Source organism: Vigna unguiculata, chromosome 5 (genome assembly GCF_037176805.1).
Source record: "Vigna unguiculata cultivar grain cowpea cultivar isolate G323 ecotype 2 chromosome 5, ASM3717680v1, whole genome shotgun sequence".
In the NCBI taxonomy this organism is placed as follows: Eukaryota; Viridiplantae; Streptophyta; class Magnoliopsida; order Fabales; family Fabaceae; genus Vigna; species Vigna unguiculata.
In genome coordinates this window covers 52754076-52898254 of record NC_140796.1, presented here as the reverse complement: position 1 = coordinate 52898254, position 144179 = coordinate 52754076, and the positions used below count along the sequence as shown (strand labels likewise).

General features: G+C 27.2%; 12 protein-coding genes and 2 pseudogenes across 16 annotated transcripts in view; all 14 read left to right on the top strand.

The window, feature by feature from the left end:
• LOC114183633 (uncharacterized) overlaps positions 1–989 on the top strand; it is a 2091-nt gene extending 1102 nt beyond the window's left edge. Inside the window, exon 3 of the mRNA XM_028070715.2 lies at positions 99–989. Coding sequence (XP_027926516.1) covers positions 138–554 — 417 coding nt within the window. The 5' untranslated portion in view covers positions 99–137 and the 3' untranslated portion in view covers positions 555–989. The remainder of the gene's footprint in view (positions 1–98) is intronic.
• A 2112-nt stretch (positions 990–3101) lies between these two features.
• LOC114185651 (cyanogenic beta-glucosidase-like) lies at positions 3102–6560 on the top strand. The gene is made up of 13 exons (XM_028073512.2): positions 3102–3284; positions 3463–3532; positions 3937–3995; positions 4113–4188; positions 4293–4370; positions 4466–4553; positions 4851–5106; positions 5197–5312; positions 5449–5657; positions 5747–5778; positions 5871–5973; positions 6101–6209; positions 6289–6560. The coding sequence occupies exons 1-13, from the start codon at positions 3123–3125 to the stop codon at positions 6458–6460; spliced, it is 1530 nt and encodes a 509-aa protein (XP_027929313.1). The 5' UTR covers positions 3102–3122; the 3' UTR covers positions 6461–6560.
• Positions 6561–9464: 2904 nt separating this feature from the next.
• On the top strand, positions 9465–12944 carry LOC114184117 (cyanogenic beta-glucosidase-like). The gene is made up of 13 exons (XM_028071368.2): positions 9465–9656; positions 9818–9887; positions 10076–10134; positions 10230–10305; positions 10408–10485; positions 10582–10666; positions 10786–11041; positions 11148–11263; positions 11564–11772; positions 11862–11893; positions 12167–12269; positions 12393–12501; positions 12580–12944. Exons 1-13 carry the CDS (start codon positions 9495–9497, stop codon positions 12773–12775), a joined length of 1551 nt encoding a protein of 516 aa, XP_027927169.1. The 5' UTR covers positions 9465–9494; the 3' UTR covers positions 12776–12944.
• A 9187-nt stretch (positions 12945–22131) lies between these two features.
• LOC114183825 (cyanogenic beta-glucosidase-like) lies at positions 22132–26149 on the top strand. Its single transcript, XM_028070975.2, has 14 exons — positions 22132–22421; positions 22604–22734; positions 22900–22969; positions 23134–23192; positions 23308–23383; positions 23489–23575; positions 23675–23762; positions 23840–24092; positions 24560–24675; positions 24757–24977; positions 25275–25306; positions 25406–25508; positions 25637–25748; positions 25825–26149. Exons 1-14 carry the CDS (start codon positions 22151–22153, stop codon positions 25997–25999), a joined length of 1794 nt encoding a protein of 597 aa, XP_027926776.1. The 5' UTR covers positions 22132–22150; the 3' UTR covers positions 26000–26149.
• A 10057-nt stretch (positions 26150–36206) lies between these two features.
• LOC114183780 (cyanogenic beta-glucosidase-like) lies at positions 36207–40224 on the top strand. Its single transcript, XM_028070913.2, has 14 exons — positions 36207–36496; positions 36679–36809; positions 36975–37044; positions 37209–37267; positions 37383–37458; positions 37564–37650; positions 37750–37837; positions 37915–38167; positions 38635–38750; positions 38832–39052; positions 39350–39381; positions 39481–39583; positions 39712–39823; positions 39900–40224. Exons 1-14 carry the CDS (start codon positions 36226–36228, stop codon positions 40072–40074), a joined length of 1794 nt encoding a protein of 597 aa, XP_027926714.1. The 5' UTR covers positions 36207–36225; the 3' UTR covers positions 40075–40224.
• A 10059-nt stretch (positions 40225–50283) lies between these two features.
• Positions 50284–54303, top strand: LOC114183758 (cyanogenic beta-glucosidase-like). The gene is made up of 14 exons (XM_028070886.2): positions 50284–50573; positions 50756–50886; positions 51048–51117; positions 51282–51340; positions 51456–51531; positions 51637–51723; positions 51823–51910; positions 51988–52240; positions 52714–52829; positions 52911–53131; positions 53429–53460; positions 53560–53662; positions 53791–53902; positions 53979–54303. Exons 1-14 carry the CDS (start codon positions 50303–50305, stop codon positions 54151–54153), a joined length of 1794 nt encoding a protein of 597 aa, XP_027926687.1. The 5' UTR covers positions 50284–50302; the 3' UTR covers positions 54154–54303.
• Positions 54304–61059: 6756 nt separating this feature from the next.
• On the top strand, positions 61060–65049 carry LOC114184781 (beta-glucosidase 12-like). Its single transcript, XM_085673498.1, has 6 exons — positions 61060–61085; positions 61502–61764; positions 63850–63881; positions 64367–64469; positions 64563–64674; positions 64741–65049. Exons 1-6 carry the CDS (start codon positions 61060–61062, stop codon positions 64949–64951), a joined length of 747 nt encoding a protein of 248 aa, XP_085529624.1. The 3' UTR covers positions 64952–65049.
• A 9003-nt stretch (positions 65050–74052) lies between these two features.
• On the top strand, positions 74053–78062 carry LOC114184780 (cyanogenic beta-glucosidase-like; annotated as a pseudogene). Its single transcript, XR_014995428.1, has 14 exons — positions 74053–74300; positions 74527–74651; positions 74840–74909; positions 75252–75310; positions 75416–75491; positions 75600–75686; positions 75784–75871; positions 75954–76209; positions 76346–76461; positions 76843–77060; positions 77149–77168; positions 77264–77366; positions 77517–77628; positions 77699–78062. The product of XR_014995428.1 is annotated as a cyanogenic beta-glucosidase-like (transcript).
• A 6821-nt stretch (positions 78063–84883) lies between these two features.
• Positions 84884–88305, top strand: LOC114183659 (beta-glucosidase 24-like). Its single transcript, XM_028070748.2, has 14 exons — positions 84884–85250; positions 85365–85489; positions 85596–85665; positions 85775–85833; positions 85926–86001; positions 86111–86197; positions 86307–86394; positions 86486–86741; positions 86844–86962; positions 87175–87389; positions 87484–87515; positions 87607–87709; positions 87789–87894; positions 87965–88305. The coding sequence occupies exons 1-14, from the start codon at positions 84986–84988 to the stop codon at positions 88158–88160; spliced, it is 1797 nt and encodes a 598-aa protein (XP_027926549.1). The 5' UTR covers positions 84884–84985; the 3' UTR covers positions 88161–88305.
• Positions 88306–95333: 7028 nt separating this feature from the next.
• Positions 95334–100226, top strand: LOC114185737 (cyanogenic beta-glucosidase-like; annotated as a pseudogene). The gene is made up of 15 exons (XR_014995410.1): positions 95334–95611; positions 95691–95815; positions 95857–95859; positions 96045–96111; positions 96194–96252; positions 96352–96427; positions 96541–96627; positions 96721–96808; positions 97996–98251; positions 98368–98483; positions 98781–98995; positions 99408–99439; positions 99545–99647; positions 99757–99868; positions 99940–100226. The product of XR_014995410.1 is annotated as a cyanogenic beta-glucosidase-like (transcript).
• Positions 100227–103433: 3207 nt separating this feature from the next.
• LOC114183686 (cyanogenic beta-glucosidase-like) lies at positions 103434–107236 on the top strand. 2 transcript variants are annotated; one of them, XM_028070797.2, is made up of 14 exons: positions 103434–103724; positions 104013–104134; positions 104359–104428; positions 104747–104805; positions 104911–104986; positions 105094–105180; positions 105289–105376; positions 105474–105729; positions 105848–105963; positions 106053–106285; positions 106382–106413; positions 106501–106603; positions 106700–106811; positions 106895–107236. In XM_028070797.2, the coding sequence occupies exons 1-14, from the start codon at positions 103457–103459 to the stop codon at positions 107088–107090; spliced, it is 1818 nt and encodes a 605-aa protein (XP_027926598.1). In that variant the 5' UTR covers positions 103434–103456; the 3' UTR covers positions 107091–107236. The 2 variants fall into 2 exon arrangements, with proteins under 2 accessions (XP_027926598.1, XP_027926597.1); XM_028070796.2 differs by having other exon boundaries at positions 104010–104134.
• A 12250-nt stretch (positions 107237–119486) lies between these two features.
• Positions 119487–123272, top strand: LOC114185962 (beta-glucosidase 24-like). 2 transcript variants are annotated; one of them, XM_085674023.1, is made up of 14 exons: positions 119487–119796; positions 120086–120207; positions 120429–120498; positions 120814–120872; positions 120975–121050; positions 121157–121243; positions 121352–121439; positions 121540–121795; positions 121917–122032; positions 122114–122346; positions 122433–122464; positions 122556–122658; positions 122753–122864; positions 122947–123272. In XM_085674023.1, exons 1-14 carry the CDS (start codon positions 119529–119531, stop codon positions 123128–123130), a joined length of 1806 nt encoding a protein of 601 aa, XP_085530149.1. In that variant the 5' UTR covers positions 119487–119528; the 3' UTR covers positions 123131–123272. The 2 variants fall into 2 exon arrangements, with proteins under 2 accessions (XP_085530149.1, XP_027929754.1); XM_028073953.2 differs by having other exon boundaries at positions 119488–119796; positions 120083–120207.
• Positions 123273–127441: 4169 nt separating this feature from the next.
• On the top strand, positions 127442–131338 carry LOC114185963 (cyanogenic beta-glucosidase-like). Its single transcript, XM_085674024.1, has 14 exons — positions 127442–127712; positions 128003–128181; positions 128407–128476; positions 128790–128848; positions 128951–129026; positions 129134–129220; positions 129329–129416; positions 129518–129764; positions 129889–130004; positions 130134–130366; positions 130462–130493; positions 130592–130694; positions 130800–130911; positions 130994–131338. The coding sequence occupies exons 1-14, from the start codon at positions 127445–127447 to the stop codon at positions 131178–131180; spliced, it is 1857 nt and encodes a 618-aa protein (XP_085530150.1). The 5' UTR covers positions 127442–127444; the 3' UTR covers positions 131181–131338.
• A 5990-nt stretch (positions 131339–137328) lies between these two features.
• LOC114184779 (beta-glucosidase 24-like) lies at positions 137329–140358 on the top strand. Its single transcript, XM_085673884.1, has 13 exons — positions 137329–137555; positions 137652–137721; positions 137839–137897; positions 138009–138084; positions 138186–138263; positions 138353–138440; positions 138566–138821; positions 138952–139067; positions 139178–139389; positions 139485–139516; positions 139606–139708; positions 139857–139968; positions 140060–140358. Exons 1-13 carry the CDS (start codon positions 137394–137396, stop codon positions 140229–140231), a joined length of 1536 nt encoding a protein of 511 aa, XP_085530010.1. The 5' UTR covers positions 137329–137393; the 3' UTR covers positions 140232–140358.
• The last annotated feature ends 3821 nt before the right edge of the window (positions 140359–144179 follow it).

Genomic DNA, 144179 nt, shown 5'->3' with positions numbered 1-144179 from the left:
TTAAGTCATGGCTTTACCTCTATATCTGTTCCATTGAAGCCACTCCAACGTTTTCACATTTGAGCAGATTAAGAATCCCATGTGTGTTTTTCTTGCAGGTATCATCCTTGTTTGCATGAGCAGGTGTGTTTAAGAGCATGGGTAGAGGTAGAGGAAAGGGTAAAAAATTAACTGTTATCAATCACGAGGATCCTGCAAGTGGGGAAGATGAAAAAGTTCCCATGCAGAAGAGAAGAGGGAGGCCACAGAAACCGTTAAAGGATGATTTTGATGAAGAAGAAGTAGAGAAGATAGAAGATGACAGTGACAACAATGTGAAGAATGGAATCTCCAACAAAGAGATGAAAAGCCCCACGGCAACAGAAAATGGAAGGAAAAGGAAGAAAAGCTCACAGGTAAAAGAGAAACTGGAGTCAGTTGAGGAAGAAAATGGCATTGGCAATGGATCAAACACCACTGCTGCGTTGACAAAGTCCAATGGTTTTAGGCATAATGGAAGCAGACGCAAGAACACACCTCGTCGAGCTGCTGAAGCAGGTGTGCAATGCAAGTAACCGTAATCAAAGGAATTTGGATTCTTTGTTGGGTTTGTCTGTGTTGTTTCTCTGCTGTGTCTTCAAAATATCCAACATTGTTTATGTTTAATGCTCAGCAGAGAACAACACAAAAAAAATTCAGTAGAGAATCTGAATTCTGATCGAAGTTGTTGTGCAGTGACTTTCTTCCTTTTCATATTACCAATTACAATCAGATAGGAAGTGAGGCTCAGTAGTATCATTTATTTTATTTACTTGTTTTGTTTCTTTGCTCTCATTTTTAGTTTCCTTTTTCCTGGGTGAGTCTGATTTTGAGGGTTTAATTCACTGATACCCTGTCATTAATTCCTTCTTTTCTTTATTTCAATCATGAATTTGAGAGTTTACAATGCTACCTGTTGTCTTATAATGCTATAACACTTCCAATTCAAACCTTTTCTACTTTCACTTTCACTTTCGATTTCATTTTCTATACTCTCTTTCATCACAAGGTGAAAAAGGAAATCATACCTTTTGCTTCTAATTATAAGTATGGTGTTGAATTGCTGAGAACTACTCAAGTGCTTACCTTATTTTTCTGTGTTATTGTCACATGCCTGAAAGGTAAAAGGAAAATTCAAATGAAATTCACGAGTCTGAATTTCTGAACTTCTGAACTTAAACTCATTTTGTTGGAATGAACTGGAATTAACACTCTGTTTGTAGTTTCATTAAGTATATGTTGTTAGTATTAACAAAAGAAACTGGGTGCATGAAAAGTCATCATATACTGAAACTGTTTTACTGCTGTGGTAATTCTATAACAATGGTTGGAATAGAAAGATTTTTATAAAGTTGTGTTGTTGGCCAATAAAAAGTTATGAAGAATATGGATTTTTTGTTGGCCAATAAAAGTTATGAAGAATATGGATTCCTTCTTTTCAAATAGTCATATATGTTTTTTTTTTTTTTTTTAAATGCACCCTTAGGTGTATTCTCGTATGTGCTACTGCTAATTATCTTCAATTTTTTTTTTTTATCTTTTATTGGGCCAACCAAAATGAATGAATTCAATGGTGCAATATTTCGTTTGTTTTCTTTATAAGAGAAAAGTGTATATATATAATTAAATATATTATTTACAAGGAATAAATAAACCTTCTTTTTAAATAAAAAAATGGAATTCATGCTTTAACACGTGCAGCAACATAATTAATTTAAAGTTGAATATTTCTTCATTAACAAAGATGAACTTAATTCAAAATGTGGTGGATACATACTACTTAAAATCAAACTACATAATTCAAAGTTGTAAAAATTTATAAAAAAAATTTCAGAATTCAAAAATTGAAAATAAAAAGACTGAAATATCATATATTTTTTATTACACATTTTAGGGTGACATGAATGCTCAGGTCAACCCACTTCTAAGTTAATGGGTTTCACAAGATGGGAAGGATTCAACTATTGACAATAACATTTTATCTTAAATTAATAAAACTAATAAATTAAGTTTTAATAATTAATTATAATAGAAAATTCCCACTAATTTATGGCACTCTTTGTTATTATGTTTATAGTTTTATAATTTTAACCTTGAATTTGGTAGTCATAATGATAGTACGTGATTTATGCTTATTCAGCACCTTTTTTAGCAAGTTATTAACTTACAGGTTTATTACATTAAAAGTGCTTCCACATTTGTAATGTATTTTTTAAATTTACGTCCCATCAATTAATGATTTTTTTTCACATATATTTAATTCTAAAGTAGCTGTATTTTTTAATAACACTATAGTCTAATAAAAAAAACACAAACAAGTAGCAAATCGCATTTCTATCTTATATTAACAAAAAATAAACTAAATATATAGATTTTTTCATTAAAAGTGGCATCCTTATAGCTAGAAATTTTAAATTTTTTTAAAAACTAAATACCACTAAGACTATTTAAGTAAATTTTTTTTTATAGGTAAAAACAATACAGTTAAATGAAAAAATTAGATTGTTCCAATTCCTTTATAAAAATTGTCAAAAAAGAAGAAGAAAAGTTCTATTAAAAAATAACAGGTAAAAAAACAACAGAGACATGAAATTGGAAAAAAAATATACAATTTTTAGTAAACATATTAATTGAGCCTAAAAAAAAAAAAAATCCTCAAGACATATCTCTGGTTGACTTCTCTGAGAAGATACCTTATCTATCAAACTCTAAAAGGTGATAAACATATTTACAACAATTTATAATTTTAATTAGTTTCAAATTTTTAAAAATATACTATTTTTTTTTTGAATTTTTTTTGAATTAGTTTCAAAATTTTAAAAATATACTATAATAAAAAAAACACCATTATCAATATATTAAAGCCTAATAATAAATATTATCAATAATATAGTAGCTAAAATCATTCCAAACTGCACTAAAACCCTCACAGTATGTAGATTAAATTAGAAGTATTGACCAGTATAGTTTGAGTTATGAATGGCTGAGCTTCATTCTAAATTACTTAAAACTATATTTAGCTACAACTTTATGTTCTTCTTCTCTATAAAAGGAACATTTACACATCATAACTTTGTGCAGTAAGAAGAATCTAAGATTCAGCAATGGCATGCAAACACTTTATTCTCCTTCTCTTCTTGGCTCTTCCTCTCACATTACCATCAATTACTTTCGCTCTTCGTACATCTGTTGTCGATGTTTCTTCTCTCAATCGAACTAGTTTTCCGACAGGCTTCGTTTTCGGAACAGCATCAGCATCATACCAGGTAAAACATATTCAGATTTCATTTTTGTATTACATTCAAAATTGTTCTTATCACAAACCTTGAGATTTCAAACTAAACATGACATTATATATTTTGATGATATGTTTGTATAACAAGAACTTATAACCTTTGAGATTCGAACCTAAACTCACATGATTTTGTTATGTTCATGTTATAGTATGAAGGTGCGGCAAAAGAAGATGGAAGAGGACCAAGTATATGGGATGAATTCACCCACAAATATCCAGGTTTTTTTTTTTTTTTTTTTTGTGTTTCGATTTCTAACGTGATATAAAGTAGAAGAGTTTGCTCATGATGTTAGAAGTGAGTCCCTTTCAGAGTTGGTTAAAGTCTATCCTAGTGAATTTTTTTGGAGATTCTGTTCCACCCGTTAACGGATCATTTACTAATTTTTAGTCTCATGCACGAGAGGAATATAACTTAGCGTGAGGGGATGTGTTAGAAGTTCCACATCGACTAGAGATAAAACAATTTCATAATATTTAAGTAAAGTGTAAACATCACCTTACAAACTGATTTTATGGAGTTGAATTAGGCTTAAATCCGATTTCTAAGACTTGACTTAAGTTATTTACTGTCTCTATTTGTATTTCTAAGAGATAGAAGTAATATAAATGTGTAATACTTGCAGAGAAGATAAGAGATAGAAGTAATGGAGATGTGGCAGTTGACCAATATCATCGCTATAAGGTACAATATTCTAAATTCTTAATGATTACAACATCGAATTAATGAAAAAACCAATTATCTTCTTCATCAAAACAATTAGTTATATGTTTCGGATGTTGTTTTTCATTTATATAACAGGAAGATGTTCAGATAATGAAGGACATGAATGCAGATGCATACAGATTCTCCATCTCGTGGTCTAGAATCCTACCAAGTAAGATCAAAGTTGTTGATCAACAATTATTTATTATTTTCGTAATTATTGTATGTGCATTTTCATGTTAATGATTTCAATCTTTTTTTTTTAACCATAAATAGAAGGAAAGCTGAGTGGAGGTATAAACCAAGAAGGAATCGATTATTACAACAACTTTATTGATCATTTGCTAGACAGAGGTCAACAACATTCATTCTTTACTCTCTCATTTTCTCTTAATTAAAAACTTTACATTTTATAATAGTTTTATAAGCGTGAAATATTAATGTTTTAGGTCTACAACCATATGTGACACTTTTTCACTGGGATCTTCCCCAAGCTCTGGAAGAAGAATATAGAGGTTTCTTAAGTCCTCGCATTGTGTAAGTTTCTCAAAATTTATTTTCAATGCTATCATAACTACAAATAATAACATCTAGTTTATTTACGTTACAAGGTGAATTTTAATTTTAATTTTGTTAGAAATCCAAGTGTGAGTCTATGTTTCACATTGGATAAAAATAAAAAAGTGGAACAACATATAAGGATGAAGACCTATAAATTTATCATCTTAAGATTTTGGGTTAAAAATGGTTTTAATATTTTATATGGTTGAATTCTAGTCTCATCAGTGTTGTGTTTCTGTTTTGTCTCCTAATTTATGGATGACTGATTTTCAGAAATGATTTTCAAGACTATGTGGAAGTGTGTTTCAAAGAATTTGGAGATAGGGTGAAATATTGGATTACTTTGAACGAGCCATGGACTTTTAGTAAGGGTGGTTATGCACTTGGAACCTCTGCACCAGGTCGATGTTCTGAATGGCTAAATCCAAACTGCACCGGTGGTGATTCAGGAACAGAACCTTATTTAGCTTCGCATTATCAACTACTTGCTCATGCAGCAGCTGTTCAACTTTACAAGAAAAGTTATCAGGTTTTTTTTTATACTCATTTTTAATTGCTCTATGGGGTTCAAGTATTTTTGCATAATTCTTGTTCTTAACATTTGAAACTCTCTACTCAGGAATCTCAAAAGGGCTTGATAGGCATAACAATAGTGTCTCATTGGTTCAAGCCAATCTCAAATAAAAAAGCAGATAAAGAAGCTGCTCAACGAGCCATTGACTTCATGTATGGATGGTAAGTCTTTTTTCTAACCGAAACACGCGTTCCAAGGTGAACAATACCTCAGATACATGGTGATCGTGTAATTAAAAGTGTAATTGATAGAAAATATAAAATTTGGTATTTTGATTTGTGATAATGATTATTGTAGGTTCATGGAACCATTGACATCAGGAAAGTATCCAGAAATCATGCGTGACTTAGTTGGTAAAAGATTACCAGAGTTCACTAAACAAGAATCAAAGCTTCTTGCTGGTTCATTTGATTTTCTTGGATTAAACTATTACACCACTTACTATGTTTCCGATGCACCCAAAACACGACCTAATTATGACACAGATTCCAATGCCAAAAGTTCATGTAAGAACAACTTTATCTATGTCACTTTTATTTAAATTATGTGTTATAATTTCATAATATCACATTTTGTATTTTGTTTCGTGGTGTAGCATTTCGCAATGGCGTTCCAATAGGTCCATCGGTATGTATGCAATCATGTCAAATTTTATGTTCATATTATTATTATTATTAGTTTATTTGGTTTTATATAACTTTATATAATTATATTTGCAGAGCGGTTCTGAATGGTTATATGTTTATCCTAAAGGAATTAGAGAAGTGTTGCTCTATACCAAAGAAAATTACAAGAATCCTTTGATTTACATAACTGAAAATGGTAATTAAATCAAACATCATTTTGTTATCTTTGAAATATATCTCGTAAAATAGTTATTCAAAATTAATTAAAATTATATTGAATCTTTCTTCTAACATTTGTAGTGCTTATTGCTTTTAATTTGTAGGTATAAGTGAATTCACCGATCCAAAACTATCGTTAGAGGAAGCTCTTCAAGATATATACAGAATTGACTATTACTATCGTCATCTGTATTACGTAAATTCAGCAATTAGGTAATGAATAATTTATTTTTATTGTTTAAAAATAATATTTTTTGAAAATGTAATTTATTTATTTTGTTGACTTTACAAGGGATGACGTAAATGTAAAAGGATATTTTGCATGGTCATTATTGGACAACTTTGAATGGGTTTCTGGTTATTTGGTGCGCTTCGGAATACACTATGTGGATTATAAGAATGGTTTGAAGCGATATCCAAAGCTCTCTGCCATATGGTTCAAGAACTTTCTTCGCAAGTATTAGACCATAGAGAATCTCTTTAGAAACACCCATTCATGTAATAATTTTAACTATAAATTATTGTATGATTGCTTCTTAGAAATAAAAATTTATTTTTGAATTATTCTTTCTCCATCGTATTTCTCTTTTTTCCTTTTTTTTCTTTTAAGTTGAATATGTATTTAATGTTAGGATCGAGTGTAACTCTTTAATTTTTAGTCAAGACGCAACTCTTTTTACTTAAGAGTGTAACTTATATCAATTGTTAGGATCGAAAGTTTACTACTTGGTCAAGAACTATAATTTTTAGTCAGAGCGCAACTCTTTTTACTTAAGAGTGTAACAGTCCAAACGTCATGATTCGATTGTGACTCGGCTTATTTGACCTCCGTCATGGAACAATTGATGTTACATACAATAATCTCCCCCTTAACAATTGTCTTATTAGAAATTTCACTTGGATTATAACTTGGCCCATCTGACTCCGTCACAAAATAATTGTGCAACCCACAACATTTAAGATATGATGAATTCATTTTTTAGGTTGCTTCTGACACAAACAATGTTCTTCCTTAAAGCTACATACTGTTAAGGATAATTTCAGATTTTATGATTGTTCTTATTGCAAGACTTTCCTTAACTTTTGTTCTTGAAAAAGATATTCTATAAATAGAGCTTGAGAAGGAAAGAATCATTAATAAAAAAAACAGTATATGAAAAATTTAAAATTAAACTAAAATATTAGTTTTTTTTTTTAAATGTGGAAAAATCAATTAGAGCTAGATGAGTCCATCATAAATCGTATGTGCTAATTATTATCTTCTAAAACGTTTCCAATTTTTACCTGTATACTAGAAGAAATTATGCAATGCAGGAACAAAAAGCCTTTTCGGTATTGGGCCAACTAAAATGAAAGTCCAATAAACCTAACAAAAACGAACCGTAAGTTAGTAAATGAAAAAAACAAAAGTTGATTATTATAATGACATTTTAGTAAGAATTCAATGTTACAATTTATATCTAATTTTTTATAAACGAAAAATGTGTATACTAATTTTAAATTTTAAAGTTCAAAAATATCAAAGTATATGAAGTGACAAAAGAACTTATATATACTTAAGTCAATCTATTATCTATATATACTAGTATACAAAAAGATATACTTGGTCGAAACACCTTATTTTTATTTCCCCCCCAAAAAAAAACACCCTTAGGTGTATCATCGTATGTTTCAGTATCTTCTAAGACCTTAAGTATGAGAATATATCCACACCAAGGGGTACTGAAAGAAATTATGCAAAGCATAAACAACGGCCCCCTTTTTTTTGTTGGGTACTGAAAATGAATGGCAAATGAACTTAAAAAAAGAAAAGCAAATGAAAAATACATGTATGTTCACATTTTTTTTTACATTAAAATGAAATTAATAAAGTATATATATATATAAATATAATTTTATTAATATTATTTTAATGTAATAAAAATGTATATATACTTCTTCATATGTGACAATTTTAGCATATATAAAAATATATAATTTCATTATTTTTATGAGTAATTAATTAAAAAAATTAAGGTGCATATAATTGTATAAAAAGAATATTAAAAAAATTATATAACTCATATTTTAAAGAATAATTTCTTTTTTAGTTATTTGTTTTCAGTTAGGAAAGAGAATTTTTATAACATTGATTATGCATTGATATCATGGTTCAAAAATATTTTTTTCAGCCTAGTATTTAGTTTTAGAAAAATGAGATTTTCAACATCTCAGATCACATTCATGGAAAGAAATTTGTAAAAGAAAGTATATAAGGACTTGTTAATATTACATGTAGCAAATAATAATAATAATAATAATAATAATAATAATAATAATAATACCAGAACATACATTAAAATTCTATCTTGTGTAGCTGAATAAAAAAATTAAACAAAAATAAAAATATTGTAGTAAAACCATTATGCTTCAAAGTTTAAAGAAATAAAGAAAAGAAAAGGGAGCAAACAAAAGGGTCATGGAGAGTGGCACGATGGAAATTTTATTGGATAATTTTGTAGAGGTTTTTAATTGAGAAAATTGGAAGATATGAAAAATAAATGGTAAATCAATTGAAAACATGGTGAGATTGCTTTTATTGACTGATTGAGAAAGAGAGAAAGAGAAAGGAGAAAAAAAGAAGGTCCCAATAGAAAAAATGATGTGGGTAACACTATTTTTGTGTTTTTTTATGAAAGATCTGAAAGGCCTGATAGGACTTGATAAATGAAAAAAAAAAAACTATTGATCCAACATTAATTAAGTAACCTAACAAAAAAAATTTAGTTAAATTTGTGAAAATTTTTAATTCACTTTTAATAAAAAAAGTATGACTTTTTTGTAGTAAAATTAATTAAAAAACAACTAACTTTATTTAAATTATCAAAATACTTTAATTTTTTGATTTCAGCAACAATAAAAACATATATAAAAGAAAAAAAAATATCTTTGAATTAACATTTGTGTAATTGTAGTATAGTGAAGTAACTAGTACATATAATTCCTTAACCTTGATTTATGTGTTTATAGTAAATTTATTTATTGAAGTATACATATAAAAAATAACATATACAAAAAATAAGCACATTCATACCAATGTTTTATATAATTCACTCTAGTCATATACTAAATTAAGCTTTTTTGTAAAATTTTATATAAAATTAGCAGGATTTTAATAGATAAACTTGTTTGGCTGTGTTTGAATACGTAGTGAAAAATTAAGTATTTATTATTTGTAAAAGGATTAAATGCATAATCGATATATTTCTTTACTAATAAAAAAAATCTTTAAACTAAATCATATCTCATTTATACACTTATTTTTCATTCAGTCATTTCAAACTACACTAAAACCATTGAAACATGCAGATTAAATTAGAACTATTGACCTGTTCAATTTGAGTATTAGTGGCTGAGCTTGTAATCACTTAAAACTATTTTTAGCCATAACTTTATGTTCTTCTCTATAAAATGGAACATTTGCATATCATAACTTGTGCAATAAAATCATAACACAACATGGCATGCAACCACTTTATTCTCCTTCTCTTCTTGGCTCTTGCTCTCACATTACCATCAATTACTTTTGCTTTTACTGCATCTGTTGTCGATGTTTCTTCACTCAATCGAACTAGTTTTCCGACAGGCTTCGTTTTTGGAACAGCTTCAGCAGCATACCAGGTACACAGATTCAGATTTCGTTTTTGTATTATTACATTCAAAATCTGTTCTAATATTAACTATAGTCAGATTTGAATAAAAAAACAAGAGCATGTGGTTATATAAGGAAGTTAACTTTTGAACCAAAACTCATAAGGTTTTGTTGTGTTCATATGCTATAGTATGAAGGTGCGGCAAATGAAGATGGAAGAGGACCAAGTATGTGGGATGAATACACCCACAAACATCCAGGTATTTTTTGTCTGAACGTTAACTAGAGATACAACGATGTCATAGTATATAAGTGAGTGCAAATATCATCTTACAAATCGATTTTGTGAGATTGAGTCAGGCTTAAAATTCACTTCTTAATATTTTTATGATGTTTTAATTTGATGATGTCTGTTCAACGTTTTATAATAGTCTGATTATACTTGCAGAGAAGATAAAGGATAAAAGTACCGGAGATGTAGCAGTTGATCAGTATCATCGTTATAAGGTAAAGTCCAAATTCTTACTCAATGAAGAAACCAATTATCACTCTCTCAGAATAATTAATCATTTTTCTAATATTTTATGTTTATTATATAACAGGAAGATATCGAGATAATGAAGAACATGAATCTGGATGCATACAGATTCTCCATCTCTTGGTCTAGAATCCTACCAAGTTAGATTGATCAAAGTTCATCAACAATTGTTAATTATTTTCGTAATTATTGCATCTGCATCTTCCATGTTAATGATTTCAATCTTTGTTAATCATAAACAGAAGGAAAGCTTAGTGGAGGTGTAAATCACGATGGAATCGAATATTACCACAACCTTATCGATCAATTGCTAGTCAACGGTCAACATTCATTCTTTACTCTCTTGTTTTTTCTTAATCAAAAAGTTTACATTTCATAATAGATTTTTAAGTAAGTGACAAATATTAAAATTGCAGGTATTCAACCATATGTGACACTTTTTCACTGGGATATTCCTCAAGCTTTACAAGAGTACGGTGGTTTCTTAAGTCCTCTCATCGTGTAAGTTTTACAAAATTTATTTTATGTCATAAATACTATTAAAAAGTTAACTAGTTTACACTAATTTATTATCATTATAATAACAATATGATCCAATTGTATGCATCACTGATTTTCAGAAAGGATTTTCAAGACTATGCGGAACTTTGTTTCGAAGAATTTGGAGATAGGGTGAAACATTGGATTACTTTAAACGAACCATGGTCTTTTAGTAGGGGTGGTTATGCAATCGGTGGCTATGCACCAGGTCGATGTTCAGAATGGTTAAATCCAGAATGTCTTGGTGGTGATTCAGGAACAGAACCTTATGTAGTTTCACATTATCAACTACTTTCTCATGCAGCAGCTGTTCAAGTGTATAAGGAAAAATATCAGGTTTTTCAGTCTTCACCAAAAGCTTAATTACACTTCAATGTTGCTATAGGGTTAGACTATTTTTTTGTGCAACTCTTGTACTTAACATTTTCAACACTTTGCTCAGGAACATCAAAATGGAAAGATAGGCATAACACATGTGTCTCATTGGTTTGAGCCATTTTCAAATTCCACATCGGATAAAGAAGCTGCTCAACGAGCTCTCGACTTTATGTATGGATGGTAAGTACTTCACTCTCCATTCAAATTTATAGAGGGGTTTCACCGGAGAGATACAATATCAATGGGACCTGAGCATAATCACATAAGGCATTGACACCACTCTCAACCCAAATCCTTAAAACAATGAGTTTATGAGTCTTTATTCTTATATAGTACTCTACTTTCTCATTTTTAGCCAATATAAAACTTAGACTCATATTTGAATTCTTAACCATTATATTATTTTGGTAGTAAGTATGTGAATAATAATAAGGAATGATTCTAAAATTTTGATATTTTGATTTGTGATAATAATTATAGGTACATGGAACCATTGACAACAGGAAAGTATCCAGAGAGCATGCGTTCCTTAGTTGGTGAACGATTGCCAGAGTTCACTGAAAAAGAATCAAAACTTCTTATTAGTTCATATGATTTTCTTGGATTAAACTATTACACCACTTACTATGCTGCCGATGCACCCAAAACCAAACCTCATTATGAAACAGATTGCAATGCCAATCTTTCATGTAAGTATTACTTTAACTATCACTTATTTAAATTACATAATATTATAATTTCATAATATCACATTTTTGTTTTTTGTTTTGTGCGCTAGCTACTCGTCATGGCGTTCCAATAGGTTCACCGGTATGTATACAACGATTTCAAATTTTGTGTTCATATTATAATGAACAATGATATTTTGACTACTAAATTTTGACAATTATCTCTTATAACATGAGGTATCATTCTAAGTGGTTTTTGAATATTGAGAATGAAAAAAAAGAAAAATGAAAAATCACTTAGAAAATGACACCTAACATTGTAAGATAAAGTTACCAAAATTTAGTAGTCAAAAAATCATTTTCCTATTATTATTGGTTTATTTGGTTTTATATAACTTGATATTTATATTTTCAGACCGGCTCTAGTTGGCTATATGTTTATCCCAAAGGAATTAGAGAATTGTTGCTCTATACAAAAGAAAAGTACAACAATCCTGTGATTTACATAACTGAAAATGGTAATTAAATCAAACATCATCCTTTTATTATCTTTGAAATATCTCATAAAGTAAATATTTAGACCAAATTATTTAAAATATACATTTTGTATATTTTTAATGTATATTGCTTTTAATTTGAAGGTGTGAGTGAATTGCAAGAAACGGCACAATCGTTAGAGAAAGCCCTTGAAGATAAACATAGAGTTGACTACTATTATCACCATCTCTATTATATAAATTCGGCAATTAGGTAATTAATGATTTCTTTATTGCTTAAAATAATTATTTTATTTACAAATTTAATTAATTAATTTATTTTTTATTGTAGGGATGGCGTAAACATAAAAGGATATTTTGCATGGTCATTGTTGGACAACTTTGAATGGAACGATGGTTATGTGGTGCGCTTTGGAATACACTACGTGGATTATAATGATGGCTTGAAGCGACATGAAAAACTATCTGCAAAATGGTTCAAGAACTTCCTTCAAAAGTCCCAGAATAAAGTTACTTTTAATATTTAAGGCACTCTACTGTTAGAATAAAGATTGATATATAGAGTAATCATTGATGCAAAACGCATGTAATTTATAGTTTTAATTATTCTTCCTTTATCATAGTTATCTATTTTAAGGTAAATGCTGTATCCAAATATTAATTTTAATGTTATTATAAATTTTAGTTTTTAAAATAGCCTCTATACACTGCATAAAAAAAATAAAATATGTAGTCATGAGTTATAGAATATTTTTATTACACTTTTCTTCTTCAACCTTTTGAATCGTTCCAAGAATTTTATACTTTTTATGAGTCTAATCCATATAGAAGAGAATTTATATACAGACGATTGTAATTATTCTTAATTCAACACTTTAAGGTGATAGATTTATGAACTTTGATATTTATATAATGTTAAACTTTCTCATTCTTATTTAATATAAAATTTAAACCTAAATATTTGAATTCTCAACCATTAAAAAGTCGAAATTATGAGTAAATAAGATAATAGTAAAAGTTAAAGTGAAGATAATAAAAATATATAGAAGAAAATGGAATCCATGGTTTAAAAGTGGTGGTAGGGTAGATATGAAATAATTTTGCAATGTGGTCCATTATGTCATCCATAGTTATGAATGCACATGCATTTTTGTGACTTTAAGAAAAGTAAAATCTTTACTTGGTTGTTATATAGATAAGTATCTTTCTGTAATATCATCTTTCTCATTCTGTGGACCAATTTTTGGAAAGAAAGTGATTTTTTAGTTCAGACTTTTTGTCTACTGCATATCTTAGATGTTTGGTACGTCACTGAAAAAAGTAATAATAATTTTTAAAATTTGTGCAGAAAGTAATATTAATTTACTACGAACTTTTTATTCATTTTTGTGTTATTCAAAATTTCTTCTCATAAGTTGCTAATATGGAATTTAAGTTGCTTTTCTTTTCATGTAATTATTACATTTATTATATGCTTAAATTATTAATTTGATATAATTTTTATTAAAACTATAAATTTATTATTATAAAAGAGATTATTATTAATAATAATATTTTATTATTTTAATCTGAATATATATATATATTATTTATTTTATTACTTCACATATATAATATTATTTTAATCATTAATAAGCAATTAAAAAATATTTTTGTTTTACATGAGATTATCACAATAATATATTCATTGTATTTTAACTCTAATTATTTTTGAACAAAATGAAGTAAAAAAAAAATCGATTGATATATTAAGGACGATATTGAGAAAAGCTTGTATTATTTTATCTTTATCTTTAAAGTAAAATTTCATTTTCATTTTCATATTATATTATATTATATTTAAGGGATATAATTTTTTGTGTTTTCGCAACTCAATTGGGAAACGGTATAATGATCTTTCCATCCATATTTTGTTCTTTTATTATTTTAAATATTAATTAAATAAAATATTTTATAATAAAATAAAAATCATACTAAAAATATATATATTATTAAGTATTCAAAAATAAAATAATATATATTTTATTTTTCTAATATCAAATATTAAAAAAAATTAATTGTATAAATATAGAAAAACACTTTCAAACATAACTTTTTTAAATTATCAAATTAATTAAAATTGTTTTAGCAATCTAAAGCGGAATGAGTATAAGAATGAGAACGGATATTGAATGCGAAAACCAAATAAAAATATACAAATTTATCTCATCTCTATTCTTAATTTAAAAAATCATGAATTGTCCATATTTATAACTCTACTCGATCAGTGTAGAGATTTATAAACGGGTAAGGATTCAAAGACAGACACATATTTTCATTTAAAATATGAAGAGTTTTTTTTTTTTTTTATTCAAGTGTGGTATTATTCTTTCCCAAAGTATTAAAAATATGTAACTTTTAATAAGTTACTGAAATAAGCAAATTAGTGGGACTTGAAATGTAGAAAAGTGAGAAAATGAAAATAAAAATAAAAAGGAGAAAGAGAGGGTTTATGAATGGAGCCGAAAATAATGATGATTTTGTTAATACCATCCACGTGGTTAAAATTGAGATTAAATTTAAGATCGGTCATATAATCATAGATCATCGTAAGATTGTAATATATGTAGATTTTACTCTTCATACAAACATAATATATATTACCAAATACACATTTATGAAAATAAAATTAATCTCTTATCAATCAAACTAAGATTACAAAATTCATCGATTCTCGATACTTTATAAAACTTAATTAATCTAATATAATATTCAAATTAAAACAAAAACTAAAATATCTTAATAAGTTGTGTCTCGCTCATGAAGCACCTTAACAAAAACATTTTCCCCCTCTTTTATGAGTGCAAAGTAACTCATACTTTACAAATAAAACAATTATTGGTTTTTAGTGTGGTAGAAATTAATCTAATTTTAACCTCTAAATAAAATATGTGATACTAAGAGAATTAAAATGAAATTATAGAAGCAAACTAAATATTTTGTGTGTATCAAAGATGTGTGATTGAAAGAAGAAAAAAATTCAATTATATTAATTTTTAATTGAAAAATAAATTTTAATAAAAAATTTTAATTGGATGGAATGACAAAAGGAGTTTATTATGACAAGTAAAAAGGACTTATTATGACATGTATGTTAGCATCATAGTTGTATGAGTCATAAAAAATACGTTTTTTCTATGACATCGTGAAAATCTGTCATAATAAGTCTAACTTACTATGATAGGTATTTCTACACCTAACATAATAAGTGAGTATATTTTTTTTTTTAATTTTTTCAATTTTCCTCCATTCATAATAGTATTACTTGAATATAACAATATACAATTTTCAAATAAAAGAATTTCATTGACTTACTTTATCCATTAATATTATTCAAAAAAGACTTACTCTATCAAATTATATATACATAAAGAATGCTACTTTATAATTTATTCATACATTCTAAAAAAGACTAAATATTGTACATAATCTCGCTATGAAACAACTATTTAATGAGACTCCAAGATCTCCCTCTATGCCCATGGGAACAAGAAAATCACAACAACCAAAAAATAATGGCTTCTTTTTCAAATTCTTTCCGGTGTCTAAAGTCCATTGTCGTAATAGTCCAATGAAAAATTCCAGTACTATCAAAGGGTCCTTCCAAATACTAATCAATTCCAAATTCATTTCATTTTGAAAACCTAAATTTCCAAAATCCTATCACATTCAAAATCTCTTTATACGTTAATTTTTTGCACCAATTAAAATGCAGGACCAAAACTGTATAAAGGAACCATTTTACTAAAGATTATAGATTATGTATTACACATAATTGAAATAATGCGTAAGTGGCCACGTAAAGATTAGTAAGTACCAGAATAATAGGTGGATAAGGATTAGTTGGGACCTTATAATGGGTGGACCACTTCGTAATCTCTCTTATGATGGAGGTTTTGGTTGATGAAATGAAAAATATTTTGTACGGAAGAACGAAAGATGAATTTGAAACTTACACTGTCACATTCAGAATTTTAGCATACATACCGTAATATACATAAAGATTTTCTTTTGAAGAACTGCATGCAAACATAGCTTACATATTTCCAAATAATAAAAAAGCTAGAGTACCACAACCACTGCAAATTAAGTTTCAACTTTTTTTAATAATGTACTGGCCGACACAGGATAAACTGTACTAAAAACTTTACACTGACAATGCTTCGAACCATAGCAAAATCATACCCTAACACACATGTACAAACTAGTGAAGAAAAAAGGGAAAAACTGTCCAAACGGAGGAGAATCATCAATGTGGCAATCAGGAATAGTGTGCGAACCAGTGGTGGATCTTATCTTTAACCAATATTTTGGAGGTGTCAAAATTTTAGTTGAATTACTCTTTTGATCATTTTTTTCATTCAAAAATGTTAAAGTTGGTCTTCTAATTTTTTTTAGTCTCAATTTAGTCTCGATTTTTTAAAAATTGATGCAATTTAGTTTTTTTTCGTTAAACTTCTTAAAATAAGGCTTAGATAATTTTTTATTAAAATTGACACTAGATTATGTTCATTACACCAATAAAGTAAATCATCCTTACTCATTACTTCAAATCTCGTGAAAAAACCTTGATCCAATACGAGATTTAACAAGAAAGGACCAAATTGCATCATTTTTTTCAAAAATCGAGATCAAATTGAGATTTAAAAAAACTTGAGGAAAATAGGGACCAATAGAATAATCTCAAAACTTTTATACACTAGTAAAAATATTGTATTTACTTTTTTTATGACAATAAAATATAATAAAATTATTATTATTATTATTATTATTATTATTATAACTATAAAATTAAATATAATACTTTTTATAAATTTATTATAATTAATTTTCATTTATAATATTAATGTTTTAAAAATAGATAAATAAAAAAATATTAAATTAAACAAATAGTCACATAATATTAATAAAATAATTATTTTAATTTAAAAAAGTATTTAAAAGATTAAATTAAAAAAATAAATGTGGACAATAAAAATAAGACTTATCTTTTATATATAGATATAAATGTATTTTTTTTAGAATATCAAATATATTAAAAAATATATACTAATTATAAAATTTTAAAAATTTGGGGGCGGGGGGCATGGCCCCCTTGGTCATAGTGATGGTCTGGCGTTGACGCGAACGGTCGCATGGATTGTGCGCGGATGGTGCGCGGACGATGCGTAGACGGCACGTAAACGACGTGCGGACAGGGCAGATGACAAGCAGATGATGTGCAAACGGTGCATGAACAACGTACAAATGGTGCACAGTCAGTGCACGAACAGTGTGCGAACGACACGACGAATGGAGCGGCGACAGCAACGCGAAAGAAGAAGATAACATAACTGTTTGAGAAAAAAAAAGTATACTTCTAGATAAAGAATAAAGACGAGTAAGAGAAAGAGAAAAGAGGGAAGAAAAAAAATTAGGGATTTGAAGATATTATAATAGATTGCTCTAAATATGTTATAATATATTTTTAACATAATTTCAATTTTGCTACCGCGCCCATCTACTTTGATATGATAGGTCCTCTGCACCTGTTATAATAAATTTTCCTTTCTCACTTATTATGATAGATCTCTTTTTATCAGTCAACTTATTATGATAAGTGACTTATGCCTGCCATAATAAGTCGTCGTATCTTTCTCTTTTTTCACTGATGGTGACAAATATTAGGGAAAATTTTAATTAAAATAATATTTAGTTAGATCTAGGTTCAATTTAAGCTTAATTTATTTATCCAAAAAGTTGAAGAGGTCATGCTATAAAACATTCAAAAAAAGTATACGATTATACAATTTTGTACGACAATCTTACCAATATTACTATATTATGATTATGCTTGAAATTTATCTTATAAATACTAAATAAAATCGCATAATTTTACTATTTCACAATTTAAATCTTGATTTTAACTAACTTAAATCAACGATTTTGTATGACAATTTTATAATTTTACTATTACGATTATGCATAAAATATACTTTATAAATACTAAATAAAATTGCATAATCTTACGATTTCTTAGTTTAAATCTTAATTTTCACTAACTTAAATCAACATATCTTTTGTGAGCTTCCACCACTACACTGGGACCGAGATTTTTATGCTTTGTCTTTGTCACTTTGAATAAATTATGGATGAGAAATGATGGTGAAACTAACATAAGAAAAGAGATAAGATGAGGTCCTAGACTAGAGCACTAGAGCGGTGACCAAAATAGACAAATAATTCATTTTTTTTATCGAAAATAAATAATTAAAAGAAAAATCTTATATTCATATGTGACATTTAATAAAAAAAAAACAAAGTTGTATATTGTGGCACAACTCTTAAAAATTAAAATAAAAATTTGTATTCAAGAGCACAATCGTTTGTATTATAAAGTCATATTCTCAAATATAAATCACTATTCTCATAATTTTTGAAATTAAAAGAAAAATTACACTGTGTTCTTGAGAAATAATCTTTAAAAAGGAAACACAAGAATATTATATTGTGTTTCCATCACATCATCATCACTCATTTCTCCAATTTCATTTTTGTAAATGACATAAACACCCTTTAGTTCAAACTTCTGTAACGAATTTGAATTTTTATGTTCTTTGCATTTTTAGTACTGCATTTTTACTAAACTTTCAAAATATACATTGATATTAGTATATTAAAATTTTTCTAATATATGTTAAAACATTAAAATTAATATATATTAAAATATTTTGAAAATTGGGTAAAGAAACAACATAACAAAACAATCTAAGAGAGAAGCTAGATTCTCCCACTAATTATTAAGTTCAACTTTGTTACTTTTTTTTTTCTATTTTAAGAGGCATTGAAAATTATAAATAAATTATTTTTAGTCTCCTAATTAATGTATAACTATTTATTGTATCCAACTTTTCAGAATATTATTATATTTTTTAAATAAGTACTTGTTGTTTTTACGAGAGCGGGACAAAGAACGTGACTTACAGAGTTTTGTAGGACAAACAGCTCAATTAGAGAGAAGGTCCCAGTTTCGGCCCAAATGTCGGGAAAAGAGGGAAAATAGAAACAAACATTACAACAACCACATTTATTTATTTATTATTTTTTTATCAACAATAACAAATATATTAATAGGGACAATAGAATTGTCCCAACCCAAATAAAAAAAAAATAAGAAGAAAAAGAAATAAATTTAAACTATACATATTTTTCTTCCATAATTATTGTCCACCAAATTATAAGAAAAAAGTTTTGGTCCAGATGATATTCAATGAAAATTGCTCACAAATATAAACCCCCTTTTTTCAATTTTAAACACTTATTTTTTCAAACTCTACATTAAAATAGAATTTTTATTAATAAATAATTGTTACAAATAACTCCTATTTAGAATATTTTTTTATTGGCGCTTACAAATTACAAATTGATTAATATTCCATTTAAAGAACATGAAATTCAATTTTAAAGACTACAAAGAATTACGTTTATAAGGTTTTATGATTCTTTCCACGTCTATTTATAAGCCTCTAGAATAATTGAAAAAGATAGTTTAATATTCGCATTATAGGATAAAGTTGTAATTGAAAGGTAAAAGTACATATATTTTTGTCGATGGTTAGGTCAATTCAGTCGTAATATATATTTTTTGGTTCGATCATGTTTTAGTTTTTACAATTTTTTTAATTTGCTTTTTTGTTATTAAGATGGTTTAAATAATTAATGGTAATAAACAATGACCGCCACATTTTATATTTTTTTTTGAAAAAAAAAATTCCGTGTGTCAGCCTAGCAGTATTGTGTGTCAGAGTCAATGTTTTATATTTCATTTGATTTCTATATTCGTTATTTTTGTTCAATTTAGTCTCAAATTTTTTTAAATGGAGCAATTTTTTTCCTTTCCAGAATGATATAAAAATTTAAATTGATCTAAAATTTTAAGAGGTTAAAAATTAAATGTAAATTTTAAAACTTTGAGAGGTTAAAAAGTGGGAGTAACACCATTTCTTTATGTGATTATATAATTTTTAACCTTTTAAAATTTTAAATCAATGATATTAGTCTCATTCTTAAAATTTTTGTTTTAATTTTAAATTAATTGTAACCACAAACCAAAAATATTTAATAAAAATGTAAATTTTAATAAAAACATCGTTATAACAATTATATAAAAAATAAATTTAGTCTCAATTTTTTTATTTTAAAAAAATTGAGATTAAATTAAACTAAAATAACGAATATAAATATTTAATAAATAAAGAGAATTCAATTACAAGTAATTTAATTGCTAGGTGTTTCAATTTATTTAAATCCCTCTTCCAAACACAAGATAAAAGTAAATTAAAAAATTCATATTTTTATATATCACCAATAAAAGAAATAGCCATCATAATTAATATGTTCATATGTTAATTATTATTTTTTATTGAAAATATTAATATAAATTATAATGTTATTAAACTATTTTTAAATGTTATTAAACTATTTTTTTAAAGGAATAAAGTGAAGGGTTTTAAAGCTAAACCCTTCCCAGCATATCTTATTAGAATTATCGAAAACCTTTCCACTATTATTATCTGGATATCGATAACCATTTTTTTCACATTAACACACAACACCAAAGGCAGTGTTACTATAGAAACAAATTTATTAGTAATTTAAATTTGTTAACGAATTTTACCAATAAATTTTAGCATATTAATTACTTATAGAAATATTTGTCGATAAATTATTATCAGTATTAACTACTCATATAACTTTTGTAATTTTAATTTTAATATCAATTATTGTCATGTTTCTATGGTGACTTAATTTATTTAATCTTTAGTATAGGATAATTAATGTCACCTTTTACTATAGGATAACTAATGTCACTTAATAATATTACCTACAACAATTTTAATATAGCAATTCAACTAATGGGTTAAAAATTAAATAAATTAATCTTCATCAATTAGTGTTCTTTCAAGTTTCAAAAATCTGATAACTAACTAATGTCAATAAACTATATATTTATAAGAACTCCAAACCACTACATACAACAAAAATATTAAGATCAAATTGTGATTTTAATGAAACACGATTTCTTTATATTAAAAAAAGATATAATACATTATTATTTTATATTATAACCGGTGAGTACAAAAACATACTTTATTAAAAAAGTTTAAGCAAGAGAATATATAGTGTGGTGTCACGTGTAATAAATGAGAACCACAATTCCCTTATCCACGTAAAAAAATCCAATCTAAGTAAACAATAACTCACTTAAACATGTAATTTGATAACATTTTAACTTTCTCTATAACTATTTATACAACGAAAAAATAAATAAAATATATTTGTTAATGTTAAGAAGTAAATTTTAATTTTAATTCAATATTACAAAACTGATTTATAAACTAAAATTTATATTTATTTATATATTATGAAATCGTCTTATTTATAGTCGATGTTAGATCTTCAACAATATCTTTTTTAAATTAATTTGTCAAAGTTTTCTAGCATGATTCATCAAAATTTGTAATTGTTGCAAAGGATTCTTGTGCATGTGATAAATGTTGAAAGTTCCTAGTTGAATAGTAATAAGGTAATTTCATAATATATAAGTGATAAGATAATTTCATAATATATAAGTGATTCTTATTTACTATACAAGTTGATTTTGTGAAATTCAATAAATTTAAAATTCACCTCTTAATATAATAATAAATATAATAATAAAGCTTATTCTAACGAGATTTGGTATTCTATTTTGTTCCATCTTCTTTAGGACCACCCATTATACATGCAGGGTTGAGTTGGGAAATTCACTTCTAACAATAAACTCTATATATAGTGGCTCATTGAGAGGAAAAAGAGTGTGAAGAATTTGTGTTTTGAGAAGAATGGCTTACACACAAGGTTTCTTGCAGCTCCATGCTCTAAGCACTCCTGTTAGAGTTTGGCCACACTGGGAAGTGGGAAGCACCAAACGAAAACACATTGTGTGCAACGCACAGAAGGAGGATGTGGAAGAGGGTGAAGTCACCACTCTTAGCCATGTCTCTCGCAGATTGGCCCTCGGCACTGCGCTCATCGGCGGCGCCGCTGCTGCAGGCGCTAAGGTATCACCTGCTAATGCTGCTGATGATGCAGAACTCTCTCTCGACCAACCTGGTATTTGTTTTACTCTCATCACCTCCATAAGCAATCCTTTCTTTGCATGTTTATTATTTATAACACAAACACTGTTAGAAACCCTATTTTGCACTGTATCACTACTGCATTAAGCAGAATCAGAGTCTCATAATAATGACTCAACATCGCTTGTAACCACTTTATTTTGTTGGGTACTGTAGCATTTATTACCACATTACCAGCTTCAATAAGCTCTGAGGAATATCCTGCATCCGTTGTCGAAGCTCTTTCTCTCAATCGAACCAGTTTTCCCAAGGGCTTCGTTTTCGGGACAGCATCAGCGGCATACCAGGTATCCTCATAATATATCTCTTCTTAATCTTTTACGAGAAAACTGTTTGAGATTTCAACGTATTTAACTTCATACCATTATGTTGTGTTGTTGATATATATATATATATATATATATATATATATATATATATATATATATATATATATATATATATACCTATAGTACGAAGGAGCGGCGTTTGAAGATGGAAGAAAAGCAAGTATATGGGATGCATTCACCCACAGATATCCAGGTTTTTTTTTTCTACCTTCCTAAATATAAATCCAATTAAGACGATTATAAATTATTTTTTTTAATATTAAAAAATATTTGTTTCTATGCTTTTCAAAAATTATACATATGAAACTTAATAAAAATGGTAGATAATATCTGATTGTAAACATTTAATACTTGCAGAGAGGATAAGGGATAGAAGTAATGGAGATGTAGCAGTTGACGAATATCACCGCTACAGGGTAAAGTCCAATTTCTTAATGATTACAGTGAAGGATGAATGAGGAAACCAATTATTTTTCTTCATCAAAAACAATTAATTAAACTTTTGGACGTTGTTTTACATTTATATAACAGGAAGATATTCAGATAATGAAGGATATGAATCTGGATGCATACAGATTCTCCATATCATGGTCTAGAATAGTACCAAGTGAGATAGAAGTTGATGAGTTATTATTCTGATTATTATTACTGTTGTTGGATCTTTCATTGTTAATGATTTTTCAATCTTCTTTTAAAAATGATTGATATATAGATGGAAAGGTGGGTCCATACGAGGAGGGTGTAAACCAAGCAGGAATCGATTATTACAATCGCCTCATAGATTATCTGATAGACAACGGTCAGTGTCCATGTTTTCCTCTCTTGGTTTTTCTTCGTTAAAATTTACATCTTATAATATATAATTTTTCTTTCATTGATTTAAATATTAATGTCGCAGGTCTAAAACCATATGTCACACTTTTTCACTGGGATCTTCCCCAAGCTTTAGAAGAGGAGTATGGAGGTTTTTTATCTCATCATGTTGTGTAAGTTGTACAAAATTTATTTTATATTTGCATAATAATTGTTCAAAAAATGACTTTGCTGTATTCTTGATTTTCAGAGATGATTTCCGAGACTATGCAAGAGTTTGTTTCAAAAACTTTGGAAACAGGGTGAAACATTGGATTACTCTAAATGAGCCATGGTCTTACAGTAACAATGGTTACGCAGTTGGGACGTTTGCACCAGCTCGATGCTCTGAATGGCAAGATCCAACTTGCCTCGGTGGTGACTCAGGAAGAGAACCATATATAGTTACACATAATCTACTACTTTCTCATGCAGCCGCTGTAGAAGAGTACAGAAAATTTCAGGTTTGTTTAGACCGGATTAGAAACTCTCGTTTATCTCTTTTTTATTAATAAGTCGTCAGGAAACGAGCTTTAAACCTAATTCAATTCCATAAGATCAATTTAAACCTAATTCAATTTCATAAGATCAATTTGTAAGGTGAGGTTTGCATCCTACTTATATATTATTAGGAGGTGTACTTTAAGTTTAACTCAACCCCACAAAATCGACTTGTAAAATGAGGTTTATATCCCACTTATATATATATATATATATATATATATATATATATATATATATAATGAAATTGTCTATTTCTAGTAAATGTGAGACTTCTGACAGAAATAAACTTTAAACCTAAAGTAATTTTACAAAATCAAATCAATTTGTAAGATGAGATTTATAATCCGTTATATATTATAAATTGATCTTATTTTTTATCATCGATGTGAGACTTCTACCTTTTTAAGATTAAAAACACTTTACACAGGAATATCAAGAAGGAATGATAGGCATAACACTTATTTCTCATTGGTATGAGCCACAAACAGACTCTGAATCAGATAAAGACGCCGCCAAACGTGCACTTGACTTCATGTTTGGGTGGTAAGTGCTTAACTCTGCACCAGAATATGCATTAATAGTCGAAGAGAACATGTTTTGATATGTAACAATGATTACTTACAGGTACATGGAACCATTGACAACAGGAAAATATCCAAAGAGCATGCGTTATCTAGTTGGTAATCGATTACCAGAGTTCTCAAAACATGAATCAAAACTTCTTGCTGACTCATATGATTTTATTGGAATAAACTATTACACCACTGTTTGCGTTGCGGATAATCCTTCTGTTCAACCAGAATCTAAACGTAGTTATAGTACAGATCCCAATGTCATTTATTCAAGTGAGTAAACTTCTATCTTTCAATCATGTAAATTGGGAATGTCTATTAGAAATGAAAATTGATATTTTGATTATTAAATTTTGACAACTTTTTTTTATAATTTTATATAACATTTTTTAAGTGGTTCTCTATTTTACTATTTTTTTTATTTTTAATATTCCAAAATCACTTAAAAAATGTTATCTCATATTATAAAAAAAAATTGTAAAAATTTAGTAATTAATATATGATTTTCGTATAAATTATGTATATGTTCAATTTCCTGATATAACATTTTCTTTTGTTTTCAATGCCCAGCTCAACGCAATGGTGTTCTCATAGGTGTACCGGTGTGTATATTTATGATTTTTGTCAAATTTTATGTTCATACTAATATTATTATTATTATTATTATTTTATTTCATATAACTTTATATTTATATTTGCAGACGGCTTCTGATTGGTTATATGTTTGCCCCAAAGGAATTAAAAAGTTGTTGCTCTATACCAAAAAAGAGTACAACGATCCTTTGATTTATATAACTGAAAATGGTAACTATACCAAAAGCAATTTTTATTGTCTTTAAAGAAAATATTTTGACAAAATTATTCAAAATGTGGAATTTCAATATAGATATTTCTTTTAACATGTTGATGTATATATTACTTTTAATTTATAGGAAGAGGCAATGACATAGGTGAAGAACACGATACACTTGAGGAATCTCTTATAGATGTTTATAGAATCGATTTTTACTATCGTCATCTCTATTATCTACTTTCAGCAATAAGGTAATGATTTAATTTTTACATATTTTAAATTTGTTTCTAACTCTAATTTAAATATTTTTTTTATTGACTTTATAAGGGATGGTCGCGTAAATGTAAAAGGATATTTCGCATGGTCACTTTTGGATAATTTTGAATGGAGAGATGGGTATTTGATAGGATTTGGACTAAACTATGTGGACAGGAAAAATAAGTTGAAGCGATATCCCAAACTTTCAGCAAAGTGGTTTAAAAATTTTCTTCAAAAAGCATGAGATGATTGCAAGAGTTTGGAAGATAATCTCTTATGTAATGTTGCCTATTAATAAATTTGTGTGGGAGCTGTTAAACTTTTTATTAATGTAATGCTTTTTTATTACTGAAATGTGGCTTGTTTAGTAAATTAATTCCTGGTTGTTTTTTTATTTGAGAAGAGAACATATTCGTTTAATTTTTTATCTGTCATATTTCTGTGTAATGGTATTTTAAATATTTTTTTTAATGATAATCAATATATTATAAAAGCACAATAGAAAAATGATATAAATAAACTTAACAGATAATTCAAATTTATATTAAGACACCTACTTGGCTGAAATAAAATATACTCTCTTTAATTTAATAAGAGAACCAGTTTAAAAATTGAAAATAGAAAAGTTATAGGGGATAAAAAAATGAATGTCATTGCTAAAAAGTTGAAGGACTTTATCTAAAACATGTCCTTGAATGTCAAATACCCACATTTTTGCAGTAATAATATTTTGAAAAACATTTGTATCAATATAAGAGGAAATAAAAACACAATTATTTGGTGAAGAAATCGAAAATGAAGGAGACAATACGTACAATCTCCTAAATAAAAAGAACTATTTTTAGGAAAAACGATAGATAAATCACAGATTAATTAGGCACTAACAGGCAACAAATTAAAATTAAATCGAAATACAAAAATAAATAAATTATCAAACATCAATGCAAGAGAAACGTGCACAATACCAATAGTTACTATAGAAATATCCTTATGACTATTGAAAATATTAATATTTTCATGAAATTGATTGTATTGATTGTGAATAACTATTTTCTGTCATAATCTCTTAAGATTCTACAAACAGTGTGTTTTAATTCTTCCCATAATCCTCCCAAACTCTTGAAACATGATAAATTTTATTCCAAGAAAACCCATGCAATTTGATTCAACTATAAACAATCTAAATATATATCATAAGTACCAATTACAGATTTTAAGCTCAATAAATCTGTCCATAATCAACCAAATCACAGTCACTAAACATAATTAACATTTCATTAGTTTTAATAAATATAACTTTTTTATTATGAAGTCATATTCTCAAATATAAATAAAATTTACACCGTGTTCTTGCAAAGAATCCCTAATAAGGAATCCATTGCAGATAATAGACACCACAAAAACATTATCTTTGGAGTGTGTTATTTGTCATTAATAGCTGATTATCCACATTCGCATATCATCATCATCATCCTGACACCTACGTTCTTTCTAATTAAAGACTTTTTGGTGTTTATTTTGGAACCATCCCTTCACCAAAATATGAGAAACATTTCTCATATTTTTATAATTTCAAATTCTTGAAATTTGTATCTAGTAAGTAGATATCGTTTAGATATGTCAGACCGGTTAGCTTATCACGAACAAGGTTAAGAAGGACTCCAACCTCCGGTTCATTTTATGGTGAGCCAAAAATTTTACAATTCAGCTCAATTTATTTATGTATTTATTTTTAGGTATTCATATATTTAAATATTTTTTTAAGTAATTCATGAGATGACAAAAACAAATGTCTTTATCATGCTCATCACCGATATATGATAAATTATTTCTAAAAAAATGTCCATATAGTCCAAGAAAACATGACTAATATTACACATTTTATGTCATAATATTTAAAATAATATAAATAAAAAATTACACATTTTTGTCATGCTAATTTATAAAATTTTGTTTATGAGAGAGTTGATTGAATAATTTACTGTAAAAATTATAAAGTATTAACGTATATAACTTCGCAATCAAATTAATTAAACATTTAAACTATTTAAATATTATTGAACAACATTCCAATATTTAAAAATATAAAATTGAACCTATATAATTAAAAATTGTAAATAATTATTAAAAAATTATAAAAAAATTATAAAATAATGTTGGTGAGTTAAGTGAATTATATTAAGTTCAACACACTTTAAAAAATTAACTTTTTCAACTTAACTCAACTCGAATTTATGATAAACGAAATTAACTCCTAAATTGAAACGCATTTTGAAATATCTCTGATATCATTATTAATCTCATTTGGCACTGTGTGGTGGATAATGAAAATGACCACTTCGTACAGACGCGCTTCCTTATCTACGTTCTGTTCTCCCTTATTGCAGAAGTACAGAACTTCTTATTTCCAGAAAAGGAATCAATTCAGTACGTAACAATAAATTAGAAAATTCATATTTTTATACCTTCATATAAAAAATAGTCCTCATATACTTAATACATTCACATAACTTAATTTAAGAATTGAATATGTTTTCAAAATTTTAAATTTTAAATTTTAATATAAAAATAAAAAAAATATATTTCAAGTTTTCGAATAATTTCACTCTCAAATTCTAATATAGTTTAGCTCTCAAATATAGTTTAGTTTAACGATAAATAAATATAGGCATTTTATTTTATCTTAGTTGTATTAATTTTTTGACGACTGTGAAATATTTTTAAAATTGACATTTAAATTATTTATATCGATTTAAATATTTATATGAAATTAAATTATAAAAATTAACGCTATTAAGTTACATTAAATATATTTATTTATGACCAAGATATTTTAAAATTTAAAAGAGAGAAGAATTTTGATCAAAATTTAGAGACTTAAATATATTTTAATTATTTTTATTTAAAATATTAATTAACACTAAAACGTAGACTATTAAAATATTTCTTTTAAGTGTTAATTGTTTTTCTCTAAAAGGAACATAAATAAGGGTTTTAAAAGCTAAACACTTTACAACATAAAATTATTAAAAGGATAATAATATTTTAATTTATTTTTTTATCCATTTTTAATTTATTATTTTAATTATCATTAAATCATCACATTATATTATAAAAAAAAATAAAAAAGAAATAATCTAATAATAATTAAAATAATAAATTAAAAATAAGTAAAAAAAGTGGATTAAAATTTTATTTTTCTCGTTGAAAGCCTGTTACACTTTGATTTGGATGTCATGTCACATCCCCACTTTGTATTACACGTGTTATCTTGTTGCGGTATGAACATGGATAACTTTATTTTGTTCACATTAATACACAACCCCAAACAAACGCAATATTAATTTATTTATCCTTCAAATTTATACAATTTTTATTTCAATACAATAATGTTAAAATAGTAATATTTTAGTTAATATTCGATATAATTATTAGAAAAATAATATGTCTTTTATCATTGTCTATAAAAATTTTATAAAGTCTAAAACTTTATGACAGATTTTCGTGATATCATAAAAAATGTATTTTCTGTATTTTTCATATTTCTTGTAATTATGACGTTAGAATACCTATGTCATAATAAATGAAATAGAAACATTATAGTTTTTATCAGAATAAATAAAAATAGTTATTTAATATTTATATCTGTAATTATATATTTTCTTTTTATGTTAATTAAATTAAAGATAAAATATAAATAAAATTATATAATATTTATATCTATAATTATATATTTTCCTTTTATGTTAATTAAATTAAAGATAAAATAAATAAAATTATATTATTTTAGAATTTAGAAATGTGAAATGAAAAAGAAAAAGTTTGACAATTAACAGATTCTCTTTGTTGCTTTGCCCTGTTTTCTTGGCCACATGTATCTCGTTCTATTGACTCCCACGCATTCTTTTTCTTCTCAAAAGTCTAAAATACATTTATTTATACTCAGGGTTTCAGTTTTCACTCTTTAATTATAACATAAGATTTTATATTCTTTTGGAATATGCCGATTTAAGATGTTATATTGTTCCAAATAAATATAAAAAAGTTATTCATATTGGGTTTCCATTTCAATATTCAATATTTTGTTAAAAAACATATATCCATATAAATATTACAGTAAATAATAACTACACCAAAAGTATTACATGTGACAAGACAAATAATATGACATGAGAAAATAATAATTATGTTAGATACTTAATTATCAGTGGCGGAACATCATTTGGACAAAGAGGCCATGGTCCCCAATTTTTATTTTACATTCATATAATTTAATATATGATTTTAAATAATGTTTTTCAAATTTAATATTTTAATATATTTTATATATTTAATATTTTAATAAATTTTACAGGAGAATTTTTTTTTTCACATTTATATAATTTTACATATTTATTTTAATATAAAAATAATTATTTTATTAATATTTTTATTAATATTATTTTTTAAATGATTATTTGTTTAATTTAATCATTTTTTATTTTTTAAAATTGAACCATTATAAATTAAAATTAATTATGCTAAAATTATAAAAATTATTTACATCTAATTTTATAATTATAATAATAACAATAATTGTTATTTTATTATTTTTTATTATCATAAAAAATAAATACAATGTTTTGACTAGTTTATATAAAAATTTTAGGATTCCTCTAATTCCTATTTTCGTTCAAAAATATTAGGTTGGTCTTCTAGTTTTTTTCTAATCTCAATTTGGTCCGAATTTTAAAAAATTATGTAATTTTGTTCTTTTTTCATTAAATTTATTGAATAAAATCAATAATTTTTCATCAAAATTGAAGTTGTGAATGGTTTGCTTTGTTGGTGTGATAAACATAATCGTAGTATCAATTTTGATGAAAAATTCTTGTTCCGCTTCAAGAAATTTGACGAAAAAGATAAAATTGCATTAATTTTTATAAAATGGAGACCAAATTGAAACAAAAAAATATTAGAGAACCAACATAATATTTTTAGACAAAAAATGTATCAAAGAGTAATTCAACCAGAATTTTTACACCTAACATATTTTCTGGAGGTCTGCTACCGTTAACAACTATATCACTAAGTTAACATAAATTTAAATTTGTTGAGTATTCATTTAACTATGAACATTTATTAGATTCTCAATTAAAATTTTACAAATTCATCAGCAAATTAAAAAATAACTAAGCTTAATTTTAATTATAAATTACTACGGAATTGTTGTATTATAAGAGAAACATATTATTTCCGTCAAATTTGACTTTTTCAAATGAGTAATAAGTTTGGGACTTTTTTTCGGAGTTGTATCTAAATATATTAAATCAAGTTACCAATTAAAAATAGTGCTTAAGATTATTCTAACACTACTATAATAATAATAATAACAATAATAATTTAAAATTACTATTTTAATAAATAATAATAGTTCTATTGATTTTTCTGCTTATATATAATAATTATTTTTAATATATAATAGTTTTATTATAAATAATAAATGTACAAACTCATTAACAATAATAAATATACATTAATAATAATAGTAATGAACTTACAATATTTTTTAAATCTATAATATATGTACTAACTTATTATTTTCAATATGCCAATAAAAATTTTAATATTAATTTAAATTATCCAAATTATCATTTTAAATTAACGTTGTACACTTCTTAAGTTTATATAAACAAAGTTTAAATTCATAATACAATAAATTAAAATTAGTATGTAATTAATAATATCTCTATTGATTCATCAATTTTAGTACAATAAGTTGTTTTTTAATATCTAAGAAATCAATGTTTTTTATTTATATATTTAACGTTTTAATTATATATTTTTCAATAAATTTTAGAAATGATTTTATTTTTAAAATGATTGGTAAAATTTCAATTTATATGTAGTGATCTAGTTAGTTTTCTGATTCATTATAATGTGAAAAGAAGAAATGATAATTTGTTTTGAAGGTTTTAATTTGAAGTTGAAAGAAAAAAATAGTTCTACTTTGATAAACATTTGATAAAGTGGTTGGGTTATATAATCTATTTTAGAAAAAAAATTCTAAAGCTATAAGAATTTTTTTATTAGTCTTTCTACTCTATCGTTTTCCTATGAATCAACATGATACATGTGAAACCCACGTGTTTGTAATATAAGGTTTAATTCAAAAATTTGTTTATGAACACGGTTATGCTGTGTTGTACCTCCCGAAACACAGGGTGTTCCTCAACTACTAACATATATCTTTTATTGCACATGTGTATGTTTAGTAAAAATTAATAAGGAAAAAAAATACTTTTTTTTATTGTGTACTTTTCTTCTTTCAGATATCTTTAAGTTAAAATATTTACTGTCAATATTTTTATTTTATAATTTTTTAGTATATTTTTTTTAATTATTGTATTTTAAATTTAATTTGAAATCAACTTATTCAATTTTATTTATTGGTTGTGTTATGTGGTAGTTAATTTATAATATTCTTGTAGTGTTAACTTAACTGCATATCAGTTATTAAACTATATGTATAATAGGTAAAGTGTAACATGCATTTCGATCATATCACCCTATCTCGTTAATCATAGATATAAATAAATCTGTATGCATAAAAGTCCGGTTTAAGATGTAATCTAAGTGTTTGAAGTTTAATAGAAGAGTTATTTATAATTCAATTTCATAAAATTAATTTATAAAATAAAGATATTATATATCTTCTGATTTTAATTTTATTGACAGAAATAAAATGTATTTTAACATTTTATATAATTATAAAAAATATGACTATTACGAATATATTCTAAGATTTTCTCTTCTATTTATATTATAGGATATTGATTTTTAATAAATTAATGTGAAAAATATGTAAGTTTTCACGACTTCCCTCAAACACCTTTTTTAAAATATTTTTTCTTACTTATACATATCTAACAATAACGTTTAAATCTTACTTGTATATTATAATTTAATTATGTTTTTATTCATATAACTTATTTTCTCGTCAACTTGTAAATCAGCACATGGTGTGGTGTATTAAAGTTATAAAATCTTTTATATTTTAAGAGACTACTTCAAGTCATTTTTTTAAAACTTCTTTAACTTTGTATTTAAGAGAATAATGAAATTAAATAGTGTTGCATTAAAATGTTCAGTAGATAAATATATATAAAAAATGTAAATGTAAATAAGTAGGTTTTGGAAAGTATGTCTGTATTTCCAAAATCTAATATTACAAAAATAAAACAATCTGCACTTAATAAATCCTTTATTATGATGCAATTTATGATCTCTTCAAATTTAAAACATTTCAAATTACTATCAAAATTATTCTTTACGAAATATTACAGGATTATTATAGCATTTGATTTTGACCTTTCATGGTTTGATTTATTGGCCATAAAATGAGTTTGGTTTGGATGTGGAAAGTGATAAGGTGAAGTGTATTATTGTTGTGTAGGTATTAATGAGAAAGCCCCCACCCTACAATTTAGAAATCCTAAAGCCATAAATTTGCCACAAATTTTTTGGTGGCACATTGCACACACTTATTCCGTTTAATATACTACAATATATATAGTAAGTTAAAACTATATTAAATGCGTTTCCATGTCTATATATGTTCTACATGTGGTAGTAATTGCAAATAGTATAAATATAAATGTGGTACCAATAGGACTCATCTCTCATCTCCAACATAAATTTTTCTAATTTTTTATTAGGTGTTGCACAATAGAGTTGTCAAAATTGGATGGACCCATGAACTAATCCGGTTCACCACGGGTTCAGGTCGGATTAAGTTGAATTTCTTTTACAAATTTTAATATGAGTTAATTTTTTACCCAATCCACTTACAACCTGGCTCACCTAGGTTGAACCCATGATGAGTCGGGTTGGTGAGCCAACCTGCAAATAAAGGGTCACATAAGTACTTTTTATTATGTTGGATTTTGCAATTGGGTCGAGTTAGGTTGTTTTTTTAGCCAACATATTGGTATTTTTGTGATTTTGGTTTGTATTTGGATTCTATTGAAGTTTATTTAGATTTTAATCGTAATTATAATTTAGTTTTTTCTTTTTAGATCAAAGAAAAAATATATTTTTTTAATTGAGTTAGTGAGCCAATCCATTTAACCCACCAATCCGTGATGAGCCTAGTCGGGTTCAAATTTTTTTGATTCGCTAATAAGAGAGCAAACCAGACCAAATTATCCGTTTTGACATCTGTAATGCACAAGTGAAAAGAGTGAATATTTTTCTATTTTTTGAGGAAAATAGCACACACCCATGATTGCTTGCAACTACATGCCCTAATCACTGATTTGCCTACAATGTAGCAACCCTAAATCCATGAAGGTGGTGAAGCGAAGTTGCATTATTGTTGTAGATATTAACTATTTGTTTCATGATAAGGTCCCCACCCTACAATTAATGTAGCAACCCCAATACCAAGAACTTGCCAAAAAATTCTGGTGGCACGCTATGTTCACATTACTAGTCAATTAAAACTAAAGAAACTTACTAAATGCGTTTTTTCATGGCTCTCTATACTGTACATATATTGCAGTTTAAAAGACTACAATTATAAAACTGTTACAATAGGTGTACACAACTGTGTTATTGATCGTAAACAAAGTCAAAGCTTTCACATCAAATTAGGCGGAAAATCTAAATTTTGTAGCTGCCACAAACAAAAGGGAAACAAATTTAGAACACCCAATTTCCCAATCTTTCATCGCCACCTGTTATGCTATATTTAAGAATTTCCAATTTTAACGATAAAATGAAACTAAACTTAAATTCTTAGCATAGTTTCATAATCAATTCTACAATATATATATATATATATATATATATATATATATATATATATATATATTTATAAACACCTAATGCTATTTTTATTAAAAACGACAAAAGAACACAACTTCATTATTGTAAAAAAAAAAAATCTAAGTTTCACATATATGAATCTTCACTCGGAAAATAGAAACTCCACTTAAAAAAAAAATTGAAGTCACGTAAACGACGAACTCGCTTAAAAATTTCAAATTCATCATATATGAAAGCTTCTATTTCAAAAAGAGTAAAACCATCTTAAAAGAAAAGAACTTTTATTATGACCAAATAAAACCCTCGCCCATATACCAAACCACTGAATACAAAATTAAAAAAAGAAGAAGAAGATTAAAGTGGTTTACAACGAAATGTCCACGTATTATAACAAAACATTATATTACTAATGGAAACAAATTTATTAGTAATTTAAATTTGTTAACGAATTTACCAATAAATTTTAGCATATTAATTACTTATAGAAATATTTATTGATAATGAATTTATCAGTATTAACTACTCATATAAATTTTGTAATTTTAATTTTAATATCAATTATTGTCATGTTTCTATGGTTACTTAATTTATTTAATCTTTAGTATAGGATAATTAATGTCACCTTTTACTATAGGATAACTAATGTCACTTAATAATATTACCTACAACAATTTTAATATAGCAATTCAACTAATGGGTTAAAAATTAAATAAATTAATCTTCATCAATTAGTGTTCTTTCAAGTTTCAAAAATCTGATAACTAACTAATGTCAATAAACTATATATTTATAAGAACTCCAAACCACTACATACAACAAAAATATTAAGATCAAATTGTGATTTTAATGAAACACGATTTCTTTATATTAAAAAAAGATATAATACATTATTATTTTATATTATAACCGGTGAGTACAAAAACATACTTTATTAAAAAAGTTTAAGCAAGAGAATATATAGTGTGGTGTCACGTGTAATAAATGAGAACCACAATTCCCTTATCCACGTAAAAAAATCCAATCTAAGTAAACAATAACTCACTTAAACATGTAATTTGATAACATTTTAACTTTCTCTATAACTATTTATACAACGAAAAAATAAATAAAATATATTTGTTAATGTTAAGAAGTAAATTTTAATTTTAATTCAATATTACAAAACTGATTTATAAACTAAAATTTATATTTATTTATATATTATGAAATCGTCTTATTTATAGTCGATGTTAGATCTTCAACAATATCTTTTTTAAATTAATTTGTCAAAGTTTTCTAGCATGATTCATCAAAATTTGTAATTGTTGCAAAGGATTCTTGTGCATGTGATAAATGTTGAAAGTTCCTAGTTGAATAGTAATAAGGTAATTTCATAATATATAAGTGATAAGATAATTTCATAATATATAAGTGATTCTTATTTACTATACAAGTTGATTTTGTGAAATTCAATAAATTTAAAATTCACCTCTTAATATAATAATAAATATAATAATAAAGCTTATTCTAACGAGATTTGGTATTCTATTTTGTTCCATCTTCTTTAGGACCACCCATTATACATGCAGGGTTGAGTTGGGAAATTCACTTCTAACAATAAACTCTATATATAGTGGCTCATTGAGAGGAAAAAGAGTGTGAAGAATTTGTGTTTTGAGAAGAATGGCTTACACACAAGGTTTCTTGCAGCTCCATGCTCTAAGCACTCCTGTTAGAGTTTGGCCACACTGGGAAGTGGGAAGCACCAAACGAAAACACATTGTGTGCAACGCACAGAAGGAGGATGTGGAAGAGGGTGAAGTCACCACTCTTAGCCATGTCTCTCGCAGATTGGCCCTCGGCACTGCGCTCATCGGCGGCGCCGCTGCTGCAGGCGCTAAGGTATCACCTGCTAATGCTGCTGATGATGCAGAACTCTCTCTCGACCAACCTGGTATTTGTTTTACTCTCATCACCTCCATAAGCAATCCTTTCTTTGCATGTTTATTATTTATAACACAAACACTGTTAGAAACCCTATTTTGCACTGTATCACTACTGCATTAAGCAGAATCAGAGTCTCATAATAATGACTCAACATCGCTTGTAACCACTTTATTTTGTTGGGTACTGTAGCATTTATTACCACATTACCAGCTTCAATAAGCTCTGAGGAATATCCTGCATCCGTTGTCGAAGCTCTTTCTCTCAATCGAACCAGTTTTCCCAAGGGCTTCGTTTTCGGGACAGCATCAGCGGCATACCAGGTATCCTCATAATATATCTCTTCTTAATCTTTTACGAGAAAACTGTTTGAGATTTCAACGTATTTAACTTCATACCATTATGTTGTGTTGTTGATATATATATATATATATATATATATATATATATATATATATATATATATATATATATATATATACCTATAGTACGAAGGAGCGGCGTTTGAAGATGGAAGAAAAGCAAGTATATGGGATGCATTCACCCACAGATATCCAGGTTTTTTTTTTCTACCTTCCTAAATATAAATCCAATTAAGACGATTATAAATTATTTTTTTTAATATTAAAAAATATTTGTTTCTATGCTTTTCAAAAATTATACATATGAAACTTAATAAAAATGGTAGATAATATCTGATTGTAAACATTTAATACTTGCAGAGAGGATAAGGGATAGAAGTAATGGAGATGTAGCAGTTGACGAATATCACCGCTACAGGGTAAAGTCCAATTTCTTAATGATTACAGTGAAGGATGAATGAGGAAACCAATTATTTTTCTTCATCAAAAACAATTAATTAAACTTTTGGACGTTGTTTTACATTTATATAACAGGAAGATATTCAGATAATGAAGGATATGAATCTGGATGCATACAGATTCTCCATATCATGGTCTAGAATAGTACCAAGTGAGATAGAAGTTGATGAGTTATTATTCTGATTATTATTACTGTTGTTGGATCTTTCATTGTTAATGATTTTTCAATCTTCTTTTAAAAATGATTGATATATAGATGGAAAGGTGGGTCCATACGAGGAGGGTGTAAACCAAGCAGGAATCGATTATTACAATCGCCTCATAGATTATCTGATAGACAACGGTCAGTGTCCATGTTTTCCTCTCTTGGTTTTTCTTCGTTAAAATTTACATCTTATAATATATAATTTTTCTTTCATTGATTTAAATATTAATGTCGCAGGTCTAAAACCATATGTCACACTTTTTCACTGGGATCTTCCCCAAGCTTTAGAAGAGGAGTATGGAGGTTTTTTATCTCATCATGTTGTGTAAGTTGTACAAAATTTATTTTATATTTGCATAATAATTGTTCAAAAAATGACTTTGCTGTATTCTTGATTTTCAGAGATGATTTCCGAGACTATGCAAGAGTTTGTTTCAAAAACTTTGGAAACAGGGTGAAACATTGGATTACTCTAAATGAGCCATGGTCTTACAGTAACAATGGTTACGCAGTTGGGACGTTTGCACCAGCTCGATGCTCTGAATGGCAAGATCCAACTTGCCTCGGTGGTGACTCAGGAAGAGAACCATATATAGTTACACATAATCTACTACTTTCTCATGCAGCCGCTGTAGAAGAGTACAGAAAATTTCAGGTTTGTTTAGACCGGATTAGAAACTCTCGTTTATCTCTTTTTTATTAATAAGTCGTCAGGAAACGAGCTTTAAACCTAATTCAATTCCATAAGATCAATTTAAACCTAATTCAATTTCATAAGATCAATTTGTAAGGTGAGGTTTGCATCCTACTTATATATTATTAGGAGGTGTACTTTAAGTTTAACTCAACCCCACAAAATCGACTTGTAAAATGAGGTTTATATCCCACTTATATATATATATATATATATATATATATATATATATATATATAATGAAATTGTCTATTTCTAGTAAATGTGAGACTTCTGACAGAAATAAACTTTAAACCTAAAGTAATTTTACAAAATCAAATCAATTTGTAAGATGAGATTTATAATCCGTTATATATTATAAATTGATCTTATTTTTTATCATCGATGTGAGACTTCTACCTTTTTAAGATTAAAAACACTTTACACAGGAATATCAAGAAGGAATGATAGGCATAACACTTATTTCTCATTGGTATGAGCCACAAACAGACTCTGAATCAGATAAAGACGCCGCCAAACGTGCACTTGACTTCATGTTTGGGTGGTAAGTGCTTAACTCTGCACCAGAATATGCATTAATAGTCGAAGAGAACATGTTTTGATATGTAACAATGATTACTTACAGGTACATGGAACCATTGACAACAGGAAAATATCCAAAGAGCATGCGTTATCTAGTTGGTAATCGATTACCAGAGTTCTCAAAACATGAATCAAAACTTCTTGCTGACTCATATGATTTTATTGGAATAAACTATTACACCACTGTTTGCGTTGCGGATAATCCTTCTGTTCAACCAGAATCTAAACGTAGTTATAGTACAGATCCCAATGTCATTTATTCAAGTGAGTAAACTTCTATCTTTCAATCATGTAAATTGGGAATGTCTATTAGAAATGAAAATTGATATTTTGATTATTAAATTTTGACAACTTTTTTTTATAATTTTATATAACATTTTTTAAGTGGTTCTCTATTTTACTATTTTTTTTATTTTTAATATTCCAAAATCACTTAAAAAATGTTATCTCATATTATAAAAAAAAATTGTAAAAATTTAGTAATTAATATATGATTTTCGTATAAATTATGTATATGTTCAATTTCCTGATATAACATTTTCTTTTGTTTTCAATGCCCAGCTCAACGCAATGGTGTTCTCATAGGTGTACCGGTGTGTATATTTATGATTTTTGTCAAATTTTATGTTCATACTAATATTATTATTATTATTATTATTTTATTTCATATAACTTTATATTTATATTTGCAGACGGCTTCTGATTGGTTATATGTTTGCCCCAAAGGAATTAAAAAGTTGTTGCTCTATACCAAAAAAGAGTACAACGATCCTTTGATTTATATAACTGAAAATGGTAACTATACCAAAAGCAATTTTTATTGTCTTTAAAGAAAATATTTTGACAAAATTATTCAAAATGTGGAATTTCAATATAGATATTTCTTTTAACATGTTGATGTATATATTACTTTTAATTTATAGGAAGAGGCAATGACATAGGTGAAGAACACGATACACTTGAGGAATCTCTTATAGATGTTTATAGAATCGATTTTTACTATCGTCATCTCTATTATCTACTTTCAGCAATAAGGTAATGATTTAATTTTTACATATTTTAAATTTGTTTCTAACTCTAATTTAAATATTTTTTTTATTGACTTTATAAGGGATGGTCGCGTAAATGTAAAAGGATATTTCGCATGGTCACTTTTGGATAATTTTGAATGGAGAGATGGGTATTTGATAGGATTTGGACTAAACTATGTGGACAGGAAAAATAAGTTGAAGCGATATCCCAAACTTTCAGCAAAGTGGTTTAAAAATTTTCTTCAAAAAGCATGAGATGATTGCAAGAGTTTGGAAGATAATCTCTTATGTAATGTTGCCTATTAATAAATTTGTGTGGGAGCTGTTAAACTTTTTATTAATGTAATGCTTTTTTATTACTGAAATGTGGCTTGTTTAGTAAATTAATTCCTGGTTGTTTTTTTATTTGAGAAGAGAACATATTCGTTTAATTTTTTATCTGTCATATTTCTGTGTAATGGTATTTTAAATATTTTTTTTAATGATAATCAATATATTATAAAAGCACAATAGAAAAATGATATAAATAAACTTAACAGATAATTCAAATTTATATTAAGACACCTACTTGGCTGAAATAAAATATACTCTCTTTAATTTAATAAGAGAACCAGTTTAAAAATTGAAAATAGAAAAGTTATAGGGGATAAAAAAATGAATGTCATTGCTAAAAAGTTGAAGGACTTTATCTAAAACATGTCCTTGAATGTCAAATACCCACATTTTTGCAGTAATAATATTTTGAAAAACATTTGTATCAATATAAGAGGAAATAAAAACACAATTATTTGGTGAAGAAATCGAAAATGAAGGAGACAATACGTACAATCTCCTAAATAAAAAGAACTATTTTTAGGAAAAACGATAGATAAATCACAGATTAATTAGGCACTAACAGGCAACAAATTAAAATTAAATCGAAATACAAAAATAAATAAATTATCAAACATCAATGCAAGAGAAACGTGCACAATACCAATAGTTACTATAGAAATATCCTTATGACTATTGAAAATATTAATATTTTCATGAAATTGATTGTATTGATTGTGAATAACTATTTTCTGTCATAATCTCTTAAGATTCTACAAACAGTGTGTTTTAATTCTTCCCATAATCCTCCCAAACTCTTGAAACATGATAAATTTTATTCCAAGAAAACCCATGCAATTTGATTCAACTATAAACAATCTAAATATATATCATAAGTACCAATTACAGATTTTAAGCTCAATAAATCTGTCCATAATCAACCAAATCACAGTCACTAAACATAATTAACATTTCATTAGTTTTAATAAATATAACTTTTTTATTATGAAGTCATATTCTCAAATATAAATAAAATTTACACCGTGTTCTTGCAAAGAATCCCTAATAAGGAATCCATTGCAGATAATAGACACCACAAAAACATTATCTTTGGAGTGTGTTATTTGTCATTAATAGCTGATTATCCACATTCGCATATCATCATCATCATCCTGACACCTACGTTCTTTCTAATTAAAGACTTTTTGGTGTTTATTTTGGAACCATCCCTTCACCAAAATATGAGAAACATTTCTCATATTTTTATAATTTCAAATTCTTGAAATTTGTATCTAGTAAGTAGATATCGTTTAGATATGTCAGACCGGTTAGCTTATCACGAACAAGGTTAAGAAGGACTCCAACCTCCGGTTCATTTTATGGTGAGCCAAAAATTTTACAATTCAGCTCAATTTATTTATGTATTTATTTTTAGGTATTCATATATTTAAATATTTTTTTAAGTAATTCATGAGATGACAAAAACAAATGTCTTTATCATGCTCATCACCGATATATGATAAATTATTTCTAAAAAAATGTCCATATAGTCCAAGAAAACATGACTAATATTACACATTTTATGTCATAATATTTAAAATAATATAAATAAAAAATTACACATTTTTGTCATGCTAATTTATAAAATTTTGTTTATGAGAGAGTTGATTGAATAATTTACTGTAAAAATTATAAAGTATTAACGTATATAACTTCGCAATCAAATTAATTAAACATTTAAACTATTTAAATATTATTGAACAACATTCCAATATTTAAAAATATAAAATTGAACCTATATAATTAAAAATTGTAAATAATTATTAAAAAATTATAAAAAAATTATAAAATAATGTTGGTGAGTTAAGTGAATTATATTAAGTTCAACACACTTTAAAAAATTAACTTTTTCAACTTAACTCAACTCGAATTTATGATAAACGAAATTAACTCCTAAATTGAAACGCATTTTGAAATATCTCTGATATCATTATTAATCTCATTTGGCACTGTGTGGTGGATAATGAAAATGACCACTTCGTACAGACGCGCTTCCTTATCTACGTTCTGTTCTCCCTTATTGCAGAAGTACAGAACTTCTTATTTCCAGAAAAGGAATCAATTCAGTACGTAACAATAAATTAGAAAATTCATATTTTTATACCTTCATATAAAAAATAGTCCTCATATACTTAATACATTCACATAACTTAATTTAAGAATTGAATATGTTTTCAAAATTTTAAATTTTAAATTTTAATATAAAAATAAAAAAAATATATTTCAAGTTTTCGAATAATTTCACTCTCAAATTCTAATATAGTTTAGCTCTCAAATATAGTTTAGTTTAACGATAAATAAATATAGGCATTTTATTTTATCTTAGTTGTATTAATTTTTTGACGACTGTGAAATATTTTTAAAATTGACATTTAAATTATTTATATCGATTTAAATATTTATATGAAATTAAATTATAAAAATTAACGCTATTAAGTTACATTAAATATATTTATTTATGACCAAGATATTTTAAAATTTAAAAGAGAGAAGAATTTTGATCAAAATTTAGAGACTTAAATATATTTTAATTATTTTTATTTAAAATATTAATTAACACTAAAACGTAGACTATTAAAATATTTCTTTTAAGTGTTAATTGTTTTTCTCTAAAAGGAACATAAATAAGGGTTTTAAAAGCTAAACACTTTACAACATAAAATTATTAAAAGGATAATAATATTTTAATTTATTTTTTTATCCATTTTTAATTTATTATTTTAATTATCATTAAATCATCACATTATATTATAAAAAAAAATAAAAAAGAAATAATCTAATAATAATTAAAATAATAAATTAAAAATAAGTAAAAAAAGTGGATTAAAATTTTATTTTTCTCGTTGAAAGCCTGTTACACTTTGATTTGGATGTCATGTCACATCCCCACTTTGTATTACACGTGTTATCTTGTTGCGGTATGAACATGGATAACTTTATTTTGTTCACATTAATACACAACCCCAAACAAACGCAATATTAATTTATTTATCCTTCAAATTTATACAATTTTTATTTCAATACAATAATGTTAAAATAGTAATATTTTAGTTAATATTCGATATAATTATTAGAAAAATAATATGTCTTTTATCATTGTCTATAAAAATTTTATAAAGTCTAAAACTTTATGACAGATTTTCGTGATATCATAAAAAATGTATTTTCTGTATTTTTCATATTTCTTGTAATTATGACGTTAGAATACCTATGTCATAATAAATGAAATAGAAACATTATAGTTTTTATCAGAATAAATAAAAATAGTTATTTAATATTTATATCTGTAATTATATATTTTCTTTTTATGTTAATTAAATTAAAGATAAAATATAAATAAAATTATATAATATTTATATCTATAATTATATATTTTCCTTTTATGTTAATTAAATTAAAGATAAAATAAATAAAATTATATTATTTTAGAATTTAGAAATGTGAAATGAAAAAGAAAAAGTTTGACAATTAACAGATTCTCTTTGTTGCTTTGCCCTGTTTTCTTGGCCACATGTATCTCGTTCTATTGACTCCCACGCATTCTTTTTCTTCTCAAAAGTCTAAAATACATTTATTTATACTCAGGGTTTCAGTTTTCACTCTTTAATTATAACATAAGATTTTATATTCTTTTGGAATATGCCGATTTAAGATGTTATATTGTTCCAAATAAATATAAAAAAGTTATTCATATTGGGTTTCCATTTCAATATTCAATATTTTGTTAAAAAACATATATCCATATAAATATTACAGTAAATAATAACTACACCAAAAGTATTACATGTGACAAGACAAATAATATGACATGAGAAAATAATAATTATGTTAGATACTTAATTATCAGTGGCGGAACATCATTTGGACAAAGAGGCCATGGTCCCCAATTTTTATTTTACATTCATATAATTTAATATATGATTTTAAATAATGTTTTTCAAATTTAATATTTTAATATATTTTATATATTTAATATTTTAATAAATTTTACAGGAGAATTTTTTTTTTCACATTTATATAATTTTACATATTTATTTTAATATAAAAATAATTATTTTATTAATATTTTTATTAATATTATTTTTTAAATGATTATTTGTTTAATTTAATCATTTTTTATTTTTTAAAATTGAACCATTATAAATTAAAATTAATTATGCTAAAATTATAAAAATTATTTACATCTAATTTTATAATTATAATAATAACAATAATTGTTATTTTATTATTTTTTATTATCATAAAAAATAAATACAATGTTTTGACTAGTTTATATAAAAATTTTAGGATTCCTCTAATTCCTATTTTCGTTCAAAAATATTAGGTTGGTCTTCTAGTTTTTTTCTAATCTCAATTTGGTCCGAATTTTAAAAAATTATGTAATTTTGTTCTTTTTTCATTAAATTTATTGAATAAAATCAATAATTTTTCATCAAAATTGAAGTTGTGAATGGTTTGCTTTGTTGGTGTGATAAACATAATCGTAGTATCAATTTTGATGAAAAATTCTTGTTCCGCTTCAAGAAATTTGACGAAAAAGATAAAATTGCATTAATTTTTATAAAATGGAGACCAAATTGAAACAAAAAAATATTAGAGAACCAACATAATATTTTTAGACAAAAAATGTATCAAAGAGTAATTCAACCAGAATTTTTACACCTAACATATTTTCTGGAGGTCTGCTACCGTTAACAACTATATCACTAAGTTAACATAAATTTAAATTTGTTGAGTATTCATTTAACTATGAACATTTATTAGATTCTCAATTAAAATTTTACAAATTCATCAGCAAATTAAAAAATAACTAAGCTTAATTTTAATTATAAATTACTACGGAATTGTTGTATTATAAGAGAAACATATTATTTCCGTCAAATTTGACTTTTTCAAATGAGTAATAAGTTTGGGACTTTTTTTCGGAGTTGTATCTAAATATATTAAATCAAGTTACCAATTAAAAATAGTGCTTAAGATTATTCTAACACTACTATAATAATAATAATAACAATAATAATTTAAAATTACTATTTTAATAAATAATAATAGTTCTATTGATTTTTCTGCTTATATATAATAATTATTTTTAATATATAATAGTTTTATTATAAATAATAAATGTACAAACTCATTAACAATAATAAATATACATTAATAATAATAGTAATGAACTTACAATATTTTTTAAATCTATAATATATGTACTAACTTATTATTTTCAATATGCCAATAAAAATTTTAATATTAATTTAAATTATCCAAATTATCATTTTAAATTAACGTTGTACACTTCTTAAGTTTATATAAACAAAGTTTAAATTCATAATACAATAAATTAAAATTAGTATGTAATTAATAATATCTCTATTGATTCATCAATTTTAGTACAATAAGTTGTTTTTTAATATCTAAGAAATCAATGTTTTTTATTTATATATTTAACGTTTTAATTATATATTTTTCAATAAATTTTAGAAATGATTTTATTTTTAAAATGATTGGTAAAATTTCAATTTATATGTAGTGATCTAGTTAGTTTTCTGATTCATTATAATGTGAAAAGAAGAAATGATAATTTGTTTTGAAGGTTTTAATTTGAAGTTGAAAGAAAAAAATAGTTCTACTTTGATAAACATTTGATAAAGTGGTTGGGTTATATAATCTATTTTAGAAAAAAAATTCTAAAGCTATAAGAATTTTTTTATTAGTCTTTCTACTCTATCGTTTTCCTATGAATCAACATGATACATGTGAAACCCACGTGTTTGTAATATAAGGTTTAATTCAAAAATTTGTTTATGAACACGGTTATGCTGTGTTGTACCTCCCGAAACACAGGGTGTTCCTCAACTACTAACATATATCTTTTATTGCACATGTGTATGTTTAGTAAAAATTAATAAGGAAAAAAAATACTTTTTTTTATTGTGTACTTTTCTTCTTTCAGATATCTTTAAGTTAAAATATTTACTGTCAATATTTTTATTTTATAATTTTTTAGTATATTTTTTTTAATTATTGTATTTTAAATTTAATTTGAAATCAACTTATTCAATTTTATTTATTGGTTGTGTTATGTGGTAGTTAATTTATAATATTCTTGTAGTGTTAACTTAACTGCATATCAGTTATTAAACTATATGTATAATAGGTAAAGTGTAACATGCATTTCGATCATATCACCCTATCTCGTTAATCATAGATATAAATAAATCTGTATGCATAAAAGTCCGGTTTAAGATGTAATCTAAGTGTTTGAAGTTTAATAGAAGAGTTATTTATAATTCAATTTCATAAAATTAATTTATAAAATAAAGATATTATATATCTTCTGATTTTAATTTTATTGACAGAAATAAAATGTATTTTAACATTTTATATAATTATAAAAAATATGACTATTACGAATATATTCTAAGATTTTCTCTTCTATTTATATTATAGGATATTGATTTTTAATAAATTAATGTGAAAAATATGTAAGTTTTCACGACTTCCCTCAAACACCTTTTTTAAAATATTTTTTCTTACTTATACATATCTAACAATAACGTTTAAATCTTACTTGTATATTATAATTTAATTATGTTTTTATTCATATAACTTATTTTCTCGTCAACTTGTAAATCAGCACATGGTGTGGTGTATTAAAGTTATAAAATCTTTTATATTTTAAGAGACTACTTCAAGTCATTTTTTTAAAACTTCTTTAACTTTGTATTTAAGAGAATAATGAAATTAAATAGTGTTGCATTAAAATGTTCAGTAGATAAATATATATAAAAAATGTAAATGTAAATAAGTAGGTTTTGGAAAGTATGTCTGTATTTCCAAAATCTAATATTACAAAAATAAAACAATCTGCACTTAATAAATCCTTTATTATGATGCAATTTATGATCTCTTCAAATTTAAAACATTTCAAATTACTATCAAAATTATTCTTTACGAAATATTACAGGATTATTATAGCATTTGATTTTGACCTTTCATGGTTTGATTTATTGGCCATAAAATGAGTTTGGTTTGGATGTGGAAAGTGATAAGGTGAAGTGTATTATTGTTGTGTAGGTATTAATGAGAAAGCCCCCACCCTACAATTTAGAAATCCTAAAGCCATAAATTTGCCACAAATTTTTTGGTGGCACATTGCACACACTTATTCCGTTTAATATACTACAATATATATAGTAAGTTAAAACTATATTAAATGCGTTTCCATGTCTATATATGTTCTACATGTGGTAGTAATTGCAAATAGTATAAATATAAATGTGGTACCAATAGGACTCATCTCTCATCTCCAACATAAATTTTTCTAATTTTTTATTAGGTGTTGCACAATAGAGTTGTCAAAATTGGATGGACCCATGAACTAATCCGGTTCACCACGGGTTCAGGTCGGATTAAGTTGAATTTCTTTTACAAATTTTAATATGAGTTAATTTTTTACCCAATCCACTTACAACCTGGCTCACCTAGGTTGAACCCATGATGAGTCGGGTTGGTGAGCCAACCTGCAAATAAAGGGTCACATAAGTACTTTTTATTATGTTGGATTTTGCAATTGGGTCGAGTTAGGTTGTTTTTTTAGCCAACATATTGGTATTTTTGTGATTTTGGTTTGTATTTGGATTCTATTGAAGTTTATTTAGATTTTAATCGTAATTATAATTTAGTTTTTTCTTTTTAGATCAAAGAAAAAATATATTTTTTTAATTGAGTTAGTGAGCCAATCCATTTAACCCACCAATCCGTGATGAGCCTAGTCGGGTTCAAATTTTTTTGATTCGCTAATAAGAGAGCAAACCAGACCAAATTATCCGTTTTGACATCTGTAATGCACAAGTGAAAAGAGTGAATATTTTTCTATTTTTTGAGGAAAATAGCACACACCCATGATTGCTTGCAACTACATGCCCTAATCACTGATTTGCCTACAATGTAGCAACCCTAAATCCATGAAGGTGGTGAAGCGAAGTTGCATTATTGTTGTAGATATTAACTATTTGTTTCATGATAAGGTCCCCACCCTACAATTAATGTAGCAACCCCAATACCAAGAACTTGCCAAAAAATTCTGGTGGCACGCTATGTTCACATTACTAGTCAATTAAAACTAAAGAAACTTACTAAATGCGTTTTTTCATGGCTCTCTATACTGTACATATATTGCAGTTTAAAAGACTACAATTATAAAACTGTTACAATAGGTGTACACAACTGTGTTATTGATCGTAAACAAAGTCAAAGCTTTCACATCAAATTAGGCGGAAAATCTAAATTTTGTAGCTGCCACAAACAAAAGGGAAACAAATTTAGAACACCCAATTTCCCAATCTTTCATCGCCACCTGTTATGCTATATTTAAGAATTTCCAATTTTAACGATAAAATGAAACTAAACTTAAATTCTTAGCATAGTTTCATAATCAATTCTACAATATATATATATATATATATATATATATATATATATATATATATATATATTTATAAACACCTAATGCTATTTTTATTAAAAACGACAAAAGAACACAACTTCATTATTGTAAAAAAAAAAAATCTAAGTTTCACATATATGAATCTTCACTCGGAAAATAGAAACTCCACTTAAAAAAAAAATTGAAGTCACGTAAACGACGAACTCGCTTAAAAATTTCAAATTCATCATATATGAAAGCTTCTATTTCAAAAAGAGTAAAACCATCTTAAAAGAAAAGAACTTTTATTATGACCAAATAAAACCCTCGCCCATATACCAAACCACTGAATACAAAATTAAAAAAAGAAGAAGAAGATTAAAGTGGTTTACAACGAAATGTCCACGTATTATAACAAAACATTATATTACTAATGGAAACAAATTTATTAGTAATTTAAATTTGTTAACGAATTTACCAATAAATTTTAGCATATTAATTACTTATAGAAATATTTATTGATAATGAATTTATCAGTATTAACTACTCATATAAATTTTGTAATTTTAATTTTAATATCAATTATTGTCATGTTTCTATGGTTACTTAATTTATTTAATCTTTAGTATAGGATAATTAATGTCACCTTTTACTATAGGATAACTAATGTCACTTAATAATATTACCTACAACAATTTTAATATAGCAATTCAACTAATGGGTTAAAAATTAAATAAATTAATCTTCATCAATTAGTGTTCTTTCAAGTTTCAAAAATCTGATAACTAACTAATGTCAATAAACTATATATTTATAAGAACTCCAAACCACTACATACAACAAAAATATTAAGATCAAATTGTGATTTTAATGAAACACGATTTCTTTATATTAAAAAAAGATATAATACATTATTATTTTATATTATAACCGGTGAGTACAAAAACATACTTTATTAAAAAAGTTTAAGCAAGAGAATATATAGTGTGGTGTCACGTGTAATAAATGAGAACCACAATTCCCTTATCCACGTAAAAAAATCCAATCTAAGTAAACAATAACTCACTTAAACATGTAATTTGATAACATTTTAACTTTCTCTATAACTATTTATACAACGAAAAAATAAATAAAATATATTTGTTAATGTTAAGAAGTAAATTTTAATTTTAATTCAATATTACAAAACTGATTTATAAACTAAAATTTATATTTATTTATATATTATGAAATCGTCTTATTTATAGTCGATGTTAGATCTTCAACAATATCTTTTTTAAATTAATTTGTCAAAGTTTTCTAGCATGATTCATCAAAATTTGTAATTGTTGCAAAGGATTCTTGTGCATGTGATAAATGTTGAAAGTTCCTAGTTGAATAGTAATAAGGTAATTTCATAATATATAAGTGATAAGATAATTTCATAATATATAAGTGATTCTTATTTACTATACAAGTTGATTTTGTGAAATTCAATAAATTTAAAATTCACCTCTTAATATAATAATAAATATAATAATAAAGCTTATTCTAACGAGATTTGGTATTCTATTTTGTTCCATCTTCTTTAGGACCACCCATTATACATGCAGGGTTGAGTTGGGAAATTCACTTCTAACAATAAACTCTATATATAGTGGCTCATTGAGAGGAAAAAGAGTGTGAAGAATTTGTGTTTTGAGAAGAATGGCTTACACACAAGGTTTCTTGCAGCTCCATGCTCTAAGCACTCCTGTTAGAGTTTGGCCACACTGGGAAGTGGGAAGCACCAAACGAAAACACATTGTGTGCAACGCACAGAAGGAGGATGTGGAAGAGGGTGAAGTCACCACTCTTAGCCATGTCTCTCGCAGATTGGCCCTCGGCACTGCGCTCATCGGCGGCGCCGCTGCTGCAGGCGCTAAGGTATCACCTGCTAATGCTGCTGATGATGCAGAACTCTCTCTCGACCAACCTGGTATTTGTTTTACTCTCATCACCTCCATAAGCAATCCTTTCTTTGCATGTTTATTATTTATAACACAAACACTGTTAGAAACCCTATTTTGCACTGTATCACTACTGCATTAAGCAGAATCAGAGTCTCATAATAATGACTCAACATCGCTTGTAACCACTTTATTTTGTTGGGTACTGTAGCATTTATTACCACATTACCAGCTTCAATAAGCTCTGAGGAATATCCTGCATCCGTTGTCGAAGCTCTTTCTCTCAATCGAACCAGTTTTCCCAAGGGCTTCGTTTTCGGGACAGCATCAGCGGCATACCAGGTATCCTCATAATATATCTCTTCTTAATCTTTTACGAGAAAACTGTTTGAGATTTCAACGTATTTAACTTCATACCATTATGTTGTGTTGTTGATATATATATATATATATATATATATATATATATATATATATATATATATATATATATATACCTATAGTACGAAGGAGCGGCGTTTGAAGATGGAAGAAAAGCAAGTATATGGGATGCATTCACCCACAGATATCCAGGTTTTTTTTTTCTACCTTCCTAAATATAAATCCAATTAAGACGATTATAAATTATTTTTTTTAATATTAAAAAATATTTGTTTCTATGCTTTTCAAAAATTATACATATGAAACTTAATAAAAATGGTAGATAATATCTGATTGTAAACATTTAATACTTGCAGAGAGGATAAGGGATAGAAGTAATGGAGATGTAGCAGTTGACGAATATCACCGCTACAGGGTAAAGTCCAATTTCTTAATGATTACAGTGAAGGATGAATGAGGAAACCAATTATTTTTCTTCATCAAAAACAATTAATTAAACTTTTGGACGTTGTTTTACATTTATATAACAGGAAGATATTCAGATAATGAAGGATATGAATCTGGATGCATACAGATTCTCCATATCATGGTCTAGAATAGTACCAAGTGAGATAGAAGTTGATGAGTTATTATTCTGATTATTATTACTGTTGTTGGATCTTTCATTGTTAATGATTTTTCAATCTTCTTTTAAAAATGATTGATATATAGATGGAAAGGTGGGTCCATACGAGGAGGGTGTAAACCAAGCAGGAATCGATTATTACAATCGCCTCATAGATTATCTGATAGACAACGGTCAGTGTCCATGTTTTCCTCTCTTGGTTTTTCTTCGTTAAAATTTACATCTTATAATATATAATTTTTCTTTCATTGATTTAAATATTAATGTCGCAGGTCTAAAACCATATGTCACACTTTTTCACTGGGATCTTCCCCAAGCTTTAGAAGAGGAGTATGGAGGTTTTTTATCTCATCATGTTGTGTAAGTTGTACAAAATTTATTTTATATTTGCATAATAATTGTTCAAAAAATGACTTTGCTGTATTCTTGATTTTCAGAGATGATTTCCGAGACTATGCAAGAGTTTGTTTCAAAAACTTTGGAAACAGGGTGAAACATTGGATTACTCTAAATGAGCCATGGTCTTACAGTAACAATGGTTACGCAGTTGGGACGTTTGCACCAGCTCGATGCTCTGAATGGCAAGATCCAACTTGCCTCGGTGGTGACTCAGGAAGAGAACCATATATAGTTACACATAATCTACTACTTTCTCATGCAGCCGCTGTAGAAGAGTACAGAAAATTTCAGGTTTGTTTAGACCGGATTAGAAACTCTCGTTTATCTCTTTTTTATTAATAAGTCGTCAGGAAACGAGCTTTAAACCTAATTCAATTCCATAAGATCAATTTAAACCTAATTCAATTTCATAAGATCAATTTGTAAGGTGAGGTTTGCATCCTACTTATATATTATTAGGAGGTGTACTTTAAGTTTAACTCAACCCCACAAAATCGACTTGTAAAATGAGGTTTATATCCCACTTATATATATATATATATATATATATATATATATATATATATATATATATAATGAAATTGTCTATTTCTAGTAAATGTGAGACTTCTGACAGAAATAAACTTTAAACCTAAAGTAATTTTACAAAATCAAATCAATTTGTAAGATGAGATTTATAATCCGTTATATATTATAAATTGATCTTATTTTTTATCATCGATGTGAGACTTCTACCTTTTTAAGATTAAAAACACTTTACACAGGAATATCAAGAAGGAATGATAGGCATAACACTTATTTCTCATTGGTATGAGCCACAAACAGACTCTGAATCAGATAAAGACGCCGCCAAACGTGCACTTGACTTCATGTTTGGGTGGTAAGTGCTTAACTCTGCACCAGAATATGCATTAATAGTCGAAGAGAACATGTTTTGATATGTAACAATGATTACTTACAGGTACATGGAACCATTGACAACAGGAAAATATCCAAAGAGCATGCGTTATCTAGTTGGTAATCGATTACCAGAGTTCTCAAAACATGAATCAAAACTTCTTGCTGACTCATATGATTTTATTGGAATAAACTATTACACCACTGTTTGCGTTGCGGATAATCCTTCTGTTCAACCAGAATCTAAACGTAGTTATAGTACAGATCCCAATGTCATTTATTCAAGTGAGTAAACTTCTATCTTTCAATCATGTAAATTGGGAATGTCTATTAGAAATGAAAATTGATATTTTGATTATTAAATTTTGACAACTTTTTTTTATAATTTTATATAACATTTTTTAAGTGGTTCTCTATTTTACTATTTTTTTTATTTTTAATATTCCAAAATCACTTAAAAAATGTTATCTCATATTATAAAAAAAAATTGTAAAAATTTAGTAATTAATATATGATTTTCGTATAAATTATGTATATGTTCAATTTCCTGATATAACATTTTCTTTTGTTTTCAATGCCCAGCTCAACGCAATGGTGTTCTCATAGGTGTACCGGTGTGTATATTTATGATTTTTGTCAAATTTTATGTTCATACTAATATTATTATTATTATTATTATTTTATTTCATATAACTTTATATTTATATTTGCAGACGGCTTCTGATTGGTTATATGTTTGCCCCAAAGGAATTAAAAAGTTGTTGCTCTATACCAAAAAAGAGTACAACGATCCTTTGATTTATATAACTGAAAATGGTAACTATACCAAAAGCAATTTTTATTGTCTTTAAAGAAAATATTTTGACAAAATTATTCAAAATGTGGAATTTCAATATAGATATTTCTTTTAACATGTTGATGTATATATTACTTTTAATTTATAGGAAGAGGCAATGACATAGGTGAAGAACACGATACACTTGAGGAATCTCTTATAGATGTTTATAGAATCGATTTTTACTATCGTCATCTCTATTATCTACTTTCAGCAATAAGGTAATGATTTAATTTTTACATATTTTAAATTTGTTTCTAACTCTAATTTAAATATTTTTTTTATTGACTTTATAAGGGATGGTCGCGTAAATGTAAAAGGATATTTCGCATGGTCACTTTTGGATAATTTTGAATGGAGAGATGGGTATTTGATAGGATTTGGACTAAACTATGTGGACAGGAAAAATAAGTTGAAGCGATATCCCAAACTTTCAGCAAAGTGGTTTAAAAATTTTCTTCAAAAAGCATGAGATGATTGCAAGAGTTTGGAAGATAATCTCTTATGTAATGTTGCCTATTAATAAATTTGTGTGGGAGCTGTTAAACTTTTTATTAATGTAATGCTTTTTTATTACTGAAATGTGGCTTGTTTAGTAAATTAATTCCTGGTTGTTTTTTTATTTGAGAAGAGAACATATTCGTTTAATTTTTTTAATCTGTCACATTAGGCTTAATATCAGCTTTTCTTTAACAATGAAGAATTATATTAAGTGCTATTTGGGATATTTTAACTTATGTATAAATAAATATATGCAAGAAAAAAAATTATGAAATTAATATACCACCGAAACTATAACTAAATTGATGTATTAAACAAATTTTACTACTTAAAATAATAAGTATTATAATTTAAAAATATCATATAACCAATTATTACATCGTAACATCTTATAGAGATATTAGATAATGAATTACTATTATAATATCTTAATAATATAACAGAATATAATAAATTATTATATCATAAAATATTAGTTATAAATATTTTAAAAATATTTCATAATATCTTGAGAATATAATATAATAGGTTATTATAACATAAAATATTAATTTTAAATATTTTAGATATATTTCATAATATGTTGGAAATAAATACATAAGCCTCTAATTTCAAAATTGAAATTAAGGTACACATAAAACATATTGAGAAATGAACAAGTTTTATCATTTTTTATTAATTGAAATCTGCGAATGTCGAGTGCACTAATATCAGTTTCTAAATATTCCATATATTTAATTATTATATTTCCTTTTTATAAAAATATAGTAAGAGTAAGTTCTTGTTCATTATTGTTGTATTGTGAGATCTGAAATACTTAATCCTAGTTCCCACCTCACTTCGAACAATTTGAAAAAAAAAAGAGAGTTTTATAATATTAATATGTAGATTTTTGTGTGAGTAAAAATATCAAAATAAAACTAACCATTGAGGAAAAAATGTTACATAAGACTTTCTGAAAATAGAAAAATTATGTGGAATAAAAAAGAATGTCATTACAAAAAGAATCGAAGGACTTTGTCTGAAATATATTAAAATGTTGAATGTGAAACACACTCATTCTTACAATAATAATATTTGGAAAACCACTATTTGTATTAGTATAAAAGTAGAAAAAGTTACAATTATTTTCGTGAAGAAATTGAATTTGAAGGAAAGAATTCGTACAATCATTAAAAAAGATGCCAATTATTTATCTTCTTGGGGCGAAACATAAATTATTTCTAAGAAAAAAAAATATTGACATATCACAAGTTAATAAGACATTAACAAACACTAATAATCACTAAACATACTTCTAACTAAAATTAAGATTATATCTCCTAAATATAATGACTAATGATAATAATAATGATAATATTTCAGCAAGTATAATATTTTGATTATAAAATCATATTTTTAAATATAAATAAAAATTTCACATTGTAGATAATAGACACCACAAAAATATTATCTTGCGAGTGTGTTGTTTGTCATCGATCTGACGCAATTGGTATCAGCATCATCCTGACACCTACATTCTTTCTAATTAAAGACTTTTGGTGTTTATTTTGGACACATTCCCCTACTACCCACTTTCTCCCATGTCTTTTATTATATATATATATATATATATATATATATTTTTTTTATTTTTAAGTAAAAATTGTAATTAATTTCTTTTTTAATTATTGATCTAATTTAATTTTTCAACAGTAAAGATATGTAAATTTAATTTTTTTAATGAAATTTTATTAAGTCTATTCATTATTTTAAATATATTTTGTGATAGTATTTAAGTTGATTATATCTTTGATATTTTTTATTTTTAATGTTAGTTTATACATTATCATAAATTATATTTAAAATATTAAATAAATTTAACAAAATTTAATTAAAAAAATTAAATATAGTATCTTTATAATTATGAAACTAAATTATATAAAGTTTTTGAGAAAAAAACTAATTTTAATTTCACTGCAAGCTTTGAAACAAAAATATATTTAACATGAATGAGAAAATAAAATATATATTTAACCTTCGGCTCGGCCTTTCACCACTGGACTCTTCATTTTCATTAATTAAACTTTTTGCATTTTCCAATAATTTTTAAATTTTAAGTAGGTGATTATAATAAATCTCCTCTTATAAGTTAATTTTTTAAAATTGAATTAAATTTAAAATTTATTTATTATTATATGTTGCATATTTTTACGGAATCTCTCCATTAGAGAAGTTAAGTGTTTCTTAAATTTGATAAAAATGGTAACTTTTTAGTGCACATTCTATTTTATAATTTGAAAAAAAAAAAGTTAGAATTTCTTCTTCTTTTTTTTCTGGTAGAAATGTTTATGTTAAAGACACAATTTGATCAGAAAATTATTATTTTTAAAAGGTAAATAAAATATGAGAAACATAGTTTTATAATTTCAAATTTGTCTCTACGAAAAAGATATCGTTATTAATCTCATTTGGCACTGTTTGGTGGGTAATGAAAATGACCACTTCGTAGTGTTTCTAGACGCGCTTCCTTATCTACACTACATCCATGTTTGCAGTGGTACAGTTGGTATTTCCAGAAAAGGAATATATTCACTACGTTACAATAAATTAGAAAATTCATATTTTTATATTCCAGAAAAGGAATCAATTCATTACGTTACAATAAATTAGAAAATTCATATTTTTATATCTTTTAATTCTTAAATTTTAATTTTAATATAAAGGTAAAATTTATGTTTATCTCAAACTTTAATATAGTTTAACTTTTAAACTTTGATATAATTTAATTCTCAATTTTGATAGAGTTTTGTTCTTAAATTATCTAAATGAATAAATATATAGTCTTTTTATTTCTATTTTAAATTTTGTTAATTTATCAAATATATTTAAAACTGATATTTAATTGTTTATAGTATTTAAAATATTACAAAATATTACAGTTCAATCTAAAACTTTATTTATCAAAGTCGTAAAATTTTCAATACGTTAAGTTAAAATGATTCACTTTTAAAGTTTTAAAATTAAAATATATTAAAATTTGAAATAGAGAAGAATTTTAATTTCGCATTTAAAATTTAGAAATTAAAATATATTTTAATTATTTTTTACTTTTTTTATTTAAGATATTAACACAAAAACTGGTGTTATTAAAATATTTTTTTTAATGTTAATTATGTTTTAAGGATTTTAAAAGCTAACCCTTTACAACACATCATATAGAATTATGGTTAAATATTTTTTTTTGTCCTCATTTTCTTAAAAATGATTCAATTTGGTTTTATCTTAATTTTCATCAAACGATGTTAAAATCAATGTCACGTGTCAATTTCTGATTTATTTGAATTTTTTTATTTTATGTTTAATTTTTTTTATACGTGACACTTCATACTTATGTCATGTGTTAAAATGATTCAATTTAGTCTTTATAATTGTTTTTAATTTTAATTTAGTCCCAATTTTTGTAAAATGAAACAATATTTTCCCTCCTTATATTGACACTCAATTTAGTTTTTGTATAAATCTTATGATGATATTCTTACTAAAATTGAAATTTTTATTAAATATTTGTAAAAATATTTTTAAACAATTTCTTTTTTAGTTTTATTATTAAACAAAGTTAAACCACAAACTTAATTTCAACAATTAACAATTTTGTCATCATATATAAAGACATCAAGTGTATCATATTATACATACTCAGTGAAGATTAAAAATCAAATAACTTGTCACAGATAAATTTTAGAACTAAATTTAAAGTTTAAAACAAAACCAAAGTTTAATGTTTTGTATAGAATTTAAAGTTAATTTAAAATATTTCTATAAATATTGAATAAAAATATTAATTTTAGTAAGCATATCAACATAAGATTTATAAAAAAGTAAAATGAGTTTCAATTTAAAGAGGGACAACATTACTTCATTTCTATAAAAAAATGGACTAAATTGAAACTAAAAAACAAATAAAAGAACCAATCATTTTGACATGTGACACGTGTAAAATATAAAAATAATTAAAAAAGTTTTAAAAATTTTAAAATTTAAAAAATTAGAAATTCACATATGACGTTGACTTTAATATTATCTGATTAAACTAACGATAAGAACAATATTGAATTATTTCTAAAAGAACAAGGACCAAATTGAAAAAAAAAAAACCTTTAGGACCAAATTAATATTATTAGATGACAAATAAAATGACAAAAAATAATTTAACTTAGAATTATTGAAAATCCTTCTACACTTTGATTTGGATGTCATCTCACATCCTCATTTTGTATTACACGTGTTATCCCATTACGGTACGAACATGGATAACTTTATTTTGTTCACAACACCAAACACAGTGTTAATTTATACACTTTTTATTTCAATACATTAATGTTAAAATACTAAAATGTTTTTTTATTATTGTCAATAGAAAAACCTTATAAAATATAAAATTTATACTTTTATCATTACTTTTTTGTATATGAAATGAAATATACATATAATAATTATTCATCGGTGTAAAGAAATTATTTATTTAATATTCATATTACTATTGTAATTATATTTTCTATGTTAATTAAATGAGAGATAAAAAAATATAAATAAAATTATATTACTTTAGAATTTAGACAAATGTGAAATGAAAAAAAGTTGACAATTAAAGGGATATATTTGTTGTTTTCACTTATTAGTTGGCCACATGTATCTCGTTTTATTCATTCCCACACATTTTTTTTATTGCTGCTTTTGTATGATCTATTTCTCGTTATTTTTTCATCTCGTCTCGTAGTTGTTCTCTCAAGTCAATTTTAATTTTTTTTAAGTATTCATCCATAGACTCATTAAATATGAATGAGATTAACGTTTAATAATGCTAATTTTTACCATTGAATCATATTTTATTAATAAAATCAACTATTTTATAGTTTTTAATCTTTTTAATCTTAAATTTATTTCATTTTATAGATATATACATTTTGGATTATACTAATTTAATTTTATCACTAATTTTCATTTTTTGTGTGTCTAATTATAAAGGGAAAACTTTATTCCAAAATTCAGACAAGTCAACAATCCTAAATAACAAGAAGTAGACCAAATGTAAAATAATGAAAGAAATACTTAGATATAAATAAAACTGTAAATGTAAAATAATGAAAGAAAAATACTTAGATATAAATAAAACTGTATGCATAAAAATCATGTTATTTATAATTTAATTTCGTAAAATTAATTTATAAAATAACGTTCAAATCTTACTTGTATATTATAATTTAATTATTTTTTTACTCATATAACTTATTTTCTCGTTAACTTGTCAATCAGGACATGGCCGTGTATTAAAATTATAAAATCTTTTATATTTTAAGAAACTACTTCAAGTCACTTTTTAAAAACTTCTTTAACTTTGTATTTAAGAGAATAATAAAATTAAAGAGTGTTGCATTAAAATGTTCTAATCTATGTATGTAAAATATCAGTATATAAATATATATATAAAAAATGCAAAGGTAAATAAGTAGGTTTTGGAAAGTATGTCTGTATTTTCAAAATCTAATATTACAAAAATAAAAGAATCTGCACTTAATAAATCTTGTATTATGATGTAATTATGATCTCTTCAAATTTAAAACATTACAAATTACTATCAAAGTTATTCTTTACAAAATATTATAGGATTGTTATAATTGCATTTGTTTTTGACCTTTCATGGTTTGATTTATTGGCCATAAAAGTGAGTTTGGTTTGGATGTGGAAAGTGATAAGGTGAAGTGTATTATTGTTGTAGGTATTAATGAGAAAGCCCCCACCCTACAATGTAGATATCCTAAAGCTATGAATTTGATACAAATATTTTGGTGACACATTGCACACACTTATTCCGTTTAATATCCTACAATAAGTTAAAAGTATATTAAATGCGTTTCCATGTCTATGTTCTAAACTAAAATGCTTAGCGTACACATAATATTATATATTTTACTAAAGATAATGGTGTTTGGGATATGAATATCGTTTTGATATGGAAGTGTTTGCTGTCAAATCCTTATAATTTTTTTTTATGTCAATATTAAGATGAAAAACAGACAAGGACACAATAATAGAAGTAGAAATTTATTCTTGATAGATTATCAATATAACTGAGATAAAATATTTAAAAAATAATGTATCAATGTATATGTATAAATTTTATATAAGGGTTAGAGTATTATAAGTGTTTCTATTTAAATACATATTTATTCGATTAAAAAAACAAAATTATTATAAGATTTTTTACTTTTTACTTTTTTGTATAGTAGTAAATATGTATAAGGGGTGATCACCCAAGTACTTTGTATATTATATTTGTTTTTTGTTGTCAATAAAAAAAAAAGAATTATTTAACAAAAATTACAACTAAGATAAATACAAGATAAATGAGATATATGCCAATTTTAAATCTCAATTTAATTAGCACCAAGTTACAAAATATATTGAAAGTTTATCAGCTAAAAAAAGTCTAACTATATCTTTAAAAAGTATAAATATCTCAACTTTTTAAAATAATTTTTTTTACAATTATAGAATTCAATTCTTTAATTTAAATTAAAAATCAAAGGACTAAGAATATAAAAAAAAAGTAAAAAAAATACAAAAAGTAAGATTTCTACACGTAGAGAGACTCCATTTAAAAGATAAGGTGTCATCTCGTTAATGGAAAGTTGAATTAAAGTAAGAAGATTTCTATTTTTAAAAATTAAAGTAATCGTAATAATGCGGACTTTCTACGAGCAACTAAACTCGTCTTCTTGAATAATGACTTTTTTTTATAAGAAGTTTGTAATGACTTATGCATTTTCTTAGTAATTTTTTTTAAAACAAACTTAAACTGTAAATTAAACAAACTTATCCCATTTTTTATGTAAGAATGGTTGGAGATTTCACATGTCAAAGGTAAGTTTTACTATTATTTTATGAAAGTAAATTTTAAATCTGATCCTGTCTCGTAAAACTTATTTAATAAGATATGGGTTTATATTATTTTAGATACTTTTAGTAAATCGATGACATCAAATTGTGAGAATAGAAATGATTGAATAACAAATATATCAAATATGACACGTATTTCATATCGATATGTTTATTTTAAAAATAATAAAATATAATATATATATATATATATATTTATATTAAAAATTATATAATTATTTTTAAAAATATGATAAATATATCGTTATTATTGTGTAAATCCAAATTAAAATTATATATTATATATTCAAATTTTTAAAATAGAAAATTATAAATGATTATTATCATAAAAGTATTATTATTTTATAAATCAAATACTTTATTAATAAGTATTAATGAAGTATAAAAAATATCAAATACAATACGTATAAAACACATATACGTCACTATATACATCTCTATAAACATTGGATTACATTAAACGAACCATGGACTTTCAGTAAATATGGTTATGCAATCGGAGTTTTTGCACCAGGTCGATGCTCTGAATTGATAAATCCAACTTGTCTTGGTGGTGATTCAGGAAGAGAACCTTATACAGTCACACATCACCAATTACTAGCTCATGCAGAAGTAGTCCAAGTATACAAGAAAAATGTTCCAGGTTTTTTTTTTTTCTTCACTCTTTAACCTTAATTTATTAGATTTTCAAGTTAACCAAGAATTAATTCAAGTATTTCTACAACAATTTTGCTTAATTAACCTTCAAAACACTGTACACAGAGATCTCAAAAAGGAGTGATAGGACCAGCAATTAATTCGTTTTGGTTTGAGCCATATTCAGATACCAAATTAGATAACGACGCTCAACAACGAGCACTGGACTTCATGCTTGGCTGGAAAGTGCTTAAATCTACATGAGAATGTGTATTATCGAGTAGGATATCATTTCAAGAAAGATCGTATAAAACACTATTTTATGTATCTCTAGGTAAAATTCGTACATAATTATTGAAAATTCAAATATGTGTTTAAGTTTCACATTATGTAGAAATAGAAAAATAGAGTACTGTATAAGAATAAAGATCCACAAATCCATTGTCTTAAAATTTTAGATTAAGAGTGGTGTCAATGTCTTAGGTAATTGGACTTATGTCTCATTGATGTTTGATCTCGTCAGTAAAACTGCATCCGTAATCCTAATAATAATATCAATTTCACCTATTATAGGTACATGGAACCATTGACAACATGAAAGTATCCAGAGAGCATGCGTTCCTTAGTTGGTGAACGATTGCCAGAGTTCACTGCAGAAGAATCAAAACTTCACTAGTGCAGATTTGACATTTTACTTCGCCTTATAGGTCTCGGTTATAATGGAACCGAAGCCTATAAGGAGGCGGTGACATTTTTGCAATTTCGTCCAACTATATTACCTCGGGTGAATGCAAAACCGGTGCAGTAAGAGGTTTTAGGCCTCGGTTGCAAAAGAACCGAAGCCTATAAGGCAACCTAGTAACCAAAATTTCAAAAATGTCATCAGCACTTTTGGCCTCGGTTATTAATTGAACCGAGGCAATATGAAGAGGTTTTTGGCCTCGGTTAAAAAAGAACCGAGGCCTATAAGTCAGCCAGTAACCCTAATTTCAAAATGTCACCTGCGCCGCCACATTTGGCTTTGGGTCTTTATTGACCGAGGCCATAAAGGGACTTTTGGCCTCGGTTATTAATTGAACCGAGGCAATATGAAGAGGTTTTTGGCCTCGGTTAAAAAAGAACTAAGGCCTATAAGTCAGCCAGTAACCCTAATTTCAAAAATGTCACCTGCGCCGCCACATTTGGCTTAAGGTCTTTATTGACCGAGGCCATAAAGGGACTTTAGGCCTTAGTTATTAATTGAACCGAGGCCATATGCCCTATTTAGGTTCCCAAATTCACGACTTCGCATTGTTCACCTTCGTCCCTGAGCGAAAACTTTGCGCGCAGTGGATGCATTCTCGTCTTCGTTTTCTCGTGCGGTGGTGTTTGGTTCGTCATTGGTGAAGGAGGCGTGCTCACGGCTCACGGCAAAGGTGTGATTTGGTGGTCATTGTCTTCCTTTGTCTGCGGTGGTGATTGCGGCACAGTGGTAGGGTTGCCCACAACAGTGGATTGAAGTTATGCTTCGAACGGCGGTGGAGGTGCTGGATCTCTAGATCTCTTGGCTCTACTGGTTCATGGTGGTTTGTCATTGTCGCATTCAGACCAGTGAGCGTCGTGGTGAGTTGCTCGTTCAGTGCTGGTGAAGGTCTGGCTGCGACAGCGTTTGCCGACGATCTCGGTGGCGAGGACGAGCGCAACAGTGCTAATGGTGGTGCGAGCGAAGTACCCCTATGGCTTCGGGTCCCAGGGAACCGAGGTAGAAAAGTACCCCCTATGGCTTCGGTTGACACCCGAGGCCAAAAACCACCTTTTTTTGCCTCACCCCAATATGCCTCGGTTCTGGAACTGGGGCAGAATATCAAAAACAACCGGAGCCAAAAGCCCTTACTGCACTAGTGCTTCTTATTGGTTCATATGATTTTCTTGGATTAAACTATTACACCACTTACTATGCTTGTGATCAACCTTCATCCAATGTTGTACCTAGTTATGTTACAGACTGCAATGTCGATTATTTAAGTGAGGAAACCTTTATCTATCATTTATTTAAATCATATATATGTTAAATTTGTTAATATCATAATTTGTTTTTGCTTTCATTGGCTAGGTGAACGAAACGGTATTTCGATAGGGCCACCGGTTAGTAAGAGATAATAATGTCAAATTTTAAGTTTATATTAGGGTTAAATATATTCTTGTCGTTCAAGTTTTAGTGAATTTTGAAATTAATTTTTTTTCAAAATTTTATATTAATTTAGTCATTCATCTTTATAAATACGTGAAATTAGTTATTCTTACCAAATTCTATTAAGTTTATTTGACATTTTAAATGCATTTTATGATAATATTTGAATTAACATTAAAACGAAAATGTGTTAAACGATGTAAACGATTCAAATACTATCATAAAATATGCTTGAAATGTCAGATAAACTTAACAAAATTTTGTTAAAAAGACTAAATTTATGTATTTTTAAATATGAAAGACTAAATTAGTCGAAAATTTTGAAAAAAGATTAATTCCAAATTTGACTGAAACTTGAAAGACAAAAAATATATTTTTCCCTTGATGTTATTATTATTTGTTTAGGTTTTATATATAACTTTCATAATTATACTTGCAGACAGCTTCTGATTGGCTGTATGTATATCCCAAAGGAATTAGAGAATTGTTGTTCTATATCAAAAGAAAGTACAACAATCCTGTGATTTACATAACTGAAAATGGTAAATATTTCAAAAATTATTTTTATTATATCAAAGTTTGTAATTGTTCATTTAACTTTTAACATTATAATGTATATTGCTTTCAATTTGTAGGTAGGGGTGATAATCCCAATGAGGAATCACAGACCATTGAAGAAGCTGTTCAAGATACTTATAGAATTGACTATTATTATAGACATCTTTATTATCTACTCACAGCAATTAGGTAATGAATAATTTTTCATATGATTTTTATGAGTGTAATTTAAATTCATTTGTTTTACTTTTCCAGGGGTAACGTGAACGTAAGAGGATATTTTGCATGGTCATTAATGGACAATTTTGAATGGAGTGATGGTTATCTGGTACACTTTGGACTACACGTTGTGGATCAAAAGAATGGTTTGAAACGATATCCCAAACTCTCTGCAAAATGGTTCAAGGGTTTTCTTGAGAACAAACCATTCTGTGAAAGATGCAAAACGGATCAAGAATTTTCTTGAATAAAGATCTCTCCAAAGGATTCTTGCATCACACACACACTCTTACTACACTTTGAAAAGACTATATGTTGCTTTTTATTCGATAAGTTTCAACAAAGTGGGTGCTGTTATAAACATTTTTATTGTTAAAGTGTTGCTTATTTGATAGAATTAGTATGGGTGGCGATGCGGGCCGGCCCGGTCTGTTTAGGCTCTGTTTAAGAAGTTCACAAAATTAAGTAAAGACTTTAGGGAATTAGATGATAAATTGATAATTTAACATTTTCATACACAATGTATTCTTCAAATTTTAGCACATTAAAAATTACATAATACTTGTCTTTTCCAGTTATATAAGAATTTGAAATGTTAATGCAAGAGTCCATAAAAGAAGTAATTAATATACACAAGTGCAAGTTTTTTTTTCTTTTTTCTTTAATTTTGTGCGGGCTTGCAGGTCAGCCCGTGCGGGTCGCGGTCCTATGCGGGCCAAACCCGTGGGCTCACTACTCTGGTCTACCCCGCATTTTTTCTGCGGGCCGCCCGACGGACTAGGCCCTAATTGCCACCCCTAAGAATTAGTTATAAATTTTTCTTCATAGTTGTTCTTTTCTAGAGAGGAAAACATATTCTTTTAATTGTTTTTATTTGTCATAATTGACTTCTGGAAATGATTTTTAGTTTTTTATTTAAGACCAAATTTAATTTAAATACATTTTCTTTTAGTTTTTCCAGAAATAAAATCATAATATATATCGCTCCAAATTCAAAAGAAGAAAATATCTTAAATACATTAATTGATCTAAACGATGTGATGTTAACATACTTCTCATTTCATTTGCCTCCCTCGATCAGGGAAAGTAAAAAAATCATTTCAAAATAATTTTTCATTATTTTTAAACTTTGATTTCAGATATAGTGATTGATATTTATCATAAAAATTTTGAGATCAAAACATTATTGCCTGATAGATGAAAAATAAAATTTTCAGCAAACCCTCTTTCTCAAAAAGAAAAAAAAACCATTATTATGAAAATGAATTATATGTCTAAATCAATGTCATAATTAGTAATTAAAAAAATACCAATTAAGTTATAATAAAAATATGTAATATATGCACCACAAACAAGAAAGGTTAAAATATTCAAAAATTAGTAATTAGAACTTTTTACACTTTACTCTTAGTGCACTATTAAGTTTGAAGGCCTTTAATTTGATATGTGCTTCATTTTTTCTTTTCATTTCTGAAAATAGGACTATTTTTTGTGTTTCAATAACTTAATTAAACCCTTTTTTATTTATATTTTATCTTTACTTTATATTGAAGAGAGTTCAATTAACAACTTAAAAATTTATTTTTAAGATAAATTTAAACAACTTTTATCTTATTTGGCAAAGAAGAAACGCATTGAAGAAATTCTTGCACGTAAGTGATTTTTCATTTTTTCCGTGATTTAAATTCTATACATGCACAATTGCTAACAAAAATGTTTATTGTTTTATATTCGATATATATATTCTAAAATTGAAAAAAAAATGTTAAGTATATATGACTATATTTTTTTTTCTAAAATAGGGTTTTTTCCACATATACAGTGGTAACGACTTTATTTTTTTACATTAATCATTTGTTGGGATGTTATAGAGAGTGGAACAATGAGTTTTTTTTTTTTTTTACATAAGTTTAGACAACCCAATTGTCTCCTTTCCACCTAAAAACAAGTAACAAATAGATATGTCAAACACGGGTGGGCTAACCACGAGCTGGTTGAAAATGAGTGAACCCAACCCGGTTCATTTTATGATGAGTCAAAAATTTTGTAATCCGGCTCAACCCACCACGGGTTGGTAGGTTAAGTGGGTTGGCTCACCAACCCACCTAAGAAAATTATTTGTTTTTTATTTTTTAGTATTCAAATATTTAAATAAATTTTTAAGTAATCCATGAGATGACAATCATAGTAAAATCAAGAACCAATGTTTTAATCATGCTCACCACCAATATATGAAGAATTATTTCCAAGAAAGTATCCATATGGTCTAAGAAAGCATGACTAATATTACAAATTTTCTGTCATGCTATTCAACAAAATATAAATAAAAAACTATATATTTTTTTCATGCTAATTTAGAAAAATTTGTTTATAAGACGGTTACTTGAGTAATTTACTATAAAGATTATAGTTAAAGATTAAAGTATCAACATATATAACTTGACAATCAAATTAATTAAACATTCAAACAATTCAAATATAATTAAGCAACATTCTACATTCTAGCATTTAAAAATATGAAATTGTGAACAAATATAATAGGAGTAGTAAATAATTATTAAAAAATAAAAAAAAAATTGTTAAAAAATGTTAGTGAGTTAAGTGGGTCAATTCACTCTCAACCCAACTCGAATTCGTGAGTTAAGTGAATCAGATTGAGTTCAATCTACTCTTAAAAAGTTTAATTTTTCTCGATCCAACCTGGATGAACCAGGTTGGCTCACAGATTGAAATTCATTTTAACATCTCTACTAACAAATAAAAAAAACCTGTAACGGTAACCGACACTAGTCTTGATGGTGCAACCGCTGCCATAAAACCAGGTAATGTTTTTTTAACCATCTCCTTATCCTTCTGCTACATTGTTTCTCTTCCTGCATTTTCTGAATTGAGATCATTAAAGAGTTTCTTGTCTTCTGCGAACGTTAGATGGATATATTACTACATTACATTATTTACAAAACCAACCAACCACTTAAATATTACAACAACCATATTTATTATAGATTGAAAATATAAAAGTATATAAATTTGAACTTTTCTAGATTTAGATTTAAATAATTGAATAAAATTTAAAAACTTAAATCCATAGTTTATTAGATCAAATAGTTTGAAATGTTTATAAATCGATTTGATATATTCTTAAAATCGGCATATATTTTTTTAAATCGTTTATTAGTATAAAATAATTTACAGCTAGACTTTATTTCATATAAAATATTTTTTAAAATTAAAATGTTTCAAAAGCTTCTTCTTTTTTTAGTTCAGTAAAAATGTTTATTTATATAAGAAACTTACCATTATACTTTATGCTGAATATATCAATTAAAATTTGAATTATTCAATTATTCATTTATAAATCTAACAATTTTCTCTAATATCCTCTAAATTTTCTTTAACTTCTCCATAACTTTTTGGAACTAATTTTCATGCTTTTCACAATGAGAGAGTATAAGTGAGATGACATTAATGATAAATTTTGACTTCTAAGAATTTTAATTAGAATACATTTTTGTTACCGAATGTGAGATTAACCAATGAAGTAAATGAAGTTAAAACTCCTCTACTTCTTATTATTACAGAGGTAATAATAATAATTGTTAGGTTAATCTGTAGTTGGAGGTTAGGAGTTATCTGAGGGAGCCAGATGCTTTTCAGATTTTCATTAATGCATTTTATATTTAGGATTAATTATTATATTTGTTTTTCACCTTCCATACAAAATAATGTGTTTCATTGCAAATTACAAGGTGAAGTCTATTATTACTGCACCTATTAATTGTTTCATTGATGATAAGGTCCCCACCCAACAATGTAGCAACTAATACCATGATCCTACAACAAAATTTTGAAATTTCTATTTAATAATAAACTTACCTAAGTATTAAATGCGTAGATGTCTATATTCTATATAATGCAGACGACACATATTGCTGCATATATATACAACTATGTTACTTGTCACAAACAAAATGAAACCTCTTACATCAAATTACGCTGAAAATCTAAAGTTGCTAGCTCAAACAAAAGGGAAACAAAATATTATAAATTTATAACATTTCCAACCAAAGCAATAATTAAATATATTTTTATTCCTTAAACTTTGTCATCATGAAATTAGAATTTGCACTACAAATTTTGTTTTAAATAGCGATTAATTTTTAGAGACAAAAAATAATTGATTTATCATCATGAAATTAGAATTTGCACTACAAATTTTGTTTTAAATAGCCATTAATTTTTAGAAACAAAAAATAATTGATTCCTATGATGAATGATTTATATACTAATTTATAAACTAAAATTTATTAGTCTTTAAAATTTTTTTTATTATGAATAAAAATTATAATTTCTTTGTGAATTAAAATTCTAAATTAGTCACTAACATTATCAAGATTTTGGGTTCAAAGGAATTAGTCTTCAAATTGGTTTCGAATTAATTAGTATCCAATTTAAATACTAATTTATTTGATAGTCAAAACATTGGTAGTTAATGTTAATGATCAACTTAGAATATAATTCACAATTCAAGTTAATATTTGAGTGTTGTGTTAATGCTTGTTGTGACTTCATAACTTGTTTGTAGTTCTTAAAGTGTTGGAAAATGTTTTTTGAACCTAGAACTGAAATTGAATAAATAATGAAACTTGTATATAGGGATAGAAAATATAAAAAAAAAATTATATTTTTTAAAATTTTGAATTGTTGAAAAAGAAAGGTTCGACTACTAGATGTTGTGTGTAGTGACATGAGTATTCATACATTTATTTTAAGATGTGAGACGATGCATGCATACTATCATACATACGTCCAAAGAAAGAATAAAAAAAGTGTGTTTTTGAATTATTTAAAGAAAATGAAAAATATTAAGTAGAACAACAATATCAACGTTAGTCACACGTTTATTTTATGAATATCAAACACCATGAATGATCATACAAACATTCAAAGAAACAACTTTGAAAGAAAACAAAAATAATTGAATACAAAATGATACGGATAACCATGTATCCGACCCTTATTATTTTTGGAAGATAATAAATGACGCAGAGGATCATACATGTATCTAAAAAAGTGTAAATAGTATTTTAATTTTTTATATTTTAAAGAAACATTAAAAATTTGCGAAAAGGGAGGGGCCCACCCCGACACATTCACACGTGAATTTAGTGCATCCTTATTTATGTAAGGGTTAAATATGTTTTTGGTCCCTCAAGTTTCAGTAAAATTTGGAATTAGTTCCTCTTCGAAACTTTATACCAATTTAGTCTTTCATCTTTAAAAATCTATGGATTTAGTCCTTTTAACCAAATTTTATTAAGTTTATCTAACGTTTCAAGCGCATTTCATGATAGTATTTGAATTGTTTATACCATTTGACACATTTTCGCTTCAATATTAACTCAAATGTTATCATAAAATGCGTTTAAAATGTCAAATAAACTTAACAAAAATTGGTATGAAGGACTAAATCCACACATTTCTAAAGATGAAGAACTAAATTGGTATAAAGTTTCGAAGAGGGACTAATTCCAAAATTCACTTAAACTTGAGGGATCAAAAACATATTTAACCCTTTATGTAAAATTGGGCCCCACTGATGATGGAGAGAAAAGAAAGAGAAAGGAATGGGCAAAAAATAAAAGAATTGAAATCAAATCAGACCACTTAATTTGGCCCGATCCCAATGCTTTATGTACCCAAGCAAATAAGCAGCTTCTTCCTTCACCTCTAAGCATCTATTCAGCACTTTCAAATTTTTTAAATATTTTCAGACCTTTGCACTTTGATTTATGGGTAGGTAAAAAAATTAAGAGTTAAATATGTTTTTTGTCCCTCAAGTTTTAGTGAATTTTGGAATTAGTATTTCTTCAAAACTTTATACTAATTTAATCTTTTATTTTTAGAAATGCGTGGATTTAGTCATTTTTACCAAATTTTGTTAAGTTTATTTGATATTTTAAACGCATTTTATGATAATATTTGAGTTAATATTGAAATGAAAATGTGTCAAACGGTGTAAACAATTCAAATATTATCATGAAATGTACTTAAAACATCAGATAAACTTAACAAAATTTGGTTAAAATGACTAAATCCACACATTTCTAAGAATGAATGACTAAATTAGTCAAAAATTTCGAAGAATGACTAATTCTAAAATTAACTAAAATTTGAGAGACCAAAAACATATTTAACCCAAAAATTAATTATCCTCTCTCTTTCTTCTCCTCACTTCTTTCCTTTTTAATTTTTAATATTTTTTAATTATAAATAATTACACAACTAAATTATAAATAAAAATTATAAATTAATTAAAAAAATTAAAAATATATAAAATTAAATACAAAATGAATTTCGAAATTCAGTCAAGAAAATTATTAGATTTTGAAATCTAATTTAAATAGTTACTGAATTTCGAATCTAGTTAACATAGTTAACAGATATAAATATAAATATATGTGTTTATTTATTTTTATTTTTGTTTCTTATTTCTTTTTTAGTTTTGTTTAATTTTATTTATTTTTCTTAATATATTATATGAAAACATTTAAAAATTCTATAATTTCCTTAACCGAATTTAAAAATCAGTTTAATTTTACATATTTTTATTTTTTAATTAATTTATAATTTGTATTTATATTTTAGTTGTTTAATTATTTATTATTTAAAAACAAACTAAAAAAATTAAAAAAGTTAAAAACAAATTAAGAACAAGTCATACATCAATTAAAAAATTAAAATATAAAATAAAAAGAGAGAAGTGAGGAGAAAAAAGAAAGAGGGTAATTAATTTTTTTTATCCACTTACCGGTCAAAGTCAAAAGGTCATCTTGAAGATTTTTAAAAAATTTGGGTAGAGATGATAATGAAGAGTGAGCCAGACTTGCCAACCCGTAGGTTTGCAAGAAAAAGTGTGGGACAAGGTGAGTATTTTTAGTTCGCTGGTCCGCTTAGGTCCATCTCACTTCATGTGTATTTTGTGTGGGTCAATGATGTGCTGACCTGCATAGTCCCATTGACTTAAATCTCTAAAATTCAGTAACATTAACACAATACATTGTGTGTATTTCTTAGAAATAAGTTGTTCATTAGAGTTTTTTCTCTAGTCCATCCAAAAACAACTCTATTATGTGTGTTTCATCTTTTATTTTAATATAGCTCAAAGTTATTTTTATTTTCAACATACTTGTACTTAAAAGTTTGGAATTGTAAAATTTGAATATTACTTGAAACAGACCTATAGAAACTTTTATTTTTACTAATTTTAAATAAAAATAAGTCAAGTTGAGTTGAAGATTAAGCTGAGTTGTACTAGGTTGAAGCTAAGTCCAATCGTCATGAGAATAAGTTTTAGCTAAATCTGTTCAAGTTAAAAGTAAAGTCATGTCAACATAGATTAAGGTTGTGGCAAATTAGTTCGAACCAAAAGTCTAACAAAAAATTGTATCGAGTTGGTTCAGATCGAAAAACTAGCTAAAAGGTCACACAAATAGACCCACTTAAAGCTAATTTTCTATTTAGTATAATGTGTGAATTTTACATTTCCTATTTGGTAAAAGACGGATAGTTTGATCATTAAAAAATAAAAATACAGATATGTTTTTGTATACAAGCTCTTTATCAGCAAAGTCCATTTTCTAATAACCACAGATTTCGTGTTATTTAAAAGTTTGGTATAAAAAATTGTAAAATATATGGATTACTATATTTCAAGGAAAAAGGTATCAATAAGTATTTAAATGGCATGTGTGAAATAGATTTAAATAATAAATTAATAATAAAATAATATAATATACTAATAATAAGAAGAAAAAAGATAAACTTCACTATCTTCCTATTTTCTCTTTCCGTGCCCATACCAAGCATTCTATCACACTCTGTCCTACCATTCCTTATCCCCAACTACCGGACACTTAATAAAACTCAAATTATACATAATGTGATCCAATACGAGAAACATGATATTTCTTTTTTAGGAACTTTCATTTTACTTTAGTTTAAGAAAACCGAAAGTTAATTTGGTTAAGAGAATGTTTTTGTGGAAAGTGATTATTTTCGAAAGATATAATTAAAAAAAGTTATAACTTCGTGATTCCGAAAAAATAAATTTGGAGTTTACTAAGAGGATCTTCAGCAAGAGTTATTCACTATGATTAAATTGCTTATTTCAATTTTAAGCTATTTATATTTATGAAATCTATGTAAAAATAATTTAATATCTATATAGCTATTTTGTCCTAATATGTTATATAAAGTTTTTAAGATCTTTTTTGTCTTTATAAGTTTCACACTTAAATTTCCACTTATTTCAAAATTAGACATAATAAGTTCATGATCTAGATATTGCATTTTTAAACGTAAAAAAACCTTTGAATTCTCTAATTTAAATAACAAAAAAAATTACTAATTATATAAAAAAAATGTCATGCATAGAGACTCCCCTTAAAAAAGAAACAGACAAATGCAGACTTCACTTTAATTAAAGTTGTCATATATGAAGGCTTCTATTTTTGTAAAAAAAAAACGAACTGTCTTAATAACGAAACGATTTCTATCCTATCGTGATCTTATCACTTCTGAATAAAAAAAAATCAAAATGGTTCATAATAAAATTCAATTCTTAATATTTTGAAAATATCCACGTGAACAATGCAAACCCTAAACATTGAGATCTGCGTACACTTCAAGATATAGGGCGGTGTCCATTCTTAAATAAAAAATAATAAAAATAAAGATAGAATATGTTTTTTTTCTCTGATTTTTTTATGAAAATTAAAATTAATTTCTCTTTAAAAACGAATTAATCTAAATTTTTACTAAAAGGTACAAAATAGTATCTTTATTTATTAAAATAAATTCAAAGTTCTTCTTGATAGATTAATGCACATAAATGATTTAGGTAACATTTATGAAAAATACCCAGGTGAACTTTGCAAAAGCCCTATTATTTGCACAGAAAATTTGAACAGAGTAATTTATTATTTTAGAGAATTTTAAATATTTTATGGTAAAATATATTATTTGAATAAGAAATTTTAAAAGAAATTTAAATTCTTAGAATTTTATTAAAATAATGAATTTGAAATATTTTATATATTATTTTTTACTCAATATTAGAGTTTACTATTTTCTTGAGGATGTAAATTAAATTTTTTTCAAATAATATCTATTATGATTATATTTTTGTCAATATCTACGATGAATTTTTTATCAATAGAGATGTTTTTTTTTTGTCAATATCTATAATGATTTGTTTTATCATCAACATATTGCAAAAAAAAATTCCATATTGACAGACTCTATATATAGTGGCTCATTGAGAGGCCAAAGAGTGCGAACAATTTGTACCTTAAAGAGAATGGCTTACACACAAGGTTTCTTGCAGCTCCGTGCCCTAACCACTTCTTCTGTTAGAGTTTCGCCAAAATGGGAACTTAGGACCAGCAAACCAAACCGCATTGTTTGCAAGGCACAGAACGAGAATGTCGAAGACAGTGATGCCACCAACCTTAACCTTTCCTCTCGCAGAATGGCCCTCGGCACTGCGCTCATCGGTGGTGCTGCTGATGCACAACTCTCTATGGAGAAACCTCGTATTTCACTTCTTTAACCGATCAACTATTTGCATCTTTCTTTTCATGTCTCACTTTTAAATTCTCATCTTACTGTCTAATTGTTGAATGTTGAAGTACTTTCACTTTATTATTTAAAACACAAACAGTGTTTTAAACCCTATTTTGCACTGTTTCTCATTACTGCATTAAGCAGAATCAGAGTCTCACATGGGTTGTAACGAGTTTATTGTGTTGGGTACTGTAGCAGTTACCACATTACCAGCAATAAGTCCTGAGGAATATCCTGCATCGCATGTCGAACCTCTTTCTCTCAATCGAACCAGTTTTCCCGAGGGCTTTGTTTTCGGGACAGCATCCGCGGCTTACCAGGTATATGCACTCGATAAAACAATGCAAATGTTTTTGTTACAGTTTATTCTATTTATCGTACAAACAAAATGTTTCTTTTATGTAACTCAAATTTTTGATACGTAAGTGTTTCTAAATATATAAATTAACCTTTGAGATTTCAACCTAAACTCACGTGATTTTGTTATGTTCATAATATGTGTCTACAGTACGAAGGAGCGGCATTTGAATATGGAAGAGAAGCCAGTGTATGGGATACCTTCACCCATGAACATCCAGGTTTTTCTTTTCGAAACTTTCTATTAACACTATATCAAGGAAATGGTAAAATACTTTCTTTTGATTTTATTTTATTTCTATTTTAACTGTTAGTTGTGAATATCTAATTTTCCTCAAGTAAAAAAAGGTAAAAACGGAAAGAAATAGGAAAAATAAAAAGAAACAACAAAATTCTTATCGAATAAAACAATTATAAATTATTTTTTATAATTTAAAAATTTAATTGTTGGTCAATGGAGGAACAATATCACCATGTTTCTAAGGTTTTTAGAAATTATATTACGTATTTGAAACTTAAGAAAAACTGTAGATACTAATCCGATTATAAATGTGTCATGACAGAGAAGATAGAGGATGGAAGCAATGGAGATGTAGCAATTGACCAATATCATCGCTACGAGGTTAAGTCCAAGTTCTTATTGATGACACATATATAGGATGAATGAATAAGTCAATTATCTTTGTTATTCAAAATAATGAATTAAATTTTGTGTTTATAATAACAGGAAGATATTAAGATAATGAAAGATATGAATCTGGATGCATACAGATTCTCCATTTCTTGGTCTAGAATCCTACCAAGTGAGATAAAAGTTTATGATGAATTATTATTTTTTGTGATTATTGTAGTTGGATATCTTTTATTACTAATAATGATTTCAATCATTTCTAAAAATGATTGATATATAGACGGAAAGGGTGGTAAAAATGAGGAGGGTGTAAACAAAGAGGGAATAGAGTATTATAACAACCTCATCGATCATCTCATAGCCAACGGTTAGCATCCACGTTTCATCTCTTGTTTTTTTCTCAATTCTAATATATTTTTTAAGTAAATGACAATATAATCATGTTTTAAATATTAACCTTTTAGGTATAAAACCATACGTCACTCTCTTTCACTGGGATACCCCCCAAGCTTTAGAAACAGAGTATGGAGGTTTCTTATCTTCTGACATTGTGTAAGTTATTTTCAATCTCTACTTTATTTTATTCTATTTTGTTGATTTAATAAATGATTTTATTGTAATTGTTGATTTCCAGAGATGATTTTCGAAACTACGCACAAATTTGCTTCAAATACTTTGGAGACAGGGTGAAACATTGGATTACTCTAAATGAACCATCGGCATATAGTAGGGAAGGTTATTCCGTTGGGGCGTTTGCACCAGGTCGTTGTTCTTCAGGGCATGATGAGACATGTCTTGGCGGTGATTCAGCGACGGAACCTTATATAGTTACACATAATTTATTACTTGCTCATGCAGCTGCTGTAGACGTGTACAGGAAACAGTTCCAGGTTTTTTTTTTTTTTTTTTTTTATCATAACTTTTAAATCTTAATATTTATTAGATATTTGGACATTAATTGGTACGAGGATTGAAGTACTTGGTACTACTATTTTACTAAGTTAACGTTGGAAACACTTTACCCAGGATGATCAAAAGGGTGTGATTGGCATAACTCTTATTTCTCGTTGGTTTGAGCCATATTCAAATTCCGAAGCTGATAAAAGAGCTGTCCAACGAGCACTTGACTTCTTGTTTGGATGGTAAGTGCTTTTTTGGTAGGAATTTAAGTGTCAATCTAAGTTTCACATTAATTAAAAATAAGAAGGTTGAACACTATATAAGTATAAAGATCCATAAATTTATTATCTTAAGAGTTTGGACCGAGAGTAGTGTCAATTTTTTATCTAATTGAACTCAGATCTCATTGATATTTGTTCTTTCCGATAAATCTTTCCTTATAACTTAATAAGTAATGTCAGAGCCGAAAGTTGAAACCTAATTTTCATACGCGTGCAGTACGGTATATACAAGGATAAAGATACACGTATATTCGACTACAAAGGAGTTATACCGAGTTAAAATAGAATAAAATAAAAATAAAAATTGAAATTTAATATTTTGATTTGCATAAACGATTACAGATACATGGATCCATTGACGTCAGGAAAATATCCAGAGATTATGCGCGAAAAAGTTGGGGAAAGATTGCCAGAGTTCACAGAAGAAGAATCAAAACTTTTGGCTGGTTCCTTTGATTTTCTTGGATTAAATTACTACACCACTAACTATGTTTCTCTTGTTGAACCTGCACCCGATACCTTTCCTAGTTATGAAACAGATCCTGGTGTCGAATATTCAAGTGAGGAAACCTCTATCTATAAATTATTTAAATTATATGTGTTCAATTTGTTAATATCACATTTTCTAATTTTGTTTTCATTGCCCAGCTGAACGCAAAGGTATTCCGGTATGTATACGATCATGCCAAATTTTTTTTTATTATTTATTATTATTTTATTTGGTTTTATATAACTTTAATTACATTCATATTTATTTTTGCAGACCGCTTCTAATTGGTTATTTGTATGCCCCAAAGGATTCAAAGAGTTGTTGCTCTATGTCAAAGAAAAGTACAACAATCCCTTGATTTATGTAACTGAAAATGGTAATTACCTTTTATTATCTTTGAAATACTGTCTAAAAAAATTATTTTGACAAAATTATTCCAGATATGGCATTTCAATATGAAGTTTGTAATTTTACATGTAATTTTTCTTTTATAACATATTTGATATATATTTTTATTAATTTATAGGTCGGGGTAATGACGTCAATGAACATGCACATTCACTTCAAGATTCTCAGCTGGATACCTATAGAATTGATTATTATTATCGTCATCTTTATTATCTACTTTCAGCAATGAGGTAATGACTTATTTTTCACATATTTTAAAAATTATTTTTAAGTCTAATTTAATTTTTTTTTATTGACTAGTGAGGGAGTACGGGTAAAAGGATATTTTGCATGGTCACTCTTCGACAATTTTGAATGGAAAAATGGGTATTTAGTTGGATTCGGATTATACCATGTGAACAGAAGTGATGGTAGTTTGGACCGAAATCCCAAACTTTCAGCAAAGTGGTTTGCGGATTTTCTTCAAAAGCCACAGCCAAAGCCAAATCTCAATTAATGGCAATTTGTAGCAGACATATATATGTTGCAATAGTGTGAAAACTCTCTTATGTGGTGTTGCTTATTTAATAAATTTCAATAATAAGTGTGTGTGCTGTTAAACTTTTTATTAATGAAATGTACCTTTCAATTACAGAGAAGTTGAACCCAATACCTCTTTCACTCTCGTTTTCAACTTTTACTATTAGACCAATTATATAGCTCCTCATAATAATAATGTCACTCCATAAAGTTTGTGAGATGAAAATTTGTATAAAAAAGTAATGTATTTGTGACAAAACAATTTCTAGTAAATTTCTTATTGATCCCTTACAAATTATTATGCAAAGGAAGCAAGGAAACACCAAAATATTATTTCAAAGATAATTACTAGTACAAAAATCAATTTCTACATCATCAAATAACAACACTTGAAAAATCATCCTCGTAAAATAACAATTTTGTAATTAAAAAAAAGTTTTTAAGAACTATTATTAGTGACCAATTCAGAAACCAATTATAATTTTTTATCCATAATAATGACTATTTTAGTAATCATTATTTTTTTATTTTGTAAACCGATATTTAAATTGGTCATTATAGTAACTAACAACTTTTGGTTACTAAAATTAGATGTTAATGAGATTTTTTTAGTAGTGAATGTTATATTAACTACAAAATTCAACATATATAATCTAAATAATTGATAACTAGATGTTTCCTTACTTAAATAATTGACACTAGCATTTGTCTCATAATTAGGTTTGAGATTAGATGCATGTTTTTTTTTTTTATCAACAAAGAATAAAAATAATTAAAAAGACCATTTAAGGAGTATTCTAACCATATACAAAGATGCAAAACATGTATACATTGATGCAAAAGCTTGACTTCATAGCCTCAACAAAACAAAAGATCCCCAAACAAGCCAAATGATCACAATCTAAAGCAACACAAAACACAACAAAAAACTCTAGATGTTGTTATGTGATCCATTGAACAAGAGAACCACAATGTGAACACCATATATCTAGTCTCACCTATGTTGTAGTATAACTTTACATTATATTCAAAAATAGACTTTCCAGTTCCTCTTATCAATGGTTTAAACATGTCCTCCAACTCTTAGGAAGAGAAGGATCATTCTCACATAACCCCATATATGAAGTTTCAACATCAATTGCTATTGAGACTTTAGATTAACTTGGTCCCTTTCTCTAAGGATCCTACACTTGTTTGTCTGGCACACTTAAACACATAACAATTAACATATCAAAGATATTTTAAGCAAGTATAAGAAGAGAGACACCAATCATTGTATAAGAACTTTACAGATGAGATTTTGTGTTTCATCCATACATAGACAGTTACTTGGGCGAGACTAAATATCTCAATAAGATCTATTTTACTTTGCTTGAAGATTACCCCATTCCTATGTTTCCAAATTTCTCCTATAATTGTTAACCACATACCTTGCCATACAATATTTTGCCTCATATTGTGGTAACTTCTCTTAGATTGTACTGAACTGTAGAGTGTTCACATATGACATATTGGTCATATGCAGTGTTGTCAAGATTTGGTCGTTAAATATTTCAAATGGTTATAACTTTTGCAACGAATCTTAGATGGAGATGCTTCAAAAATAAAAGTTGTTGGAAATGGGGTGACGAATGCGCTAGCCAATACGCAAAGAGGATTGGAGGTTTGAAATTTCAAAAATTCCATCATTTATGGTATGTTTTTTATTTTTTATTATTTTCACCCATTTTTATATATTTTACATCTTTATTTGAGATACCAATACTATTTAGAAAATATCTAGAGATTTTTGTGGTATATTCTTATATTATATATTGATTTTTAATACTGTCAGAGGATGTAAATTTTGGCTTTAATTTTGAAAAAAAAATGGATCACAAATTAAAGTCGATTGTTCCTGCAACAAACATAAACTAAGTTTGTTATAAATGCAACAACTGTTATTTTACACATGTTAACAAACATTAATTTACGTCTCCCGCTATAAAGTTAGACCTTCAACATATGTAAAAATTTTAAAATAACAAATGTAAAATGTCTTTTTTGTGTCAGTGAATTTAACATGAAGATCAAACAAAATTAGTCTAGGTAGAGCTGAGTCAGCCTGAGCTAAAGAATCAAATTGAATTAATTTGGGTTGAATGATAAAGTTGAATTTTAAAGCATTTCAACATAAAAGTTCATCCGATCAAACAAATCAAGATAATAATTGTTCACCGGAAGCCACCATTAGTTGGATGATCAAATGCAATATAGATGGTGCAACAAGAGAAGCACCCATACCAGCAGCTTATGCATGCATCTATCAAGGTAGTTCAGGGGAGTACATTGGAGGTTTTTCAGAGCCTTAATTGTAGAGATGGCAAAATGGGTTAGGTCTATTAGCCCGTCCAAAAAAGGGCGAGCCAGGTTAGAATTTTCAACCCGCCAACCCGCTATAACCTAGTCCACCTGGCCTTCCAGTTTAGTGGGCCAAAACGGGCCAGCCTGCTAACCCGTTTTTTTTTTCATGTTTAAAATTAAAAATAATTAAAAAATAATACTTTTTTTATATTATATAAATAAATTTATATATATATATATATATATATAATAAATTTATAAACAAAATTTTAATAAAAAGTTAAAAAAAGTTTAAAAAAATTAAAAAAAAAAAAAAAGAAATGGCCCAGCCCGCCGGCCCGCTAGTCTGCCCAAAAACAAAACATGTTACAGTTTTCAACCCGTTTATTGATGGCGGGCCAACCTGACTCGACCCGTTTCTGAAGGACCATAGGCAAGTTAGGTCAAAACGGTTGTCCGTTTTGCCACCCCTACTTAGTTGGGATTGCTATAGCCATTAAGGCTGAATTGATGGCACAATTAAACAAGGGAAAACAAGGGAAAGTGGATCCAGAGGAAATATTTACTTTGGCACAATTAAATGCTTGGACATGGATGAAATACAAAGTTCCACATGTCCATTTCTCTTATAACGATTGGAATTTGTGCCCAATTGAGTGCATCAAATCAATAACGTAGAATCCTCCAATCAAAATATGATATGGAGGAAACATGTGTTATAACCCACTCAGACTATTCAGTCTAGAGGTTTCTTTTGCTTTATGCAGAATATTTCACAGGGGAAGTCTTCAAAGGTGTAATGATTTACTGGACGCACAATACTTTGCTGTTTACTGATCAGGAAGCACTCAAATAGACCATGAACGTATTGAATCTAGCACTGGACTAAAGGAATGAATCCAATAATTGTCAATGTGTACCAACTTGAATAAGTTCCTATGAGTGGATATTTTTAAGATGGTACTTTTTAGTTGTACTTTGAATATGTAGGTCCTCTATTTGTCTTTGATCTTTTTGCTAGATACATCAATTAGGTTGTTTTGTTTATCTAAGAACCTCAATGTAAAATCAGGACCTGTATAAGGGTTGAGGCACCCCTAAAGTGTCTCTGTATATATATTAATATTCTTTGCTGATAAAAAAAAAAAGGCTGAATTGATGGCCGCAATTCTTGCAATACAAGTAGGACTACAGAGGGGATGACAACACCTTTCACGGGAAATCAAGGCTTCTTTGAAACTAAGTAAATTTTTATTTATTTTATAAAATCTTTCTTCTTTAATTTTTGTAGTGTTTTAATAACTAATTTTAATAGGAACAGTAAACAAAAATGAACCTCACAGTTAAATCTATTTTATACTAAAATTTTTTATCTTATTTAAATACTTTGTATTAAGTATCTAGATAACTCAAATTATTTCTCCGAATTCATACATTAAAAAAATATTTATACATACAAGAAGATGGGATATTAATATTTGACCAGCTAAGCCAAATTAAATATCTAATCTATATCGTATATCAGTCCTAATAATACTATTACACACTGTCCTACCTTTTCTTATGCCCAACTACCGGACACTTATAAAACTAAAATTACACATGCCATTTTTTTTTAAATTGGAGTGACCTGATCTACTATGAGAAACATGATATTTTTTTTAAGAACTTTCATTTTACTATATATAGTTTAAGAAAACCAAAAGTTAACTTCGTTAAAAGATTTTTTTTTTTTTTTGTAGAAAGTGATTATTTTCATATAGTTAAAAAAATTATAACTTCATGATCCTGAAAAAATAAATTTGGAGTTTATTATTAACACTACAAGAAAATATTTCATTAACAACTAATTCTAATAATTAAAAATTGTTAGTTACTCTATAGTGATAAATTTAAATACCAATTTATAAAATAAAAAGTGATTGGTTACTTAAATAATCACTTTTATGAATAAAAAATTATAATTGATCGTTAAATTAGTCACTAATAGTGACTAACAATTTTTAGTCACTAAAATTAATTGTTAATGTTGAAAGTATCACATTGACTAGAGATAAGACAATTTCATAATATACAAGTGAGGTGCAAACCTCACCTTACAAGTCGGTGTTGTGAGATTGAGTTAGATTTTAATCTCACTTCTAACATAATATCAGAGTGAGTCATTGTTAGAGATATTTCTTGAACATTTTATTTCACCCTATATCGAGTCGCTATCATACCACCTATTCATAGTCTCACGCACAAAATGTATATACCTCGCTGTGAGGAGGGTTTTAAGTCCACTTTTAACTGTTAATGAAACAATTTCTTGTAAAAGAATCTCCATCCAGAGTTATTCACTATGATTAAATTACTTATTTCAATTTTAAGCTATTTACATTTATGGAATCTATGTAAAAGTAATTTAATATGTATATAGCATACATGATACATATAAAAACTTTAATACCCATATACAAAACAGTTTTATTACAACATTTTCCTTAGATATAACCTTATACATGTGGAAACCCTGATTGAGTTCCAGGAAAGGTGGAACCTGCTTCTTTATGATATAAGATTGAATATCATAATGCAGTACCTCGTACTTCCCGAGACGCCGTGGTGCCGCCGTGTGTGACGGAGGGAAGTTTCTGAACACCAACAATTGCCCCTGTCGTGGCACATGTACACGTTTAGCAAAATGTTAAGAACGAAACAGATATTATTTTTCTTATGTATCACATTAATTGGCTTATCTACTTAATCATAGATATGTATGGATCTAGATGCATTCAGGTTTTGATTTTTTTTATAGCCATGTGTTGAATTTGATTAGAGTATTCAGTGCAAAGTTCATGTTATTGTCTTTAATAAGTTTCTTCTAAATCTTTATAAGATCCTCTTTTGTCTTTATAGGTTTCTCCTCACTCTAATTTCCGCTTCTTTCAAAATTAGATCATGCCTATTCAGTTATTGATTTTATCTATATTTCAATTCCTTTTTGTTTCTCAAAAAATTTCAATTTCTTTAATATTAATATTTCAAGTTCTCTAAATTAGTTTTATTTTCTTACTATAATTAGGTTTTGTTTGTAATGTTATTCTAGACTATTTAGAATTTTGGACTTTCTCATCTTTCATAAATATTGCATGCAATGCAAATTACTTTTTGTATTAAACATGAAATTAATAGTTAGGTATTAATTCCTTGTTAACGAGAAAGTCCCCACTACAATGTAGGACCAACGTAGTATAAATATATATTTTATTATTTATTATATCATTATCTTATAATTGTAAATTTGAATTCTTTAATTTAAATAACAAATAAAAATTATTAATTGTATAAAAAAAAGGACGTGCATAGAGACTCCAATAAAAAAAAGGAAACAGTCACATGCAGACTTCACTTAAATTAAAGTTGTCATATAAGAAGACTTCTATTTTTTAACAAATAATCTATCTGTCTTATTGAATACGATTTCTATACTATCATGATCTTATCGCTTCTTAATAAAAAAATACAAACATATCAAAATGGTTCATAATGAAACCCAATTGTTAATATTTTCGAAAAATTTCCATGTTTCAAAACCCTGAACATTGAGATCTGCGTAGATTTCAACATTTAGTGCGGAGTCCATCCTAAAATAAAATAAAAAATTTCAAAGTTCTTCTTAATAAAATCGTCAACCTTAATGATTTAGGTGACATTTTTGAAAAATAACCACGTGAATGGTGCAAACGCCATATTTGTATAGACAATTTTAAAAGAGTAATTTATTATTTTAGAGAATTTTAAATATGTTATGGTAAAATATATTGTTTGAATAAGAAATTTTAAAAGAAATTAAAATTCTTAGAATTTTATTAAAGTAACCCCGTTATTTAATGTTAGAGAATTTCAAAATTTACTTAGAAAGTAAGAGTTCGAATTATTTTATAGTTTTGTAATTCACATTTTACTCTTTGTAATTTTTTTTTAATTTAATTTTAGTTGAGATGATAAAGATTGACTAACATTGTTACATAGTTGAGATGATAACTTTTTGACTGGGATTTTTTTTTTTTAATGTTAGTGAATGGTATCTGTGTTATTTACGTTGTTCGAATATTTCTTTTTGTAGACTACTATTATTTTTAATCAATATTATTTTTGGATCTTTTTTCTACCGAAAAAAACTTTCAATCAACATTAAGTAAGATTTTTTTCATCAATGCGAACTTGCAAAAACAAATTTCGACATTGATAAAAAGTTGGCAAAAAATTTCGAACTATCAAACATCATAAAATTAACCTTAATTATGTCAACTTAAATAATTATGTACAATATCAACTAAAACCCATATAAATTAACATCAATAGAGAAAATCTTATAAATATCGATTAAAAACAACATCAACTAAAACTAAATTAATTATAATATTTGGTGGTAATTGAAGTATTTTATTCTAAAAAAAAAACTAAAAGTCGTTAAACTTAAATCTTTTTATTCCCACAAAGTATTTAGGAAATAAAACAATTTAAAAATAAATCAATTCAAAATGTATTTAAATATTTTAAAAACCGTAAAATTTCCATCATAAATTTTCAGAAACTTAGACTTGAACATAACAGTGTCCGTCTTCACTGGAACACTAGTTTTCATAGCTGCAGAGGATTGTTGTGCATGTGACAGACTCTATATATAGTGACTCATTGAGAGGCCAAAGAGTGCGAACAATTTGTATCTTAAAGAGAATGGCTTACACACAAGGTTTCTTGCAGCTCCGTGCCCTAACCACTCCTCTTAGAGTTTCGCCAAAATGGGAACTTAGGACCGCAAAACCAAACCGCATTGTTTGCAAGGCACAGAACGAGGATGTCGAAGACAGTGATGCCACCAACCTTAGCCTTCTCTCTCGCAGATTGGCCCTCGGCACTGCGCTCATCGGCGGTGCTGCTGCTGCCGGCACTAAGGCCTCACCTGCTGGTGCTGTTGATATAGCACCCTCTGTGGAACCTCGTATTTCACTTCTTTAACCAATCAATTATTTGCATGTTTCCTTTCACGTCTCACTTTTAAATTCACATCTCCGACATCAAAAGTAAATGGTAATTAATCTGTTGAATACTGTAGCACCTACCACAATACCAAGTTATGATAACGAGGAATATCCTGCATCCATTGTCGATGCTCTTTCCCTCAATCGAACCAGTTTTCCCGAGGGCTTCATTTTCGGGACGGCGTCCTCGGCTTACCAGGTTCATATATTCTTTTATCACTTTTCTTATTCTTATGAGAAGTTAACCTTTGAGATTTCAACTTAAACTCACCTCATTTTGTTATGTTCATAATCTGTACCTACAGTACGAAGGAGCGGCATCTAAAGATGGAAGAGAAGCTAGTGTATGGGATACCTTCACCCATGAACATCCAGGTTTTTCTTTTCTTTTGTTTTCGAAACTTTCTATTAACAACGCTATATCAATGAGATGGGAAAATAAAATACCTTTTTTCTGATTATATAAATATGTCATAACTTGCAGAGAAGATAGACGATGGAAGCAATGCAGATGTAGCAATTGCCGAATATTATCGCTACGTGGTTAAGTCCAAATTCTTAATATAGGATCAATGAATAAGTCAATTAACTTTCTCCTCCAAAATAACCAATCAAATTTTGTGTTTGTATAACAGGAAGATATTAAGATAATGAAGGATATGAATCTGGATGCATACAGATTCTCCATCTCTTGGTCTAGAATCCTACCAAGTGAGATTGATCAAAGTTGATTAACAATTTATTATTTTCGTGATTATTGTAGTTGCATCTTTGGTTACTAACGATTTCAATGTTTTCTAAAATTGATTGATATATATAGACGGAAAGCCTGGTGAAAATGAGGAAGGTGTAAACAAAAAGGGAATAGAGTATTATAACAAGCTCATCAATCATCTAATAGCCAACGGTCATCATCCATTCTTTCCTCTCTTGTTTTTTCCTAATTAAAATTTACATTCTAAACTTATTTTTTAAGTAAAATGACAATAATCATATTTTAAATATTAACCTTTTAGGTCTAGAACCCTACGTCACTCTTTTCCACTGGGATACCCCTCAAGCTTTAGAAACAGAGTACGGAGGTTTCGCATCTCGTCGCATAATGTAAGTTATATATACAAAACGAGGTGTTTATTTTTTGAATCTGTAAAATTTTTATTCTAATTGTTGATTTTATAAAATTGTTGATTTTCAGAGATGATTTTCGAAACTACGCACAAATTTGTTTCAAATACTTTGGAGACAGGGTGAAACACTGGATTACACTAAATGAACCATGGGCTTATAGTAGGGAAGGTTATTCGGTTGGGTTGTTCGCACCAGGTCGTTGTTCTCCACAGCAAGATCCAACTTGTCTTGGCGGTAATTCAGCAACGGAACCTTATATAGTTACACATAATCTACTACTTGCTCATGCAGCTGCTGTAGATGAGTACAGGAAAGAGTACAAGGTTCTATTACTCTTTATGGCAACCTTAAATCTTCACATTTTACTAGATTTTCGTATTGCTACGAGGATTCAACTACTCTAATATTTCTCTTTTGGTACCCAGGAAAGTCAAAATGGAGAGATAGGCATAACACTTATTTCTCGTTGGTTTGAGCCACATGATCCAGATTCCGAAGAAGATAAAAATGCCGCTAAACGAGCACTTGACTTCTTGTTTGGATGGTAAGTGCTTACTTAACTTTATAAGTTCAAATTCAATTCACAATTCACAAGTAATTGCAATTCTCACTTTACAAGCCAATTTTACGGGGTTGGATTAGACTTAAAAGTGACTTTTAACACTGTATTAAAACATTATTATTCTCTAACCAACGATATATTACAGGAAACAAAAAATAAAAATTTAATATTTTGATTCGTAACAACGATTACAGGTACATGGAACCATTGGCATCAGGAAAATATCCACAGACTATGCGTGACAGAGTAGGGGATAGATTGCCAGAGTTTACCGATGAAGAATCAACACTTGTTGCGGGTTCATATGATTTTCTTGGATTAAACTATTACACCACTAACTATGCTGCTAATGAAACTGCACCCGGTCCCTTCCCTAGTTATGAATACGATGCTGGTGTCAGATATTTAAGTGAGGAAACTTATTTCTATCAATTATTTAAATTATTTAAATTATATATGTTGAATTTGTTAATATCATATTTTCCTTTGTTTTCATTGGCCAGCTGAACGCGAAGGTATTCCAGTAGGTACACCGGTATGTATATATACGATCATGCCAAATTTTAACTTCATATTATTATTTTATTTGTTTTTTTTTAACTTTATATTCATATTTATATTTGCAGACCGGTTCTAGCTGGTTATTTGTGTGCCCCAAAGGATTTAAAGAGTTGTTGCTCTATGTGAAAGAAAAGTACCACAATCCCTTGATTTACATAACTGAAAATGGTAATTATTTCAAGATATGGAACCTGAATATATGAATTTTGTAATTTTAATATTGATATATATTGGTTTTGATTTATAGGTAGGGGTAATGATATCAATGAAGAAACACTTGAAGATGCTCTGCTAGATACTTATAGAATCGATTATTATTATCGTCATCTCTATTATCTACTTTCGGCAATAAGGTAATGAATTTATTTTTCACATATTGTAAAAATAAGTTTGAGTCTAATTTGAAAGTGTTTGATTGAATAGGGAGGACGTGAACGTAAAAGGATATTTTGCATGGTCACTCTTTGACAATTTTGAATGGAAGAATGGTTATTTAGTTGGATTCGGGTTATACCATGTGGACAGAAATGATAATTTGAAGCGACGTGCCAAACTCTCAGGAAAATGGTTTCAGACTTTTCTTCAAAAGCCACAGCAAAAGCCAAGTCTCAAAGGATAATAGCATCTCTAGCAAACACATGTTACAATAATGTGAAAACTCTCTTATGTCATGTTTCTCATTTAATAAATTTCAATAAGTGTTTGTGTGTGTGCTGTTAAACTTTTTATTAATGGAATCTACATTTCAATCTTTTTAATAATAATTTCATGCCTGATTGTTTTTTTTTTTTTTATTAAAGAAGAAACATACCCATTTTATTTATTCTTATCCATCATATTTGAATCTTTAAAATGAGTTATATGTCAGTAGATTAGATCAATGTTCTAATTTCTCAGTATAAAATACTAAGTAAGATATATAATATATGTACGAAAAATAGGAAAATTAAAAAAAAAATCAATAATTTTCAATTTTAACTTTTTGACACATATATCGTCAGTTCACCATTAAATCTTGAAGGCGTTTAGCCATATTTTTAATATGTGCTTTGGTGGCATTTTTTTTTTAATTTCAAATATGTTTGGATGGATAATAAAAAATTAAATAGATATATCTATTGTGTGGATTGTTGGGATTTGACATTGTGCTGCATTATGTGGTTATGGTGGTGATTGTGCTTCAAGTGTGTAATGGTTCATGAGGACTTGTTCTAATGTGTATTTGTGATTTTGTGTATTTTTTTGTATGATTTGTTTGTTTAAAAGTTTTAATTGATTTTTTTTGGTAATGGAGTTTTAATTCAATGCAGTTTTAAATTTGTTAGTCTTTTCCTTTATAGTTACAAAATATATGAGTGCTAGATAATGAATAAGATAATTAATATCTTTAGATATATTATGTTGGAAGTCCTACATCGATTATCAATTCATAATGTATAAGTTGAATATAAATCTCACTCTAGAAATCGATTTTATGAGGTTGAATTAGATTTAAAATCTATTTCTAACATAATATCAGTTAGATTAGAGTCTATCTAATGTATATTGAGCTTTAAATTAAACTTAAAGTTTATTTTTAACATTATACATGATATATATAAAAAAAATAATATCCATACAAAATATTTTTATTACATAATTTTCCTTAGATGTAACCTTATGCATGTGGAAACCCTGGTTGAGTTATAGGAAAATTCGATACCTCCGGAGAAGCCGTGTGTGACGGAGGAACTTTCTCAACAGCAACAATTGCCCTGGCATGGCACATGTACATGTTTATCAAAAGAAAATATATTTTATTTTTTATGAATACATTACCTTATCCACTTATTCATAGATATGTATGAATCTGGATGCATGCAGATTTTTTATTTCTTTTATAGTCATGTGTTGACTTTGACTATTATGTGTAAAGTTCATCTTCTAAACCACTTCCTTTCTTATTCCATTTTTCTTTTTTTAATTCTTCTTATTGTTTTTAATAAGTTTTTTCCAAATCATTATAATATCTCTTTTGTCGTTATAAGTTTCTTACTCTAATTTCCACTTCTTTCAAGATTAGATCATGCCTATTTTCAGTTATTGAATTTTATCTTAATATATTTCAATTCATTTTTGTTTTTGAAAAGATTTCAATTTCTTTAATACTAATATTTGAGGTCAAAATCAGTTAAGTTAAAAGAAATAGTTCTCTCAATTAGTTTAATTCTCTTACTATAATTAGGTTTTATTTATAATTTTATTCTAGACTATTTAGAATTTTGGAGTTTCTCATCTTTCTTAAATATTGTATGCAATGCAAATTTCTTTCAGAGAAAAGTATATCTTTCACAAGTAAAGTGGGTTATATTTAAAGACGAGATTAAATGAAATTGGATAGTTAGATATTAATTGCCTTGTTAATGAGAAAGTCCCCACTATAATGTAGGAGCATTGATAACCTGCCAAAATTTGTGGCACCTTATACAAACTTTTCCCCTAAAGTCTATAATATGTAAAAAAAAAAATTAATAATAAATTTAAATGCTAATTAGTTAATAATATTGAAATTACCTATTATTAAATTTTAAATAATAAAAATACTAATCTATTGTCAATATTTAAAATTAACTTAAGATAACATAAACTAAATTAATCATATTTTACTACTAAATTTTAAATTAATTTATAATTTTTAAGATTTCTAATATGTTCAATATATTCCATTAGCTATAGTTTACATACACTTTACTTTAAAATGATATAATTATGATAGTAAATTGCAGTTTATTATCCGTAAAGAATATATATATATATATATATATATATATATATATATATATATATATAGTTATGAATAACATTTTTTTTGTTAAAAAAGAAAGTTGGACTGATATAAAACATAACTCTTTGCAGGAGAAATCCTTTGTCTTAGATAGAGACTTATTTTTTATGGGAAAGGAATTTGTATAAAATAATTGATAAGAAAAGATAAATGTTATTAAATTTATATTAATTTTAATATAATCAATTTTATTAATTTTTTTTATCTTACGTATCGTATAATCCTACACTGTCAATTCTATTACTTAGGACTTTAATTATATAAATATTATTCAATTAAAACTAGAAAGGTTTTGAAACCTATATAAATAAAATACATTCATTATACAATCTAAAATATTAATATTTCAATTTAAAATATCAATATAAATTATTATATTATTAAAATAAGTAATGAGTGAGTGTAAAGAAGGGTAATTTCCCTTGAAAGTATTTTCATGACTCTCTCCATTTTACATATTGGAGTTTATTATGTCTACCCACACATGACACATTGCTGTAAGAAAATGACAACTTTCACATCAAATTAAGCTAAAAATCAAATTTTGCTGGATACATATTAGAGTTAAAATTTTTGTTTTTTCCACTGACAACTCATATTTAAAGGTATTTTAATCATTTAAAAAGGTTAAAATTTGTATTTAAATATATGTAAAATATTATTGGAAGTCAAAGTAGTCATTAGAGTTTAGAAAAAGGTGAATATTATGCCTACCCTCACATGACAACAGTGTTATTTATGACATAAAATGAAAACTTTTACATCAAATTAATCTAAAGATCTAATTTTTCTGTATAGATATTGGAGTTTAGAAGAAGGTGAATATTATGCCTACCCTCACATGACACATTGCTGTATATACAACACTGTCATTGATCACAAAGAAAATGAAAACTTTTACATCAAATCATGCTAAAGATCTGATTTTGCTAGTTTGCAGAAGCCAAATATTAGAAATTTAGAACATCTCCAACCTTTGGCACTCTTCTTCATATATGTTTAATAAGAATCCCAAGAAAAATTTAACAGAAAAGGGAACTTCACTACAGATGAAGAAACATGTGAAAACAGAAAAGTGCTCAAATTCATTTTAGTCAATTTAAATTCTTAGGTCTTCATACCAAATGAAGTAACTTATGGAGTTGTATGTGGATGACTATTATTTAGGGTATTTGGTCACATAGAAATGATATTATATTTAAAAATACATTAATAGATATGGAGGAAGTTTTTATGTTGGCTCAAACTAAAGCATGGGCTTGGATCACCAATAAGTATTCATCAACAACATTCTCTTATTCTGACTAGTGTTTGAGTCCAATTACATGCATGCCTCCTCCTTGCAATCTCAAAGTTTCATTTTTTTTGGGAGTGGTTTATCATCTTTTGGCTCATCATGATATAGCTTCTGTGATTGTTGCATGTGGATTCCATTCATTGTTATTTGTAGCCTTGGTTTGGTTTACATCAAAAGTCTTGTGAAATTAGTTCTTTGCATTGTCTTTGTGTGTATTTGTGGCTTCATATTTTGAAGGATAATTGATGCTATTGGGGAAGGACGCTTAAGTTTTGTATTAAAGCATAATCATGAAAGATCTGTTTCTTACTTGTAATCTTTATGTCTTTTCTTTTGTGATGATTGTGAGTTACTATTCTATGTAAAACTATGTGAAGAATGATGAAGAAAAGTCATAGTTTATTTTTTTATTTTTTTTATTTTTTATTATTGTTTATGGATTGAGGTAACCCAATTACCTCTTATTAATATATGTGTTCTTGCTGATAAAGAAAATAAGGAACTGTTCCTAAAGGGTTTTAAATGTTTTAGATAAAAAAATATACTCACTTTAAAACTGATATAGATTATAGATTGTTTTAAGCAATGTTCTAATTGAGGATTTATGTCTTTAAGCTTGTAAATATTATAATTTAGTTTGGACTTATGTAGAGGAAGTGATAATTTCGGAGCATTTCATTTTTTTTTACATTTCTATATAAAATTTTATTTTGTACACAAGTTAGAATAATTTAACTATTCTAATTCAATATATTTGTTTTTATATATTGTAAAAAAAAATTTGGACAAATTTTTATAAATAACTTTAGTAAAAAAAAGTTTGTAGGACAAGTAAACAATGTTTAAGATTTTATTTTATTTCTGATAAAGAAAAATTATTCACTTTAATTTAAATATTTAACATAACTAATTTCAATTTTATTAAAAAAAACAAACAAACAAAAAAACTCTACGGAGCTTAAGCTTAAAATAATTATTTGAAATTTATCATCTAAAAAAGGTAACTATTTCCTAAAATATAAAGAGCTAAATTATTCGTATCATTCTTTGATTTCTTTTATTATCATTATTTTATTTTTTTCACTATTCATGTTTGAAAATTGTGGCATAAGGAGAAAAGCAAACTAAAAATGTGTTGTTGGAAAATTTTTTCATAACGAGACAAACACAGTGAAAGTGTGCTGTTGAAAATTTTGGCGGAAGACAAACTGTTCGGGTTACTTCTCTTCAATATTAATTTTCCAACTTATATTTTGATTTGTATCTTCACATTAACAAGAAAATTCATAAATAATAACAAAAAATATATATTTAAAATTTAATTTTTAATTAGAAACCAACTTTTCTTAATCAAATAATTAATATTAACGATTAATTTAATATCAATTCATAATAAAAAATATTTTAATTATTAATTTAAAAAATAAATTATGATTTTTTATTTTTAATAAAAATTATTTTATTTAATAATAATTTTTAGTTTATAAATTTATATCGAGGTTAATCAGATTAATTATTTTTATCATTAAAATTAATATTATTTAACAATTTTCTTTACTGTATTAGACAGATACTATTTTAAATATTGTTTAAATTATATAGATAACAAGTATACTTAATTTTATTTAGTAGGGAATCATTAATAAATCTTATACAAATACTCTCTCTTTGCTCTTCATTAATATATATTTAATAATTATTTTGATATAAAGAAAGTGTAAAGAATGAAAAACTTCTTTATTTAGAAATAGATATATGCTTCACACACACAAAAATTATTTCACCAAAAATCTTAAGCCATTGTATTATAAAAATAATATATATTAATTATATATAATTACATCATAATTATTTTAAACTTTAATTATAATAATATTATAACTAAATATATTTGAATGTGTTTTTTGTATAACAGTAAGAGTTTAATATTATATAATTTTAAATTATTTGAATGTGTTTTTTTAGTATAACATTAAGAGTTTAATATAATATTATTTTAAATAAAGGAGACTGTCACATGCATACTTCACTTATTAAGGTTGTCATATATGAACACTTCTATTTTCTTAAAAAAAAATTAGTGAAAACGATTTTTATTCTATGATCATCTTATCATTTCTTAATAAAAATATATCAAAATGACCCATAATGAAATTTAATGCATAATATTTTCAAGGAAAATGATACTTTTTTTTAACAAACTTTGACAACATATCAATTTGAGTAAAAAAAAAACAATTTTATTACTTCATTTTAATTTAAATAATAGAAAAAATATATATTTTAATTTTATTTATAAAATTTGTCAAATCTGTCCAAAAATTCTTTTTCAAAACATAATTTTTCATTTTGAAAACATACCCACGTGAACCATGCAAAAACCCTGAAAATGCGTATATATTTTAACTTTTTGCTAAAAGTACCCACGTGAACCGTGCACAAGTCCTATCGGTGTATTTGTATATTTGCATAGACAATTTTAACAGACTAATTTATTATTTTTAAAATTTTAAATACTTTATAGTAAAATGTGTTATTTAAATACGAAATTTTAAAAGAAATTAAATTTTTTAATATTTTATTAAAGTAACCCCGTTAATTAAGGTTAGAGAATTTCAAAATTTACATAGAAAGTAAAAATTTGAATTATTTTATAGTTTTTAACTCACATTTTACTCTTTCTACTTTTTTTTTTTAATTCAAATTTAGTTTTGAAAATAAGAAATTTGACTAAGATTAATACATAATTGAGATTTTAATTTTTGACTTATTTCGACTTGGATTTTTTTTTATAGTGAATGGTATTTTCGTTATTTAAGTTGTTCGAATATTTTTCAAGAACACTATTATTTTTAATTAATATTAGTTAAAAGTTTAACATTAGAAAGACCATTTTCTAAATTATTATTTTTTATTTAAATTCTATTAATATTATGATTATATTTTGTCAATATCTATAATTTTTTTTATCATGGTTTTCTCAATATTTATAATGATTTTTTTTATTATAAACGGGAATGTTATTTTTGTCAATAGTTCATTAGATTTTATTTACTTGAAACCTTTCAACCAACAGTAATTGAGATATTTCTTTTTATCAAGTTGCATAAAAGTTTGTCCACGTTGAGAAAAAAAGGTTGGTAAAAAAATTTCAAACTATCAACATCATAAAACTAACATTAATTAATGCCAACTTAAATAAGGGTGTTCAATATCAACTCAAAACCATATGAATTAACATCAAGAGAGAAAAAAAATTTACAAATACCAGTTAAAATAATTGTGTCACTGAAAAAAATATAACAATTTTAATATTTTTCAATTTTCAATTTTTAAACAATTTAACATTTAAATAATTTTTTAACATTATTTGATGGTGATTGAAGTATTTTATTAAAAAAATTCAATAAATTTAAATTATTTCATTCAAAAAAAGTATTTAAAAAAAATAAAACAATTTAAAATTGAATCAATTCAAAATGTATTTAAATATTTAAAACTAGTGAAATTTCCTATCATAAGTTTTCAGAAACTGTAGACTTGAACGTACCAGAGATAAGTCTCCACGGGAACAGAAGCTTTTAATAGCTGTAAAGGATTCTTCTGCATGTGACTAGGCTCTATATATAGTGCCTCATTCAGAGGCCAAAGATTGTGAACAATTTGTATTCTTTGAGGAGAATGACTTCCACACAAACTTTCTTGCAGCTCCGTGCCCTAACCATTCCTGTTAGGGTTTCGCCAAAATGGGAAGTGGGGACAACCAAACCAAACCACATTGTTTGCAAGGCACAGAACGAGGATGTCCAAGACAGTGATGTCACCAACCTTAGCCTTCTCTCTCGGAGATTGGCCCTCGGCACTGCACTCATCGGTGGTGCTGCTGCTTCCGCCACTAAGCCCTCACCTGCTCGTGCTGCTGATGCACAACTCTCTCTCCAGAAACCTCGTATTTCACTTCTCTAACCAATCAACTATTTCCATGTTTCTTTTCACTTGTAACGAGTTTATTGTGTTGGGTACTGCAGCAGTTACCACATTACCAGCAATAAGTTATGAGGAATATCCTGCATCGGTTGTGGAAGCTCTTTCTCTCAATCGAACCAGTTTTCCCGAGGGCTTCGTTTTCGGGACAGCATCAGCGGCTTATCAGGTATATGCACTCAATCAAACATACAAATGCTTTTGTTGCAGTTTATTCTATTTCTCACACATAGCAAATGTTTATTTTATGTAACTCAAATTTATGATACGTAAATGTTTCTAAATATATAAATTAAACATCACATCACTTTTCTTTTTCTTATGAGGAATTTAACCTTTGAGATTTCAACCTAAACTCACGTGGTTTTGTATTGTTCGTAATATGTACCAACAGTAACGAAGGAGCGGCCTTTGAATATGGAAGAAAACCTAGTGTATGGGATAACTTCACCCATAAATATCCAGGTTTGAATAACACTGTATCATATTTGAAACTACAGAAAAAGAGTGCATAATAGTCTGATTATAAATGTGTCATAACTGTCAGAGAAAATAAACGATAGAAGCAATGGAGATGTAGCAGTTGACGAATATCATCGCTATGAGGTAATGTCCAAATTCTTAACGATGACATATAGGAGAATGAATAAGTCAATTATCTTTCTTTTTCAAAATAATGAATTAAAATTTGTGTTTATATAACAGGAAGATATTAAGATAATGAAGGATATGAATCTGGATGCATACAGATTCTCCATCTCTTGGTCTAGAATCCTACCAAGTGAGATTGATCAAAGTTGATTAACAATTTATTATTTTTGTGATTATTGTAGTTGGATATCTTTTATTACTAATAACGATTTCAATTTTTTTATAAAAATGGTTGATATATAGACGGAAAGCCCGGTGAAAACGAAGAGGGTGTAAACAAAGAGGGAATAGAGTATTATAACAAGCTTATCGATCATCTAATAGCCAACGGTTTCATCTCTTGTTTTTTCTCAATTGAAAAGTTCACAGTTTATGATAGATTTTTAAGTAATAATAGTCATATTTGAAATATTAATGTTGCAGGTCTAGAACCATATGTGACACTTTTTCACTGGGATTTTCCCCAAGCTTTGGAAGAAGAATATGGAGGGTTCTTAAATCCTCGCGTTGTGTAAGTTATACAAAATTTATTTTCTATTCAACTTCGTAATATCATAATTACAAATATATATACGAGATAAATATGTTTTAAGTAGAATAATATATATTTTTATCTGTATGTAATTATTTTTGTAATGTCATCTTTTAAGAAAATAGATAAATTGTGGTGACGCTTTTTTAAACTCAATCAGCCCAGTTGGTTAACCTTTTATCAAATACATCATTCACTACTAAAAATTTATTATTTCTTGTCAAATTGTTTTTAGAAAATAATTATAAATTTAGTTATAAAAATAATTTTGCAGAAAATTACTATCACTTTTTTTGCAAAATATTTTATATAAAAATATTTCTCACAACAAGTTTTACGATAAATACTTACAAATTTTATAATTTTGTAGAAAATAATTATTCACGAAAAAATTATATGTCAAGTTAATATTCTTAAATAAATAACAAGAAAAAATCACATGTAATATGAAAATTTTTAGTAATGATAACTAAAGTATACTTTTTTATTTTTTATTTATATAATGACATGAAACAAATTGAAATATATGATTTATATCTCTTTGTGCACTTTTTTTTATATCATTTCTTATATCGCTCATCAAAGTTAATATAAGAAAAAATTAAATGATGTATTATCATAAATGCAATATTATTTAGAAACGTTACAAATATAGTTCTGTAAATGTAAAGAGGATAATTATTATTTCAATGTTATGAAAATAAACCAAAACAAAGTTAAACCATGTTGAGTTTGAATAGTGCACAACGTTTCAATTTTAAAATACTAGTGTAAAATTTATGTAGTTGTCACCGAAGGTTTGATCTTATCACTAAAAGAAAATGGTATTAGTAGTGTTCAAAGTTCATCGATAATGATAAATTTATGTTAGTAATTATTTTTTTTCTTTTGCAAAAATATCATCAAACAAAAATTCGTCAATAAAACAATTGTCGAGAAAAGTTTATTGTGGAATTCTATATTTTTTTTATCAGCATTGTGGAATCCTATATAATGTAGATATTTGATCATGTCAAATTATAATCATATATCCATCAACACAACAAACATTTATCAACAATATTAAAATTATATGTAACAAACGAGAGGTGTTTGTTTTTCAATCTGTTAAATTTAATTCTTATTGTTGATTTAAAAAATGAATGTATTGTATTCTTGATTTTCAGAGATGATTTTCGAAACTACGCAGACATTTGTTTCAAATACTTTGGAGACAGAGTGAAATATTGGATTACTCTAAATGAACCATGGGCTTATAGTAGGGAAGGTTATGCAGTTGGAACCTTTGCACCAGGTCGATGTTCTGAGTCGCTAGATTCAACTTGTCTGGGTGGTGATTCAGGAACAGAACCTTATATTGTTACACATCATCTACTACTTGCTCATGCAGCAGCTGTGGATGTTTACAAGAATATCTACAAGGTTATTTTAATATTAATCTTAATATTTTATTACATATTTGGACATTAATTGGTACGAGGATTGAAGTACTTGGTACTACTATTTTACTAAGTTAACGTTGGAAACACTTTACCCAGGATGATCAAAAGGGTGTGATTGGCATAACTCTTATTTCTCGTTGGTTTGAGCCATATTCAAATTCCGAAGCTGATAAAAGAGCTGTCCAACGAGCACTTGACTTCTTGTTTGGATGGTAAGTACTTAACGAATTTGAATTCTCTGTTCAATTTTTTTATATTGTTTTTATGCTGTGTATTTGTAATGTTCAGTAAAAAATAATACTAAAAAATCGAACAGAACAGAGAATCTGGACTGGTGTTCAACTCTATATAAGAACATATCATCACTTTCTAAATAAATGTGTTTTTGAATTTGAACTGTACTATGTTTGTGTAGGCCACATATATTAGATTACTAAGGAGTTATACCTAGTTTAGAAAAGGAAAAAAACAATGAAATTTAATATTTTGATTTGTAACAATGATAATAGGTACATGGAACCATTGACATCAGGAAGGTATCCAGAGAGCATGCGTTCTTTAGTTGGAAAAAGATTGCCAGAATTTAGCGAAGAAGAATCAAGACTTGTAGCGGGTTCATTTGATTTTCTTGGATTAAACTATTACACCACTAATTATGCTGCTGATCAAGCTGCATCCAATCTCAAACCTAGTTATGAGACAGATGCCAATGTCAATTATTTAAGTGAGCAAAAATCTAACTATCAATTATTTAAATTATATATCATTACTAAAAAAATTCATATTTTCTGTTAATTTTATTTTAAAAAATTTTTTCGTAAAAAATACTTACAAATTTTGTTAAGAAAAAGAATTTGTAGAAAATTGCTACCAATTTTCTTATAAAATATTTTGTATAAAACACTTTTCGCAACAAATTTTATAGAAAATATTTACAAATTTATAATTTTGTAGGAAATGATTACCTACGAAGAAATTATCTGCTAATTAAAATTTTTAGAAAAAATGACAAAAAAAAAAATTTCTTGTAAATTTTTTAACAAATATGCTAGAAAAATGCTATATGATATGAGAATTTTTAACCGTGCATGTCCAATATCGTAATATCACATTTTATTTTTGTTTTCATTGGCCAGCTGAACGCAATGGAATTCCTGTCGGTACACCGGTATGTATATATGATCATGTCAAATTTTAAGTTCATAATATTATTATTATTCTTTTTTTTTTTTAATTATTTCATATAAGTTCATATTCATATTTTTATTTGCAGACTGCTTCTGATTGGTTATTTGTATGCCCCAAAGGATTTAAAGAGTTGTTGCTCTACGTCAAAGAAAAGTAAAACAATCCCTTGATTTACATAACTGAAAATGGTAATTATCTTTGTGATGTTATATTTTGACAACTTCAATATGAAGTTCGTAATTTTACATGTAATTTTTCTTTTATAACACATTGATATATATTGCTTTTAATTTATAGGTAGGGGAAATGATGTCAACAATGAAACACAAACACTTGAGGAAGCTCTGCTAGATATTTATAGAATCGATTACTATTATCGTCATCTCTATTATCTACTTTCAGCAATGAGGTAATGATTTTTTTTTTACATATTTTAAAAAATAATTTGAAGTCTAATTTGAATTTGTTTTGTTTGAGTAGTGAGGGAGTAAACGTAAAAGGATATTTTGCGTGGTCGTTGTTAGACAATTTTGAATGGAAGAATGGTTATTTAGTTGGATTCGGACTAAACTATGTGGACAGAAATCATGGTTTGAAGCGATATGCCAAACTCTCTGCACAGTGGTTTAAGGATTTTCTTCGACCAAAGACGAATCTCAAGGGCATCTTGCAGACATAAGTTACTGTGAAAACTCTCTTACGTGATGTTGCTTATTTAATAACTTTCAATAAGTGTGTGTTTTTGTTAAACTTTTTATTAATGAAATCTACCTTTCAATAAATTTACTAATAAATTATCGTTCTTTATCGAAGAAAACATTTCCATTTATTATCTATCATTTTTCACTACAAGAAAAAATATAGATTTACGTGGTATCTCTTGTTGTTAAGTTACAATCTCTCGTATTCCGTGATAATATTGATGTTGTGAATGAATATTTTTATATTAATAATCTATATGTTTCTAATGGTAATGTGTTAATAGTGTCTCATTTCTTAAATATTTTATCTATTCTGAAAGATGTCACTCTCATTGTAAATAGTTTGCAAGACTTAAAATAACTTAATTCAAAATAATTTTGAAACAATTCTATCAATTATGATAATTAAGGAAGAGAAACATTCTAATACTCAAACCGATGATGAGTCCGTTTATACTACCTAAAAACACCGCAGGAATAAATCATCAAAGAAATTTAATATTCAAACATCAAAAATTATACTTTTACAAACCAATGAGTTTTAGACTAATGAGTTTCATTGTGGTAAGCGATTTCAGATTTCACATATTTTATATTACTATTATATTAACGAGTGATATATAAAGTTTGAAATTTCTAATGTTCTTTGTTAAGAAAATAATTATATGGATAAATTAGTTATTTTATTTTTATTTTCTTCATAGGAAATTATAAGTAATTTTTCTTTGTATTTATTTAAAATATTTATCATAATAATAGGTGTTGGCCTATATTTTATGAGGTATTACCTTTTATCATAGATTTAATGTTGTCTCGTATGTTTTTTTTTTTAATAAAATTTTCATGTGATAAATTTTGAAATGTTAACATAGCCTTAAAAATTCTCTGTTTTCATAAGCCTATTTGGAAAAAGTAATACTGACTAATATTGATTCTCTTGGTGTATTAATAACAAGACTTAAATATTGTTTATGAAAATAAATGACAAATAGAAAAATCGTTTTGGAATATTTGACCACGTAACTAGTGAATATTATCCTCTTCTTATTTAGACAGAGTGTCACATATAAAAAATGTATTTTCCCATATCGAGGATCGGATCTCAGTCTCCGATCTCCACTTTTGGACTGTCATGATGAAATTTTAAATTTTTTTGAGCTTGGGTAATTTCGAAAAAAAAAATTGTTTAAGATTCTTATATAGAATTATTAGATTAGGATTTTCACTTGTAAATTTTTCCAATTGAAATATACAGATATAATATAATATTTAAAACTTTAGATCTTAAATAAGATAATGAATTCTAAAATGAAAATAAATGTTTTTTTTTATCTTAAAATATATAAAAGATTAATAAGAGTACGGGTCTTATTTGAATTTATACTAAAGTAAAAGCTCTAAAGATATTTTAATTAAAAATAATATAAAGGTACTTTTAGATCTGTAAAATTCAAACTGGTTTCTTACAAAACATGGATCTGGATTTAATTTTAATCTTTTTTTTTTAATTTATGATCATTGTGAATTTAATTTAGTTTCAATTATTTAAACTTGATAAAAAAATTTAAAATCAAATCCATATATGTTTTAATACTAAATATAACTAACAAATTTGTATAAGATATTGTGTCTTTATTATCCTGTATCATAAATTTAAGGAGATGTAGTAAGTTATTTATATAACTATCTTGTATTTCAACTTTAAAATTGAAATAAGTCCTAAATTTATTATTTCGAAAATAAATAAAGGTATAGAATATGACAAGATGCAATTTTATTTATTAAATCTTTTTCTTAGTAACTTTTTGTAAATTTATATATATATATATATATATATATATATATATATATATATATATATATATATAATTATTTTATTATAAGTACACTAAATTTAATTAATTTTTTATTTTAATTTCCTATTAAATTTGGCTTAATCTACTCTAAATTGATTCTATTTGCCTAAATCATACAAGACTATCAAGCGATAGCTAACTAATGATCTTTTTGTATTTTATAAATCTTATGTTTTAATCAATACTTATTTATCCAAGTATTAAATGCGTTTTCATGTCCCTCTATACATATTGTAATTTAGAAGAATATGTTAACACGCTTATAAGACACATGACTCTCAATTTATATATTTACTATAATTAATTTAAATATTTGTTTCATATAAAAAAATTATCTTCTAAAATAATTAAGATCTTCTTAAAATATGAAAAACTAAATATTATAATAAAAATATAAAATGGACAACCTTATAATTACAAAATTTAACTCTCTGATTGAAAAATAAAATTAGTAAATTACATAAAAAAATAAATATTACTTTCCCATTAAAAAAATGAAATAGTCACATGGTGACTCACTTAAATTAAAGTTGTCATTTGAGAACTTTTATTTAAAAATAAATAAAAACAAAACTGTCTTTGATAAAAACGATTTCGATTCTATGATCCTATCCTTGTCACGACTTGTTAATAATAATAAGGAAAAAAATATTTATTGTTCATAATGAAATCGTGCAAACCATAAGACTTATTCATCTGTATTTGTAATAGTTTATTAAAAATACCCACGTGAACGGTGCAAAAACCCAAACATTGACTTTAACATATCAGTGTCCATTCTGAAATTTAAGGAAAAAAAATCAAAGTTGTTCGTGCATCTAAAAAACTTTTTTCTATCAACAATAATATTAAAGATTCATATATATATATATATATATATATATATTGTTAATAAAGAAAAATCTCTATATGTTGATCGGCGATGTTATGTGAGGTCCGATTTAGTTTTATAGGTTAACTTCATAATAATTCTATTATGAACAACTATATATTAATAATTAAATTTTGACAATTTTTTTATTATTTTTGGTGATATTTTTTAATTAATTTAAAAATAAAAAAAATAAAAAATCATTTGTTATTAAAAAATCATTTCCCTTCTATTATATCATACAGAGCTTGTAACCTTTATTTTAGACTTGTATTTGGTAATAAGCGACATAAATCCCTCGACAGCGTTACAACTTACAAGGTAAAAGGATATATGGAGCTAGATAATCTTATTTATCTATTTTGGAAATATTTTCAAAAAATACCCACGTGGACGGTGCAAAAACCTAAACCTTGAAAACACGTGAACGGCACAGATATCAGTCTACACGGCAACACAATTTTACAATTTTTTGAATCGCTGTACAGGATTCTGCTGCATGTGATAAACTCTATATATAGCGGCTCATTCAGAGGCCAAAGATGTGAACAATTTGTATTTTGAAGAGAATGGCTAACACACAAGCTTTCATGCAGCTCCGTGCCCTAAGCACCCCGGTCAGAGCTTGGCCACACCGGGAAATGAAGAGCACCAAACCAAACCACATTGTTTGCAAGGCACAGAACCAGGATGTCCAAGACAGTGATCCCACCACTCTCAGCCTTCTCTCTCGGAGATTGGCCCTCGGCACTGCCCTCATCGGTGGTGCTGCTGTTGCTGGCACTAAGACCTCACCTGCTGATGCTACTATTGCAAAACGCTCTCTGGAGAAACCTAGTATTTTACTCTTCATCACTTCTTTAATCACTCAACATTTGCATGTTTCTTTTAACGTCTTAGTTTTAATTTCATACCTCGGATATCAAAAATGAATGTCAATCTTACTGTCTATATGTGGTATGTTGTTGGAAGTCTACTAGAAATAATTTCAGTATCTTCGAAATGTTTATTATCTATAACATAAAATATTGTTTTACTGTATCAGTACTGCATTAAGCAGAATCAGAGTGTGGTAATAACTGAACATGGCATGTAATGAGTTTATTGTGTTGGGTACTGTAGCAGTTAGCGTATTACCAGCAGTAAGTACTGAGGAATATCCTGCATCGGTTGTGGAATCTCTGTCACTCAATCGAAGCAGTTTTCCCGAGGGCTTCGTTTTCGGGACAGCGTCCGCGGCTTACCAGGTATATGCACTCCATAAAACATACATATGCTTTTGTTACACTTTATTCTATTTATCGTACAAACAAAATGTTTCTTTCATGTAACTCAAATTTATCATACGTAAATGTTTCTAAATATATAAATTAGAGATCACATCACTTTTCTTATTCTTATGAGAAGTTAACCTTTGAGATTTCAACCTAAACTCACATGATTTTGTAATGTTCATAATATGTACCTACAGTACGAAGGTGCGGCATATGAATATGGAAGAAAACCAAGTGTATGGGATAACTTCACCCATAGATATCCAGGTTTTTCTCTCTTTCTATCTCTAACATTCTAACATTATATCAGGAGAAGGGAAAATACTTTCTTTGATTTTATTTTATTTCTATTTTAATTGTTTGTTGTGAATATCTATTCTAAAAACGCCAAGAAACGAGGAAAATTATAATGTATAATTGGATATTGTATGAGAAAAATTAAAGGAAATAACAAAAATTCTATTTGAACTAAAACAATTTTTATTTATTATAATTTAAAAAACAAAAGAATGTGTTTTAAAGATTTTTAGAAGTTATATTATTATATATTTAAAACTTAAGAAAAACATTTGTAATAACTTGCAGAGAAGATAGATGATAGAAGCAATGGAGATGTAGCAGTTGACGAATATCATCGTTACGTGGTAAAGTCCAAATTCTTAACGATCCTAACATAGAGTAGTCACTGATCTTTGTCCTTCAAAACAATTAATTAAATTTTTATGTTGTTTCGTATTTATATATAACAGGAAGATGTTCAGATAATGAAGGATATGAATCTGGATGCATACAGATTCTCCGTCTCGTGGTCTAGAATAATACCAAGTGAGATCAAAGTTGATGAACTATATATTATTGTATTTGTTATTATTGGTGTTGGAACTTTCACTGTTAGTGATTTGAATATTTTCTTAAAAATCATTGATATATAGATGGAAAGGTGGGTGACAACGAGGAGGGTGTAAACCAAGAAGGAATCGATTATTACAATGACCTCATCGATAATCTAATAGCCAACGGTGAATATCCACGATTTCCTCTCCTTGTTTTTCTTCATTAAAATTTACATTTTAAAGTATTTTCTTAAGTAAACGACAATAATCATGTTTTACATATTAACGTGGCAGGTCTAGAACCCTATATCACACTGTTTCACTGGGATACTCCCCAAGCCTTACAAGAAGAGTACGGAGGTTTCTTATCTCATCAGATTGTGTAAGTTATTCAAAATTTATCTTTTATTCAACAAGAGTTATTTAGTATTAATAAGTTACTCATTTAAAAATAAATTTTGTTGTATTTTTGATTTCAGGGATGATTTTAAAGACTTCGCAAAAGTTTGTTTCAAATACTTCGGAGACAGGGTGAAACATTGGATTACTCTGAATGAACCATGGTCTTATAGTAATAATGGTTATGCAGAGGGGATTCATGCACCAGGTCGATGCTCTGAATGGCAAAATTCAACTTGCCTTGGCGGTGATTCAGGAACAGAACCATATATAGTTACACATAATCTACTACTTTCTCATGCAGCTGCTGTAGATGTGTACAGGAATCAATTCAAGGTTTCTTTTTTTCTTTTGTCAGAACTTTTAAATCTTCATATTTATTAGATTTGTGAGGGTTCAAGTACTCGGGTATTTCTCTTTCACTAAATTAACGTTTGAAACACTTTACCCACAGGAAAATCAAAATGGAGAGATAGGTATAACACTTATTTCTACTTGGTTCGAGCCATATTCAGATACTGCAGAAGACATAGCCGCCGCCAAGCGAGCACTTGACTTCATGTTTGGATGGTAAGTGTTTAACTCTGCATCAGAATATCATCATTCTCTAGAGAAATGATTATATATAGATATTGAAGAGAATGTAATAATGATTACAGGTACATGGAGCCATTGACATCAGGAAGATATCCAGAGAACATGCGTATCTTAGTTGGTAAAAGATTACCAGAGTTCAGTGCAGAAGAATCAACACTTCTTGCTGGTTCACTTGATTTTCTTGGATTAAACTATTACACAAGCAAGTATGCAGCTAATCGACCCAAAGTTGAACCTAGTCCAACATCTAAAGCCGAACCTAGTTATACTACTGATGCAAATGTCGTTTATCTAAGTCAGAATTTCCCTATCTTTCAATTATGTAAATTATATATATATATATATATTCAATTTCTTTATATCTCATTTTACTTTTGTTTTCATTGACCAGATGGCCGCAATGGTATTCCGGTCGGTACACCGGTATGTATATGATTATGTCAAATTTTAAGTTCTTATTATTATTATTATTTTATTTTATTTTATATAACTTCATATTTATATTTGCAGACCGCTTCTGATTGGTTATATGTATGTCCCAAAGGAATTAAAGACTTGTTGCTCTATACCAAAGAAACCTACAAGAATCCAGTGATTTATATAACTGAAAATGGTAATTATACAAAAACAAACAATCTTGATTATCTTTGAAATATAGTCTAAAGAATTTTCTTTTAGCATACTGATGTATATTGATTTAAATTCATAGGTAGAGGTAACGATGTGAATGATGAACCACAGACACTTGAGGAAGCTCTTCTTGACATTTATCGAATCGATTATTACTATCGTCATCTTTATTATCTACTCTCAGCAATCGGGTAATGATTTTGCTTATTTTTAAATATTTTAATCATTATTATTTGTAAATCTAATTTTAAATTTCTTTTGTTAACTTTATAAGGGATGGTGTGAACGTACAAGGATATTTTGCATGGTCGTTGTTAGATAATTTTGAATGGAAGAATGGTTATTTAGTTGGATTCGGACTAAACTATGTGGACAGAAATGATGATTTGAAGCGATATGCCAAACTCTCTGCACAATGGTTTAAGAATTTTCTCCAAAAGCCACAACCAAAGCCAAATCTCAAGGCATAAGACATGTTACAATACTGTGAAAACTCTCTTATGTGATGTTGCTTATTTAATAGCTTTCAATAAGTGCGTGTTTTTGTTAAACTTTTTATTAATGAAATGTACCTTTCAATAAATTTAGTAATAAATTCCCACCTTGTTGTTCTTTATCAGAGAAGAAAATATTTCCATTTAATTATTATTTTCTATCATTTTTTACTATAAAAAAAATCATAGACTATATTGTGGTGCCACTTGTTGCTCAATCACAATCTGTTGTTGTGGTTCGATCTAATAATACTCTTGTTGTGAATTAATCTTTTTCTTTTAATAATTTAGATGTTTTAATGGTAGTGTGCTAGTGAAGTCAAATTCTTTGGATGTTCTATCTTTTTTGGAAGATGTCACTCTTGTAGTAAATAGTTTGCAAGACTTATAACAACTTGATTCATATTATAATAATTACGAGACAATTCTTCACTTTTTGACATTTAAAAGAGCTCGTCTTGTGAAAAAAGTTCAAATTAGACTATAAATGGGTTAATATGATTCATAAGAGAGAAGATTCTAATACTGAAATAGATTATGAGTCGGTTCAAATCACCAAAAAATCCTACATGAATAGATTACCAAAAAAAGTTAATATTAAATCTTTCAAAACATATACTTCTAGTAAAACACTAAATCATTTTGTATTGTTCTGGCTTTTTTGTATTTCTGGGTCTTTTTGACCAGTTATTTGTAAAAATGGGTCATTTGAATTTTTTTTGGAAAACAGGGTTAAGTCGTTATGGGGAAGGATGACATTGAAGATGAAGTGGTCCTCCCCTCGACCGGTTTAAATTTTTTTTTAAAATAACAAAGTCGTCATGCGAAAATACAATTTCTAGAAATGTGAAGATGAAATCATCGTTGGGGATGCCGGTTTCGCTTCATTATATTTCTGATTTTAAAATTATGACTCTTGCATAGGTTACACTCCCATAGAGTAATTGAACCATTCATAATAGCCACACATATACACATATACAGTTAAGCATTCTTCATCCCATATACAAGCTCTTGAAGCGACACTTCAAGGACACAATGCATATTAATGCCTTGGCTCAACACACACTCATCAATGCTGGAGGGGTGTTAGAGAAAACAGTTTTCCCTGACAAATTTTCCATGGAAATGTCAGCTGTTATATATAAAAGTTAGGTTTTTCCCGAGCAGGCACTACCTGCTGATTTGCTTAAGAGGTGGTGATAACAGAACATTCTTTTCACTCCTTATCATTGTATTGGTTAAAACCGGCATCCCCAACGACGACTTCATCTTCACATTTCCAGAAATCGTATTTCTGCCTAACGACTTTGTTTTTTTTTTAAAAAAAAAATTAAAATCGACCGAGGGGAGGACGACTTCACCTTCAATGTCGTCCTCCCCCATAACGACTTAACCCTGTTTTTCAAAAAAAATTCAAACAACCTATTTTTACAAATAACCGGTCAAAAAGACTAAAAAAAAAAAGCCATATTGTTCTATTTGGGTAGAAGTGACTTCAAGTTTTATTTGATATTACTCATGATATTAACTGGTGACATATTAAACTCGAAATTTATCATATTTTTTATTCAGAAAATCATTGGGTGGATAAGATAATTATCCTTTAGCTTTTTTTTTTATAGGGAACACAATAAGTACTTTTTTATGTATTTATTTAAAATTTTTTTATTAGATGCTGTTTCATAAGGTATGATTTTTTATCGCATGTTTAGTGTGATTTTCCATGTTGTGTTTCTATTTTTCATTTTTATTTTAATAATTTTTTTATGTAATAACCATTATTGTATTTTAGAGTGTTAGTAACACTGAAATGACAAAGTATTAATACATATAGTCTAAGGATTCTTTTAATAAATCTGAATTTAATTTAATTTATTTTATTTTTTAATATTTTAGTTTGAGTTTATAATTGTTTTTTAAAACAAAATAATTGTAGGTTGAGTTAAATTATATATTTTTTATAATGTATAATAATTTCAACAGAAAGTATTATATTATTGTTGTTTTTTATAATATAGAAGTGTTTTTATGAAAATAGTTTTTAAAAGGAAAGATAAATTTTTGAGAAAACATTACTAGGAATAAAGTTGAGTGGTTTGAAAAATAAGTCGTTGGTAGTAAATTTATTTGTAATTATCTTACTAATTTCACCGGTAACTTTTTAAATTTAATTATCTTTTAAAATAATTATTAATAACAAAAAGTTGTTCACAAAATAAATAAAAATTATCTTTTATTATAAAAAATTTATATTTACTTTTATTATTAAAATTTTATTATTATTAGAAAAAGTAAACACTTAAAAGTTGTTCACAAAATAAATAAAAATTATCTTTTATTATAAAAAATTTATATTTACTTTTATTATTAAAATTTTATTATTATTAGAAAAAGTAAAAACTTATTTTGTAATGCATATATTATGTAGTATAAATAAACTTGAAGATTGTAGCATTTCAAAATAATTTCTTAAATTTTAGTCTAATCTACAATTTATTCTTCAAAAGTAAACTTCTAAAGAAGACGTTCTCAATATTAAAGAGTACATGAACTTATGTTAAGAAAGTACTGATATTCTTTTAAATTTTATTGTAGAGCATAAAAATGTTATTAAAGTTTGAATAATATTTTTTTTATTTTTTAAGAATAAATTGAAGAGTTGTGCATGTTCAAAGTGTGTCACGTGTTCAAAGTGTTCATTCAAGAGTTGTTACGTGTCTAAAGTGTTTCTTCAATTGATACATAATACCTAGGACTAAGTAAAGTATTTTGTATTTTCATTGTTTTAAAGTATGAGCGTTAAAAAAATTGGTTTTCATATAGATAAAACTTAAATAACCATCAAATTTTAAAACTTGAAAAAAGATTATAATATTCATCATCACTTTTTTACTTACTTGTTCACTTACTATTAATTAATATAGACAACTAATTTATCAATATCACATTTAATAATAATTAGTTAAAAATTTCAATTTTAATATTTTATTGTTAATGCTATTAATTATTGAAATTAAAAAAATTATTAACTATCTTTGAACTATGTAAATTTTTGACAAAATGTACATTTTATTTTAATTGAATGACTTTTTTTAATGATCATCATCAAAATAACATTACAAAATAATATGAAAAAAAATACATTTTTTCACACAATATAATTATTTTTTTATTTTTTTTTATTTTTTTATCTACAAAGAATAAATAAATTATAAAAGAACACTTAAGGGATGCTCTAACACTTTTACAAAAAATACACAACTAGTTGAGAGAGATAGAAAAACGTGACAACATGGTCATACAAAATAAGAGTCACCGAAACAAACATAAGTTATTATAACAAAGAACAAATCTCTTCTACTAGCCCACAAAATATTATCAATTCTAAGACATAGTTATAACCTTGACAAACAAATGATAGGCAGTGGCTATCCAAGTAAAAATTAACCACCTAACTAGCAAAACCTTTGAAAGGTTGGTGTTTGCAACATCGTTGCTTGCAGTTGAAGTGTCTCTTCTGCCTATTAGCACTAAGTATCATAGGTGTGAACTGTTAGGAACAAGGCAATAAAGGAAAGAATAAAGGAGAGAAAAATAGACACAGAGAATTTAACGTGGTTCGACTACAATGTGTATGCCTACGTCCACGACTACACTAGGAAGTATTTGTATTTTTTGGTGTATCTTAAAGCTTTACACAGAGTCTCTTATATAGTAAAATAGAGAACCACATCTCACTATTCTAAGCGATGTGGGACTAAATCAAGCACCATAATTCTAACAATTCTCCCACTTGGGGTTTGATTTACATTACCACCTAGTGTAGTGCCTTCATCATCAATTTTCTCGAAGGCCAGTTGAGGCAATGCAAAGCCTCAACTTAGTTGTTGTGACAGTCTTGGTCAACATATCAGCTGGATTCTCTGCACCTGGAATCTTCAACAAAATCAAATCTCCATCATTTATCAAGTTTCTGATAAAATGATACTTCAATTCAATGTGTTTGCATCTGGAGTGAAGAATTGGATTTTTAGCAAGACAAATGGCACTTTGACTGTCACTGAACAATGAAGGTTCATCTTGCCCTTTTCCTAATTCTTTTAGAAGATTCTTCAACCATATCATCTCTTTTGCTGTTTCTGAGATAGCTATATATTCAGCTTCAGTGGTTGAAAGGGAGACTCTTCCTTGAAGTTTGGACTTCCAACTGATAGCTGTGCCACCCAATGTAAAAATATAACCTGTTGTGCTCTTTCTACCATCCAAATCACCTCCCAAATCTTTAGATCTATCCCTGGAAATTCTCATACCAAGAATTTGCTTGGCTGGACCAAGATCCTTCATTTCAAAATTTTCTGACAATTGTTTCTTCAACCTGTCAATTTCTGTCATATTAGCACCAGCAATCAACATGTCATCAACATACAAGGCAAGAATGATATAACTATGAACATATTTCTTCACATAACAACAATGATCTTCTTCACATCTATGAAATCCTGAGTTTCTCATAAACTCATTAAACTTCTTATACCATTGTCGCGGTGCTTGTTTCAACCTATACAAACTTTTATGAAGCTTGCATACAAGATTCTCTTTGCCTTGTACTTCAAAACCTTTTGGTTGTGCCATAAAGATTTCTTCCTCAAGATCTCCATGTAGGAATGTCGTTTTCACATCTAACTGCTCCAGATGAAGATTTTCTGCAGCTACTATACTCAAGATAACTCTGATGGTAGTCATCTTGACAACAAGAGAGAAAATTTCTGTGAAGTCAATTCCTTGTCTCTATTGGAACCCTTTCACTACAAGTCTGGCCTTATATCGTTTGTTGTCATCTGGTTCTTCTTTTAACCGATAGACCCACCTGTTTTGCAAAACCTTCTTTCCTTCTGGAAGCTTGGTTAAAGACCATGTCTTATTCTTCTGAAGAGACTTTATCTCATCTTCCATTGCTAGCTCCCACTTAATAGATTCACCTCCCTGCATAGCCTCAGCAAAATGCTCTGGCTCACCAGCATCAGTCAACAACAAGTAATGCAATGAAGGGGAGTACCTTTGTGGTGCTACAATGGTTCTGCTAGACCTTCTAGTCGGTAATTCAGGAGTTACTGACTCTACTATCTGTTCAGGTTCTGACCCAAACTCTGACTCGGGCTCTGACTCAGGCTCTACTTCTGTATTCTGCCTTCTGTTGGCTACATCACTTTCTGAAACTTCTTCTAATGATACCTGCTCTGGCCTTTTATTTGCATTTGCAAATTCTGCAGTCCTGTCCTTATAGAACATGTTTTCATTAAAAGTAACATTTCTACTTCTGATAATTTTCTTGTTTTGGTCATCCCAAAACCTGTAGCCATACATGTCAGATCCATAGCCAATGAAATAGCATCGCTTTGCCTTAGGGTCCAATTTATCTCTACTATTAGAGTTCAACAAAATATATGAAGCACAACCAAAAACTTTCAGATGTGAAAGATTTACCTCATTTCCAGACCATACTTCTTCAGGTAACTGATAGCCTAAAGGAACTGATGGTCCTCTGTTTATGAGATAGGCTGTTGTGCTTATTGCATCTGCCCAAAATACCTTGGGTAATCCTGACTGGATTCTCATACATCTTGCTCTCTCATTCAAGGTTCTATTCATTCTTTCTGCCACACCGTTTTGTTCTGGTGTTCCTGGAACCGTCTTGATCATTCTGATCCCATTCTTTGAACAAAACTCCTTGAATTGATTACTGTCATATTCTCCACCATTATCAGACTTCAAACATTTAATCTTTAAACCTGTTTGAGTCTCAACCTCCTGTTTCCACCTTTTAAACACAGAAAACACATCAGATTTATTTTTAAGAAAATAAACCCATACCTTTCTTGTAGAGTCATCAATGAAGGTAACGTAATAGTGTGAACCTCCAAGAGATTTCACTGGAGCTGGCCCCCAAACATCTGTATGCACTAGTGCTAGTCTTTCAACTTTAGACGACTTACTTGTTTTGGAGAAGCTAACCTTTTTCTGCTTTCCAAAGATACAATGTTCGCAAGGTCCAACGTCAACATGCTTCAAGTTAGGTATTTTACCTTTTGAGACCATGAGCTTCATTCCTTTCTCACTCATATGCCCAAGTCTCTGATGCCACAAAGAGGAACTGTTGCCAACTTCTGCAACTGATATCATATCCTCATCTGCAATCATGTAAAGAGATCCTCGCTTCTTTCCACGAGCAACAACAAGATTACCTTTCATTACTTTCCAGTGTCCATCTCCAAAGGTGGTGTAATGCCCCTCATCATCCAACTGCCCTATAGATATTAAGTTTCTCTTTAAGGCTGGAATATGTCTGACATTCTTCAAAGTCCACACACTTCCATTAGAGGTTCTGATATTGATATCATCTCTTCCTATAATATCAAGAGATTTTTCATCTGCAAGGTAGACCTTCCCAAACTTTCCTGGAACATAGTTAGATAATAGTTCTAAAGAAGGTGTAGTATGAAATGACGCACCTGAGTCCATAATCCATGAATCAATAGAACTATCTAGACTACATAATAGTGCATCTTCAATTTCATCAGTTGCTGCATTTGTTGATTGATCACTATCTTGCCTCTTGTTGTTGTTCTTCCTTGGAGCCCTACATTGATTTGTAAAGTGACCCCTTTTCTGACAATTCCAACAAGTGATATCATTCCGGTATTTTGGTTTTGATTTCTCTCTAGACTTTGATCTGCCTCGGCCTTGATTACGACCTTTCTGGCTACTTCTTCCTCTAGTTTCAGTACTCAATGCTGAACCGGAACTAGAACTGGAAGATTCCCCTGAACTTTTTCTGCGAACATCTTCGCTTAAGATCAGGTCACGGATGTTATCAAGCTTCAACTTACTATTACTTGCAGAATTACTAACTGCAGTAACAGTTGCACTCCAACTTTTCGGAAGAGATGATAATAAAATTAATGCTTTCACCTCATCATCAAATGTTATCTACACTGATGTCAACTGCGCAATAATTGTATTGAATTCACTAATATGATTAGTAATCGAGTTACCTTCACCCATTTTTAGGTTGACTAGTCTGCGAATCAAATACACTTTATTGGCTGCAGATGGCTTCTCATACATATTTGACAATGCCTTCATCAAATCTACGGTTGTGTTCTCGTTCATGATGTTGAACGCAACATTCTTGGCTAATGTCAATCGGATCACACCGAGTGTTTGCCGATCTAACAAATCCCATTCCACCTGCTCCATGTCAGTTGGCTTCTGCCCTGTTAAGGGTAGATACAACTTCTTCTGATACAGGTAGTCCTCTATCTGCATCTTCCAGAACCCGAAGTCACTGCCATCAAACTTCTCAATCCTCACCTTCCCTTCTTCCAATGCCATTGCTCTTGCTGCTTTGACGAAAGCTCCTGCTGCGGCTTTTGACCAAAGCTCCTGCTGCGGCTTTTGACCAAAGCTCCTGCTGCGGCTTTTGACCAAAGCTCCTGCTGCGGCTTTTGACCAAAGCTCCTGCTGCCTTTGACGAAAGCTCCTGCTGCGGCTTTTGACCAAAGCTCCTGCTGCGGCTTTTGACCAAAGCTCCTGCTGCCTTTGACCAAGGCTCCTGCTGCCTTTGACCAAAGCTCCCACTACTTCTCTAAACTGAGATCCCCAAGAAGAAAAATAGAAACCAAATCTTTTCTGATGTGGAAGATCAGACAATGCTGCAACCACAGAGCATACTAAGAAAAATGGCTCTTGATACCAATTGTTAGGAACAAGGCAATAAAGGAAAGAATAAAGGAGAGAAAAATAGACACAGAGAATTTAACGTGGTTCGGCTATAATGTGTATGCCTACGTCCACGACTACACTAGGAAGTATTTGTATTTTTTGGTGTATCTTAAAGCTTTACACAGAGTCTCTTATATAGTAAAATAGAGAACCACATCTCACTATTCTTCCAAGATGACAACATAATCATGAATAACTTTATGTAAGATATCAACACAAAACGATATGGCCTTTGAAAGCTTTGTCAATCATTGTCATCTCGTTAGCCACTTTAAACCCTCTTATGGAGTTGCAAGTTGTATGTCCATACCACAATATAATTATTTATATTAAAAACATGTGACTAAAAATTTAATTTTGATTTAATTATTGATAAATAAATTTAAAATAACAAATATATGTGATTTTTTTTATAAATATAATTATTTTAAATTATGAAATTATTTTTATTATATTAGTCATAATAATAAAATATATAAGCTTTTAGTGTATATTAACTTGAGCCCTCCTGATCAAGATACGCTAGCTACTGATAACAAGACTTTAATATTTTTTATGTTGTACAAAATAAAGTGAAAATAAATGAGTTTAATTAAATCGTGTTGGAACGTTTTGACTTGGTGACTAGGAAATATTATCCTCTTCTTATCTAGATAGTGTCACATTTAAAAATTGTATTTTCCCATATGGAGGATCGAATCTCAGTCTCCGATCTCGACTTTTGGACTGTGATGATGAAATTTAAATATTTTTTGAGTTTGGGTAATTTCGAAAAAAATAATTGTTTAAGATTCTTATATTGAATTATTAGATTAGGGTTTCATGTAAAATTTTCCAATTGAAATATACAGATATAATATAATATTTAAAAGTTTAGATCTTAAATAAGATAATGAATTCTAAAATGAAAATAAATGTTTTTTCATCTTAAAATATATAAAAGATTAATAAGTGTACGAGTCTTATTTGAATTTACACTAAAGTAAAAGCTATAAAGATATTTTACTTAAAACTAATATAAAGATAATTTTAGATCTGTAAAATTCAAATTGGTTTTCTTACGAAACATGGATCTGGATTTAATTCCAATCCATATTTTTTTTATTTAGATTCAATTTCAATTATTTAAACTTGATAAAAAAAATTAAAATAGTGCTTTAGGATATAATCATAACAATTATAAATTGAAGATAAATATTTATACACAACAGTATAATCTAAATCACGTATCTAATGTACCTGATCACACATATAATTCATATAAAACTCAATTCAGCTTAAGCTAAAAATATATCGAAAAATTATCATCTAAAAAATTAAGTATCTCTTAAAATATGAAAAAAGTAAATATTATATTAAAAATATAAAATGGACAAGCTTATAATTATAAAAATTAATTCTCTGATTAAAAAATATATAAATCACATAAAAAAAAGAAAAATTACTCTCCCATTAAAAAAAAGAAGAAATAGTCACATGGTAACTTCACTTCAATTAAAGTTGTCATATGAGGACTTCTATTTAAAAAATAAATAAAAACAACACTGTCTTGATAAAAACAATGTTGATTCTATGATCATATCTCTTATCACGACTTGTTAATAAAAAAGATAAAAAAGTTTAAGAACTTATTGTTCATAAGGAACTCGTGCACACCTAAAAGACTTATTCATCAGTATTCGTGATATCTTTTTTAAGAATAGCCACGTGAACGGTGCAAAAACCTAAACATTGAGATTTGTAGACTTTAACATAACTGAGTCCATTCTGATATTTTAAGAAAAAAAAAATCAAAGTTGTTCGTAGTTTGTGCACTGACTTTTTCTATCAATAATATATATATATATATATATATATATATATATATATATATATATATATATATATATATATATATATATATATATATATATATATATAATTTACATATTATAAAAGTAACTATAAATCTAACCAAACATACACAAAATTTTATAACTGCTAGACAATAATGTAATAATGTTTCTAAAAATACTCTCTAGCATCGATCTCCTTAACGAGAGTACTATAATACGTTAAAGATCACTCCTGATAAATAATGTCCTACCATTATGAGACACTAACTGACAATTATAACATTTGCAATGTATATTATATTGGAACCTAAATTATAGGTACAGTAAGTAAAATTTGTTAAGTAAAGTTTAAAAGGAAACCGGATCTTAAACGAGAGAAGAAGATATTAAAATTATAATATTCTAAGCTTCTACTATTTTATTTTGGATGAATGATTTGAGGGTGAGGAAAAAGAAAAAGATAAAAAGGATTAGAGGATAAAGTTTGTGTGATTTCATTTTTAAGGGATCTGGAAGTGATTTTTAAATGGATTAGAGAAAGAAATTTGTGAGAGTTTGTGACTGAATTGACATTAAAAAAAACTTTTAATAAATAATAAAATTAGATTATTAAAATGTCCTTATTGTTAAAAGTAAGTAATATAAAATAATATATAAATAACTTAGAATTAATTTTTAAAATTTTATTGAATGATTGAAATTATAAAAAAAATTATTTATAAAAAAATAAACAACACAATATAATTGGTATGAAAAATAAATTTAACATTTACCTATTGAATGTTTATGTAGAAAATAATTTATTGATGTTTTCTATTTTATTTTCTTTTTAATTGTAATTTTATAAGTAACACAAGTTAAAAATTAAATTGTTTAAAAACCACATTGAAACCATAATAACCACGTTGAAACATAATGGATCTTAGGTGGTGGAGGAATTGTTCCTTAAAGACCAAGAAATCGTTCCACACAAAGGTGAAATCATTCAAAGAAATGGCGGAATCATTCCAAAACAACAAGCATTCTGTTGGAATGATTCCATCCACGTTGCAGTTGTTCGTCTTCCTGCAACACATAATCTTCCTGGTTCATCTTCTTCCACCATGTTGTTGGAATGGTTCCAACCACAACAAATGTTTTTCCTAGTTTGTCTTCCTCCACCGTTGTTGGAATCTTCCATGGCCACTTCACCATTGTTTTTTTATTTCCACAAAACCACACAATGAAAGACATACAACTAAAAACTCACTTGAAAACGGGTTCGAGATTGTGTGAACACGTGAAATTATTACGAGGGTAGTGCACAAAAAACTAAATATGAAGAGGACAATTTAGTAATTATGCCTCATTCACCTTCTAATCTTACCAACACTAGTGGGATGTCATTTACTACCAATCCTACTAATCCTCGCTCCATGTCCCTTTCCTCACCCCTCACTCCAAAAACAACCACGTATTCACTTTCTAATCGTCTCTTTCCATTTCTCATCAGTAAATTCACCAAAAATAACACAGTTTAAAACAATCTCACTTTTAACCAGATAAAGTAAAAGAGTGGTATTTCCACTCGAACTTCGGTTGAAATTACAAAATAAAAAATTAAGTAGAATTAAATTTGTGTTTAATTCTAACATTTTCTTTTCATTCAAAAGTCACGAAATGTCAATACGAATTTGTTATAAGAAGTCTGAAATCGTGTTATTTATGCATAGTTTCCCATGACAAAATTATGTCATGCAAATATGACTTGTCATTACAAAAAAATCTCTAAATTTGGTATAATTTTAATAATTAAAAATAATTAGTCATTATAATAATCAATTCAAAAATTATTTTAATTATCGAGAATCTTTAATTTATAAATTAGAATTTAAATTGATCACTATGACTAATTATTTTTTATTTTTGAAATTAATCATTATTTAAAAATTTTCTTGTAGTATATTCATATACATAAAATTTATAAAATTTGTTATTTCAATAACTATTATTTAAAATTACATTAATTATTAAAAATTCCGAAAATGTAGTTACAAAAGTATAAACAACTACTATTTTAATCATTTTGTTATCTTTTATTACTAATTTGTTTGACTTCATAGTAAGCATAAGAAGAGTCTAGATCTAGTGCAGGGATATAATTTGTGGAAAATCGAAATTAGAAGTAATAGTAGATCTAGTAACAGATACTAGGTTTTGTGAGCAATCGGAACAGGGAAAATGAGAATGGGTGGGAGCGTTGAACTTTCATCAGATTAATTGAAAAATCATCGGCACCTTTATGTGTTGAACTGACTAGGAATTATTGTAATTCCTCTTAAAAATTCCCTGTTAAAATATAATTTTTGTAGTGTTTAGTGTAGAGATGTAATTTTTTGAAAATCGAAATTAGAAGTAATAGTAGATTTTTTTTTCTTTTTTATAATAAGACTCTTTATATTATTTCATACTAAAACCTACATTCCACTTCGTTTCGTGGCACGCGGAGCTTGTAACTTTTGAGACTTGAATTTAGTTATAAGCAACCTTCAATTCCCTCGTTTGCCTTTGGGTGAATAAATATGGAGTTAGATAATCTTATTTATCCATTTTGGAAATATTTTCGAAAAATACCCACGTGGATGGTGCAAAACCCTAAACTTTGAAAACACGTGAACGGTAACAGACATCAGTCTACACCGGGACACAACTTTTTAATAGCTGTAGAGGGTTCTTCTGCATGTCATAAACTCTATATATAGTGGCTCATTCAGAGGCCAAAGATGTGAACAATTTGTATTCTTTGAGGAGAAGAATGGCTTACACACAAGCTTTCTTGCAGCTCCGTGCCCTAACCACCCCGGTCAGAGCTTGGCCACACCGGGAAGTGAAGAGCACCACACGAAACCACATTGTTTGCAAGGCGGAGAAGGAGGACGTGGAAGAGGGTGACGCCTCCACCCTCAGCCTTCTCTCTCGCAGATTGGCCCTCGGCACTGCCCTCATCGGTGGTGCTGCTGTTGCTGGCACTAAGGCCTCACCTGCAGATGCTGCTATTGCAAAACGCTCTCTGGAGAAACCTAGTATTTTACTCTTCATCACTTCTTTTATCACTCAACATCTGCATGTTTCTTTTTAACGTCTTAGTTCTAATTTCATACCTCGGATATCAAAAATGAATGTCAATCTTACTGTCTATATGTCGTATGTTGTTGGAAGTCTACTAGAAATAATTTCAGTATTTTCGAAATGTTTATTATCTATAGCATAAGATATTATTTTACTGTATCAGTACTGCATTAAGCAGAATCAGAGTGTGGTAATAACTGAACATGGCATGTAATGAGTTTATTGTGTTGGGTACTGTAGCAGTTAGCGTATTACCAGCAGTAAGTACTGAGGAATATCCTGCATCGGTTGTGGAAGCTCTTTCTCTCAATCGAAGCAGTTTTCCCGAGGGCTTTGTTTTCGGGACAGCGTCCGCGGCTTACCAGGTATATGCACTCCATAAAACATACGTATGCTTTTGTTACATTTTATTCTATTTGTCGCATAAATAAATTTTTTTATTTTGTGTAACTAAAATTTATGATACGTAAATGTTTCTCTATATATAAATTAAACATCACATCACTTTATTCTGATGAGAAGTTAAGCTTTGAGATTTCAACCTAAACTCACGTGATTTTGTTATGTTCATAATATGTACCTACAGTACGAAGGAGCGGCATCTGAAGGTGGAAGAAAAGCAAGTGTATGGGATGCATTCACCCATAGATATCCAGGTTTTTCTCTCTTTCTGTCTCTAACATTATATCAAGGAGAGGGGAAAATAATTTCTTTCATTTTACTTTATTTCTGTTTTAATAGTTAGTTGTGAATATCTAATTACTTAAGTGAAAATAAATAAATAAAACGCGAAGGAAAAAGAATAATTAAAAGTAGTATAATTGCACGATGAGAGAAAAGTTATAAGAAATAACAAAACTATTTGAACTAAAACAATTATACAATATAAATTTATAAAAAAAAAAAATTGTTTCTAAGATTTTTAGAGTTTATATTATATATTCTTACTACAAATTTGTAATAACTTGCAGAGCGGATAGATGACAGAAGCAATGGAGATGTAGCAGTTGACGAATATCATCGTTACTTGGTAAAGTCCAATTTCTTAATGATCATAACGTAGAGTAGTCAGTTATCTTGTCCTTCAAAACGATTCATTAAATTTTTATGTTGTTTTTCATTTATATAACAGGAAGATGTTCAGATAATGAAGGATATGAATCTGGATGCATACAGATTCTCCGTCTCGTGGTCTAGAATAATACCAAGTGAGATCAAAGTTGATGAACTATTATTGTGTTTGTTATCATTGTTATGGGATCTTTCATTGTTAATGATTTCAATCTTCTTTTTTCTTAAATTATTGATATATAGATGGAAAAGTGGGCGAAAACGAGGAGGGTGTAAACCAAGAAGGAATCGATTATTACAATGACCTCATCGATAATCTAATAGCCAACGGTGAATATCCACGATTTCCTCTCCTGGTTTTTCTTCATTAAAATTTACATTTGAAAGGAGTTTCTTAAGTAAATGACAATAATCATGTTTTACATATTAACCTCGCAGGTCTAGAACCCTATATCACACTGTTTCACTGGGATACTCCCCAAGCCTTACAAGAAGAGTATGGAGGTTTCTTATCTCATCAGATTGTGTAAGTTATTCAAAACTTATCCTTCATTCAACAAGAGTTACTTACTATTTATTAAGTTACTAATTTTAAAATCTATATTTTGTTGTATTCTTGATTTCAGAGATGATTTTAAAGACTTCGCAAAAGTTTGTTTCAAATACTTCGGAGACAGGGTGAAACATTGGATCACTCTGAATGAACCATGGTCTTATAGTAATGGTGGTTATGCAATTGGGGCCTTTGCACCAGGTCGATGTTCTGAATGGCAAGATCCAACTTGTCTCGGTGGTGATTCAGGAACAGAACCATATATAGTTACACATAATCTCCTACTTTCTCATGCAGCTGCTGTAGATGTGTACAGGAATGAGTTCAAGGTTGTTTTTTTATCAGAACTTTTAAATCTTCAAATTTTATTAGATTTCCACATCGCTACGAGTGTTCAAGTACTTTGGTACAACTCTGTCACTAAATTAACGTTTGAAACACTTTATCCAGGAAAGTCAAAATGGAATGATGGGCATAACAATTATTGCTAATTGGTACGAGCCATATACTGATGCCGCAGAAGATGTAGCCGCTGCGAAACGAGCACTTGACTTCATGTTTGGATGGTAAGTGCTTAACTCTACATAAGTTAGAAACAAACAAAAATAATCTGAATTTGATATTTTGATTTGTGACAATGATTATAGGTACATGGAACCATTGACATCAGGAAAATACCCAGACACTATGCGTAAATTAGTTGGTAAACGATTACCAGAGTTCAGTGCAGAAGAATCAACACTTCTTGCTGGTTCATTTGATTTTCTTGGATTAAACTATTACACCACTAACTATGCTGCGAATCGACCCAAAGTTGAACCTAGTACTACATCCAAAGACGAACCTAGTTATACTACTGATGCAAATGTCACTTATCTAAGTGAGAAATTCTCTATCTTTCAATTATGTAAATTATATATCTTGAATTTCTTAATATCTCATCTTGCTTTTGTTTTCGTTGCTCAGCTGAACGCAATGGTATTCCGGTCGGTACTCCGGTATGTATATGAACATGTCAAATTTTAATATTATTATTATTATTGTTATTTTTATAATTTTATTTCATGTAACTTCATATTTATTTTGCAGACCGCTTCTGATTGGTTATATGTATGTCCCAAAGGATTTAAAGACTTGTTGCTTTATACCAAAGCAACGTACAATAATCCTTTGATTTATATAACTGAAAATGGTAATTATACAAAAAAAAAAGAATTATTATCTTTGAAATATAGTGTAAAGAATTCTCTTTTAACATAGTGACGTTTATTGATTTTAAATCACAGGTAGAGGTAACGATGTGAATGATGAAGCACAGACACTTGAGGAAGCTCTTCTTGACATTTATCGAATCGATTATTATTATCGCCATCTTTATTATCTGCTTTCAGCAATCGGGTAATGGTTTTTCTTTTTGTTTTTCCTTATTTGAATCATTATTTTAAAATCTAATTTGAATTTCTTATGTTAATTTTGTAAGGGAGGGCGTGAATGTACAAGGATATTTTGCATGGTCGCTGTTAGATAATTTTGAGTGGAAGAATGGTTATTCAGTGGGATTTGGACTGAACTATGTTGACAGAAACGATGGTTTGAAGAGATACGCCAAACTCTCTGCACAATGGTTTACGAATTTTCTTAAAAAACCATCACTTCCCAAATGATGAGAGCATCTAAAGCAAACTTCTGTTCAAGACTTTGGAAAGACTCTCTAGTGTGATGTTGCCAGTTTAATGCATTTCAATAAAGTGTGTGCTTGTTAAACTTTTTATCAATGCAGCTTTTAATAAATTTAGTTATAAATTATTTCCTCATTGTTCTTTATCAGAGAAAACATATTTATTTAATTATTCTTATTCGATTTCTGTTAGAAATTCAATTATAAGTTTAAATTTTATATTAAATAAAAATGAAAAAGTTAAGTATTATATAAAAATTAAAATTTTTAAATTATGATTTTTATTAGAAGCCGTGTCAATTACCGAATTTTGACACCTATTCTTTTTTAATTTACAGTTACCCTGACCACAAAAAAAATAGTTTTTCACTTCAGTAATATATGTTTCTGTTGTCTTCAAAACTAAAATCTAATACAATTAAAAAAATATTTTAATAAAAAAATTAAAGAAACAGACCTAGATTTTTAATCACAACTGAAGTCTATTTCCTTTCAATTTCAAAAACCTAAAAGAGCATATTCGATTATATGTTTCGATTCTAAGAACAAATCTAGAAATTAAAAAAATGGGGTCGAAAGAAAATAAAATTTAATATAAAATATATAAATTTATATAAAAATTTAAATAAATCTCTTTAATATATTTAACACAAGTTTTCCTTACATACTCTCTTGAGTTTTATTAAGTTCTGGTGCATTAGGATAAAATTGTTGAATTTTTGCAAAAAAATAAAATTCAAAGGATTTTGAATCAATTATATTATTATCGTTTGTGAATCATTTATAATACTTCACAAGATCGAGGTTCTTATTAATCTAATAATTACGATGCACTGAATAATCAAATATTATTAAAGAAGTATTGAGCACACATTAACATGAACGGTGTAACTAAAGCGTGTTCTAAAGTATATATTCAAAAGTATGAGATGGAATTATAATTTTCACTGCTCAGAACAAGAAGAAATACGTACTATTACTTCCTTCTTTGTTTTTCAATATGGGTTGGGACAACAATATTACTACTATTAATATTTTTATTCTTGCTGATAAAAAAATATACTATTATCATAAATACACATAACAGTTTTTCAAAGAAAATATTGGAGTATAAAAATTAATTAGATATTTAAAAAGCAACTATGATGTAACTATCTCCTTTAGATATAATGTTTATTTTCTTAACTTTTATTAAAATTATTTCTTATAACATATATACCACATCAATTAAAATATATTATTATAAAAAAACCAAAAATATATAAAGTGAATTATAAGAACAATTTATTAATAATATAATAAATATAGCTCAAATATTTTTTAATTTAATAAATTAACGTAAACAAACACACACAAAAAGATAATTGGTGTATACACACGTGTTTTAACCTAATTTATATAAAAAAAAAATGGAAGAGAAAAATCCTAAAAAACTCTCGTTAATGCAAATTATGCTCGCACAAATTACTACCTTTTTTTGTATATAGATTTGAACAATAAGATTAAGACTGATCGAAGTTTCCTATATTAAATAATAAAAACACGCTATAAGCCAATTTAAATTAAATAATAAAAACACACAAGAAGCCAATTTAAATAAATATTATAGAAGAATATCATCAATATTAGTTAAACCTACTCTAATTTAAATAGATATTTAAAATAAATAAAATTAATATTAACTAAGTCGACTTTAACTAAAAAAGTTAAAAATAAATTAAACTAACTTCAATTCAGTTAACACTAAATTAAAATAAATGACAGAAACGTCCATTTAACCTATTTTAACTTAATTAAATATAAATATTAAAATTATAGTATATTACTATGAGTATATATGCTAACTTTAATATAATTAATTTTTCATTTTAATTTAAAATTAAATTTGACTTAATCTAATCTAAATTGATTCTATCTACGTCAATCATACCACTAATACTATTAATTGACAGCTAATTAACAATGTTTTTGTAGTGTATAAATGTTATGCTTTAATATTACTAGTCAATTTACATTTAAGGAACTGACCCAAATATTCAATGCGTTTTCATGTCTATGTACATTGCACATTGTAATTTACAAGAATATGTATTCACCATAAGACACATTGCTCGCAATTTATATATTTACCATAATTAATTTAATTATATTTTTCATACAAAACTCAATTCAGCTTAAGCTTAAAAAATATTTAAAAATTATCATCTCAAAAAACATAAGGACTTCTTCAAATATAAACAGCTAAATATCATTTTAAAAATATAAAATGGACAACCTTATAATTCTAAAATTTAATTGTCTGATTAAAAAAATAATAAATTATATAAACAAAAAAAAATTACACTCCCATTAAAAAAAAACGAAATAGTCACATGGTGACTTCACTTAAAGTTGTCATATGTGAAGACTTCCATTTAAAAAAATTAAAAACAAAACTGTCTTGATTAAAACTATTTCTGCTCTATGATTATGTCCCTTATGACGACTTCTTAATTAAAAAAAATATTAACAACTTATGCTCATAATGAAATCGTGCACCTAAAGGACTTATTTATCCGTATTCGTAATATTTTAGAAAAAATACCCACGTGAACGGTGCAAAAACCCAAACATTTAGATCTGTGTAGACTTTAACATAACTGTCCATGAAATTTAATAAAATAAAAACTTTAACATAGTTCATGAAATTAAATATATATATATATATATATGAACAAATTAGAAAAATAGTTATAAATTTATTGTTAAAAATTTCATGGACAATTATGTTAATATTTTTTTATAATACATTTAGAAAAGAATCTCATTTTTTTATATCAGTAAGAATGTCAATTTGTTTATCACTTTTCAAATTTAAAATTTTTCTTAAGTTATCTAATTATGAAAATAAATTAAATTCATCAATATCCAACAAATTATCATGTTTTAAAGATCATTCAAGGTTAAAACATTTTTCTTTTAAAAGTGTACAATGTAATGATTTTAATTTTGTAATACTAAATTAAAAAAAAAACAAAATATCTTCATATATTTTAAATTATTCAAATCTATTTTGAAGTGTGGTAATTATTTTATCTACGATATACAAAAATTAGTTAATTCTAAATGATATTTTAAGAGATTTTACAATTTCATTCTCAACATTTTCATGCAATTGTTTATTGTTACTTTTCACGAAACATAGGATCTATATTCATTGCAAAGCATTTTACTTGGCATAAATCAATAAATTTTCATTTTCAAATCCACTTTTTGTACTTTTCAACGAATGAAACAAGGAATGTGGATATAACTAATCAGAAAGAAAAAAAATATATACTAACCAGAGATCAGGATAAAAAGATTAATACACAAACGAATTTCAAAGAATGTAATTTTCCAAAACACTAAAAAAACTCTAGGATAGAAGAAATAAAAAAACAAAGATAGACAAAATAAATCATAAAGATATAAAAGAAGAAAATAGAATCAAAATTTACTATAATAAAATAAAGATAACTGAATATTATCTTTATAATTTACTAAAAAAAATAACTCATTAATTATTATGTTTAATACATATAAAAATTAACACACAGTAATAATAATTTAATTAAATTTTATTTCTATACATAAATTTATAATCAATTTAAGAGGAGTATATTAATATTAAAAAAATTGATTTTTTTTCCTTAAACATAATTTTATAATTAATTTAATAAAAAAATATTGATACTAAAACTTTTTTAGGTTTTTTTAGGCATAAAACAAGTATTTTATCTGTTTTACCGTTGAATCATCCTTGTTATGGAAATAGTGAAATGATTTTTTTAAATAAAAATCTATATTGCGTAAAAGAGGGGATACAACTTTAGTCCTTTGCATATACTTATAAAGAAAATTGTCTATATTTTGGTTGGCATATGTTATGTGAGGTACAATCTAGTTTTATAGCTCTTTATAATGATTATAGTATTTCATACTACCACCTATATTCCACTTCCTTTCATGGCACACAGATCTTGTAAACTTCTGAGACTTGTATTTGGTTATAAACCGACCTTCAATTCCCTTACTAGTCATTGGGTAAAAAATATGGAGGTAGATACACATATTTATCCATTTTTGAAATATTTTTGAGAAATACCCACATGGACGGTGCAAAAACTTCAACTTTGAGAACACGTGAACTGTGCAAACCTAAACACTGGAACACTAGTTTTAATAGCTGTAATGGATTCTTGTACATGTGATTAGACTCTATATATAGTGGCTCATTGAGAGGCCAAAGAATGTGAGCAATTTGTATTCTTTCAGGAGAATGGCTTATACACAAGGTTTCTTGCAGCTCCGTGCCCTAACCACTCCTGTTAAAGTTTCGCCAAAATGGGAACTTAGGACCACAAAACCAAACCGCATTGTTTGCAAGGCACAGAACGAGGATGTCGAAGACAGTGATGCCACCAACCTTAGCCTTCTCTCTCGGAGGTTGGCCCTCGGCACTGCACTCATCGGTGGTGCTGCTGCTGCCGGCACTAGGGCCTCACCTGCTCGTGCTGCTGATGCACAACTCACTCTCCAGAAACCTCGTATTTCACTTCTTTAACCAATCAACTATTTGCATGTTCCTTTTCACGTGTCACTTTTAAATTCATATCTCGGATATCGAAACTCAAACTTAATCTTACTGTCTATTTGGTTTGTCCTTTGTAGCTTCTAATTCTTAGTATGTGACAAAAAAAGGAAGCTGTTGAAGTACTTTCCGTTTGAACGCAGATCATATATCAAACATGAATTAAACGATTTCCACGTTTTTAAAATGTTTATTATATAAACACAAATATAATGTTTTAAACCCTTTTTTGCACTGTATCACTAGTCCCACAAGGACTGAACATGGGTTGTAACGAGTTTATTGTGTTGGGTACTGTAGCAGTTACTACATTACCTGCAATAAGTTATGAGGAATATCCTGCATCGGTTGTGGAAGCTCTTTCTCTCAATCGAACCAGTTTTCCCGAGGGCTTCGTTTTCGGGACAGCATCAGCGGCTTATCAGGTATATGCACTCAATCAAACATACAAATGCTTTTGTTGCAGTTTATTCTATTTCTCACACATAGCAAATGTTTATTTTATGTAACTCAAATTTATGATACGTAAATGTTTCTAAATATATAAATTAAACATCACATCACTTTGCTTTTTCTTATGAGGAATTTAACCTTTGAGATTTCAACCTAAACTCACGTGGTTTTGTATTGTTCGTAATATGTACCTACAGTACGAAGGAGCGGCCTTTGAAGGTGGAAGAGGACCAAGTTTATGGGATAACTTCACCCATAGATATCCAGGTTTTTTTTCTCTTATATCAAGGAGAAGGGAACATACTTTCTTTGATTTTATTTTTGTTTCTATTTTAATTGTTTGTTGTCAATATATCTATTTCAAAAACGCGAAAAAACGAGGAAAATTAAAAAGTATAATTAGATATCGAGTGAGAGAAATTAAATGAAATAACAAAATTCTATTTGAATAAACAATGATAAATTATTTCTTATGATTTAAAAGAAATGTTTCTAAGATTTTTAGATGTTATATTATATATTTAAAACTTAAGAAAAACAGTAGATGATAGTCTTAATATAAATTTGTAATAACTTGCAGAGAAGATAGAGGACAGAAGCAATGGAGATGTAGCAGTTGACGAATATCATCGTTACTTGGTAAAGTCTAAATTCTTAATGATCATAACGTAGAGTAGTCAGTTATCTTGTCCTTCAAAACGATTCATTAAATTTTTATGTTGTTTTGTATTTATATAACAGGAAGATGTTCAGATAATGAAGGATATGAATCTGGATGCATACAGATTCTCCATCTCGTGGTCTAGAATAATACCAAGTGAGATCCAAGTTGATGAACTATTATTCTGGTTGTTATTATTGTTGTTGGATCTTTCATTGTTAATGATTTCAATCTTTTTTTTTTTCTTAATTATTGATATATAGATGGAAAAGTGGGCGAAAACGAGGAGGGTGTAAACAAAGAAGGAATCGATTATTACAATGACCTCATCGATAATCTAATAGCAAACGGTGAATATCCACGTTTTCCTCTCCTGCTTTTTCTTCATTAAAATTTACATTTTAAAATACTTTTTAAGTAAATGACAAGAATCATGTTTTACATAATTAACGTCGCAGGTCTAGAACCGTATGTCACAATCTTTCACTGGGATACTCCCCAAGCTTTACAAGAAGAGTATGGAGGTTTCTTATCTCATCAGATTGTGTAAGCTTTTCAAAATTTAGCTTTTATTCAACAAGAGTTATATATTTAATAATGTTAACTTAGGTATTCAAAAACCGATTTTGTCGTGTTCTTGATTTCAGAGATGATTTTCAAGATTTCGCAAAAGTTTGTTTCAAATACTTTGGAGACAGAGTGAAACATTGGATTACTCTAAATGAGCCTCGGTCTTACAGTAATGGTGGTTATGCAGCGGGGGTATTTGCACCAGGTCGATGTTCTGATCCAACTTGTCTTGGTGGTGATTCAGGAACAGAACCATATATAGTTACACATAATCTCCTACTTTCTCATGCAGCTGCTGTAGATGTGTACAAGAATCAGTTCCAGGTTCTTTCAGTCTTTATGAGAACTTCAAATCTTCATATTTGACTAGGTTTTTGTATTGCTACGAGTGTTCAAGTACTCTGGTATTTCTCTTTCACTAAATTAATGTTTGGAACACTTTATCCAGGAAAGTCAAAAGGGAGTGATAGGCATAACATTAATCACTCATTGGTTCGAGCCATATTCAGATGCCGCAGAAGATGTAGACGCTGCGAAACGAGCACTTGACTTCATGTTTGGATGGTAAGTGCTTAACTCTGCATCAGAATATCATCACTCTCTAAAGAAATGATTATATATATATATATATATATATATATATATATATATATATATATATATATATTGAAGAGAATGTAATAATGATTATAGGTACATGGAACCATTGGCATCGGGAAGATACCCAGATAACATGCGTAACTTAGTTGGTAAACGATTGCCAGAGTTCAGTGCAGAAGAAGCAAAACTTGTTGCAGGCTCATATGATTTCATTGGATTAAACTATTACACCACTAAGTATGCTGCTAATCAACCCAAAGTGGAACCTTCACCTACGTCCAAACCTCAACTTAGTTATCTTACAGATGCCAATGTCAAATATTCATGTGAGAAAAGAAAACCTCTATCTATTCATTATTTAAGTTATATATATATGTTGAATATTTTAATATAACATTTTGCTTTTGTTTTCATTGGTCAGCTGAACGTAATGGTGTTCCAATAGGCACACAGGTATGTATGTCATCATGTCAAATTTTAAGTTCATACTATTATTATTATTATTATTATTTTATTTTATTTTATATAACTTCATATTTATATACCTGCAGACTGGTTCTAGTTGGTTATATGTATGTCCCAAAGGAATTAAAGACTTGTTGCAGTATACCAAAGAAACGTACAAGAATCCTTTGATTTATATAACTGAAAATGGTAATTAATTATATAAAAAATAATTTTTATTGTCTTTGAAATATATATATAGTGTAAAGAATTTTACATTAACATGGTGATATGTATATTGTTTTTGATTTATAGGTAGGGCTAATGATGTGAATGATGAGACACAGACACTTGAAGAAGCTCTTCTTGATATTTATAGAATTGATTATCATTATCGTCATCTCTATTACCTACTTTCGGCAATTGGGTAATGATTTATTTATTTTTTACATATTTTAATTGTTGGTTTTAAGTGTAATTTTGAATTTGTTTTGTTGGGTTTTTATAAGGGATGGCGTGAACGTAAAAGGATATTTTGCATGGTCACTCTTTGACAATTTTGAATGGAAGAGTGGTTATTTAGAAGGATTTGGACTAAACTATGTGGACAGAAACGATGGTCTGAAGCGCTATGCCAAACTCTCAGCACAATGGTTTAAGAATTTTCTTCAAAAACCACCAAATCGCAAAGGGTAAACATTTGTAGCACACATTTGATCAACACTTTGAAAAGACTCTAATGTCGTGTTGTTTGTTTAGTACATTCATTTCAAAAAAGTGTGAGTTGTTAAATTTTTTATTAATGAAATGTACCTTTTAATTTCAATAAAGTGTGAGTGTTAAACTTTGTATTAATGAAATGTAGCTTTTGATAAACTTTTACTGCCTTTGTTATTTATTACAAGAAAACATATCCATTTAATTATGTTTATCTTTTAAAGTGAGTTGCAATTAATAAATTTGGAAAATACAAATATCGTTTGTGAAGGAATTTGCTTAAGTTTAGTCAATGTAAATTCTTACTAATTTGGATTAAAACATAAAAGTATTGGTTCATACTCATTTAGCCTGTTATGATAATTCTAAATTCAAAAGCTTACAAAATTATAATTAAACTTCTATTACTTGATAAAAGCAAAGATTTATTGGGACTGAATTATATGAACTCAACTCAATTCAATTTTTCTATATTATTTTGCAAACCAGTTCCATTATTATTGAGCCAAAAAATTATAAAAGTAAAGTTGATTTAAAAATTAAAATTTGTACTTATACAGTTTTAGTTTTTATACAATATGTTTTTTTAATAATAATTTAAATTTTAGGTAAGGTTACACGTTTAAACAATGTATGGTGATAATATAAACATAATCTATCTCATCCCATGTGCTTGGATGACACGATGTTCAATATCGTTGGTTTCGGATGAGATTTACTCCTATTTTATACATTTTATTAAGGTTTAATTAGGCAAATGATATCTATCTATTTTTGTTTAAATGTTTCAGTTTGGTATTCACTTTTAAAATGTGTCAATTTAGTCTTAACTTTTGAAAAAGTGTCTTAATCAAGTCTTTTTCAGATAAAAATTACTAAAACCGTTAACTTAAATCATGAATTTTACCACTAAATCTTAATATAATTATCAATACTTAATTTTGAAAATCCTTTTAAATATCAATACCGTTAACGGTATTAATAACTTCTTGCTGAAAAAGATCTAATTGAGACATTTTTACAAAAGTTTGAACAATTGACACATTTTTAAAAATAGATACTAAACTGACACATTTAGATAAAAGTGGGTATCATCTGACTAATTAAACCTTATATTAATTTTAAAATATCCTTAAACATTCTTATTAAAATTTATTGGTTTTAACAGACGCAGTATTTGAATAGAAAGGATAAACAGTTTGAGGATAAAATAAACTAATATTTATTAAAAATTGAGAAGATAAATTAATTTTAAAAATAGAGGACTATGAAAATAAAGAGGCATTAATTATGACTAATATCGATTGATATATCACTTTTCTCTCTTAATGTATTGGTAGAATTAATAAATAGGTATAAAATAATGTGAGAATAATGATAAAAACAAGTAATGCTTAATTCAGTTTTTGTTTTTGGAAAGAAAGGACCATTCGCTACAGTGCTGCTGACTCGCGAAAATGACCCTTTCCTTATCTAGACAAAGTGTCACACCTAAAAAATGTTCTTTCTCTGTTCAAAATAACATAAAAAATTGTTTTTTCTCCTGTTGTGAAGGACATAAAACATGTTTTCCTCACATCTCCCGTCTTCCCTATCTTATTTTTTAACTAAAATAGTGAAATTATATTCAAAAATTTTGAAGTTTGGTAATTTTGAAAAACTTAATCTCTTGTTTCGATGAAGTAATTTAAAAAGATAATTCATTTATTTAAATTTAAAATTTATTATATTAAAATAATTTGTTTGGATAAAGTTTTTCTTATCAGTATTTGTTTGGATAAAGTATTTAGAAAAATTTGAGAGATTTAAGAAATTTTGGAAATAATCACACATGAATAAAACAAAATGATTTCAAATATTCTAAATAGTATAAGAAATTTTAAATCTTACTTATTTTTATTCCTCTCACTCTACTCACGAGCGTCAAGCTGAGTTAGATCAAACCGAAAATACGGTTGACTTGACTAAAACAAAAAACTCAGTCAAATTAACTTAGATCGAAGGTCAAATTAAATCAATCTGGATCGAAAGACGAGTCAGGTCGGATATAATTCTTTTAACTCAATGATGTTAATTTCTTTTACGTGTAAAACGTTCAAATTATTAGTTGAGCTGAAATGAATCAAATGTAGTAAAAAATTCAAATACTAGTTTGAAACAATGACACATGAAGAAAATATAATGCAATTGGATTAGAAAAATTATTTCTATTCATTATTAAGATTTAAGGACAAATTGTATTAAAGTTTATGGTAAGGATGAGTTTAGATTTTACATAAGTTTAGCGACCAACAAAAATATATTTAATTGAATTGATTACAAGACATTATCATGTGAGCTGACACAAACTGACAGAAACGTTGACATCTACACGCAACAATGACATTATCACATGACACAACAAGAACATAACATATGACATATATAAATATAACATTAACGACATTTATCTAAATCTAATGAAAAATATCTAATTAAAATATTTTATCAAAAATTGGGACTTATTTATGAAAATATAAAACCGTGACGGAGCTAAAATGCTCCAAAGCGGACAATACCTCGGGAACGTGGTGGTTGTTCCTAACGATGGCTGTCGGATGAACTTGGGTCGGAATTGGAACATTGGCGCCCACCGTGGGGCCCGACAACTCCCCTTCAACTTCCTTTGCCCTCGACTGGGGACTTGTTTCGGTACACCCAATAAGTCCCACATCGCTTAGAAGTCGAGGTCAAGCAAAGTTTAAATACTCTTACCTCCCTCCACCCTCCACCCTCCGAAGTGCCTTTTAAGGACAAAACCGTGACGGAGCTAAAATGCTCCAAAACGGACAATATCTCGGAAATGTGGTGGTTGTTCCTAATGATGGCTGCTGGACGAAGCTATAATGCTTGAAAGATCAAATTGAATAATCTTAACAAAAGTTAAAAAAATTTAAATTAAAACCTTTAAATTATATAATTATAACATTATAAGATTTGAAAATTTTAAAATCTTATAATTGTTTAATCATGTAATATTATAATTTTTTTACGATGTTATTTTTATAATTTTATAATCGTATGATCTTATAGTATTATAAGTTATAAGTTGATAATCTTATATTTTATAATTTTATTTACTTTTTATTTTAAATAATTTTAAATATAATTTTATTAATTAAACAAATCCTAAAAAGAATTATTTATCTTAATAGCTTCTTTCAATAAAATATTATATAACAACATTTAAATTTATATAATAGTGAAAACATATACATTACATAGATATGTATATTGACTTTTTGTTAGGATAATAAAGTTATTGTTATGGTTATAAATTAGATATAAATAATTTTTATAATTTTACTTCAAATAATTTTTTGATTTATTTTATAGATAACTATTTAATTAAAAAAGTAGTTAAGTTCAAAAAATTATCAAACGAAAAAATGATTAAAATTAAAAAATTGTCACTTAAACAATAAAACTGATAAAATAGTTATTTTAACTTAAAAAATTAATTTAAAAGATAAAATTAAATATTAAATATTGACACTAAAAAAATATTTTTTTATATAAGTAAATAATTATTTAAAAGATAAAATTAGAAAATAAATGTCAATATAAAAAAGAAATTAAAAATGAAAACTTTAGAATCAATATTGTAAGTATCAAAATTTTATTATTAAAGAAGATGATTCACAAGAGTGGTTTATTATTAAGGAAACAATAAATAAACTTTAATATAACATTTTACTTAAAATTTTGATTTTTAAAATAAGTGATAAAGTAATTAATTTATTAAATAATCATGTTGAAAATTAAATCTATGAGAAATTTTTTTTAATATATATATATATATATATATATATATATATATATATATATATATATATATGATAAGCAATCAATATCAGTCAACTATTACACAACTGAATTGAATATATATCTTTCTTATCAACTATCCTTATTCTGGAGATAAAAAGTCTATAAACATTGTTAAGATTTTAAAATTTAAAATCTTATGATTTTAAAACTTTTCTATAATCTTATAATCTTAATCGTATTATCTATCATTTTATAATATTAAGATTCTATAATTTTATAATTTTATAATTTTAAATAATTTAATAATCTTATAATGTTTTAATATTTAATAATTTCATAATCTTGTAAATTTATAATATTATAGTATTGTAAGTTTATGATCTTAAAATATTATAGTCTGATAGACTTATAATTTTATTATTGTACAATTTTAAAATTTTAAAATTTTAAATTTCATTAATTTTTATTTTTTATTTTAGTTAATTTTAAAAATAATTTTATTAATAACAATAAGTCTTAAAATAATATTTATTTTAATAATTTATTCTAACAAAATTTATTATTATATATTAGTGATAATATGTTACATGTGTGTTTACCTTTAATTTAGAATAATAAAATTATTGTTATTATTATAATTATGAAATTATATATATATATATATATATATTATTTTATTATTTTATTTTAAATAATTTTTATTTATTTGATTCGTAAATTTTTAATTAAAAAATAGTTAAGCTAAAAAAAGGGTTAAATTTAAAAAAAAAAAAGAGTCCACTTAAATAATTAAATTGATAAAATAATTATTTTAATTTTAAAGAAAAATTAAAAAATAAATATCGAGTTTAAATATAAAAATCCTCTTTGTATAGATAAATAATATTTTAATTTTTAAAACGTTGTGAAAAGATAAAATAAAAAAATTGTTTAAAGGATAATATATCTGATATAAGCAATCAATATCAGATTACCCAACTGAATTGAATATCTGCAAGTTATATATTTTTCTATCTACTATCTTTTATTCTACACATCAAAAACCTATAAATATACACTAATACTACATTAATCCTCACTCACTTCAGCTTACACAACCTTTATTTGGTGCTCTTCATCATTAACTCTTGGTGTTCACGTCGTGAAGATCAAAGTCTGTTCTTTCTGCTCCAAGTTATCAGGTTAGAAGAAAATCAATTTCAACTATTTTTTTTATTGATAATTATAATAATTATTAATCGTTAATATTTTGTTAATGTCTCATCTCGCTTTAAAATCCAATGTCAAAAAATCATTCTCTCTCATTTTCTGTAGCAGTTCAAATCTATCATTGAATGCAATCCAATCCAATGTATACACGATTTATTGTTGTATAGAATACTTATAAGTGCCAAAAATTCTCAGAAAACGACAAAAAGAAATTAATTAGACTTTTTGTGTTGAATTGAGCATTTGCCACAATGGCAGCGACTAGTGTCTTATCAGGATCGCACTTTTTTCTCTTTTATTCAGAATCACATATCTCATATCTATATCTCTGATTTTTGCACTGAGATGATGAAGCTAATTTTAGAAAGTTACCTTTCTAAGTTTATTTATCTTTTATTAAGAAATTGTTACATTTATTATGATTTCAGTGTTTTTATAACTCTTTCAATAGAAAAGATTATCGCAATATGATTTTATTTATTTATTTTAATTTAAGCAGAAGTAGATTTTAACTTAAATTTTCCATGTAGTGTAGACTTATTTTCTCTGTGTTTTTATATTTTATATTAAAATATATATATATATATATATATATATATATAGTAATTTAGGTGTTTGATTTAAATTTAAGAATTAAATTTTGTAATTATAAAGTTGTGTTTTTATATTTCAAAATAATATTTAGATTATATGAGATTATATTTTAAAATAGTATGAGATTCTTTTAGATGATAACTTTTATATAAGTTGAACTAAATTAAATATTATTTATTTGTAGTGAAATTAAATTAAAATAAACTACAGTAAACATTTAAATCGAAGAAAAATTTTGATTCACACAAAAGAAAAATATATACATAAATGTTCAATCATACAATGCATGAAGACAAAATAAGAAACACGATCATAATATGAAAAGAAGAACTTAACTCTCTAGACAGATCGGCAAAAATCTACACACTAAAATCAGAAAGAAATACAAAGACTTATAAATAATTTTATTTTATTGCATTTAGAAAATCTGATACCTCATTCTTATCCACTCTCATCCGTCACTATTTATTGAAACATATGTATCATCTATGTGTTTATAATACTTACAAAGTTTTTGAGCATTATATAAAACGTTAACACGTAGCATTTTGCATTAAGCAGAAACAGTGTTCATCACTGAAGATGGCACGTAGAGGGTTCATTCTGTTGTTGTTCTTCGCTCTTACCACACTCTCAACGATTGGTTTTGCGCAACACCAGTCATCTGTTGTCGAAACTCTTTCTCTGAATCGAAGCAGTTTTCCCACAGGCTTCGTTTTCGGGACAGCATCCTCGGCTTACCAGGTAAATGTTTTTCTTATTCTTATCGAAAAACCCTTCGCATTTCAACCTAACCTTGCATTGTTTTCTTATGTTTCTTCATCGTATCTACGTGTATAGTACGAAGGTGCAGCAAACGAAGGAGGAAGAAAACCAAGTATATGGGATGCATACACTCACACATATCCAGGTTTTTCTTTTATTTTTGGCTGTGTTTTTTAATCTCTAATATGATGTCATTGGGTTGTACTTTTTAAACTTAAAAATAGTTGATAATAGTATGCTAATAAATGTGTAATACTTGCAGATCAGATAAGCGGTGAAGATAATGGAGATGTAGCCATCGACCAGTATCATCGTTACAAGGTAAAGCTCAAATTTTAGTGATGATATTTAGAACAAAGGATTAACGAAGTTTGTTTCCCAAAAATAATTAATTAAATTTTTGGATGTTGTTTTATGTTTATTATATAACAGGAAGATGTTCAGATAATGAAGGATATGAATCTGGATGCATACAGACTCTCCATCTCTTGGTCTAGAATCCTACCAAGTGAGATTGATCAAAGTTCATCCACAATTTACATTTTTGAAATTATTGTAGTTGGATCTTTCACATTAACAATTTCGATCTTCTTTGTTGTTCATATATAGATGGAAAACTGAGTGGAGGTGTAAACCCAGAAGGAATCAGATATTACAACAACCTTATCGATAATTTGCTGGCCAACGGTCAACATTCTTGTTTTACTCTTTTGTTTCTTATTAATTAAAGTTTACATTTTATGGTAAGTGACAAAACATAAATATTAATGTTGCAGGTATAGAACCATATGTGACACTTTTTCACTGGGATCTTCCCCAAACTCTGGAAGAAGAATACGGAGGTTTCTTAAGTCGTCGCGTCGTGTAAGTTATACAAAAAATCATTTCTATTCAAAAACCAGTAGTAGCATAATTACAAAAAATCTGCTAAATTTTATGATATATATGATATTTAAAATAATGATTTTGTTGTATTCTTGATTTTTCAGAGATGATTTTCGAGACTATGCAGAAATTTGTTTCAAGCACTTTGGAAACAGGGTGAAATACTGGATTACTCTGAATGAGCCATGGTCTTATACTAATAATGGTTATGCACTTGGGAGCTTTCCACCATGTCGATGTTCTAAATGGGTCGATTCAACTTGTGTTGGTGGTGACTCAGGAACAGAACCTTATATAGCTTCACATAATCTACTACTTGCTCATGCAGCCGCCGTACACGTCTACAAGAAAAAATTTCAGGTTTTTTTTTTTGCCTTCACCAAAGCTATTAATTCTTCACATTTTATTAGAATTCCACATTATTGCGAGAGTTCAAGTACTCTCTGGTACAACTCTTTTGCGTATTTAACATTCAAAACACTTCATGCAGAATACTCAGAAAGGAGTCATCGGCATAACACTTATTTCTCATTGGTTTGAACCATATTCAAATAGTCAAGCAGATAAAGACGCAGCCATAAGAGCACTTGACTTCATGTTTGGATGGTAAGTGCTTAACTCTGCATCAGAACACACACTAATATTGAAGACAATATTATGTCTTTTGTTTTCAGACATTCTCAAATTTGATATTTTCGTATGTAACAATGATTAAGGTACATGGAGCCATTGACATCAGGAAGATACCCAAAGAGCATGCGTTCTTTAGTTGGTAAAAGGTTGCCCAAGTTTTCAAAACATGAAGCAAAACTTGTTGCTGGTTCATATGATTTTCTTGGACTGAACTATTACACCACTTACTATGTTGCCGATGCATCCAAAGCCAACAAACCTAGTTATACAACAGATGCTAATGCCAATCAATTAAGTGAGTAAACCTAATTTTTATCTATCAATTATATATTTAAGTTATAAATGTTAAGTCTATGAAAATCACATTTTGCTTTTGTTTCCATTTTTCAGCTGTTCGCAACGGAGTTTCTATTGGTCCACAGGTATGTATATTTGGTCATGTCAAATTGTAGAAACATAGTGTTATTAGTTATTGGTTTTTCTATAACTTTATTTGTAATTAATGTTGCAGTTTGGTCCGAGTTGGTTATTTATCTACCCCAAAGGAATTAGAAAATTGTTGCTTTATACCAATACAACCTACAATAGTCCTTCCATCTACATCACAGAAAATGGTAATTATACCAAAATTCATTTTTATTATCTTCAAAATATATTTTAAAGTGAATAATATTTACACTAAATTATTCAAAATATAAAGTTTGTACCTTTATATGTAATTTTTGTTCTAACATTTTAATGTACATTACTTTTTATTTTTAGGCATGGGTGATATTAACACTGATCCAACACTCTCGGTTAAAGAAATGCTTCAAGATACTTATAGAATTGATTATTATTATCGTCATCTTTATTATATACTCTCAGCAACCAGGTATAATAATAATACATCATTTTTTTCACACTTTAATATTTATTTTTGTTAAATTAAGCTAATTTAAAGTTATTCTTTTTTTTTCTATCAGGGATGGCATAAAGGTAAAAGGGTATTTTGCATGGTCGTTGTTGGACAATTTTGAATGGAAAGATGGTTATCAAGTGCGATTTGGACTAAACTTTGTGGATTACAAAAATGGTTTGAAGCGGCATGCCAAACAATCTGCAAAATGGTTCCAAAATTTTCTTCGAAAAGATTAAACTTCAGGGATTCTAATATTATATTTCCTATTACACACTCTATTATTATCCTTTATATAGTTTCTTTAATGTAATGCAACCTATTTCATATTAATATTCAATAAAGTGTGTCTCTGTGTTTTATTAATGTAGCGAAGCTTATTTAATTTTCATTCTTTCCTTTGTTAAGTGTGGTAGAAAAATATTAATTACATTTTTATTATTTGTACTCTTATCTTAGGGTAAAATAGAAATTTCTATAAATATTTTATTAAAGTAAAAAAAAAATATTATATTTGTTAGTTTTTCTAAAAGAAATTGAAACAATATAACACTCCAAAATATATAGTTTTAGTATAACGCACCAACTACATATTATCTTCTCAATCATAATAAAATCCTAAAATACAAAGAGATAATAAGGTGAATTAACTATTCATTTTAACATATAAGAATCAATCTTAATATGGTTCGTCCTAACTATTCCATTCAACATATAAATATTATATAAATATTAGGCCTATCAAAGAATTCAACATATTAATATTTTGCACAAGTGTTGTGTTTGATTCCAGCTATGAAAAACACGTGTGCTTATTTAAGAAAGAAAATTAGAATTTCAAGATACAAACGTATATTCTACTAAATAAGATTTTTCTGAAATCTTTTTTCGCATACGCGAAGATATATAAAGAAAGAACCGAGAAAAAAAAAACTGGACTTAAAATAAGTACATATACTCTTATAATAAAATAATAAATTTACTACTAGAAATTTTGATATTACATGAAATTTTTCTTACAAATTTGTTAAGAAAATTTGCAAGAAAATACTTTTTTCTACCGTTTTTTCTAAGAATTTTAATTGGTAGGTAATTTCTTCGTGGGTAATCATTTCCTACGAAATTATAAAATTTGCAAGTATGTCCTACAAAATTTGTTACGAAAAGTATTTTATACAAAATATTTTGCAAGAAAATTGGTAGCAATTTATTGCAAATTTTTTTTCACAACAAAATTTATAAATATTTCCTACAAAAAAAATTCCAAAACAAAATTTGCATGAAATATGAGTTTTTTTAGTAGTGATTATAATAAAAATTATAAAATATTATCTATTATTAAAATAATAATAGTAAGTAAATAAATTAATAAATAGTAGTAGTAATAATAATATAAATAATAATAAAATAAATAATATAAATAATAATTATCTAATTTTATTAATTAAATTATTTTTTTAATTTATAATATTATAATATCATACACAAATTCTCAAATCCATTAAAATTATATCATATTCTTTTTAATCTAAACAATTATATTTTCATCCTCAAATTTATTTAAATTCACTCTTCCAAATATATCCTTCAATCCGAAAAGTTTAAGATGTGAGATCCATTTTCTTTTTACATCTTGTTCTGTAAGGGGTTGAGTCTGACCTTTTCGAGGGCCTAAGGATCAACCCACTTTGGACCCTCAAGACCCCTCTCACAACCACTTATTCTCCATTCTGTCACCTTTACAAAAAACAGTTCCCTCTTCTCCCTCCAACTCTTGAGCAGCAGTTCTACTGGGGCTTGCACAAGTTTCTCGATTCCAACCGTTAAAGCCTCCTTCTACCACGTAAGTTGATCCCTCCTCTTGTTTCCTTTCTTTTTCAGCTCCTAAACTTTGATATTTTAAAATTATTATATTTAAAGAATAAAATTGATATTTTAAAATGTGGACAAAAAAATAAATCTATTTATATATTGTTATAGATAATACCAGTAACTAAATTGTTTGGATAATATACTGAAAAAATCATAAATAAGAAAATATAAGAAAATATAGATAATGCAATACAATGATTAATAAAATTGGTTCACCCCCACATTATTATCGGTTTGCATGGTTACTGTATATTTGAAAAATAAAAAAGTCAACAAACTTACGTGTAATTTAGTGTGGTAAGATATTAAATACTAGGAAAAACCACATTATCACGTGCGATGAAAAACCATATCATCTCATAATTTAGTGTGATAAGAAATTAAATAGAGAAAATCATTAATTATCTTTTACTTACCTATCAGTTAGAGATGTCAAAATGAGTTTCAACCCGTGAGCCAATCCGGCTCACCACGAGTTTGAGCTGGGTTGGGTTGAGAAAAATTTAACTTTTTCAAAAGTGGGTTGAACTCAACCCGGCTCACTTAATCCACGGGTTAAACGGGTTCGAGCCGGGTTGAAGGTGGGTTGGCCCACTTAACCCACCAACATTTTTTTACAATTTTTTTTAATTTTCTTTTAATTTTTTTAATAATTATTTACTATTCCTATTATATTTGTTCACAATTTCATATTTTTAAATGCTAGAATGTTGTTTAATTATATTTGAATAGTTTAAATGTTTAATTAATTTGATTGTCAAGTTATATATATGTTGATACTTTAATCTTTAACTATAATCTTTATAGTAAATTACTCAAGTAACCGTCTTATAAACAATTTTTTCTAAATTAGCATGAAAAAAATATATAGTTTTTTTATTTATATTTTGTTGAATAGCATGACAGAAAATTTGTAATATTAGCCATGCTTCCTTAGACTAATGGATATTTTCTTGAAAATAATTCTTTATATATTGGTGGTGGGCATGATCAAAATATTAGTTCTTGATTTTACTATGATTGTCATTTCATGGGTTACTTAAAAATTTATTTAAATATTTGAATACTAAAAAAAAAATTTAGGTGGGTTGGTGAGCCAACCCACTTAACCCACCAGTCCGTGGTGAGTTGAGCCGGGTTACAGAATTTCTGGCTCACTAGAAAGTAAGCCGGGTTGGATTCACTCATTTTTAACCCGGCTCGTGGTGAGTCAATCCGTGTGAGTCGGGTTGGCCCACTTTGACATATCTACTATCAGTCAAAGTCAATGTTAAAAATTAGGGATGTTAAATAAGTATTTAAAAGTGGAAGAAGAAACCTCCAATTAAGTAAGTATTAATGTTATTTGGACGAAGAAGCCTCCAATTAAGTAAGTATTAATGTTATTTGGACGTTTTAGATTTTTTTGATTTCTTGTTTTTTCTGTTGAGTATTTATTTATTTATTTATTACTCCGTCATTGTCTTGTCACTGTCTCTTAAGAAAGAAAGAGACAAAGAAAACAAAAAGTGTGTTGGATGGTTTGGTACTATTATAAAACAAATTATTGCTACTATTAACACAAATTTGGATTAACTAACATATATCAAATTATTATGATTAATATATATTAACTTATTATAACTAGTATATATTATTATATATAAAATTTTCTGACTTGATATTTGAAATATGAAAAATTTATTATTAAAAAGAACTTGCAATTGTTATAATTATGAAAATTTTATTACACTACAAGAAAAATAGGATTTAGAGGTGGTCAAATATCGACTCAAGAGAAAAAAAAAAAAAAAACTGACTCTAAACAAAAAATAGTTCAGACTTTACTGGACTGTTTTAACTCAGTTCTAAATAGTTTGTGTTAATTACTTATTCTACATCAAGTTAGAAATACAGAACTAGGAATCAATTGTAACCCTATCATTGATTCCTTATCATATATCTATACATATAATATTTATAAGAAAATCACCATACAGATATAATTTTCAATCACCTTGATTAACTTAATTTATAAATTTTAGAAATTTAATATTTTAAATAAAATATTATATTAAAATTGTTTCATTTTCTTTCTTTAATATATATAATAAATCATGCTTCTCAATTCTCTTATAATGGATTATGATAATTATTAAAGAGAATTATGATTTATTAATTCTCTAATAATGAATTCATAGTTCATAGTAATTAAAGATAATTATAATGAATTATGATAATTATCAATTCTTATTTAATGAATTATGATAATCATTAAAGAAAATTCATAATTATTAATTTAATTCTCTTATAATAAATATAAAAACATATAATTA

What these genes read in the sequence shown, in the direction of transcription:
- LOC114185651 (XM_028073512.2), top strand. Translation starts at nt 3,123, where the DNA reads ATGGCATGCAAACACTTTATTCTCCTTCTCTTCTTGGCTCTTCCTCTC. An exon ending in CAGCATCAGCATCATACCAG is followed by an intron (nt 3,285 to 3,462) that starts GTAAAACATATT and finishes TTCATGTTATAG; the next exon opens with TATGAAGGTGCGGCAAAAGA. An exon ending in GTGGTCTAGAATCCTACCAA is followed by an intron (nt 4,189 to 4,292) that starts GTAAGATCAAAG and finishes AACCATAAATAG; the next exon opens with AAGGAAAGCTGAGTGGAGGT.
- LOC114184117 (XM_028071368.2), top strand. Translation starts at nt 9,495, where the DNA reads ATGGCATGCAACCACTTTATTCTCCTTCTCTTCTTGGCTCTTGCTCTC. An exon ending in CGATCAATTGCTAGTCAACG is followed by an intron (nt 10,486 to 10,581) that starts GTCAACATTCAT and finishes TTAAAATTGCAG; the next exon opens with GTATTCAACCATATGTGACA. An exon ending in TATATAAATTCGGCAATTAG is followed by an intron (nt 12,502 to 12,579) that starts GTAATTAATGAT and finishes TTTTTATTGTAG; the next exon opens with GGATGGCGTAAACATAAAAG.
- LOC114183825 (XM_028070975.2), top strand. Translation starts at nt 22,151, where the DNA reads ATGGCTTACACACAAGGTTTCTTGCAGCTCCATGCTCTAAGCACTCCT. An exon ending in ATTCACCCACAGATATCCAG is followed by an intron (nt 22,970 to 23,133) that starts GTTTTTTTTTTC and finishes TAATACTTGCAG; the next exon opens with AGAGGATAAGGGATAGAAGT. An exon ending in AGATTATCTGATAGACAACG is followed by an intron (nt 23,576 to 23,674) that starts GTCAGTGTCCAT and finishes TTAATGTCGCAG; the next exon opens with GTCTAAAACCATATGTCACA.
- LOC114183780 (XM_028070913.2), top strand. Translation starts at nt 36,226, where the DNA reads ATGGCTTACACACAAGGTTTCTTGCAGCTCCATGCTCTAAGCACTCCT. An exon ending in ACTCTCTCTCGACCAACCTG is followed by an intron (nt 36,497 to 36,678) that starts GTATTTGTTTTA and finishes TGGGTACTGTAG; the next exon opens with CATTTATTACCACATTACCA. An exon ending in TATCTACTTTCAGCAATAAG is followed by an intron (nt 39,824 to 39,899) that starts GTAATGATTTAA and finishes TGACTTTATAAG; the next exon opens with GGATGGTCGCGTAAATGTAA.
- LOC114183758 (XM_028070886.2), top strand. Translation starts at nt 50,303, where the DNA reads ATGGCTTACACACAAGGTTTCTTGCAGCTCCATGCTCTAAGCACTCCT. An exon ending in ACGAATATCACCGCTACAGG is followed by an intron (nt 51,341 to 51,455) that starts GTAAAGTCCAAT and finishes TTTATATAACAG; the next exon opens with GAAGATATTCAGATAATGAA. An exon ending in TATCTACTTTCAGCAATAAG is followed by an intron (nt 53,903 to 53,978) that starts GTAATGATTTAA and finishes TGACTTTATAAG; the next exon opens with GGATGGTCGCGTAAATGTAA.
- LOC114184781 (XM_085673498.1), top strand. Translation starts at nt 61,060, where the DNA reads ATGGTTGGAGATTTCACATGTCAAAG. An exon ending in GGAGATTTCACATGTCAAAG is followed by an intron (nt 61,086 to 61,501) that starts GTAAGTTTTACT and finishes GTATTAATGAAG; the next exon opens with TATAAAAAATATCAAATACA. An exon ending in GTATTTCGATAGGGCCACCG is followed by an intron (nt 63,882 to 64,366) that starts GTTAGTAAGAGA and finishes TTATACTTGCAG; the next exon opens with ACAGCTTCTGATTGGCTGTA.
- LOC114183659 (XM_028070748.2), top strand. Translation starts at nt 84,986, where the DNA reads ATGGCTTACACACAAGGTTTCTTGCAGCTCCGTGCCCTAACCACTCCT. An exon ending in AGTACAGGAAAGAGTACAAG is followed by an intron (nt 86,742 to 86,843) that starts GTTCTATTACTC and finishes TTTGGTACCCAG; the next exon opens with GAAAGTCAAAATGGAGAGAT. An exon ending in TGCTGGTGTCAGATATTTAA is followed by an intron (nt 87,390 to 87,483) that starts GTGAGGAAACTT and finishes TTCATTGGCCAG; the next exon opens with CTGAACGCGAAGGTATTCCA.
- LOC114183686 (XM_028070796.2), top strand. Translation starts at nt 103,457, where the DNA reads ATGGCTAACACACAAGCTTTCATGCAGCTCCGTGCCCTAAGCACCCCG. An exon ending in ACGCTCTCTGGAGAAACCTA is followed by an intron (nt 103,725 to 104,009) that starts GTATTTTACTCT and finishes TGGGTACTGTAG; the next exon opens with CAGTTAGCGTATTACCAGCA. An exon ending in GATTTATATAACTGAAAATG is followed by an intron (nt 106,604 to 106,699) that starts GTAATTATACAA and finishes TTAAATTCATAG; the next exon opens with GTAGAGGTAACGATGTGAAT.
- LOC114185962 (XM_028073953.2), top strand. Translation starts at nt 119,529, where the DNA reads ATGGCTTACACACAAGCTTTCTTGCAGCTCCGTGCCCTAACCACCCCG. An exon ending in ACGCTCTCTGGAGAAACCTA is followed by an intron (nt 119,797 to 120,082) that starts GTATTTTACTCT and finishes TGGGTACTGTAG; the next exon opens with CAGTTAGCGTATTACCAGCA. An exon ending in GTATTCCGGTCGGTACTCCG is followed by an intron (nt 122,465 to 122,555) that starts GTATGTATATGA and finishes TTTATTTTGCAG; the next exon opens with ACCGCTTCTGATTGGTTATA.
- LOC114185963 (XM_085674024.1), top strand. Translation starts at nt 127,445, where the DNA reads ATGGCTTATACACAAGGTTTCTTGCAGCTCCGTGCCCTAACCACTCCT. An exon ending in ACGAATATCATCGTTACTTG is followed by an intron (nt 128,849 to 128,950) that starts GTAAAGTCTAAA and finishes TTTATATAACAG; the next exon opens with GAAGATGTTCAGATAATGAA. An exon ending in TTCTTATCTCATCAGATTGT is followed by an intron (nt 129,417 to 129,517) that starts GTAAGCTTTTCA and finishes TCTTGATTTCAG; the next exon opens with AGATGATTTTCAAGATTTCG.
- LOC114184779 (XM_085673884.1), top strand. Translation starts at nt 137,394, where the DNA reads ATGGCACGTAGAGGGTTCATTCTGTTGTTGTTCTTCGCTCTTACCACA. An exon ending in CAGCATCCTCGGCTTACCAG is followed by an intron (nt 137,556 to 137,651) that starts GTAAATGTTTTT and finishes CTACGTGTATAG; the next exon opens with TACGAAGGTGCAGCAAACGA. An exon ending in TATATACTCTCAGCAACCAG is followed by an intron (nt 139,969 to 140,059) that starts GTATAATAATAA and finishes TTTTTCTATCAG; the next exon opens with GGATGGCATAAAGGTAAAAG.